Raw genomic sequence first — 112,543 nt, 5'->3', positions numbered from 1 at the left:
GAGATGCAGGCTTTCCCCATCGTGCTCAGTTAAATGCCCAATGAGGTGGCAGAGAGGTGATCTGTGGCTTCTCCCACTTTCATGGCGGGAAATGTCCCCTGCGGGACTGCAAGAGGGGACAACCCCACATGCCCCAGGGCCACCATGGTACCAGGTGAGCTGCTGTCTGCCTCAGGACCCACAGTAACGACTCCTTCCATTGATAATATCCTCTCATCCTTCACTTTCTCTCTGGACTGTGCCCAGTTCATCAGGGTGTGTGTGCCCCTTTCCCTTGCAAATGCCCTACGGGGCTTCAGCCTGCCCCAGATCTGTCCCCAGCTGCTTTGTTCAGGTTTAGGGCTGAGCAGGTAGCCCTGGGGACGTGGAGGATAACGACAGGGCTGGGACTGAGAGGACCCAGCCTGCCTGATGTAAGAGCAAATCTCCCTGACTTCTAATGGCAGTCATGCTCCTACACCCCTCCAAGCACTTCTGAAAATTTTCCCTGAAAGGAAACAGATCCTGAGCATAAAGAAACTTTTCTGCAGAATCCAGCAGGATGAAGTGGCTCAGCATTTGCACAGTGGGTCTTTCAGAGCTAACATTTACCCAGATCTCCCAGCGGGAAAGGAGGAAGAAGCAAACTATATAACCCAACAAACATCTTTTTTCGCACACTCACAGCTTCCTCAGAAAAAAAAAAAAAGTCTTTGCAATTCACCCATCCAGGTCTTACCTGCCTTGGACTTACCCATTGCTTCTCCCTCTGCCAGGATGCTGGCAGGGAACGCCGAGCCCGGAGCTGGCCAGGCTGGTGGCACAGTCCCAGCCTCACCTACTCTCACCCTACTCTCACCCTACTCTCACCCGACTCGGGGCGGGGATGCTTTGTTTGCCTTTCGTGCCTGCGGGATCTGAATGACTCCTTCAGCTTTTTCCCTCGGGATCCACCTCAAGAGAAGTGTCCCACGGCCATCGCCACGGCACAGGGAGGGAGAGGCTGGTGTCACCTTGTTACAGCTGCCCCAGCCTTGTGTCGCCAGCATGGACTGAGCCCTGGACAGCCACCCAGCCTTCCCTGGGTGGACTTCAAGGCCCTGTCTTCGTGTCCCCAGGGCAGTATTTATCAGCAAAGACATCCAGGGCTGACGCTACCCTGAAACGCCCGTGTCGATACTGCTGCTGTGGGATGCTCTGTGTCTGGAGCTCCCTTTTCTGGTTTGACTGGTGCTGCTTTAGTAGCATCATCAGCTCTCCATTGCCTGGGACCGCTACCATCCTGGGCATCTGGGGTGTTCCAGCATCTCAGTACAGAGCTGGCTCAAGTCAGGGATCACTGGAGCCGGGAAGAGACTCACCTCATGGAACAGCACCCACCAGAGGCAGCAGGAGCCAGAGGGGTGTTCCTGTGAGGAGCAGTGCAGTCCAGGGAACCCAGAAAACCCAGGAGAGCTCAAGTGGCAGACAGCAGTGTTGCACTGCTGTCCCCTTGCCCTGACCCCCAAGAGCCTGGCATTAGGGACCACACGTGGGGCTTGCAAGCATTTTCTAGCAAGTTTTGCCTGCTCCCACCCCACCTCTGAGCCATCCCTGGGACATCAAGTAAACCTTTCCCTTCCCATGGGCTGAAGCACGGGCGCAACGGAGTGGTAGGGCTGCAAGAAAGCAGACACGCATCTCTGCACCGCGACGCAGCGCCCGACAGGCACTGGCACTGCCCACACCGCCTGCCGTCGGTGGGAAAAGAGAGGGCAGCACAGCGGCTGGGGGAACACCCTTGCCCACCCTGCCCGGGCAGCCCACCCGCATCCCGGCGGGAGCCGCTCGGCAAGAGGCGAGAAGGTGGCGGATGGCAAGATGGGACCGTGCCCAGATCGGCTGCGCGAGACACGAGGAAGGCGGCAGCGGCAGCGGCGCGTTGGTTAGTCACCGCCGGGAAGCGTGCCACGCCGGAGGCTGCTGGCAGGCCGGCGGCGTTTTCGGCCACCTGGTCTGCGTGGCCTTATTTTGATGATGATTTCAAAATTTCTCCGAGGAGGTGTGCAGCCGGGCGGTGGGGGCTGGTGGGAAGCGTCGAGGAAGGAACAGGAAGAAACTGTGGAGGCTTGTTGGGGACAGTCCCCAAGGTCCCCTGTCACCTGCCAGGGGTGCAGCACGTGGCCAGGAGTTTTGGACTGAAGGTCCCAAAACTGTTGGGGACGTGGTACCAACCAGCCCTTCTCCTGGCACGGAGGGACCCCGCAGGGCTCGCCCGTCCCTGCCCAAATGACGGCTGGAGGGAGGCGGGGAGGACGCAGGACGCGGGGACGCAGCAGATGCATTTCGTCGCCTGGCCAAGGGGCGTGTGTGTGTGTTGGGGGAAGGGGTGGCTGGGCGTGTGGGCACATTTATTGCCTCTTCCCGCCAGCGCCGGCTCCCTGTGCACACACAGGCAGCAGGGACCCAAGGGCACAGCCCACGGCTCGCTGGACTTTTACCCTGCTGTGCAAACAGGCAGGCGCCAGATTAGGGTATCAGTTGGAATTTCATCCTGTCAACGGCACCCGCAGCCTCTCTGGGCGAGCGGCGGAGCATCTTCCCTCCAGCCCGGCCCCCCGCCCACCCACGGGCACCCCAACGCAGCAAGTGAATTTGGGAGATGCACGTTTCATCCCCCCCTAGGACACTGTTCCCCTTCCAGCTTCCCCCTTGAGCAAGACCCTGCAGGCGATGGTGATGCCCGGGGCTGCCCACCACCCCGTCCCTGCCAGGGCAGGATCCCACCGGCTGGTCCCTACGTGGCAATGACAAAATTGGATGTCAGAGGCAGGTGAAGCCCAGCGAGGGAGGAGGATGCACGCAGAGGAGCCAGCCCCACCATGGGGTCCACATTGGAGTCTCCACACAGAAGTGGACCCCAGTTTCCCCAGTTCATCCCAGCTCTCTGGGCAGGTGGCCCACCCAGTCCCATCCCTTTCCCATACAGCACCAGCTCCGTTGCCTTTGCCTCCCCTGGCCTGTTTTAGCTCCTGATCCCCACGTTCCCTTGCAGGGGTGCAGGGAGACAGGGCTCCCACGCAGTGGGCAGCCCAGGCGCCGTGCCGGTGAGCACGGGATCACCAGGGTGCAGCAGTTGGTGCAGCCGCTGTTGCAAGATCAGGAAAAAATCCTTTGCTCTGTCCCTGTCTCTGCAATGCCACCTCATCCTGCCCATCCTGCCCCCATCTCCTCCACCCACGAGGACTTTATCCTGCATCAGGTGTCCCTCCACAGCCACCTGCCCTGCCCTGGCACCGCAGCACGCTGCCTCTATCCAGGCAACAGCTGGCACATTTGGGGGCTGGAGGAGCCGCTTTGGGCAGGGATTTGAGGGCAGCCCCTTGCTCGGTGCCCTGCAGGACCGGGGGCACGTGGCTGGGATGGAGAGAGGAGAGTGTCGGGCACCGATGCCAGCTGTCCCAGGCACTATCTCACATCCTCGTTCTCTGTTTGCTCTTCTTGGACAAGGAGGATATTCAGCCCGTCAACAGCCATAAAACAAGATTAGAGGCCAGGAGGCGCCAATGGGAGGTGGCCACGTCTGTGGGCAGCTGGCCTTGTTCTTTGGCCTCCACCAGCCCAAACCCAGCCTCACCCTTTCCCCGGCTGCCCCCGGGCCTGTGAGTTTGCAGCCATCGGGTCACCCGGCATGGCCAGCCTTCTCGGTGCCAAAGCGATGGGACGTGGCCCTGCCACACCATGGTGCGGGCCATGCCACCCCCAGCAATGCCCCTGCGGGACGGGCACACCGCAAGCTACACGGGCAAGGCTGCTGCGTCGAGACATCCATCTGCACCGTTCCTGGTGGGGCTGGATGGGACCCCTCGCGAGGGGGCATCAGTGCCGATGCGACCCCGGAGCTGGCATCCCTCCCCTGCCGCAGCACTGTGGGCTGGGAGGAGACAGCAACAAACCCGTGGCACGCGGGATTCCTGCTCACTTTTATTTTCACCGATGCCTAAAAAATGTGAAGGAAAACCAGTTCTGCCTTATATACATGAAAACTGAGCCAAAGCCCCGAGCCAATGCAAACATTCCTCCTTGCCACTGAGCGCAGCTGTCAGTGGTGGCCGAGGAAGTCGTCAGTGGCCCCCATGGGAGGGAGACCCAAATCCTACAAGAGCTGTAGCAGGGCAGCGGGTGCAATGGGATGGCAGTGACCAGCTTGTAAAAGCCACGGCTTGCCTGGGCACCTTGTTTTCTCGGCCATGAGGAGCTGGGAGCGGTGCAAGGCTGGCGGCGAACAGGGCATGTTGGGTGCTCTGCAGGCAGCGGGGGACATGTCTGCTCCTCCACTTTCCTGGAGCTTGGAGAGACGATGCTGGGAAAGGCCATGCAAGCTGCCATGCAAGGATTGCACTCCCTCATCCCTGTCTTGGTCCTGGGAAGCCGCAGTCCAGGAGCACCCAGAACAGCCCTGAGCAGGAACCGTGGACCCTTCTGTGTCCCAGCTGTGCCCAGCTGGCCTTCAGGGCACCTGAAACTGGGCTGTAAGTTAACCTGGGCCAATACAATGGTCGGGACTCTGCAGAGTGAAGGGACATTTCAGCTGCAGCTCAGCAGCAAAGAGGATTATCAGTTACCGGTCTAGGGCACACAGTGGGCAAGAAGTGGTACAGTGCAAGGAGGAGGGGGGAGACAGGGAGAAAAAAGCCTGAAGTCCTCTGGGTTTTGAACAAAGTAGAAAAAAAAACACTTCTTTGTCTTTCTGGAAACCACCTCTCCATTACCTCACACCAGGGCACGTGCCAGCGCTTCTCCTCCCTGCGATGGCCCCTGCCCACCTCAGCAGCAGCTCCTGGTGCCAGCGGTGGCTGCGCTCCCTTGGAGCAGCTCCCCAAAGCTCTCCCAGTATCGGCATTTCTGGACGGCCTGGGACTAGTTCTTGCACCCTGTCCCGGTGGCAAACCTTCTTGTTCTCCTCTCCAGGGAAAGTGGTCTCAGGACTCAGCAGGGTGGTCTACCTCCAGTGTGCTTGTGCCTGGCTCCCTCCTCTCCTCTCCTCTCCTCTCCTCTCCCTGTGCTCCCCGTGGAAGATGGCCACAGTGTCGCCTTGCCATGGCACCAGGGCTGCCGGACACGTTTCCGCTGGCTCTTCGTGGCTGCAGGGGCAGAGCTGGGGGTGCAGGAGTGGGTGCTGCCAGGGTTGCTGGGGGACATGGGTGGGGGTGTGCTCCAGCTCACCACCATCTCTGTGGTTTGAAGGAGTCCACCCTCGGGTCCCATGGCCAAGGGTCCTGCATGGCTCCCGCAGTCCAACTCGCTCCGCCTTTGGCACCCCCCTTCCCGGCACGGCAGATCCAGGAGACCAGCTCAGCGGATATTTGTTTTGCCTTGAGTCCAGCCAGGTCTTTTTTCTAGTTCAGTCTTGTTCAAACTGCCCCAAAAGCACCAGGCAGCTGGATTGCCAGGAGGACTGAAGGAAGGATCCTACCAGCTCCACCTGAAGCACCATAGGAAAGCCATCGTCCACCACCACCCTCTCCTTTCTGCTGACATTAGGACCTTGCTTTGGGCTAAAATACCAGAGACCAGACTGGTGCATGTTTCCTACAAGAGAGCAACACTACCTAACCTATGGTTTTTACATAGGAGAGAGCCGACCAGCCCCTTGGGAAGGTCCTGGTGCCACCTCACCCAGCCTTGCTGGCCGCCCCGTTGGTTCAGCTGGGGACCATCATGTCTTTGGGAAGGGGCTGCCACTCTTCAGAGCACGCGGACCGGCTGGGCTCTGCTGCATAGTGCTTATCTCTTGGTGTCTATAGCTGGTGAAGGGGGTTAAGGCATGAATTCCTCCTTGATCGTTAGCGGAGAAGAGGAAATGAGGTTTGGGGCGCTGCTGCTGCAGAGGCCTCCGATGGGTCCCGGTGTGCCGACAGCGGGTGGGGTCGGTGTGGTGGTGCTGGTGGGCTGGCTTTGCTGCTGCATCTTCTTTTTGTTCACCTTCCTCTCTTTTGCCCTCCGATTCTGAAACCAGATTTTCACCTGCAGAAAGACAAAGATGATGATGCAGAGATGGGGATGAATGCAGCCAAGCATGATGACCCTCAAGGTCCCCCTGGGGCAAAGGGAGCATCCCAGAGTTTGGAAGAGAAGACAGAGATGAAGAGCAAGGCAGAACCACCACTGCCTGCTTGGGCTGCAGCCCTTCCCCTCCCCAGCCCCATCTCCACCCGGGACATGGTTTTGCCGGGGCACCACAACACTGACCTGCCGTTCAGTGAGCCCAAGGGCAGCGGCCAGCTCGGCTTTGCGGCGGATGGTGATGTAGCGGCTGTAGTGAAACTCCTTCTCCAGCTCCAGGCGCTGGTGGTCCGTGTACACCACCCGGTACTTGTCTTTCGTCCTGGTCTTGCCTGGCAGAGAGAGAAGAGGGGGAGTGAGCTGAGAGGGGATGGAAAGGAGGGGTAGGATCATCACTGAGGGCATGGAGGAGCTACACAGCCACCAGTGGAGACATGGCAAAGCCCCAGGGATTAGTGGAAAAGAGAGTTGTGAGGGTCCTACTGGATTTAGGGCCCATCCTGGGTAGCACCAGGGTGTTTCTCCGTCTTGAGAAGCACCTAGGCATTGGGGAAATTGCTTGGTAGAAAGCGCAGGAGAGATTTAGAGGCATCCTGAGAAGATGGACCACAAATCCCAGGTGCCATGACACACTGTCCCCAAGAGGAGCAGAGATGTAAGCCCTGTGGTGGGCTGAGGACAAGCTGCCTGCAAAAATACAGCCTGGGAGGGCTGAGGGAAGAAGCCCAGCTCTTTGCCTAGAGTGGACTCAACCCTAATCAGACATCAGAGAATCTCCATACAGCAAAACCCCAACCCCCAGGCTGCAAATCTGTTTCTCAACCAACTCAATTTTATTTTTAAGGCTGTGTCCCCCCTGCTTCCCAACTGCAAGGAGAAGGGCTTTCCTAAGCCACTTCTTCTGCTGAAAGATGAATGTAAAAGCGTGTCAGAGGCAGGACAACCCATGGCCACGGCACGCTGCAAGTGGGAGAGGGGCTCCCTCAGGGTAATTTCCCTTGCTGTATCCAATGGGATGCCAGAAGGCAGCTGGCTTTCTACTAAATAAGCAAGAGGCCAGCAAAGGTCCAGCTCCTGCCATCGAGCAAACCATGTGTGGAAGCACATGAGTGTGTGCCCATGCGTGGGTGCACATGGGGGTCGGGGTGGGCACGGGAGGCATCTCGCCCCGCTGGTACTTGACTCCAGTGCTCCCAGGCACAAAAGCAGCAGCCCCGTAACTCAAGTTAGCACACAATTTCCATAACTGTGTCACTCTCTGTGTCCTCCTGCCATTGCTCCTGGAAGTAGGTGCTGGCATGGGCTCAGCACAACGTGAGTGGGTTGATGGCCGAGGGTCCCAGCATGGTCCCCAAGCAACACCGAAGGGAGGACGGTAGGAGAACAGCAAGGCTGCAATATGGTCAGGAATAGCAACCAAATCTTCCAGCACCAGGGCTGGGCTTTAGCCACTAGCTGTGTTTGAGGGATGCGATGAATCCAGTCATTGCTTTAGAGAGCGGGGAGCCCAGCTCACCCCAGGCTTGTTTGGAAGCGAACACCTAATCCCTTGTCACCACCACCGAGAACAAACCAGCCTCTGGCCACACAGGGTGACTCTGCAGGTAAAAGCAGGGTAAAAAAAGGTAATTTGATTGAGCAAGATGTGTACAGGAGATGTCTGCAGACACGCGGCTGAAACTCAGCGATGCAGTACGCGAGGGGTCTACGGCAGCATTGCAGGGTGCTATTAGAATCATAGAATCATAGAATGGTTTGGGTTGGAAGGGACCTTAAAGGTCATCTGGTTCCAACCCCCCTGCCATGAGCAGGGACATCTTCCACCAGACCAGGTTGCTCAGAGCTCCGTCCAACCTGGCCTTGAACACTGCCAGGGAGGGGGCAGCCACAGCTTCTCTGGGCAGCCTGGGCCAGGGCCTCACCACCCTCATGGTGAGGAATTTCTTCCCAATATCGAATCTAAATCTGCCCTGTTCATCTCCTCTTCGGCACAGTGCGGGGCTGGAGCGATGCCGGGGGTGCCTGGCCCACATGGGACCCCACGCTCTCCCCTCGCTGTCCCATGGGGCCCCTGCCCATCCCAGGGGGTCACAGCTGCCTCTCACTGCCCCGCAGCTGAAGGCTTCGTCAGCATCAGAAGGGCTTCTGCATCCCAGCCCAGGAGGGACCTGCACCGAATTTGCAAGCACAGCTATTCCCAGGGAGTTACAGAATAAACCAGAGGCGCCGGCAGATATTTATGCAGGGTTTAGCAGCTCTGTGAGAAACCGGGCTCCCTCTGTCTGCTTCAGGCTCAGGGACTCCTACAAGTTTTTTTCTTTCTCTTATAAATATATCTTTTTTTTTTTTTTTTCATTTGAAAGCACAAACCTTTCAGAAGAGATAATGACTTAATAATTTTCTTATTTGCAATATTGCTGTTTGAATACCACTGCTCAGAGAAAAAATCATCTGGAAAGCAAAGGAATTGACAGATAAAGTAAAAAAAAAAATTAAAGAATCAAAAAATAAGGCGGTTTGTGAATACCACACATGCCATGAATTTCAGCAAGCGTTATTATTATTTCCTGCTTCAGCTGTAAATAGATCCATCACAGCTTGTTCTTTGTTATTCCCTCTTCACCATTCATCCTTGATGAAGCCTGCGCTTTGCCTCAGGTCTGGCAGACACCCGGCCGTACCGGCGAGCCGCTGCCGTGTGAGCTGGCCACCAGCCTCTCGCTGCTTCACATCAGGTAGCAAAGCCTCAAAGCAGAGGGCTCCCGACCAAGCCAGAGATGGAAAGTTATTCATCTCGACTAATTGCTGGTTTCGGAGATGTCTGCTGAATTCGGGAACGTATCGTGGGTGATTCACGAGGAAAAGGAAAGGACTCGCAAGAAATACTATTGACAATGAATAATTCCACTACCTTGAATATGAATGCTGGGTTACACTTAACTCTCTCCTGGAGACTTTTTATGGCTCTGTGAAAGGAAAGAGGAAATTTGGGAAGAGCCAGCCCGGCTCCTTATGGTGAGCCCTCGTACCCACGGGGAAACCCCAGCACCGCAGCAGGGAGCGCGGCCGAGCAAAGGGATGGAGGCGCTCCCACATTTCCAGGGAAGCCCATCGGAGGTGGCTTGGGCTGTCCCACGGCCGGGATAGCCCGGGGCTGCCACTGCTGCACTGGGAGGGAGCGAGGATGGAGTGGACGGGGTGCAAAGAGGGTGTTGGTGATGCCTCTTAGTGCAGCTGCTGGCCCCTTCTAGACCTGCTATGCAGTTACAGTTCTGCTTGTCCCCAGAAGACCAGCCAAAGGAACAGCTTGGGCAGCCAAATGGAGCCGTTTGTGGGACTGGTGGGAATGGTTTCGGCTTTGGGATCAAGGCAGGGCCAATGGCTGCGTGGGGAGAGGGTATCGTTACCACTGTTAATGTATAACCCTAATAGCACTCACCTGAGCTGTGATTAGATAAGGGAATAGCTTTAATGTGCTGTGCAAACCCCACAGGACGCACTCCTGAGTGTGCACACACACGCACTCGCACACACACGGGGGGACGGGGTCCCGACCCCCAGCCTGGATCCGCTCCCCATGGCAGCCCTGCCCCAGGGACGAGGATGCTGGAGCTCCTGCCCTGGACCAGGTCAGGAGCCTGCCAGGCGAAGGGAAAATCAAACCAGATCCCTGTGCCCACTGTCCCGGGCTCTACACCCTCGTGGCCATGGCAGAGGCTGCCAGGGAGGGGGTCATTCACCCTCTCCAGCCCTGGCCTGGCCAAAGGATGGCTTTCAGTAAGAACGACCCCCTAAACACCCTAACAGATAAGCAATATGGGGTGTTTTGAGGCTGTTGAGCCACTTCAGACATCGCTGGGCAGGGGCTGGTTCAAATCAGGAAGGAAAGAGGCTCGGGGTGGCAGTGGAACCCTGGGAGGAGGCAGAAAGTAGTGAAGGAGCAAGAGCCGGTGTACATCTTTTGGAGCTTTTCCTCAGTCCCACAGAGCAATGCACCCAGCCCAGTGTGCCCAGCACAGCTAAGAGGGGAATCAGGCGAGCTCCAAACGCGGCATCCCCATCTGTGAGACACAGCCCCCTCCTGCCACTCCACGAGGAGCATGGCTGCCAGCAGCCGGGAGCGTAAACCTCCACGCTTCTCTCAAGGTCTCCGTTTCACAGGTCAACGCGGCTCCAAATTGCAGCGGCTGCAAACCCTGGCTCCGTGGGAAGCCTCTACGCAGCCATCAGGGCTCTGATCAGGGCAGCTGGGGGTACGACAGCCCCGACCTGCTCACCGGAGCCACTGAGATGAGAGCCCACCGCCATGCCGGCTGCCCCGCGCCCCAGCCGCGGAGGTCCCCAGGGCGCAGGGACACAGGCGTGTGTCAGGGTGCTGGCGTGGGGGACAGCGATGCTGCTGCCAGAGCCGGCCGGCCCCGCGGCTGCTCGGCGGCTCTGCACGCCCCGCTGCACGGCAACTCCTCGCATGACTGGCGTGAAAAGCCTGGGCAGCGTGCTCCCGGAGCAGCCCTGCGCGGGCTCACCTACCCGGCGATGCTCTGGCCACGCACCGGCTCCGTCTGTACAGGCTCGTCTGCCCGTCCGTCTGTACCGGGTGCGTTTCCACACCATCTGATGGCGTTACAATATTTTACTACCAAAAAACACCAAGTGCGAAAGACCTGTCACCTGCGAGCACCAAGGAAAGAACTTGTCCTCATTAAAATGCTGCAAGAGGGGGTGCAAGATTGTCCCCCCTAGGTGGTTTCTTTCTCTCTGTGATAAAGCTGCTTTATTCTGAATGAGCAGTGTCTACGTGCAAAGAGGATAAAATCCTCACATCCCAGAAGAACCGGAGCTCTGTCAAGATTTGCCGTTCCTCCCCAGGGGAAAGCATGAAGGAAAACGTCCCCCCACCCTGGCATAGCTTAGGCAATGGATGGAGAAACTGAGGCACAGAAGCAGTTTCAAACCAGAGCAGAGTCCCAGGGTCAGCGCCATGGGCTCTGATCGCTGGTGGGACTCCCCGGGCAAGTTAACCCCCTGGTGCTCCCACAGCTGCATGGGGGGAAATCCCCCCCCACTGCAAAGAGAGGGGGGCAGCTGGCAGAGCCCTGCCCCGTGACAGAGACCCCAGGCCCGGGAGAGGGCCAGGGTCGGTTTCTAACGCTCAGGAGACTCCAGGCTGGCTGGAGTCAGGCTCATCTGGCAGCCAGATGTGCTCCAGCTGTGGCCACACAGAGGGGTCGATGCTCCCTCTGCCGAGCAGAGGCGATGGCGGCCGCGCTGCACGGTTGGGACAGATTGCGCCTGGGACAGACAGCTCCGCTCATTTCATAGAATCATAGAATCATTCAGGTTGGAAAAGACCCCTATGCTCATCCAACCATCACCCCACCCCCACCATGCCTGCTAAACCATGTCCTGGAGTGCCCCTTCTACACGTTTTCTGAACCCCTGCACGGATGGTGACTCCAGCACTGCCCTGGGCAGCCTGTTCCAGTGCCTGACCACTCTTTCAGCAAAGAAATTTTTCCTAATAGCCAATCTAAACCTTCCCTGGCACAACTTGAGGCCACTGCCCCGAAACTTGCTGGAAATGGGAACCCCAAATTCTGCACCGACAGCGGCAGGGGCTGAGCCCCCGACGCCCTCCTTCTGCCCCTCCCGCCCCACACTCGCCTGCTCCCCTCCTTTCCCCTCCAGCTCCAGCAGCCGCCCCAAAGCACCCACGCTCCTCTGTGGCCAGGGACGGGGGGATAAACTGGAGCCCCCTACCCTCCCTGCGTGCTGGGAACCAGCGGGTCAGGATTTTCACAAGCCTTCCCCTTTGTGTTTTGGTATCATCAGCTTTTTTTCCTCCGCTGCAGGAAGCAGAGGAGTGATGGATGAGAAGACCGACGCGGGGCGAAGGACCACAGCCATGTGGTTTGCTTTATCGCCGCCAGTGAGAAAGGAGCCCCTCCGGAGGGCAATCCTTCCCGAGACCCCTGCCAGAGAGCATTCCTCTGCAAAAGAGCGTTGGATTTAGACAACTGCCGGGTGTCAAAAACAGGGTGAGAGCAAACACCCCCTCGTACATATTTCGTATCGCTGTACTGCGGAGGGAAGGGGGTGCTGGATGAATCCTCACCTGATGGACCCTGCCAAGGCTCCCCCAGCTCTGCTCTGGGATGAAGAAATGGGCATTCTGGCCATCAGGGTTGAAGGCAGAACTGCTGTGTGCCGGAGGGTGCTGGGAGCCCCTCCGAGGAGCCTGCCTACCCTCCTACCCCCAGGGCAGCTCCTTGCGTGGCTGTTCAGCTGACATTGACCCAACTGGGGATTTCTTCCAAAGACTTCAGAGCGAACGGCGATGCTGCCGCGGGCACCCCACTAGCAATAAAACTTCATTCAGCTCGATACCTCACGCACTGGAAATGTTTCGCTGACAAAACCGCACCGCTTGTCCTGATGGCTTCCTAGTCCTCCGCACACACGGGATCCAGCTCTCCGCTCCCAAGAAAGCTTTGCCAGAAGTCAGAGCATGTGGCTGGGGGTTGCGTGCCCGGAGGTTGTGGGGCTGGCAGAGCCGGGAGGCAGAGGTGGGGGCTTGGCGTATGGCACAGCCGCGCAGGGCAGCCCGGCTGCTGGGAAGGGGGAGAAACGCCCGGGGGAAGAGCTGGATCCGGAGAGCGCAGTCTGGTGTGCGGGAGCACGAGCTGGTCCCGGCTGGGCTCCATGCTGCCGGCACAAGGCCAGATCTGCACCCACACCCACACACGTGGGCAAAGGCACCCTTCCTGCAAGCCTCATCATCCTCCCAGGAGGTGCAGACCGCAAGGGGATGAGGAGCAAGATGCCGGCGGTTGCAGCGAGCCAGTGGCTCCCCATCACAATCCCCGTGTTCTCGGGCGTGCAGCAACACGACGGATGCTTCGACCCCAGGAGCAGCAGCCTGAGACTGGGCGTTGGGGCAAGCATTTCCCAGCCCTGTAGTGATTCAACCCTTTATTTTGGCAACTGGCAGAATCCTTCAGTTGCTCCCATGGTTTTATAAGCGCCGAGCCGAGTGCTGCCAGCCAGGGTCCCGTGCCGGGTCAAAGACCACGGCAGCGCGGGAGGGTGAGGAGTGCAGGGGCGGCGCGTGGGCTGGAACCAGCCCGTTTCAGAGCTTTGCCTTCACAGAGCCCGGCGGCACAGAGCCCGCATCCAGCTCATCCGGATCGTCTGCCTGCCTGGATTTGGCCTGGCTGTGGCAGGAGGAGGACAGGATGGTGGTGGTGGTGCTGGCTGGGCACCGGGACTCGTCTCCCCCTTCGCAGCCCCATAGGGCTCAGCCCACCCTCACCACGGGGCTGCGCGGGGGAAGGGTCTGGCCCCTTATCCGGGCGATCGCAAAGCTAACAGCGGTGGAGTGGGCGTCCTTGAAGGGTCCCCTGTAGGAAACATCTGCCATTGGCCAGAGGTTTAAACTGTCCCTCTGCTAATCCTGGGGTATTAGCCAGCCAAGCCCATCACGTAGGTACCGCTGGTGCTCCAGGGAAGCCCTTTTTGTTCAAAGAAAGACAGTTCTAGGAAAGTTTGGAAGGCCTGTACCTTGGCCAGCAGGCTAAGCAGTCAACAAATCCCAGCTGGGGCCAGGAGCAGGTTGTGGGTTAATAATTCAAGAGAAGAAGACCGATGGGGCCTGATGCACGCATACACCGAATGTCTCACGGGAAGCGACCGTGTCCCAAAGAGGAGTCCCCCATGTTGGGGCTGACCAGGGAAATGCACCGTCCTCCAGCTGCGACCGTCACCCCAAAACGTACCGTACATGCCATGAATCCTGCCTGTCCATGGAAAACACCTCTGTCTCATTAACAGGGCTTTTGCTCTTTCCTCCAACTTTCATGGATCTCACCAGGGCTGAATAGAGTTGGAAAACTGAGCTGCAAATAGTGAAAACCGAGTTGGAAAACCACACACCCAGCAGATCGCCACTCGCTCATGCTCGGAGCATCACTATTTGCTCTCCATCACCCCGAAACCTAGCCGGGCACCACGGGCACTGACACCACGCAGAGCCCCGAGCGCATTCCCCTCCCCAAGGGATGCCCCAATTGCACTTTCACTTGCAATATTTAGCACTGTGGGCCCCGGCTCAATTAGTGACCTAAAAGCCAGACCCGAGGCAGTATCTGAGGATTTGCATAACTAACGAGCAGAGGGTGAATTTCAAAGTTCAGCCAGCCACCGTTTCCAGCCACCTTCCTGAGCTTTTTATAGAGCCGGGGTGCAATTCACAGGGAAGTTTGCAAATAATTGTGAATAAGGAGGAAGCATGAGGCTCCGACACGCTGCTCGTGAAGATTTTATGAGCAGAAAAAGAGGTGACATCAGAGAGAGAAACGAGGCCTGGGGACATCTTCTAGCTTGGTTCCCTTTCACTCCCAATTTCCAGTGACCAGCCCTCCAGTGTCGCAGTCCCTTCTGCTGCAGGGTTATCTTACTTCAGCCAGGTGAAGCACGTATGAATTCAGCAACAGGTACATAAAATCCTCCCCCTACAAAGCCTGACTCTGCAGTGAGTCACTGGGAGATTTCTCCTTGGTTTTTCTCAAGCTCTGGATCGAATTTGCAGAAGCCCCCAACACACTCCTATTCCCTGCATAACGTTTTCTCTTTTACCACTGCACAGCTCTTTCCCAAAGGCTTTTCAAATTGCGGCCAAGAGCTGTTTATACAAGGCAAGACAGAGAGGGAACCTCAGTTTACAATCCTCTGAAGTATTATGATTTATAGCATTCGCAATGAAACTGTTGATATTTATAGCAAAAAGTCCGCACATCCATTTCCTATTCCCACCGCAGTGAGATGGGTAGTTAATCAATCCAGACTGATTAAACTCCAGTTTATTGATTTCAATAAAATAATTCATCTAAAAAATTCACCCTTATCTATGTCAAACCGATCTCCACCTTGCTCTCTCTTTCAAGCTTAATGGAGAGAGGCTTTTTTTTTTTTTAAAGAGCAGCTCTGGAAAACACAGGCTGCCTCCCACCGTCTCCCAGCACATGGTCCCACAGCGGCCAAATCCTGCAGCCGTTGGCACCAGCAGTGCTGGGCTTAGACACAGCAGACACACAAGGACAGGTCATTCATCTGTAAGTGCCTTAGAAGGGGACCTCGCTGATCATCCATCCTGTGGAAACACCACAAGAAAGGGGCTTTCACACCAGCACCCATCCCTGCCTCGCCAGGGCTGGGCTGGGGCAGCTCCTCCTCTGCATGCAAGGAGAACAAGGCTGATTTATTTGTCCCTTTGTATGTATTTAATCTAAGAGATACAAACTAAGCAACTAATGGTATTTTTCCAGAATTCAATCAACTCAATTGCCGCCTAACTCAATCAGAGGTACTTTCAAGCCCCTGTTTTATCTTGGCCCCACTGCTGGGTGTAAAACCATGCCTTGATCCGGAGGAGAGGTGTGCTGATGTCTTTCTCCCCTCATTAATTTTCCCTCCCACCTCTCTCTTCAGAAGAAACCGAGATGTTCGGACCTACAAAACCTGCAGAAGTGACCGGGTCCCAACTGCATGGGGGGAGGGGGGGCTGCAGGATCACACCCCGCTTCCAACCCCAGGCAGAGGGAAGCACCCAGCCCCAGCATGCCTGTGGGTCTCCATCACTGGGTGTGGGGGGAGGTATTTTTTCCTAAATACGTATGTTCAGTGCTTAAAATGGGCCAGGGAACACCAGCCAGCCTCTCCCCTCCTCTTTCCAGAGCAGGGCTGGTTTTTACCATTTATCGGGATGTTCTGCCTGCTCCACTGCAGCCACTGGTCCCACTGGGACATCCCCATCCCCATCCCTGCCACACGGAGCCGGTGAACAAGAGGAGCTATTTTCCATGCTGGAAGACCCCAGGCACCTCTGCACAAGCCTCTTGCACGAGGGTCTCTGCAGGGGGCTTGGCCAGTGGGGAGCCAGAAAGAAGCCTAAAATTGGAGACACTTGGCAAACAGGGAGCCCTGACCCCGACGCCGGGGATGTGGGGCAACCAAAAGAGAACTCGACCCCGAGAGATGCCCAGAGCCACTCCTGCAGTGAGTTTGGCCCCAAAAGGGCTCTGTGGAGGTCACGGGGCCGAGGAGAGGGGTGGCGGGTCCGGGCAAGCCCAGCGGGGAGAGGGTCCCGCTGCGGGCAGGATGGGTGCGGGCTGGGCTGGTAGTGGTGGTCGCAGCCTGGAGGGGAAGATGAAAGGGTGCGGGCAGGGCAGGACAAAGGGCCCCGCACCTCACCTCGCTGCCAAAGGAGCCGGCCACCATCTCCATGACAAAGCGGAGCCCTTGTCAATTTGGGCTGGCCCCAAGGGGGGATCTGCCCACCGCCTTTGAAGTGGGCAGCAGGGCCCCCCCGACCATCGCGGGCAGGGGGCTGGGGTCGCCCAGACGCTTCCCCCCCCTCCGCCTCCGGGTCAGGAGTTCAGCAGGGACAGGACACCATGCGGACAGGACCATGGGGACTGCTCGGTGCCCAGGCCAGCGGTGGGCACGGGGGCGAGGGCACCCGCTCACGCGGCGCACGGCACCCACACGCTGCGCACACGCGTGCCGCGGCCGGAGCACCCTCCACGTGGCACCGTCCCCAGACGCACCGCGCTTTACCCACACACCATGCGTGTGCACACCCCGCACCTTGCACACACACCGCACGTGCACACACGCCACACCTTGCGCCGTCCTCAACACGCAGCACCTTGCACGCACACGCTGAGCAGGCAGCATCCCCCGCGCACGCTCGCTGGCACTGTCTGTACAGCAAGCCCCATGGACACGCTGTACTTAGGGCGCCTTGCACACGCACGCAGAGCCCACAGCACCTCACGAGCACTGAGTACAACTTATGGACACACACAGAGCACACGCAGCACCTTCCCTCCTCAGACAGACGTATGGTGTCTTCCTTGCACCCATACACACACGCACGCAGCACATCTTGCACACGTGTATGCACAGCCCCTGTACATGGCTACATGCTGGCTCCCAGCTGCAGCCCCGCACGCTCACCCTTGCACACGCGTTGCACCCGGGCTCTGGGATCCCGGGGGTCTCCGGCTCTGCTCATCCCACCCGGTGGCAGCAGGTGAGGGCACAGGTGCAGGGGCAGAGACCGGCCGGGCAAAAGGACTTTCCAACCATGTAACCCCGGCCCCCAGCAACGCGGAAGGACGGTACCCTCCTTGCCCATCCTCAGCCCCTGCCACCTCAGCAGCAGGGTCCCCTGCTCTTCGGGGACCAGGAGCCATGCTGAGGGCAGGCCAAGCGTGCTGTCCCTCCTGGCAGTCCCCGCGCAGGGAGAGCCACGGAGCAGGATCCGGCCCTGCGGGACTTCAAGCCCAGGGATCCTCTGCAGGGAGGAAGGTGCAGGGGTGCAGGGCTGGGGGTGGGGGGTTCCTTACCGCTGTTGCTGGTGCTGGGAATGCTGCGCCTCATCCACTCGTACGGGGTACGTCGCTGGGCGCTGGGGGAGAGCTGGGGGACCGAGCCGCTGATGGGTGGAGGCAGGAGTCCAGAGCCCGGGGGCTGGATGGAGTTAAAATCTGGGGGGCTGAATCCAAACTGCCCCGGGCTGGCGGTGGAAGGCGCAGCGGCGGTCCCGTAGGAATGCCAGTCCTCCTTGGCAGGGGTGTAGGGAGAGCCCCAGGCGGCTGCCGGCTGCCCGTGGTGCGGGTCGTTGTTAATCCCCGGCACATGGTGGTAGCTGGCGAAGTCCGAGTACTGAGGAGGCCCCGGCACGTAATTCTGGGGGTTGAGGTTGAGGCCGGGATGCCGGACGGGGCTGGGATACATGTTGGTGTCCTTATCCAAAAGATAACCTACATACATCTTCCCCGGGCGGCTCCGCGCACATGCCGGGTCGGGTTCGGCGGGGATCGGCCGCCCCTCCTTCGCCGCCGCTCACCTGGGCGCCTTGGGGAGCTGTGTCCCGGGGCCAGGCACCTCCCTGCCCGCGGGCTTTTATTGGGCCCAACCTCTCGCAGCATTTGCATTGAAAGGCAGGTTTGCATTTCAAAGTGCAGGAACCCCAGCGGGGCGAGGGGGGCCAATTCAAGCCTCCCGCCCCGGCTGCTGGGGGGTCGAGGCGGTGGGTGACCCCCGGCAGCACCGAGGACCCTGCGTCCCCTCCGCTGTCACCGTCCCGTGGCTGTCCCCACACCACCAGCCGCTGTTGCTTCGTAGCAGCCCGCTTTGGGGTCACTTGGGCATCGCCAGTGCCGCCCTTAAGGATGCCCCAAGGAGCCCACCCCGTCCTGGCAGCCGTCCGTACCCCAGGAGCAGGGTGCCGTGGGCTGAGCCCTAGTACTGAAGCCCAGCTGTGGGCAGGGGTCAAGATGCGCTGCGCCTGCCATCGACCCCGTCCCCACGTTGGGGGACACCGATCCCTCACCCTGCGGTGGTGCTTTCCGGCGGCTGCATCCGTCTGATTTGGGAAAGGGGCACTGGTGGGAAGGAAAGGCTCCGGAGCACCCCGCGTTTATTCCGTCTGGGGGCAAACCCACCCCTCCAACCCCACTGTCAAATGTCAGCCTGGCCCCAGAGAGCAGGACAGACGGACAGACAGACCCAGCTGTGCGCACTGTGGGCCCAACGGGGAGTCCCTGGGCTCTGGCACGGCTCCGAGGGGCTCGTGACCCCGTGGCCAGAGGAGTTTCTCGCCTATTTTCTCTCTCAAAGAAGCAAAAACATCTGCATATGTTTTCTGATAGAGAAAAACCAAGCAGAAATGGGACCCTTGTGAAGCCGTGTCTGCCTGCAAGGTGGGATGTGGGGGATCACCCACCCATCACCCGTCAGGCCAGACACACCTCCGCTCCGGAGGGGTCGAGAGACCGAGGACCAGCGCTGTGCCACCCAGGCCAGAAACCCCCATCATCTGCAGCCAGGAGCCTCCCCCCTGCCAAAGTCCCCCTCCCCACCAGTGTCACACTCTGGCTGCGCTGGCCACCACCACATAGTTGCAGTCATCATTTGCAGGCTGGCTTTTTCTCCTCAAACCGAAGCTCAGCACTGCAGAGGCTCCAGGAGGGCGTTTTGTCACCTCCCCAAAGCCACCTCTGCCCTTTTCTCCACACCAGCCCCTTTACCTGCTGGAAACATGAGCGGGGCGAGGACTGGTCAATCCTCACCCTCCCAGGACAGAAACAGAATAATAAGAAACAAAAAAGAAAAAAAAAAAAGAAATTTAGGATGAAATTGAGAGAAAGGGATAAAACAAGAGACTTTCAGAGCTGTTTCCTGAGATGAACCTGGGAAATGTTGCCAGTGTGTGATTGCTTCCCAAATTTGTGGGGTTAAAATGAAAATTGTGACAAAACTGGCAAAGCCTCTCTGACTCTAGGAGCTCAGCGCATTTGACGCACAGCCATTTCTTGCTCTCTTCCCCGCAGCCGGTGGCAGATGTCCCCAGCGTTAGCCCACGGGTTGGGGACAGCACCCAGCCACCCATGCTCCCCAGGGCCCCACTCGCTCCCACGCCAGCCCTTCCTCCCCACGGCACCCCGAGCTCTCCGGTGTTCACAGAGGGACCGGCGCGTCCCCGAGACCCCGCAGCGCTGCTGTCATCCGTTTGCTCCAGGTGGACTTTGCGAGAGCTCGCCACAGCCACCTCGCAGCTCTCCCGGCCGCGGCCAGGCCAGGCTGCTGCCATTCCCACCCTGCGATCAAGCACGTCACGCTGGAGCCGTAATGGGGAGCACCCCCAGCCCGGCTCTGCGTCAGCCCTGGGCACCTCGTCCCGTTGCTCCAGCCCCGATTCCAGCTGAAACTGTGTGAAAATATTACGTGTGGTTGAATACCCTCATGCCACATCCACTCCCTGCAAGGAGGTGGGAGCCGGGGTGAGATCAAAGGGGGACGACGGTAAGAGGTGAGGGATCTGGTTTGGCAGAAAGGAGCGGAGTAAAAAGCCAGCAAGGAGAAATCACTCCCAAAGCTGCCATCACCCCGGCTCTGCCTCCTGAGACCTGGCATGGCCAGAGATACCCTGAGAGGTGAGCAATTTGCAGCATCCTCCCTGTGCCCCTCCGCGTCCCCGGCCCCTCACCCAGCCTTGTCCTGGCTCCCTCCCTCATGGCAGTGGTGACCTTCACAACCGTCCCACCTGGTGACGATTGACTGATGCACCATATAACTCCTACTATCCTGGATTTTTCCCAAGGTTTCAGCACAGCCATGGCTTTGTTTCAACAAGAGAGCCAAGGCCTTCTTCTTCCTCCTCCTGCCAGCAAAGAGGCACTGACTCAGGGAGTGGGGAAAAAAGGAAGAAAAGAAGAAAATCCCCCCCTGAGCAAACAGTGGGAGTTATGGAGGAACGCAGGTGGCTGCTGGATCCCACCCCAGGGGTGGCTGCATTTCAGAGACGGGGATGCTGGGGTTATTCGTGCCACTGGCTGCTTCCCCTGAGCAGTCTGGGCCCCTCTTTCCCTTTTCCCAACCCTTAGAGCCGAGGCCAAGGGCTCCGGCAGCTGCTGGGGACCAGGGCTCGGGGGTGCAGGGACAGCACTCCTCATCTGCGTCCTCCCCGCGCCAGGTGAAGGGCTCGTCGGGGTACAGCACCTCCAGGTGCTAACAGCCGTGCCACCAGCTCCCCGGCACGGGGCGAAGGGGGCAGGGGAAGACAACTGGGCCATAAAGATCCACCGATGATATCTTCCCTCTTTGCCTTTTCTTTGGCCTGTTTATTGCTGGTGGGGATTACGGTTGGCAAAGTTTATGCTGGGGAAGAGCCAGGCGAGGAGTTCTTCATAGGAGTCCTCCATGGGCTTCACGAGGAGCATCCCAGCTTCTAGACTGGGGCTGAAGGGTGCTGCTGGGGACCCTCGGTGCCCAGTGATGCCACCTGCACCAAGGTCCCATGGGTGAGCAGGTCAGGGGCTGCCAGAGCCCTCAGGGATCCCCAGCTGCATAAGAGGAGGTGGCAGTACCCTCTCCATCCACCCCAGAGACCCCTGCAGCAGACCCAGCCTGGGGAACTCCTTCTAGTCCTCCAGACCTGAGATTCCTGGTGGAAACCAGGCAGATGCAGTGGAGAGGGAGAACGGCCAGGGTTCCCCTGCCGCTCCCTGGGGCTTGACTCTGCTATCCGTGATCGAGTGATGCCATCTCCTGGAAGTAGGAGGGCTGGGAGGTCCCAAAGGCCAGCCTTCCAGCAGCTATCACAGATGGAGCAGGTTTGCAGAGGAGATGGCCACACCATCCACCTCCTCCTCCTATGGAGAAGGCATTCACCCCAGGAAACCAAGCCCTACCTTGTCCCTCAGCTTGCTTTGACCCCCTACCATGGTTTCACCAGGACAGGGAGATGCCCGCAGAGGGTCAAGCTGGTAGCTCCCCTGGTTCTCCTTTTCCCCCAGAGTCTCCTTCCCCACTGCCTCCCTGGCAGCCTCAGGGGCCCACATCCTCCCCACAGCCCCCAGCTCCTGCTGCTCCCAGAGGCAAACCTGTGGCCTCAGACCAGCACATCCCAGAGCTGTGTGGCCCCACGCACACCCCAGGCCAGCCAGCACCTTAGTAGGCATGGTGGTGATGGGTTGACGTTGGACTTGAGGACCTTAGAGGTCTTTTCCAACCTTAATGATTCTATGATTCCTCCCATTCCCCAGCTTCTCTGGCCACCTTCCAGTATCAGCAGGAAAGGGGAGAGCAGAGCTTGTCTCCTACGCATCATTCCTGCCATACATCTTTGGAGCAGCACCCTAGAGAGCAGGGGAGGGATAGGGTGAGCACAACCACCCCGCTGAATGCTCCAGGAGCATCCCCTCACCTCTGGCAAAGGAGACATCAGTGCAACCCTCTTGCAGAAGGCAACCCCCTGCCCCAGCTCCATCAGCCCCACTGCAGACTCCCGCATGCCCTTTGGTTTTTCCCATCTCTGTCGGCACTTGTGTCCCCGTGCTGAGGAGCGCTCTGCGGAGCTGGTCCCCAGAGAGATGGATGCTGGACCAGGATCGCCGGAATCGATGTGGTGCCGGCACTGCCATAGAGCTGCCCTCTCCCCTCCCCAGGGCTTGGTGTCTCGCTTTGGGTTCTGGCTCAGCTTTCCTGGCAAAACGCAAATGCCACAAATCTTGGGACTATCTTCAGGAGGGCACTGGGGACACAGGCACACGCTGACATCTCTCATCGCTTTCCAGCGCATGCTGGGCCCCTGCTCTCAGCGGGTTGGTGGTGCGATTCCCCCTGCACCGGCACAGAGCTGGGTCCTCGCCGTGCAGCCGATGGGTGCTGAGCACGCCTCTCCCACCCAGCCCACGATGGGAGATGTGGGGTCCCGAAGGTGGCCAGGGCCTGGTGGGGAGTGTCCTGACCACGCTTCGCTCCTTCGTTTCGGGCGCTGTGGAAGCAGAGGGTTAACGATTCCCACATTAAGTGGCTGCAGATGTGTGGGAAAGTCTGGGGCGACCGGACGGCATCGCTATTAGTATTCACCCAGGAGCCTGCCGCTGCCTCCCGGGGCTCTGCGGAGCACATTTAATACCGAGGCTCGTCGTGGGGGTTAGGAAGAGCGCGTGGGACGGGGGCGGAAAGGCCCCGAGGCAGGGAAAGGCAGCGGGCTAGCATCCTCCGCCGCTGGCTAGTGCCTCCTGCAAGCACCCGAACCCAGAGGATGCAGGGGACAGCCCAGCATCTGTAGGGACACAGTGCACAGCTCAGTGCTGCCTTCTGACACCGCTGTGGCTCTGCGGTTTCTGTGACCAGCGTTCACCGTGCTGCAGGATGGTCCCCAGCCTGGGATGCTCCCCAGCACCTTGTGCTTGGCCGTATGGGCACTCTGGAAGGAGCCCAGCACTTTCTGCTTCCCCTTCCTCCCTGTCGCCCCCCCCCAGCCTGGCAAAGCAGGACCACACATAGGGTAGCGGGTCCTCTGGAGACCGGGGCAGAGCTCTGGAAAGCGCTGGGTGAAGCCTCCATGCAGCTTTCCCCAGGGCCCAAGAGCTGGATCCAACCAGGAGCAAGTGCTGGCAGCTGCCGTGCCGGACGAGTTGCCCAGATGCGGTGCCGAGCTCCCCAGCACTCACCGCTCCTTTCATGTGGTCTGCGGCTCGACACCACATCAGAGCCACGCTAAAATTCCTGGGCTGACTTGGACTTGATAGAGGCTCAGAGGAATGAAAGCCAGGGGCGAATCTGGCCCTCATTAAACCTTCGGAGAAGTGGAAAAGGCCAACATCTGCTTCTTTCCTACCTACCTCTCACCTGCTGGCACAGGGGACCTGTCACCAGCTCCAGCAACAGCTGTTCCCACAATCATGTTGGGTCACCTGGCTCTGGTGTCTCTGCTCTTGTGAACTTGTGTCCAGTTCTGGGCTCCCCAGTTCAAGAAAGATGAGGAGCTACTGGAGAGAGTCCAGTGGAGGGCTACGAGGATGAGGAGGGGACTGGAGCATCTGCCCTAAGAGGAGAGGCTGCGGGAGCTGGGCTTGTTCAACCTGAAGAAGAGCAGGCTGAGAGGGGACCTTAGAAATGCCTATAAATATCTGCAGGGTGGGTGTCAGGAGGATGGGGCCAGACTCTTTCCAGTGGTGCCCAGCGACAGTACAAGGGGCAACGGGCACAAACTGAAGCAGACGAAGTTCCGTCTGAACATGAGGAAGAACTTCTTCCCTCTGAGGGTGACGGAGCACTGGAACAGGCTGCCCAGGGAGGTTGTGGAGTCTCCTTCTCTGGAGATATTCAAGACCCGCCTGGACGCGGTGCTGTGCAGCCTGCTGTAGGTGACCCTGCTTTGGCAGGGAGTTGGACTGGATGACCCACGGAGGTCCCTTCCAACCCCTGCCATGCTGGGATTCTGTGATTCTCCACATCAGGCATGAGATATGGGCTTTTCCTCATGGTCCCAGCTCCATCTGGGCTGGGGCAGGAGGTTGGAGAGCTGCTTTGATCTGGGTGATGCCAGAGCAGTCTGAATACCCTGGGGTGTCCCTGTCTCAGTGGCTGCTGTCCCCACCAGCGACGCTGCGCTACGTGACCCCAAGGCCCCACTTGCACTTAGCATTGCTTATTGTGGCTGGAAATCCCAGCCGAGAGCGGCTCTGGCAGCCCACTCTGCAGCTGCCCCAGCCCCGGGGGAATCACTGAATCCTGCAAGCTCCACAAACGGGGGTGCAGGCACCAAAAATAGAGGTGAGCAGTGAAGGGGGGGATGAGGCAGAGGTAGCCGAGCTGCTCCCCGCCGCCCACGCTCTCGCACAAGCGAGTCCCTCTGGCTTCGGTCCTTCCTCCGAGCTGGCCTTTCCCAGGAGCTGCCGTAACCCCGACGCGCTGTTCCTAAACAAAGCGCGCAGCCCTGGATGCTCCCTGGGGACGTACAGCGCGGGCTGCCATGTGCTTGCCGGGATACTGCAGGCTCTCCAGAGCTCTCCCAGCATCCCAAAACAATGACCTCTGGCCTTCTCAGACTCCTCCTGGGAGAGGGGGTTTGTTTGCCCAAGTTGTCCCTGCATCCCACCACGGAATCAGGATGCTCTACCCTATGGCATGGTCCGTGCTAATTTTTCCACCCTCTGCTCATCCTAGGATGCCTGGCCACGGGGTTCCAGTAAATCCCCCTCTCAGAGCCTGCTTGTGGACATGCGGCAGGGATGTTGGCTGTCCCGGGCCTTGGGAAAGCACCGGCACCTGGGAGCCCGTCCCCGGTGTGAGGGACCCAGCAGGATGGCACCAGCGGGTTCCTCCCTCTCCCGCTGTGTTGGGAGCAGCGATGCCGTCCTTGGAGAGGGGACGGTGCCAGGAAGTTTCTCCAACGAGCTATTCCCATCAGCCCACACGTCACTGCGCAGCGACCCGTCAGACACGTCTTCATCCCTTGGGAAAAGTGTTGGGAAGAGCCATGTGAGCAGCACGTCCCCCCTGCCGCCTGCCCCCCAGATGAGCTGCTCTCATGCCCTTCTGCACGACAGACGGTCTCAGCTCAGGGGGGGCTGCCAGGGCCCCCCAACACATGGCCGCCTCCACGTCTGGAGTCGGGGAATCCGACCAGCCCGGCGCAGGGGAGCAGCGGGGTCTCACCCAGCCATCACCACTCCACCCACCCCGCGCAGCCCGCCACAAGAGCCCCTCCAGCCCTCGGGCAATGCCTCTCCAGCATCCTTCCTTGACCCCCGGGCTCAGCCAGGCCCGCATCTCCCCTGCCCTGCCCGCGGCTGGACCTGCCCGGCTGCCGGCCCCTGCCAGGCACGCCAGCCCCGTGCAAAATGCCGCTCACTGTGTGCGGATAACCAGGGGTCCCGCAGCCCTGCGCTCCTCGCCCTCCGTGGCTGCACAGAATAAAGACCTTCCCCTGCGGATTTTCATCGGTGCAGAGAAGACACCGAGATAACGGGTGATAGCAGCAATCTCTCGGGCTCGTCCAGCAGGGAATCATTAGCCATGCCCATTGTGCAGGCGTTCATTAGCGAGGCAGGAGAGGATGAGTCTGCCTTGCAAACAAGCCAGGAACACGGATTTCAGCGGTGTTGTCTTTATGGGAAGGGCTTTTTCATTCTTGGAAAGGAAAAAAAAGGAAGATAGAAAGGTATCTTTTCAAGGGAGTCTCCTTTTTCAGGATAGCCAGTGCATTTTTGTAGTTTTTTGTTGTTTGGATCAGACAAAAGCACATCCCCAAGATGGAAATGGTGGCAAGAACTGATGGGTCAAAGGAGAGTTTTGATCCAGAGAGCTTCTGCACCTTGTTCTAGTGCCAAAACAAATTGCAAAAAAAAATCCCCTTTTGAACAAATGGTAATGTTTTGCCTACTGAGAGATTCTTGGAAGCTTTATTTGAACTCATCAAGGTGTGGGGAGGATTTAAAGCGGGTTCATCAGCTGGCTTCCACCCCCAGGGCAGGAGGGGTGCAGGACATCTGAGATGATGGCATGGCCGAGGTGGGAACTCCTGCTGCCTCTCCCAGCTCCGTGCCCCTTGGCAGCCCAACCGGCCCCGAGTCCCCAACCAAACCCACTCTCTGCCGCAGCATCCCAGTTGCACAAGACATTTTACTCCTTTTTCCAAAACAAAAAAAGGACTGGGAGGGCGCGTTGGCGGTCCCCGAGCGGCTGCATCGGCCGGGGGTCAGCGGGCGGGAGGCACAGTGCCGGCACGGCCCGGCCCGGCGAGGCGTCCGGGGGGAATACGCCGAGTCGGTTCAGTACAGGCCTTCTTTAATAAAAACATGAGTCAGCTGCTGGCGTGGGCAGCGGATTTTCTAAACATCCCCTCATATCCTGAGAAAGGGAGGGAAAAAAAAAAAAAGAAAATGGGAGGGGGGGGGCTTGAGGGGGGGAGAAAAAAAAAGAAAAGAAAAGAAAAAGAAAACAGGGAAAAAGGCCAGAATTGGAAGCAGACACGGAGAGAGCAGCTCCTTCCCTCCGGTTTAAGGAGGCGAGAGCTGGGCTGCTCCGGGCTCCTTCGGTTTCCCGTTCGCCGGGCCCTCGCCGCTCCCCGTCACCGGCAGCCTGCTGCAAACCTCCCCTCTCTGCAGCCACTTCAGCTTCTCCTCCTTTTTTTTTTTTTTTCTGTTTTAATTTTTTTTCCTCCCCATCGCACTCGCCTGCCGGGCTTTAATCGCAAGTTTTGCTCTGCGAAGGGTCCCCGCAGAGGGTGGAGGAAGGAACTCGGAGGGACTCCGCTCCTCATTGGCGAGGCAGCCTCCCCCCTTCTCCTCCTCCCGAGGTCCCTTTTTATTTACACACGCACACACGCACACGCGTGTACATCCCTCGGCCCGGGGCTTTGCTCCACGCCGGGGCCGCAGTGGCCGGACCCCCTCCCAGGTGGGCTGGGGGCTGCCCAGGGCAGATGCAGTAGAGGAGCAGAGCGAGGGCTTGGCTGCAGCCCAGCCCTGGCACAGCCTTCCCTCTCCTTTTGATTACTTTTTTTTAGTTTTTTCCCCTCCTCCCTTCCACTTTATTTCTTCCCTTCCGTCTCTTTCTCCTTTAAGTGGAAAAGCCTTGCCAGCTGGGGAAGGCTGGGAGGGCAGGGAGAGCCTCGGCAGGCAGCAGATAAAGAGCGCGGAGGAGGAGAGGAAGGAATTTCGGGGCGGCCAGCGCCCGTGGGACGTGCAGCACAGGCGCTCGCCCAGTGGGACCCTGCCCAAGGTAAGCCCTTGTGTCTCCCACCCGGGTGCCGGCTCGCCTCCGGCTCTGCTCCGGCTCTCCAGCCGGGAAACCTCACACTGGAGGTGGTGTGGACCCCAAGGACCCTCTCCCCGTGCCAGCCTGGTTGCTCTGGAAGGGGCTTTGCTCCCCTGCAGGGGGCTGGCACCCCACAACACCCTGCCAAGCCCTGGGGAGCTGGTGTTTGGTGGAGAGCGGCTGAGCTCTGCGGCTTCCCATGGGAAAAGCCATCCCGTCAGCTCTCGCCTGGGCTGGGACGGCTGCGGGGAGCCAAGGGGATGCTGCAGCTGCAGGGCAGGAGGGGGGAACCAGGGGATATCTGCTTCTCCCTGGATCAGGGGTAACCCTGGCTATCCCAGCCCGGTGGCTGTGGGAGGTCTGGGGTATGCGTGGGGAAGGGCTGCTCACCATCCCCAGCGAGTCTTCTTTTAGAGGTGTGAGCGTGCCCCGCTGCGGAGCAGTGTCACCCCAGCGTTAGACCATCCGGACACATCCATGGTCATCCCTAAATGCAAGGTGCTCCTAGGACCATGCCGCTTCGGTCGGTGCCCTTGGTGGGACTCCTGTCCCCGTGGGCCAGGCCAGCGCGGAGAGGGACATCTGCAAGGGCCCATGCCCCGGCGTGCTGGGTACTGGTGAGGGGAGAGCCTGGTAAAACCCTTATAGGCATGGATGAGGGCAACTGCTCTGCTGTGCCAAGAGCCGAGGACGTGGATGCCCCCTCCCTGGCAGTGTTCAAGGCCAGGTCAGATGGAGCTCTGAGCAACCTGATCTAGTGAAAGATGTCCCTGCTCATGGCAGGGGGGCTGGAACCAGATGATCTTTAAGGTCCCTTCCAACCCTCACCATTCTACGATTCTATGATTCTATGACTTCAGGGCCTTCAACAGGCTGGAGCTGGTCTGGAGCAAAGCTGTTCTGACTCAGGCAGCCCTGATAGCCCAGGGACAGGGGGCTGCATGAACTATGGGGCTTTGGTGCTCACACTGGGACCATTGTGGGCTCAGAGCATCCAGCTCATGCACTCACCTGCCAACAGGGAGACCTTCAAAGCAGAGATTGTGGTGGAAAATGATGATGGGCTACACCATCGCTGCCCTAGAGCACCTGGGGCTTCAGCTAAACCTGCAGGCCAATAGCTAAAAGCGGTCATTTTGGTGTGCAAACCCTGTTTGCAGGGGCTTGGCTGTCCCAAATCTTTCCAGAGGGTGGTCCCCCATCGATGACAAGGACCAGCAATGTTGAACTCCGGTCTCCCCTGGGGCCACTGAGGGTTTGGTTGAAGGGTCATTGCCCCCTCAATATCCTGCAGGAGAAAGTGCTTGTGCACCCCATGCTCTCAGGAAAGGGGCACGTTTTGCTCAGGCAGCCGGAGCCAGCAGCAAAGCCATGGCTCTGCCTGGCAGATGGCATGTGCTGGGCTGGCTCAGAGCAGGAGCCACCAGGTAGCTGCCCCGGGCAGCAGCCACCCCTGGGCACCCTCTGACATGACGCTTGAAGTCACTCCTTGACATCAGTATCACCCAGGCTTGGGTGTGCTGGGGCCCTAGGGGCAGTCACCGTCCTTGAGCAGTGTCCCTGTGTCCAGGAAACACCCCGAGTCCGTCAGCGCATCAAGAGTGTTTGGGAGAAGCATCAAGCCGCAGCGACCCACCTGCAGCACGCAAAGGGCTTGTCTCTCTCCCTAAAATCAGACGTCCCTTCCTCCAGCTCAGCAGCCCAGAGGGTCCCGCTGAAGGAGCAGGCGGAGGGACCGCAGCCACCCCATTACCCGCCCTCGGCTTGTCTCCTGCATCCCCGCGCAGGGCTGGGGGTTCAGGGTGTCCGTGGTTTGAACTGGGAGCACAGTCTGAACACGAGCACGGCCAGCGGCAATGCTGCAGCCAGGGAGACGTTTGCCATGGCTTGTTGTCCAAAGTTCTGGGCATTTCGAGTGGGGTCCCTCAGGGCTCTGGCGTGGGCTTGGTCCTCTGCAATCTCTGCATTAACCGCCTGGGCCACGGACGAGCGCGCGGCCTGAGCTCTGGGCTGGCACGGAGCTGGGTGGGCAGCCGGTGTGCGGGCAGACCGGAGCGCGGGAGGATCCCAAGGGCTCCAGGAGGAGTCCGGCGTCAACCAGGCAACGGCGAGCTGTGACTGCATGCTGCGATGAGGAAGGAAATATTAAATGGCTGAGCGTGATTTTGGGAGGCAACAGCCCAGGCAGCTTGTACGGTGGGAAAGGATCTGGGGGCTACAGCAGACACAAATCAGATTGCAGGTTTCCCTGCACCACACTGCAGCAATTCCCATGGGATGTCCTGAAGGGCACACAGCTGCGCGAACAGGCAGGGTGGAGGGAGCGGGTCCTCCCCAGCGACGCCGAGCGCCGTCAGCGGGGATGCACACAGAGTGGAGGGGCTCGGGGAGAGCAGGGAGGGCGATCAGAAGGCCAGAAGAGGCTGTGGAACCCTGGGAGAGAGGTTGATGGGGTTGGTTGGTCACTGGGTGTTGTGGGGAGGTAGCGCACAGTCTTTGTGCATGGGAAAGGTCACTGCAAAGAAAAAAGCTGGCTTTCAGGGAAAATGTCTGTAGGTTTAAAGATGTGAGGCTGGGTGCCTTCAGCCCTGCAGGCTTCAAAGGACGTGGGCAAACGTCTGGCTAGGGAGATGTGGGCACTGCAGCAGGGCAATGACCCCATGATCTCTTTCAGCATCGTTTTTGACGGGTCTGTGACCAGATTTCCAACACATTCAGAACACTGCTAGGAAGAGGAGAGTGCTGAGCCCTTCTCCAGGACTAGGGCAAGATGAAATTGTCTTAGTTAAGAAATGCTCTCTAGCTGCAAAAGCAATGCCATGCAAGAAGAGACCATGTTGGCTGGCCGTGGCGTTGCTCAAACGGCCTCAAGTTGCATCAGGGGAGGTTTAGATTGAATATTAGGAAAAATTTCTTTACTGGAAGAGTGGTCAGGCATTGGAACAGGCTGCCCAGGGAGATGGTGGAGTCCCCATCCCTGGAGGTGTTCAAGAAGCATGTAGATGTGGCACTTCGGGACATGGTGTAGCAGGCATGGTGGGTATGGGGTGACGGTTGCACTTGATGATCTTAGAGGTCTTTTCCAACCTTAATGATTCTATGATTCTAAATGATGGACCGGTGTGACTGGCCACTGCCAGAGGGTCCGGGTAGGGGGTTCTGCGCCCGGCTCCACTGTGGGTCCAGGCAGTCCCCGCGGTCCCTCTGGCCCCAGTGTCTGATGGCGTGCTGAAGCAAGATGGGATTGCAGTTGTGTTCGTAGGGTCAGGCTCCAGCAAAGCATCTTCCCAGGATGCAGCAGCAAAGGGCAGGGAGTGCAGGAGCCGAATCCCGTGGGAGCGCAGGTGATGGTGCTGGGAGCAGGGGCTGCCTTTGGCCCAGAGCTGCGGGGAGCTGGGGACCGCACGGGCTCAGGGCTGGCTGGACGCGTCCTATCGCTGCGAGGGAGGATCCGGGCCGACTACTTCGCAGGGTTTGTTTGTTTATACTTTAACCAAGGGAAAGAAATCCCCTGGAGAGGAGCTGAGAGGGGAGGGTATAGACTGGGTATTGTTTCCTGAGGGGCTGGAACAGCTCCAGGAGGCTCCTTCCGCTCCGCCAGGCAAATCGGACATAACAAGGTTCGTTTTAGGGGTGGCTGTTTCGCCTCCTCCTCTCCCCGGTTGCCTAGTTAGGTTCCCCAAGCCAAGCGCACCTCTGCCCTGCTCCGTTCCCACCAGGATGTCTCCTCCTGGAAGGGCAGCGCTTTCCTGGCACTGCCGGGGACATGGAGCAGACCCCAGCCGGGACAGGGACACATGCCAGGGATGCACAGCGGGGTGCTGGGATGGGTCACATGCTGAGCAAGGGGGTCCCAAGGGTCCCTTGTCCCCCTCAGCCTGGTAGCAGGAGACGTACAGTGACGCGCTGCCCCTCGCACCCTGCTTTGACATCATCCCTGGGCGCACGCCTGGGACACAGGCTGTGGCATGTCCTGGTCTGTGTTCATATCCTTCTCCTGCAACCACTGACCTGCAGAGCCAGCGGACCGTGGTGTGGAGAGCCCACGCAGGGAGCTCACGAAAGCTCCCACAGAAAGGCTGCTGCCAGGAACGCCAGGTTGGGGTAGTGCACGTGGTTCATGCCCTGCACCCACGGATGGACTCGTCCTCTCCAGGGCATGCCTGCAGTGGCACCCACATGTCTGTCCAGGTCTCCACTAGCACCCATTCGACGTTCTTCCCCGGGCTCGGCGAGAGCCGGCGCGTGATGGGGCTCGCAGCAGGCTGTGGGGTCCAGGAGCAGGGCAGGGCTGGGGGGGACACAACCCTGCAGGGTTGTCAGACCCCAGGCTGCAAACCAGGGGACAGACGGAGCAGAAGGCACCTTCTCCTTGCCGAGGAAGGGGACTTCTCAGCCCGGGGCTGCTCGGGGGGACGAGGCTCCCGAAGTGGGCAGGAGACGGGCTGGCGACAGGCAAGCCTGTGCCCCATCCTGCCAGTGCCTCTGCCTTCTCCTTGCTGGCCGGTCTGCCAGGCCAAGGAGGCTGTGACTGAAATCTTAATGCTACCGAGACACAGCCATTGGCACCAATTAAATTGCTACATTCATGTTTGAATTGCTTTAACTGGCGAGACACACTGTCTTATTTATACAAAAAAATATGTTTGCTTGTGGGTTTGTCTGAACTGGGGCCAGCAGAAAATGCACCATTTCGAGCCCCGCTCTCTGAAGGCGCATTCTCCGCTCGCAAGCTGGGAGTCACCTCGGCTTCAGCCTTCGCTGAGCGAATGGCTGCGGAACAGAAACCCCGCTTTCCTCGGGGCCGCCGGCATGGCGAGAGGGGTCCCCTCCTCTCTCCCCGCAGGCGGCTGCCAAGTTTCCCTCTCCGGCCTGGGAGCTGTGTGGGACATTATGGTCTGATTCAGGGCGGTGAATTCCTGGTGCGGGGAGCGGGACTCAGTGTCCATTTTAAAGCTGTGCTGAGAGGAGGGGAGGGCTGGGGGTGCTGCCAGCCCCCGCGCCGAGTCCTGCCTCAGCTTCTCCTCTGGATGGTCCGTGGGGTTTTGGGGGCAGGGGCTGCTTGCAGAGCACGGGTGCAAGGGGGAACTGATTTTTGCCCCGTGACTGAGGGCAGAGGAACCGCTGGAAGCTATAAAGGACCCTGTGTGCAGGATGGCTCATGCTGCCTGCTCCAAGCGCATAGGAAGAGGCTGTTCAGCCTGCAGATGCACAGGGAAACGTATTGCCTTTCTGCATCCACTGGTCCAGAAGGCTCCATCACTGCGCCCAGGTCCTGCTGTTATAAGGAGGTGGGGGCCAGCCCCTCATCCTTGTGCATTGAGCACAGGGGGTCTGACGCCAGCTTGCCAACGGGTAGGAGGGGAGGCAGGGGATGAAAGTGGCTGTCCCCACCGCTGCAGTTTGGCCATCCCTGCGGTCCCAGTGCTGGGTGCCATCACCACACTCGTCCTGCCCCACGGGTAGGCCTATGGAGGAGGGGGCAGGATCAGCCCCCGGCACCAAGAGCTGCATCAGCAGCTGCGTTTTGCTCCCTCTCAGGGACCCAGAAACAGCAGGTTCAAATCAAACACAGCCCTCCTCTGAAAGCAGCCCTTCGCACCCCAGCGCTGCCCGGGCCCATCCTCTCCCACCCTGACCACGGTGCCAAGCTCCTCTCCAGGTCCTACGGATGGGTGAAGGGTGCCCTGACCGCAGAGCTGGTGAACGCCTAATCCCAGCCACGAGAGCCCAAAGCCCCAGAACAAAGCGATTAAGCTCGGGTCCCTTGCAGACAGCTGAGAAGAGAAGTGCCGACGCATCCACGCAGATTATCTCCTCCTCCTCCCCAGCAGATCTGTGTCTCACGGAAATTTTCAGAGGATCGGGTTGCCCATCCTTTGCTGGGACATGGAGCTGGAGAACCCCCAACAACTCTGGCTGCTTTCAGGGCATTGCAAAGTCCCTATATCCTGCTAGCTGGAAGAGGAGAAGAAGATGGCTCTGTTTCTCCTCCTGCCTCCATTGCCCTCCCCTTGCAGCTGATGATTAGTGGTTAATTAGAGCCAGCTGGAACCTTTGGCCCCAGCCCTGGCCCCACCGTAGCAGCCACCCTTGAACAGAAACCATAAGTAGGTGGTGGAGATGCTGGTGTGCTGGAGACTGTTATTCTCCTCGTGTATACCTTAGCAAAGTGCTTCCCTTGAATTGCTGTGGCAAGGCAGACGTGGCTTTTGGGCAGCTGTGGCACAAGAGTGAGGAAAGCCCTGGGGGCACCAAGGCATGGGATGAGGAGCTGGGATGGTGTCCAGCCCTCAGTCCCACATCCCCTGCTTCCCCTCTCCACTCTGCCGGCGATGGGGAAAAGCATCGAGTGAGCGGATGGGCTCTGCGCAGAGAGGTAAGCCCCATCCAGCCCCACGTGCTCCAGAGCTGGGACCCCCAGATATTCCAGTTAGGGCATGGAGGGGCCAGAAAGCTCTTTGAGCTGCTGCTACCAGTCGTCCCCGATGCTTTGCAGTTGGAGCCGTCTTTTTCTGGTGCCAGCGGCGAAGTGATGCAGGGAGCTGTGTGGGTCCTGACTTGTAGTTTGGGTGTCCTGCAGCCACATCCATAACTCGCATTGCTCACGTGCTCAGGAAGCAGCGCGGTGTGTTCTCCTGAAAATGTCTCTGCTGCCAGGGGTGATGGAGGAGCTGGGGGATGAGCGTGGGCAGCCCCGCCTGGGCTCTGTTGCATCCTTTAGAGCATCCTTGTGGGGAAGGGCACTGGGAAAGGCTGAAACACTCCCAAGAGGCACATCTGTGCCTCCCCTGGGGGGGTCATCACACTGCGAGGGGTGAGCTCCAAGGCTGAGCAGAGCCCTGCTCCCCACAGTTGACGTGAGCATCCCCAGTCATGCACAACACCAGACTTCAGGGCTGTGCTCCATAATGCTGTCCAGTCCCCAGCACCACCACAGGCCAGCCCCAGCATCACCATGACCCTGGCACCCACTGACTGCCCAGGGAGACCAAGGGGGACAGGATTCGGCCAGGGCAAGGAGCTGTGTACGCAGCAGCCTTGCCCAGCACTTGGCAGCCATTCCTCCCAACACCCCCATCCCTCCTTCCCCAGCCCCAGGTGAGCCCTGGTGCTCGCCCAGGGTTTTCCCAGAGCCAGGGCCACGCTCGCAGGCTGCGGGGAGCAGCCCTGCCGGCCCTGGGGTCTGGCCTTTCCTCCGAAAGCGGAAGCTGGGGAGCATGCGTAGCCGAAAGGGCCATGAATACCAACACTCGGGGCTGGGGGATTATTTATAACGCTGGCACCTCTCCAAACAGATGTTTTGTTTTATTTTGAACTTGCACTAAATAGGTCACTCGTTTCCTCTGTCTCCCATGGGCTTAAAATGGAGGGGGAAAGCGGGGGGTTTAGGAGTGAGAGAGCAGGGCTCGCTGTGGTCCCACGTCCCTGCACGCCAGCTCCTCGCAGCGATGCGTTGAGACCCCGTGGCTGGAGGTCTGCGTGCATAGACTTTGAGGTCCCCGCGGCCTCAGAGAGGGAGGATGGCCGCAGCCGAAACGGGGCTGCGTGGGGCTCGCCATCCCACCCCATTCCTCATGTGGCTGACCCCAGGGCTGCTGAATCATACCGCCGGGGCTCAATACGGACTCGTCATCCTCCCCGGCAGCCTCCCTCCATGCTTTGGAGTCATGACCCTCATTTCTGGCTTTCTGACAGATGCTGTCAAAGCCCACGATAGCCCATGGCTGGCCCAGAGGAGGCTGGCCGTGCTAGCTCGTGTGCTGCTGTCTGCTGCAGGACTAGCGTCCTCACGACCACACAGCCACCTCCTCCAGGTGCCACTGAAGCTGGGGACCAGGGTCTGGGGTCCTGGGTAGGGGCTCTGGTTGCACCAGCCCTGCTTGCTGCTATGCCTGCATGTGGGCATGGTTTCGCTGAGCTCATACTACCCCGAGGTGGCATCTGCCCATGCTTTGACCATCTCCTAGAGAGCTTGTGGTTGTGGCTTTAATCTCGTATTCACAGACCAAGGAGCTCGGGCAAAACCACTCGGAGGGTTCAGGCACTTGCGACACTGCCTGTGAGCGCTTGCAAAACCTCACCACTGCGTGACTGAAAGAAACCCCCAAACCCAGGCACGTTGCAAACAGGCACCCAGGGCTCTCAGCTTCCCTTGGTCTCACCAGCGCCTGGGTAAAGCCTCGGACCCCCTTGGCACTGACAGGCGGCCAGGCGAGGAGAGTTTCGCCCCTAGGTGTTCATCCTTTGGGCAGGGATGACCTGTGGGACCCCGGGGACTCCCCAGCCCCTCTGCTCCTCAGCCTGGTTTCAGATTTCCTACCTCTGTGTTTTATCAGCAGCTGTTTATGGGCCTTGGGATGACAGGCTCCCCATGTGTGTGCCCTGCCTAATTCTAGCCATGTGCTGGGAAAAAGAAAAAGGGCTCTGTGATGATAATCTGGCCTGTGAGTAAACGCGGTGTCATGGGAGCCAAGGGACCCCAGAGGAGAGCTGTTGCAACTCCGGACAGTTCCAGCCAAGGGGAAAAGAAAAAAAAAAAAGGCAAAAAAAAAAAAGAAAAAAAAGCACTCAGTTTTATTTAGATTAAAGGGTGGGAAAGAAGCACTCGCGGAGGCCAGGAGCAGGGTGGCAGAGGAAAACAGGACAAGCCAAGCAGTTTCGCTGCTGGACAAGCAAGGCTAGAGTTTCAGGGGTTGCCAGACTTTGCTTGGGGAGCTTTTTGTCTTCAAAAGCGGGGGACAGTGTGTGTCCCCCCCCTAGCCTGGAGAAGACCTTGCTCCCTGGCTGTGAGCGGCATTGATCATGGGATCCATACGGGGCTTTTATTTATTGCATACGGGCACTCATGATCTCACTTAATGACTCAGATGCGCTTAGACAAAGGAGAAATAAAGTATATTTTGCTTCCCGCTAATTTGCACCAGATGTCCCTCGCCTGCTTGGCAGGATGGAGGGGCCAGCGAGCATTGTGGGAGCGCCTGGAAGCGCAGCCCCAGCAAGGCAAGGGGCTAGAAATAGAAAGCCAGAGGAAGAGAAAGGACCGGCGGCTGTGTTAGAGGCCTGGCTCCGCTTTTCCACTGCTTCCTTCACCACGGTCGTGCTGCCGCCAGCCAAGATGCCCTCGTGGGCTGGGATGGCGGCCAGCACCTCTGCCCAGCATCGCCAGAGCGGGGAGGCTCGGGCAAGGGGAGCACGGCCAGGGGAGAAGAGCAACGTGGGGCAGTGGATGCAGGAATTGCCCCTGGAAAAGCAAATGGGATTTGCTGGGAGGGGGCTGTGCATGCTGATTTCCAGCAGACAGCACATTGCCTTGCTGGTGACCGATGGTCTGTAGGGACCAGAGCTGCTTCCAAGGTGGCTGTCAGAGCAGCTGCGGCTGCTCTCCCTCTCCCCAGCACGCTGAGCCATCCCCTTCACTGTGCACCAGCATTGCTGGATCCCAGCTCCTGCAGCTCTCGGGGTGCTTGCAGAACCCCCATACTGGTTCTCCGCAGGGCATTAGCGGTTGTGGAGGAGAGGCGAGAAGCGTGGTCTAGGCATGCTTGGGAGGAAGGCAGCGGATCAAGAGGGTCTCCTTAATGTGGATGCCCATCTGTGTAGATCTCCCACGGTTTAAGGCATTTGCAGGGCTGGAAATGGCCCCATCCCAGGCAATCCAAGCTTGGGGATGGGCAGTGCCATGTGGCGCTCATGCCAATAGTGGCTGCCGTGCGTGCTGAGATGCTCTGCCAGGAACACTGCACTGTACGCATGCTGGGAGCAAGTGCAGAGGGAAGGGAGCTCAGAGGTGTGGCAGGGCACGTCGAGCAAAGTCAAAGGGATTTCTTGCCTTTTTACCCAAGAATAGTCAAGACTGAGCCCACACAACATATTTTGGGCATTAGCAAAGGCATCTTCGGCTTACAAACATCCTTAAACAAGAGTTAGGTCTGGAGTGGGGGAACAGAAATAAATCAACAAAGTTTGGTGATGCCTGAGCTCCTTAGCAAGGCACTGCGAGGTGCAAGCAGTGGCAGAGATAGCTGAAGGCATGCTCCTCCCTGAATAAAAGTGGGCTTATCCCCAGCAGAGGCTGGATGTGGCTGTTCCTTGTATCCAAAACCCTGGGTGTAGCCCTGCTCCCACGGCAGAAATTCCTGTCTGAGTTCATCAACCACAGAGGCATCGGACCCCGACTGCTGCTCACAGTGAGCAGGGGAGCAGGAGAGGAGGTGGAGGAGAAGGCTCAGCTGTCCTCAGACTTGGGATGCAGGAGAAATTGGTGCGGGCTGCTCTGGAGAAGCTGCGAAGTCAGGAGCTGGGGAATCACGAGACCTGAATCCCAGCCCTGGCGGAGCCGTGGTCCTGCCTCGTGGCCTTGGCGGTGCAGTTTGACCTCTCTGCTCTGGCCCTCGCCTGGGTCCTTTCTGTGGGAGCATGGCTCCACAGAGCTGCTGCTGCTCAGGGGTGCCTGGGGACCCCCGTTTATCCCACTGCCCCACGCAACACCCTGTGAAAGCGTGAGGCTAGAGACGTGCAGAGAGGCTTCCAGTGGTGCCCGGCCCCAGACAGCTATGGGACCCTCTGCTTTCACCAGCATGGTGGGGAGCTGCCAAACCCAACAGCCCCAGTGCCGGCTCGTTTCTCCTCGTCTCGCCTGCAAATGCTGCTCGCCACGCTCGGCATCCGGAGGAGGACCGGCCGCCGGGTGCATTCTGCGGCCACGCGTGCAGCGCGCCGGCCGGGCTGACATGATTACAGAGCAGAGATAAGGACAGACAGCGCGGCTGTGTCACCGGGCAGGGACAGTCGCCTGTGACTCGTCTGGACTCAAAACGCTCCCAGACAGCGCGGAGGCGAGCGGGGACGCGGGGAGCAGGCTGGCGGGGAGCCGTCCTCCCCTGCGGCAGAGCCCCCAGAGCGGACCCAGGGACCCGAGCCCCCCGGGAGTGCAGCCACCCCACAGGCATGTGGGGCTGAGGGTGGGCACGGGGCTGCATCGCTCGGCCAGCCCAGCCTCCCTGCGAGCCAGCTGACCTCCTGTCTCCTCTCGCAGCCAAATTCCTCTCTTAGAATAATAAACAGTGGAGCTCAAGAGCAGAGCTCCCTGCCCTGCCGGGCCAGGGACGGCTCGCCCTCGCATCATGGTGCCGGAGAGGGGCAGAGGGAAGGTCTGTACCTGTGCTGGCAGGGAGGAGAGTATGGCGAGGGAATAACACTGGGATGGAGAGCTGGGACTTCACCTCTAGGGCTGCACGGTGGGCTGAGCGAGGGGCACTTGACATGGCATTGCTGCAGGACCTCCCTTGGCCAGGCAGGAGATGTTCAAACCCTGCCTGCACAAGGTCCTGTGCAGTCTGTTGTAGGAGACCCTGCTTTGGCAGGGGGGTTGGACTAGATGACCCACAGAGGTCCCTTCCAACCCCTACCATTCTGTGATTCTGTGGAGGTCCTGGCCCGTGGGAAGGATGGAGGAGTCTGAGGGGTCCGTGGCACCCTGCTAACCCGTAGGGCTGGGAGGAGAGAGCCCAAGGCAGCTGAGCACCATGAAGGTGCCTGTGTTTGGGTCCCTGGGTGGGATAACGGCTGCGCACCTGCTTTCGGATCACTGAGTGGGGCTGCACCCGCCTCAGCTCCTCCTTGTCTGGCACTCACAGGGTGCATCTCGTTGCTCTTGCTGAGAACAAAAGCTGAGATGGAGGAGGGAAACAACAAGTGCTCTCAAGACTGGCAGTGAGCTGGGTGCATTTGCATCCCTTGTGAAATGCCTGTGTGATGCCTCTGTGACAGGGAGAGAGAGGTTTGTCCTCCTGCTAGCCAGGCTCTGCGTGCATCCTGCAGGACGGGCAGAGCTCAGCACCTCCGAGCACACCTCTCGCCCTGGCCAGAGCAGACAAACAAGGGAGAGGTCACCACTCTGCGAGATGTTGCCACCCTCCCGCTCTGCTTGGGAAGCATCTGAGAGAAATGCCTTTCTGCAAAACCAGCAGCTTTATTAAAAGCAGCTATCAACATGGGGGAGGAAGGCGGAGGCTGCAGGGCTCTCATGGCTCGCTGAATCAGCACCCATGCTAGCCCAGCACCAGCACGCACCCGCGTCCAGCTCCGGCAGAGCGGTGCTTTGCCCCATCAGTGATCCTGCAGAGATCACTGGTGGAGTGAGGAACCTGTCTGTGTTGGTAGAGCAAGCCAAGGTCTCACCTGCAACAGGACTAGCAGTGACAGCCACGAAGCTGGACAGGCAGCTAAACGCTGGGCATCAGCTTGGGAAGACCTTCCCTGCTGGCAGGCAGCTATCTGAGGGGGGGGGGGGGGGACGACTGAATACAGCCTGGCTTGTGCATGCAGGCAGGGAGGGGTGAGAGGAGAGGATCCCAGTTGTCCCTAAATCCTTGAAGTTGAATAATGGATGAATCGCACACCTCTGTAAAGGAGAATTGGGAAAGCAAGCGAATTGTTCTCATGGCAGTGCCTTGGGGGGCAGCGAGATTAGGTTGTCCATTCTCCTCTCTCCTGCAGGCTGGTGGTCTCTGAGGGTGGGTGCAGTGAGGTCACATTCATTTACAGTCTGAATTTCACCTCGGACCTTTCATCCTACCCACCCCCAGCTCTTCCCCGTAAGTGCTCTCATCCCCTCTGGCAAATGCAGAAGAGAGAAGGAGTCACGGAGGGGTCTTCTGGAGGGGGGAGAGGGAAGCTGCTGAATAAGCTGGAGACCTGGAAGGATTTGCTTGTAAGATCAGACTTTTGTTGAGCCAAAACTAGAGAATAATAAAAACATCTGACAAGCGCACGTCATTTAAAAACCATTTCCTCCTTAACATCAAGCAGGCCAGGAGGCCACGCCAGGGCCAAGAGGCAGCAGAGCCGCTCAGTAAGAGACGGGGCTTGGGCCAGGTCAGCAAGTCCAGATTGCCACCAGCCGTCCCTGTGCCCAGCGAGCAGCTCCCCAGACCACTGTGCCGGCATCGTGGGGAGCTTCTCCTCGGGGTCCACCTTGGGAGCAGGTTCAAAATGCCTCCCATGCTGGGAGAGGGGAGGTGGTCCAGCGGCAGGGCAGGCGCTCAGCCCCATGTTGCTGCGGGGATGAGCCGTGAGGTTCAGCTCCGTGCTGGAGCATCCCCGAGTTCGTCACTACCGAACTCATTTCCCCCCAGCTTTGTCCAGGAACAGAGGAAGCCTTTCCCCTTACTCTTCCCCTTGTTATCTTCTTCATTTTGCTTTTCAGAAACACTCATCCCTGTCCCTGCAGGCGCGGTGGGGAGGGTTACCTGACACCCCGTTACGTGGGGGACAGACCCCGCTGCTCTCGGGGAGCTCTGGCCTCATCTCTTCTGGACTCTCAGTTTGCATGAGGGAGGGCTGAAAATGCACCGTGGAAAACATTTCTCGAGTAATGCTGATAAAAGGGATTTTTAACTAAAAAGCCCTCTTAAATATTCGCTTTATATATATATTTAAAAGTTAAATACAAGAAACTCAGGGGTTTTGTGAGGTTTCTTTGGACTTGTTTTATTTCATTGGAAGGAGCAGAAAATGTGGGAGGGTTGGAGTGGGATCTGTTTTCTAGCAAATCTTATCTCACTGGGACTGAGGGAAGCAAAAACTAAGGGAAAAAAAGGCAAGCGGCAGAGCAGAGGGAGGGAGCGAGGCAGGGCTCTGCAGCGGGGGGAGCGGCATTTCGAGCAGAGATGAGCATGAGTTGACACAACTGCTGGAGCCTCCAGCAAGATCCCTGTTTACCAGTGGGAGATGCCTTAGAAACAGCTCCTTCTGCAGACCCAGCGTGAGAAGGAACCAGCCACCCCGCCGGGAGGGAACAGCTGACAACTGGAAAGAGATGGGAGGTTTCCGAGGTGCAGAAGGGAGCCCGGGGCTTGGGTGGGGGCTTGGGGACCCCCCCGGCCCGGGGCAGCTGAGGGACTCCTCCTCTGCCGGCAGTGCTGCGCTCACCCAGCTTTGTTCTTGGCAGGATTTGGCCACCGAGCCACGGAGCCCACCATGCTGGTCCCCTCTCTGAAGACATCGCTCTGGCTCCTCATCCTCACTGGTGAGTGCCGTGGCTGGGGAGGTGTGCGCAGGATTGGGCCCTGCACAGGGATGCTGCCCTGGCATCCTCGCTGCAGGGCAAGGGGGAGCAAAGGGGCGATGCCATGGGGAGGCACAGGGCTGCACAGCACGCTCCAGGCATACCTGTCCCCCCGAATGACTCGGGTCCTTGGGCTCATGCCGACCCAGTCCTATGGTGGGGTGGATGTAAAGTCCCCACCTGCTTTACGCCAATGCACAGCTGGGTGGAAAGAGGAGACCTTTGGAGAGGGAGCACTGCCAGGAGCGCTCAGCCCTTAGCAGGCACTGAGAACGCACCTTACCTGGACATTACGTGGATCCCAATACCATGAAGGGTTTGGTCAGACCCCATGTATACCATAACCCCCCACAGCAAGGCAACAGGGCACCTGGCTGCATCTGGGCAGTTTACAGCATTGCTGCCAGTCCCTGGGGGCTGTCCCCAGCTACCCTGCCCAGCCGTAGGGACACTGGGGAGGAGCACGTGTCCCAGCCCCTCTGGGACATCTGGGTGAAGGGTGAAGCAAGGAAGCTGGGAGAGACACTGGGAGCTGTTCAGGAAGACCTTGCCTGCTCTATTGCTTCCAAAGGATTTCCTGTAAGGTTTTGCTTTCATTCCTTTTTCACTTTCTTGTAAACCGACATTGTTTCAGCCTTGTCTGTGTCCCATCTGACTCTGTCCCTGTGGAGAGGCAGCTGGAAGAGCTGGGAATTGCCTCATCTCCTCCTGTCCCCCTTGTCCACTAAATGCATGGCCTTTCTGCGCCTTTGGAGGTGCATCTGAGACCTACCTCTGCCTTTACAGACAGGCTCATTCTGGCGTCAGCAGTACTGTCTATGTTGTCAGCTCCCCGGACCACCTAGACAAGCTCATGGGATGCACAAAAGCCAAGAATGTGAGCCAGCAACTGGGGGAGGCCCATTTCCAGCCCTGTCCTGGCCAAGGATGCCCCTTGGGCTGGTGCAACAGCATTGCACCATGGCTGCCTCCCAGCAAAGCTCTGTTCACAGCTTCAGTGGCTGCCCCAAATCCCTCCTGAGCCAGCCTTCTGCTCCTGACCATCCGACAATACTGGGCAGCACTGGGTGGCACTGAGGGTGCAGTAGTCTCACAGAAAGGTTGGATGGAGGCAGACATAGAGCATAAAATGGGGGGTTTTCCACCCAGCATTGCCACAGACAACATGGGCAACTTTGAACACTGCTAAACCCCATGATGTCTTATTTCCTCTCCACTAAGGTTTTCAGGGAATGAAGGATGACCCACCAAGGCCTGGGTTGACAGGACACTTCTGAGCAGAGCGTGTGTTTGCCAGTGGTGGCTACGCCAAGGGAGACAAATCCAGGAAGGTTATTTTTCAGTGTAAAGGCATACACTACAAACCAAATACACTGGCATGAGGTTGTGCTTCAGTGTGTTTCTCCTTGGATTTCAGAGGATTCCAATTTGGTGTCACCTCCCTCCTCTCCCAGGTCTGCTGGAGGTAACGTCTGGGGGCAGCGGGCTGCACATTGAACCCGGAGACACTGAGCTTGTCCTCGGCCTCCACAGCACCTTCTCCCTCTTGTGCTATGGGGACGGCGCACTGGTCTGGGAACGGGAGGGTCAGCCCCTTGCTGCCTCACTGGAGCACAGGGATGGTGTCTTCGTCAGCAACCTCACCCTCAGGAACGTGACGGGCCGTCACACCGGGGAGTATGTGTGCACCTACAGCCCCGACCAGGCTCCGGAGCCGGCGGAGAGGAAAGCCCTGTACATTTACGTTCCAGGTAGGGGACAGCACGTCCTTGTCTCTGCATTTCCACAGGGTTTAGCAACCAGGAGAGAGAGGGTTTTGAATTATTGTTCTGGCTCCAAGCCCCTGGCCTCCCAAAAGCCTTCCTCCCACCGCAGAAGAGCCCTCATGGCAAGTCATCTGGCTGTGGCATGTCTTTGGTGTGCCAAGTCATGGGAAAGGTCCATGTGTGGTGTCTTGGGACAAGTGTGTTTGTGGGGGCTAGGCAGCAGTGGCTGGGTCTCTCTCACCCTTCCGAGAGAGGTTTGGCAAGCCCACAACATCGCAGCTCTACTTTGCCATGGGGAGAAGGGACGAAGCATCCCACCAGCCTGAAGACAGAGTCCTGAGTTGGAGCAGTCTTGGAGGACCACAGAGGAGCCCCAGTTCAGCTTCAAGCAGATTTCTCTAACCAGTGTTCCCTCTCTCTCACAGATCCCTCCCTAGTCTTCCTCCCCACAATCACCTCTGAAGAGCTCTTCATCTTCATCACGGGCTACACAGAGGCCATCATCCCATGCCGCGTGACCAACCCACACATGCAGGTGACCCTCTACGAGAAAAAGGTGGAGAACCCCATCCCAGCTGCTTATGACCCACAACAGGGATTCAAAGGCTTCTTTGAGGATAAGACCTATTTCTGTCGGACAATTGTGGATGACCAGGAGGTGGATTCAGACACCTTCTACGTCTACAGAATCCAGGGTGAGCTGCCATTGTCTTAGCATACCTGGGCACCTGCTGTGGCTGCTCCTTCAGCCCAGTGGTGGGGGACAGCAAAGCTCTTCCTCTGTCTCCTTAGAAAATGCCCCTGATCAATTCAGAGGCTGGATTTAGTCCTGTCTCTGTTAGAAAATGTGTTCTTCCAAAGTGTCAGATCCGTCCCTCAGAGAAGAAACTTTTCAGTGGACCAGACCACCCAGGATAGATGGACTGGGTGCCCACTCATCCCTTCGTTCATTATTCATTCCTTTCCTTCACATTTCCCGCAGTCTCATCCGTGAACGTCTCCATCAGCGCAGTGCAGACCATGGTGCGTCAAGGAGAAAACATTACCCTAATGTGCACTGTGAGCGGCAATGAGCTGGTCAACTTCAACTGGGATTATCCCCGCAAGCAAGTGAGTACTCCAGCCCCACAGGCTCTGGGTAGCAGCTCCAGCCTTTGCCCACGGCAATCACTCATCAGTATCCTATATGAAGCTTCATAGGAACCTTCACCCTATGGCAGAAGGTGTGGGTGGCTGCTGCTGCCACACAGGGAGGCTTGATGGGGAGATCCTTGAATCAAGGCTGTCCGTCTCAGTGGCCTCTGATCGGTGCATGTTCCCTGTCCCTGTGACAGCCAGACTGGTGTCCTCTGCCCCCTCCTCCTCCCTCCCTGTGAGCCTGGTTTTGTAGCTTCAATGGCAGAACATGCTCTTGACTTCTCAGACCTTATCTCCTGTCACTGTTGTGCAGGCAGGGAAGGCTGTGGAGCCGGTGACCGACTTCCTGCCCGGATCCACCCACGAGATCCGCTCCATTCTCATCATCCAGAACGCAGAGCTAGAGGACAGTGGGACCTACATCTGCAACGTCTCTGAGGGCTACCATGAGAAAATGGACCGGAAAGACATCACCATCCACGTGATTGGTGCGTTGCTGCCCACGCGCCCAAAGCTGGCCAAGCACGTGGGCGTCCAGACAGGATGTCCCAGGGTGACACTCTCTTCTCCCTGCACAGCCTCCAGCCCTCTCCCCTCCTCGCTTCTGCCCTAAGTAACCATGGCAAAAAGCCAAACTCACCCCATGTCACCACTGCCCGCTTCTTGGCTCCAAAACATCCCAAATCTCCCACCATGGCTTTGGTGACCCTTTAAGATGCTTGAGGGTATGGGTCAGAGCATTCTTGCACTGTGCAGTGCCAAGGCAGCGTGAGGTCATGTTGTCACCTCCCATCTGCATCTGTCCTTTTGTGTAATTTGAGGGAGCTTGCCCCATCTCCACAAGACAGCAGCCCTTTCCCCGGTTGCTGCCTGCCCCATGAGCTCCTCTGCTCCAGCGTGGCTCTGCACCCACTCTCCCCTTGGACATAAGCTTGAAGCCTTGAGGGATGGATCTGGAGCTGCCCCGCCACTTCTGGGTGTTCAGAGTGTTTTTTTCCAGATCTGTGTTTGTCCAAAGGGCAGGAGAGGGGATTGTTTCTCTCTCTGACCCCACCTTCCCTCCTGCCCCTCCTCAGAGCATGGCTTTGTGCGCTTCCACACCCGCCTGCCCAGCACAGTGTACGCTGAGGTCCACAAAAGCCACACCATCCAGGTGGAGGTGGAGGCCTACCCGCAACCCAGCATCATGTGGCTGAAGAACAACAAGACGTTGACCATGGAAAGCAGCAGTGAGTTCACCATCACCAGCAGGAACCTGTCAGAAACCAGGTGAGGACCCTCCACTCCTCCCTGGGGTGCAGGGACAAAACAACCTCCAAATTGCTGGCTGGACATGGCTGGTGGTTGAATGCCTTTCCATGAGTGGATTTCAAGCATGCCTTAGATGGGTGGGAGCTGGTCGCCTCTGAGTGTTGTCAGTCCCCAGGTACCTTCCCACACCCATCACTCGGGGACTGTGTTTCCTCCAGGTACCAGACGGCTCTGGTGCTGGTGCGGGTGAAGCAGGAAGAAGGAGGATTTTACACCATCCGGGCTTCCAATGAGGATGATGAGCAGGAGCTGTCCTTCCATCTGCAGATAAATGGTGAGGATGGGCATGTGGACATGGGGTTAAGGAGTGTGAGGGGCAGTCTCAGAGGATGGCTCCATCCTTTGCCGCAGGACCTTCAGGCTGAAGCCCTTGCTCCTGTGACTCTTACTCCTCTGACTACAGCTCCAGAGTGGTTTTGATCAAAGGAAGAACACTAAAGAAAGAAACATATGCTCACTTAAAGTATGTCAAACATGGTCTCAGAGCAAGGGGGACAGGGAGGCAGTGCAGACACCAGCAGCTTGGCCTTCATGCGCTGGCCCAAGGTAGTAGATGCAGAGACGAATGGGTAGCTCTGATGTCCAGCATTCTCCCCTCTTCTCGCCTCTGTTCTCTAAGCAACCTAGATGTGGACATATCTCCTTCATGTCCCACTCAAACCTTTCTCTTTTTGCTGTTAGGTTTCAAAAACAAAACACAGTTGCGGTGATGAGTCCTGCCTTGCTGTCCCCTCACCCCCAGGCCATGTTAGGGGTACAGGGAAATCATGTTCCCCTTCCATCCTACAGTCAAAGTGAAGGATGAATTCCCGCTAGTGTCTCTTGGTTTCAGTGCCAGCCAAAGTGGTGGATCTCAAGGAGAACAGCAGTGCCAGCAGCGGGGAGCAGACCGTAACATGCTCTGCTGAAGGCATGCCCCAGCCAGAGATCAGCTGGTCTACTTGCAGCGACATCAAATTGTAAGTGGAGTGATGGAGCCCATGGGAATGGCTGGACTCTCGCATTTATTAGATTAATAGACTATTATTTTATTGCATTCTTGTGGCCCACACGGCTGGGAATCCCATGACGGCGCATGGTCCCAACAGCCTCTCAGGTGCCTTTATCCTCCCCTGGACCAGGTGCAGCACCAGGGGTCAGCCCACCCGTCTGCTGGGGAACCAGTCCGCAGAGGTCGGTCTGCAGACCAAAGCCACGTACCACGCGGAGCTGCAGGTCTACCGCGTGAACAGCACGCTGCAGCTGCACAGGGTGGACGAGCCCCTGCTCCTGAGATGCACTGTGCAAAACTTCCTGGGCACCAACTCACAGGACATCACTCTGGTCCCACACGGTGAGTGCCGAGGGAAGTGTTTGAGCCAGCAGTGGGGAGCTAGGCTTTTCCCTCTGTGTCTCCAGCCTGGAGGTGCTGGGAGCCAGGACTGTCCTCTGACGACTGCAGTCCTCAGAGGCAGGAAACCTGGCTACTTCCACCCAAACCCAAAGCCTTCTTTGCACTGAGCAGGCAGGGCTGCTCCAGGAGGAGTCTGGAGCCCTAATGGGCCATGGACATCCTCTTCCCACCACTGGCAGGGTCATCCCTCCAGGGACGCAAGATGAGAGTACCTGAGCAGGTGTCCTGTGTCTTGTTATTAGCCCGTGGGTCACTAGATGGTGCCACGGACTCGAACATCCATGCGCTGAACATCCCAAATATGAAGAAAGGTGGTCTAAGCCCAGGCTGGGAGCTGCCAGCTCTCCCCCAAACAAACCAGTCCCTCTAGCTTCCTACACTCTCCCACGGCCAAACCTCTCCCAAGGCAACAAGCCCTTCAACAGGCTGTAACAACCTGACGGGTGCTGGGGTGCTGGCCCTGCTGGTCTGCCCAGGAGCAGAGGACAGGGACTGCCCCCACCCAGAGGAGAGCTCAAGGTTGATGTCTGGGGAGGGAGGCTTGTATCAGGAGGGGAACAGTGGCTAGAGGAGGGAAAGGGAAGGGTGCAGGGACCCCTCTGTGCTGCTGTCCCCTCCTTTCCCCAGGGTACTGAGGCCATGCAGAGGTGCAGGATTCTGACTACTATCCCTGTTATCATTGTAGCCTTACCATTCAAGGTGGTCATCATCTCTGTCATCCTGGCCTTGCTGGTCCTCACCGTCATCTCCCTGATCATCCTGATCGTCCTGTGGCAGAAGGTAAAAGAGGAGAGCGCTCCCAGCATGCCACAATGCTACCCCTGCATTAGGGTGGATGGGAGGAGTAAAGCTGTGAGCTCCTGCTGGCATGGGCTTGATGATGTCCCACTCATGCCAGGGACCACGGGTCTCCATCAATCTTGGGATGTCCCTGGTGTCTGTAGGCTAGACAGGGAATGAGGCAATGGCTGAAGGGACCAAAGACTCCGTAACAAAGCTCATCCACGCCACCCATCCCCTCTCCGACCCTCAGCCTCTCAGATCTCTCTTTTCCCTTTGCTCCCCTTTCCAGAAACCTCGTTATGAAATCCGCTGGAAGGTGATTGAGTCAGTCAGCTCCGATGGGCACGAGTACATCTACGTGGATCCCATGCAGCTCCCTTACGACTCCAGCTGGGAGGTGCCCAGGGACAAGCTGGTGTTAGGTAAAGGCTCTGCAGGTCCCACTGATGGACCCCTGGGGTCCTGGCTGTCTGGGAGTGATAGGTTTAGGGTTTGGCATCTCCAAATGAGACCAACCCAGAAAAGGCACAGAGATCCCCGGTGATACAATGTTGTCGTGGGACAGGGGGACCATCTGGGACCACAGTGGGAGGCCAGCTGCCCCCTTTGGCATGAAGCACTGGGTTATTCCTGGCTATCCTGTCTTGAAGCTGGCAGCTTCTTCCATTCCTAGTCAGATGGAAACCAACCCGAGCCACAAACATCATAGCTCATGACTATCTCCATGCCCACCAGGATGACTGCAGCAAGGCTGGTGTGCTTTCAGACAGGAGAGTTGTCTTTTCCAAGCTCCTCTCTTCACCTCTCCTCGACGACCAGCGCCAACTTTGTCACCTCACTGTTTCTTGCAGGGCGCACTCTTGGCTCCGGTGCCTTCGGACGTGTGGTGGAGGCAACAGCCCATGGCCTGAGCCATTCGCAGTCCACCATGAAAGTAGCAGTCAAAATGCTCAAGTGTGAGTTGCCCCCACACCATCCCTTTCCCCCACCCAAATGCTGCAAGGCCAAACAGTGCTCATGCACTCCCATCCTTGCCCTGCCATTCACACCAGCTCTCCCCAACAGCCACCGCCCGGAGCAGCGAGAAGCAAGCTCTCATGTCTGAGCTGAAGATCATGAGCCACCTGGGTCCTCACCTCAACATCGTCAACTTGCTGGGGGCCTGCACCAAAGGAGGTAGCTGAGCCCTGGGTGCCTTGTCTCCTCTCCCTGCTGCCCTGGGCTGTGCTGAGGAAGAGAACTGTCCTCAGAGAGAATAATTCCTCTTTTGTGGTTCTGAATGATTCACCCTTCCCTTAGGAAAGCCTTGTGTGGCTCTGAAAGCTTTTCTTTCCAACCTGGTGAAAACTGAGAAGGCATGTTAACCCCCACCTCCCTCCCCAAATACAAATTTCAAATTCCAAAAATGCTTGGTACCAGAAAGGCGTCTTTTCCCTCTGTCCCTGCCTAGATGTCCCACAATCCAATGACGTCCCTGTGGGACAAAATTTGCTGCCCCGGGGAGTGAGTGGGGCTGAGGCGGGGCTGACACCCATGCTCTCTCCCACCAGGACCCATCTATATCATCACCGAGTACTGCCGCTACGGGGACCTGGTGGACTACCTGCACCGCAACAAGCACACCTTCCTGCAGTCCTACGGGGAGAAGGCCCGGCGGGAGGCAGAGGTGTATGGGAACACAGTCAAGGACGACCACGTGCAGAGGTACCTGGAAAGCACCACTCTCCTCCTCCCTGGTGCCTCTCCCATCCTATCTCCCACCGATGAGGAAGGCTCGTACTGCTAGGGACGATACCTACCTTTCCTCCAGACCACTAAAATAAATGCTGGCCCAGCACTGGGGCACAGCTGGCTGCTCCGTTACCTTGTGAGACCAGCCCATGTGCCAGCCAGCCACCTCCAAACAGCTCCTGGCAGATGGGGAGTTAGCAGAGGCAATCTGTGTGTCCTGGAGGCTGAGTTTGCTAGCACACACACCAGCTGCTCCATGACAGTTGGGAATATTCCCTGGCATCGTTAACTTTATCGGCATAACCATAGCTATGCATGGAGTACAGAGTTGTTGGGTTTCCCAGCATGTCTTAACCCTTGGAGACCTCAGGTCTGCGTTTTTAGGGCAGGTTGTGTTGCTACCGAGCCTAAGGGAGAAGTGCTAGCAGGAGTGCAATTGCACAAGAGGTGCTACAAGGAAAGGGAAATTGTCCTTCGTCTGGTTCCCAGCTGTGAGGGATGCAGGCACATCAGCGCAGAGAAACAGTCCCATGGGAAGTTAGAAAGCAGCATTTCCTTCCAGCACGCCAAAACAATAGTAAAATAGAGCGGTGTTAGGACATCAGCCCAGCTGCCCCCTGCACTTTCTGCTTGAAGGCAGCTGAGATCCTCCTAAGCACTAAGCACAGTCTCCCAAGCCCGCAGGGACGTGCCCCACAGCCCTGGCCATGCAGGACATTTCTCATGGCCAGCACCATCACGTGGAAGGCCTCAAGATGCTGCTTCCCAGATACAGTTGTTGCTCACTCTAGAGAGAGGTGCTCAAGGGTACAGATGTTTGCTGATCAAACATTCCAAAGGTTTAACTGTGGACAGAGGGTGGTGTCCTGCCTGCTCAGTTCAGCCTTCTCCAGGCCAGTCCTGGACAGCGTAGGAACATGCACAAGCAACGTGAAGGGTTTCTCCTGCCCACTCTGGCTTGGGTCTCCTGCCCTCCTGCCCTGTGGGCGCCTGTGGAGCTGCATGGCCCTGGCTCCCCTTCCTGCCCTCCCCAGTGCTGCCTGTGCTCTGCCAGGGGAGATGAATACGAGATATTCAGCCTGTGGGAAAGGACGCTTGGAGACCCGCAGGGCAATATGGCAAGGTTGTTCAAAGCTAGCACTGAGGCCACCTGAGCTGTTACGTGCTGGAAGGAGGTCTCCAGTGCCATTTGCACTTCTCTGCATGTATGATGCAGGGCTTCTTTCCCTGCTGTGTGGGGCATTTCAGTGCTGGCACTGAGGATTCAGGAGCGGCAGTCCCGCAAACCATTGATCTCATCACCTGCATCTCCTCCTCTCCTCTGGATCTGAACAACCTCTTTGCTTCCCCCCACAGTCACCTCTCCTTGTCTGTGGAGAGCGACGGGGGCTACATGGACATGAGCAAGGATGACTCCCTGGATTATGTGCCCATGTCTGACATGAAGGGTGAAGTCAAGTACGCTGACATCGAGTCCTCTAACTACGGCACCCCGTACGAGCTGGACAGCTATTCCCCGTCAGGTAACAGCTCAGCCACAGCAGGAGGGAGAGGTGCTTGCACTTTGGGCTCTGGATGCCTGTGCTTGCAGAGGCACACACTGTAAAGATCACTTCTGGGACGAGTCCAGCAGTGGCGGCAGACGCCCTTGCAATGGGAGCTCCTGGCTCTGTCCCTTTGTTGCTGGAGGCAGAGCAATCTCCCGTGGGTCCTTCCACTGGTGGGCAGGCCACAAGTGTGCTGAGTAATGCCAACACCCATCTCCGCTTGCCCTCCAGCTCCTGAAAGAACAGACCGGGTGACGCTGATAAATGAGTCCCCACTCCTCAGCTACATGGACTTGGTGGGCTTCAGCTTCCAGGTGGCCAATGGGATGGAGTTCCTGGCTTCCAAAAACGTACGTATGCCGGCTGGTCTGCGGTGCCCGCAGCAGCGGAGGCCAACAAGGCTCTGCTGTGTCCTGTGGTCAGCTTCTGCTCACTGTCCCTCTATCCATGCCAACCTCCTCGTGGGAGAAGTGGCCGTGCAATTGAAGAGCTGCTGACCACTTCTCTTTGGCAACACAGTCCTGGGGATCAGCATGACTATATTTGCACGTGACAGCTAGCTCTGGCTTAGACCAAGCTTCAGACCTCAGATTCCCTGACTCTGAGCTCCTCCCAAGCCATGTGCAGCCCAGCTGCAGTGTTATATCATCCCTGTTTACTGGGATGACCAGACAGTGACAACCTCCCTGTGCTACAGCACAAGGCACTCTGCAGCAGAGCTACGACTCTGCTTGGACATCCCTATTGCACCACGTGCTCTGAACCCCCCAGGCCTCATCAGAAGTGCTTGTTCAGTGGAAATTAAGCCACCACAGAAGACTAGGATCTGGGATTTCCTAAGGTCTGGCTTAGCCCAGGGCAGGCAGTAATATAATTGGACTGTGTGAAACATCACACAGGGCAGAGCTAAGGGAATGGGTAGGGATGGCATCACTGACGTGCAGAGAGAAATTCCTGGCTCTCTGCCTCCAGCCAGCCAGCCTGATCCCCAAAAGTGCATGGTCAGCGCTCCCCCATGGAGAGCAGAAGAGGAGCTCTCACCTTCCCACAGCTTCCCAGAGTCACACTTCACAGTGGTGTTACATCACCATGCTTGCTGGTAGGGTCTGGCAGGGTCTTGAGGAAACCTCAGGGCTATTCATATGGAAAACATTCAACATGCTGGCAAACCAGGAGGCACAAGCTAGGCTGGTGTAACTCTGATGTCTTCAGACTGCTGGGTTGAATTGTCCAGACGGAGATGGAGACATGCCCTCCTTGCCAGCCCCTCAGCCTCCTTGCTGGGTTGGGTCCTGGCAATCCCCTCTCTACTGGGCTGTTCAAACTGCCCTTGCCAGAGTTGTATGCCTGCTGTGGTCACAGGGTTAGCAGTCCAGGTGAGCAGCAGAAGTGTGGTAGCTCTGCTAGTGGCTTTGAGCCATGGTTGTCCCTAAGGTGGAGGGGATTGCTCAAACGATGCGAGGTGACTCCTGCCCCTGCAGCCCCAGGAATGGGCTAGTTCTGGAGCTGGGCTGCTTCCTCGGGCTGTCTGAGGGCCCCTCGCGGTGACTGTGCCCTGCCTCTCCCCTCAGTGTGTGCATCGTGACCTGGCTGCCAGGAATGTCCTCATCTGTGAGGGGAAGCTGGTGAAGATCTGCGACTTTGGCCTGGCAAGGGACATCATGAGGGATTCCAACTATATCTCCAAAGGCAGCGTAAGTACCAGGAGCTGTGCAAGACCCATCTTCCCTTGACTCTGGTCCTGGTACCCCTTACATGCTCCCCCGGTGAGACGCCTGTCCATCGTTGTGTCCAGGAGTGGTGACAGGGCAGGACTCCCAGAAGATGGTGTCAACAGCCAGCCATCCTGCCCCTGCTGTGCTCTGCATGCTGTGGAGTAGCAGAATTGCATGCCCATGTCTCCAGGCTCTTGCAGAAGAACCTGGGCAGCAGAAGCAGCAAAACTAAGGATTGTCCCCTGTACAACCCATCACTGGTAGCAGTAGTCCATCCCCTCCCTGCGCGGCTCTGAGTCTGGTCCTGAGCTGCAGGCAGGAGGAGTGCAAAGTTAGGGAGCTTGGCAGTACTGCAGTGAGTCACTGGCCACTCTGGGAAGAGGTTCACAGACTTCTGCTCTAACCACTAGACCACAGGGTAAGAGGAAGCGTTTTCCTGCAAGCAACTGCTTTCCAGAAAGACGTCTCCAATCTCTCGAGGCAGGAGAGGATGAGGCTGTAATTGAGCTTCCCCAGAATCTCCCCTGTGACTTCAACAGCATGTCCACTTCTGCCCTGGGGCATTTGGGAACATGCAACCCCAAGCAAAGCAGGCCATGTAATTCCCAGACAGAGAAACTGAGGCTGGGGAGCTGAGAGTGGAGCCAGGCCCCTCAAACCCCAATCTTCATCTACTCTATGAACTACTTAACTTCTCTTCTGCTTTGTCCCATTTGCATGGGATGGCAGGCAGGCACTCAGTACCTGGGCAGGGAGACTCTCCTGCAGAGGGGCTGGGGTTCTCCAGTCCAGCCTTGGCATAGCTGATTTTCCTTCCAAAATGGGAAATGAAACTGGGCCCCTTTGCGATTCTTTCTGGAGATTATTTTGGTATTCATTGTGCAAGCGAATCCCAGGAACAGCACAGCCAGTGCTGCATACAAGCTGGCCAAGTGAAGCCCCTTTCTGTGTATCACACTGTGCGAGTAAGAGCAGCTGGATGTTTGACTTTTTTCTGATCATCCCATAGCCCTCTCCAGCCTGGTCTCAGGCTTCCGAAGTCCAGACAGGCCTGGACTCCCTTCAGGAGTGCTGTGGTCATGTTGTGCAAGTCAGTGGACTCCCCAAGAACCAAGGAACCGAGAACACACACCATGGCAGTTCACCATGGCAGATAGTGATGGAAACAGGCATAGCACACAGACTCTTTCCTCTTGCCTGCTGGGTTCAACCTGCACAAGGAAAGAGGACACTGGTCCCTTCAACAAGTGGCTGACAGCAGATGTGAGCAGATGTGTTGGGCTGACGGGCAGCTCTGAAGGGTCCTCTCTGTAACTTGGGTGCCAGGCTCTCACCTGTTGAAACGAGAGCTGTAGATGTAGCTGACTCTTCTTGTTCCACCTTTTTCCTCTCAGACCTTCTTGCCCCTAAAGTGGATGGCTCCAGAGAGCATCTTCAACAACCTCTACACTACCCTGAGCGATGTGTGGTCCTTTGGGATTCTCCTGTGGGAGATATTCACTCTAGGTAAGTGCCCTGGAGATCATAGTGGTGTCCGTAGGTCTGATAGCATGTTAGCAGGATCCCTTCCCAAACTGAGAGAGTAGAAACCGATTTTTAATCCCCAAGTCCCAACTTTACCAGCATCAGAGTAGCACTTCATTCCCTGTCTCCTTCTTTCCCATGCTGACGTTGCCATTTGGAACTGAAATGAAACAGGAAAGGTAAAGAAGAAAGGAAATGGTGGTGTGAAATACATGTTGACATGGGGGTGGTAGGCAATCCACTAGCCTGATTTCCTGCTCTCCTTTTACATCCAGGGGGAACTCCATACCCCGAACTGCCTATGAACGAACAGTTCTATAACGCCATTAAACGTGGCTATCGGATGTCCAAACCCACCCACGCCTCTGATGAAATGTAAGTGCTGCCCGTACACGTTTGCACTGGACCTGCCCTACACAAACTACAGAAGCATTTCTGCCTCTGTTTTCCCAACCCACCAACTCACCGGAGTGCTCTCTCTTCCCTTGTTAGCTACGATATCATGCAGAAGTGCTGGGAGGAGAAGTTTGAGATCAGACCGTCCTTCTCACAGCTGGTGGTGCTTATGGGAAACCTCTTGGTGGATTGCTACAGAAAGGTATGTTCAAAGGACCCCGTGCTGGATGGACAGAGGAGGTTCACTGCTCTGTGGAGGATACTGCCTTGGTTAGGGCCTCAGTCGGGGTTTGGAGACCAGTTTTTAGTGCTGCTGTGCCAGAGGATTTTGCTGTGAGTAAGGCTGCGTTTGTTTGAACAGTCATTGAGGGAGGTTTGCACATCCTGCGGACATTGCTGAGACAACTGGCATTGCCAGACAGGCACCTGGTGCCTCAGCAACTGCAGAAAACAGAACTGGCAGGAGATCAAAACCTACCTCCAACTGTTCAGTATTGGAACTGTGGAGGTGTGCCCCTGATCTCTCCCGTAGGAAATGTTCATGACCTGTCTTTGGTGGAGTCAGGGTAGCTGAACTTGGGTAGAAGATGCCAGCCCCACTAGAAAAAGCCTATCGGACAGGGAAAGCAAATACAACACAAGTGCACTTTCTCCACTCACAAGACCTTCCCGTTTCTTTGGTAACCTGCCCTGCGAGAGCAGAGGTACCAGCAGGTGGATGAAGAGTTCATGAAGAGTGACCACCCCGCTGTTGTCCGCACAAGACCCACAGTCCCTGGGCTGAACAACGCCAGGCTCACTCCCAGCTCCCCCACCAACAGCATCCTCTACACGTCCGTGCACCAGAACGGGGGCGAGAACGATTATATCATCCCTCTTCCCGACCCCAAACCTGAGGCAATCTGCGATCTCCCTCAGGAGGCCTCCATCAGCCGGGCCAGGTAAAAACATCACTTCTGAATATTGTCGCATCCCCTGACTGCCCAGATGAGGGCCTCAGGAGAAAATGGGGACACTTTGCTGTGGGACAGACCAGGGGTGGGTATACCAGGAGAGAAGGAGGGCAGTGTCATACCCATCTGAGGTGCTGTGACCTCCCATGAGCCTGCAGGGATGAAGATGAACCAGAGTAGCTGGGGTGCAAGCTCAGATAGGGTGTCGTGTCCCCTTACATCAGCTGGGAACATCAAGAGACCCCACTTACAAGGAGTAGAGCACACTGGGGCACACGGTCCACAGCGCGCAACTGGGTGTATGTTGTGTTTGAGGGCTGACAGACCCAAGTGATATTGTCTGTTCCCCTGTGGAAAGCTACTCAGATAGACTGGGGCTGCCAGGAGACTGCTGTGCTTCTCAACTATTGGGAATCCTCTTTCGCCAGAAGACTTGGGACAAGGCACTCATTTATCTCTCCTCCTTGTCTCCCTTCAGCTCTATGTTGAATGAGGCCAACACATCATCTACAATATCCTGTGACAGCCCTCTGGGCCTCCGGCAGGATGAGGAGCAGGAATCCGACCCACAGCCAGGCTGCCAGGAGCCGACCACAGGGCACCAAGAGGTGGAGGAGAGTTTCCTGTAGTCAGAGCTGGGCTGACTCTGCATCTCCCCACGGCAAGATCAGCTGAGGGGCTGACCCAGACACAGCGGAGAGCCGTGCTTTGCACTTGTACACTGGGACATCCCCACCTGTCCCAGCATTCCTCCTTTCCTCCCAGCTCCCAGTGCTGCATGGGGAATTAAAGACTTATCCCCATTGCCAGCCCCTTCCCCCTTACAAAGAGGTGGCTCACTGCCAGCAACCTTCCAGATCACTGCCACATCCTCCTCAGTGATCAAACCACTGCAGGAGGGAGACATCTCACAGACCAACATCTTCTTTTCAAGTGGAAGACGTGGGTTGGATCTCCACAAGAGACACCACTTTCTGCATTGCTAAGATGATACTCCAGCCTCTTCCCCCTCCATGGCAATGAGTTTCATCTCCTCTGCACCAGCACTTCTCTGATGGTCTCAGCCACACCGTGGTTCTGTGAAATGCCACCGGGACATATGATTTGCTTGGAACCCATTGCTAGGGTGTAGAGAACCTGCAACACCAACCTTCAGCTGCTGGAGCTCAAGAGTACATTGGGTAGCTTCTCCTTCAAGCACAGCCAAGACCTGGAGAGACCAGCCAGCGTCTCAGAGATACTGAATCATCATTTTCCTTTCTTGACAGCGCTTCTACAGTGGATAGAGCATCACAAACACTACAGGTACCCATGGCTCTGCACCCACCTAGAGGGGCTGTCACACTCTGCACCCTTTTGTGCCCAGCATGGCACCAGGAGCCCCAAGGGCATGCCGGGAACTCAAAATGCTCTCACAATGACTCTGTCGTAGCAGCAAAGAGGGCAGTCCAGTGTTGTTCGTGTCCTCTGTGTGGACACTAAGCTAATTATTCTCCATTGAAAATTTAAAGGGAACAAATATATTAATCCACTAGCCAGGGCCAGTATAAGGAAGCAATACGGCTATTCATTAATCTACTGCCACTAAACCCAGCTCATCTGCTGGGAAATGCTATAGCCCCACCAGCTGCAAAATCTTTGTGCGTTATTGGGAAGCAAGGGCTCCCTTTCAATAGACTGTTCAACCAAACACCCTTTCTCAGGGTGGGAGGTCTCACCGGTCCCTCCTGAGCCGTAGCAAGACTATGGGGAGCAATAAGGATGCCAGAACACCAACCCAGGGACCCCTCAAAAGAGAGAGAGGGAGAGGGGCTGGGAAGTTCTTTGGTCACAGCTGACCTGTGTCTCACACCCTGCTGCTTTCTAGGGGCCAGGAACTGCCACTTGCAGCCTTCCAGGGCTGCAGATGAAGTCTCATGGGGACCAAGCAAAGCAAGAGGAATAGGGGGGGATTCCTCGCTCTTGGAAAGTGTTTTGAAGAATAGAAGGGCAGAGCCCTTCCTCCTGCTTGTAGCCTCCTTCCTTGCTTCTCACAGGCAGGCCTGGGACTTACTGTGCTCTCAGCTGGCACCTGAATGAGGAGACTCGAAGCAGGAGGAACACCTGGCTTTTGAAATCAGTGGTGAACCTCACCTTTGCAGAGATGAAAGCTAGACCCCAGAAACTACAGCTCTGACACCATAGAAACTAGCCAGGTTTTTTTCCGAAAGGAGAAGTTTTGCCCTGCACAGAGCTCTGTTCACTGCATGCCCCCCACTCGCATTAACCCCTTCATTGCCCTACTCATGCACTTCTCCCTGTAATTCCTACAAAACCAGTACAGGCAGGTTTACAAATTCATAAATTCAGCCAGCATCTTGCTGGGTTTCTGCCACCTCATACCCACTGAGAGTTTTTATTCTTTTAAATGTGAAACTCCTGCCAGAAATTCCCAGCAAAACAGCGTCTGTTTTAAGTTGTCTATCAGTGCAGTGCTGCCATTTGTGCGGCTAAAAGAGGAGTAGATGTTTTGTGGCCTGACGTCCTTGGTAAAATGTGAACATAAGAAATAGCACTTTTATTGGCAGCCAGTGGAGTATATTTTCAGCCCATGTGGTCAGATTCCCCACCATCCGTAGGAAACACACTGTGAATGACAACTGTTTTTCCATGCTCTGTTCCTCCTGCTTGTGATGAAGGAGCCATCTTCTACAGCCGCAGCTTGTGAAATGATCCTAACCGCGGAGAAGCAGTAACTCATGAGATGCTTGGGATCAGACCACTTTATTTTCCTAACATGTAAGGTGCTTGGTAGGATCCGTGTCACTGCAACTTGAGCCCATAGGATGGCACATCGGTTCATCCTAATAGCCCCTGTCTGCACCAGCTCCATTTTTAATTTGTCCTTCTCTACCAAAGGTGACCAGAAGTACCCAGTACTCCAGGTGAGGTCAAGTCTAGACCTCGCATAGGGCATTAATGGTTCTGGTCTGTACTGGATTTGACTTGCCTGGTGTAGGCTTGGTTAATGTTGGCCTTTTCCCAGCACAACATACTAGTAGTTTGGAGTCATCCTCTGACCAATCTAAGCACCTACGTCTTTCCGCTCTTGCAGCATTTCTAACCAAGATACTCCCTGCTGTTCTAGACATTGGGTCATCAGCACATTTTGTTAACAAACTGTTATTTTTGGGCTGGACTGACTAATAAAAATATTAAATACTTCTAGCATCAAGAGCAACCCTAGAGAGCTACTTTTACTACCTCCATCCAGCCCAAAGATTTCCCCTTCACTTAACCCCTTCTCAACCTCCCTTTGGCCATTTGCTTATTTACTTCACAAATCCCGTACTAAACTCCATCTTGTACAGATTAATTAATAAATAAATTACTAATTTCCCACTGTCAAATAGTTTCCAACGTCCTGAAAGAGGAGATCTATTTCTTCTCCCTGATGAGGGAGCTCAGGTATCCTGTCCTGTTAGCTGGGCATTAGCTACACTTTGAGGCCTGTTGCATTTTGTTCCATTTGTAGATTTATTGAAATTACTCTTTGACTCAAAACCTGTGCTGGCTCCTGATGGGGTGCTAACTCCACCTCCCTCTTCCTTCTTAAAGTAGGTACGCCAGACTCTTTGTAAAATGGTACCATTCTCCACTTCAGAGAGATACGACCAAATATTTGTCTTTGGCCCTGCAATTGCAAGGGCCAAGTCTTGCACTTTGTCGTACAGTCCTGTCCTTACTCAACTATTCCCATCACTGTTTAGCGAGGGCATGCACCCCCGCGGCAGCGAGAAGATCTGCTCAGCTGGGGCCAGGCTGGCAGCTGGGCAAAGCCAACAGGTTTTGCTAAGCAGCCCTGTAACTCCCCTCCAAGAGAGGTCTTGGCAGGGCTGAGGCTTACAGCAGCCCTCCCAGACAAGTTCTCCCCGCTCCCTCTCTCTCTGCTGCCGACATTCCAGTCCCTGTATGGCCCCGATGGGTGAGGGCCAGCAGAAATGGTTGGCTGTTCTGGGCCCATCAGTTTTGTAGCCATAATTTCTCTGGTGGGATTCTGAAGGGAACCGGTCCCTCTGGGTTTTTAGTTTCGATGATCAGTATTTTTGCTCGGGTGTGGTTTTGTATTTAGAGGTGGACCCAAACTGAGCCCCCCCCCAAAAAGGGACACATGCCGCAGCTTGGGCCCATCTCTAGTGCAGTATCTTTTATTTGTAGATCATATTTTACTCTACAGCTGTTACATCGTTATCAGCACCAGTATATGCATAATCCTACTGCCAGTCACTATTTCATACATACCTAATTATATCCCAGAAACTAATGTGACACTTCGGTGTCCCTTTTCACGTTTAAGATGCTTCTCAGACTGACGTGTGCGCAGATTTTAATCCTTTTGTCCTTCTCGGTTTGAGCGTGTTATTGTTTTTTTAAGCGAGAGTGTCATGTTTAGTGTTTGTTTGTGTCGTGTTAAGAAATCTAGAGCACAGCGGACTTTACTTGTGATGAAATTGTCTCTGTTCACCTGCCATGGGGGCTGTGGCGGCGTCCCACGGGGATGGGAGGCAGAAGTGCCCTGCAGATGTGCAGCCAGGAGGAAGTCAGCCAGAAGCGAGAAACATCTCTTCCCCTTCTTCCCAGTCAGGGCTCTGGGCTGGGGGAGAGACGGCACCACAAGCACAGGGTACTGGGCAGAGAGTTAGGTTTTGGCTGTGGGGAAGCCCAGGGTTTGCCTGTGTAAAGCTGGGCAGATCCGGACAGGGGGATTTCACAGATGTCTCCTTTTGGGGGCTTTTTCTAAAATGCGATGTCAGTTAATGTGCTAAGGAGGCAAACCCCATGCTCCAGCACACAGGTGCAAGGAAGGGCTCCGGTTTGTCCCAGTGCTTATCTCGGGTCCCAGGATCGGTGCGGCCAGTCCACAGTGCAAACCACAGGCTCCCCATGCAGACAGGAGAGCAGTGGGCTGGCAAGCCGGCCCCAGGGAGCTCAGACACAGCCTGGCTGCACTCCTGCTTGGAGAGCATGAAGGTTGCCCTTGGGCAGCCTTTTGGCAGCCTGTGCCCCGGGCGGTTGCATGGGCAGAAAGCAGCTGGGGCAGCTGCAGGTCCTCGCCTGCTCTGGGTATCTCCTGGGCCCAGCACCGGTCCTTCCTGGAGCAGTTCCCAGGCCTGCCTGGACACTGAGCAGCCAGCACTGACTTATAACGGTGGAGACACCATCTTGTCTGCAGGACTTGCCCAAGGCAGGCCAGGTATTGTTACAAAATCAGATTTCATGGGCCAGCACATGGCTTGCTGGGTTCCCAGCATAATTCCCATGTTTTACTCAGAGGGCTGAAGTTCTAGGACATGCCTAGATGGATCCAGCTGGCTGTGGCAAAGGGAACTGCTCCAGTGTAGCTCCAGCAGTGCTTTGGAGAGATGACTCTTGCAGGGGTGGGAGGAGGCAGGGAAGCCAACTCGTGTCCCATCGTTCTTGTCCTTTCCTCCTTCGTGGATTGCACCAGAACTGCAAAGCTTGCCCAAAGCATGCCCTCTCCTGCCGTGCTGGCTTGCTGGCATCATGCTGTTACTCTGCAGCCTCTCTGAACAGAAGCAGCACCTTCCTCCGTGCTGTCTGTCAGAAACCATCCTGAGGACAAAGGAAAAACAGAGTTCAAACTAAGGTACCAAAGAGTTAACATTTTCCTAGGTTTACAGATGTATTTGTAGGATTTGTACTATGTCACATCTATAGCCATGAGATATTATTTTTATGCTGTAAACTTTTACAAATGCATTTCTAAAGAAAGAGTTTAAAAATAAAGGTGTTTTTCTTTTTGCAAAGTGCCTTCTCTTCCTTTGTTTGCCTGGTTTTGGTTGCTCCCACTCCGATGGGGCTTAACCATGTCGTGGGTGAAGGCTAAGCACATTAATACGCTGTGCGTGACCCCAGTGCTTAGCAAAAGCCAAGCTGGGAGCCAGGCAGGGGGAAGCACAGCGAGGCAACAGCTGAGCCCAGAGACGGGGTAAGGAAAAGGGGCTGCGAGCAGGGCAGGATCTGCCCCATCTCTCTGGCAACTGGCCAGCTTGTGGGTCTTGTTGCACTGGGAGGAGGTGGGTAGAGGACACTGGGAGCAGCTCGGAGCGGTGGGAGAGACTGGGGGTGGCAATGGGGCAGGGCACCAGCAGGAGCCACACAGCAGCGTGCCGTGTCGGGCTCTCCTCCGAGCTGGGTTCTCCTCCCCACCCTCTGGGATGAGGAATTCACCAACACCCTTTACATATGCAACCCCACAGGACTGGCTCCCCACACTGCCTCAGGTCCTCCTGCTTTCATCCTCCCATCACCTTTCCCTGGTGACCTCTCCTAGGGTCCCTGAGCCCCATGGGAGACAGGCACCTCCTGAGTCCAGCCCAAAGGTTTCTCCTCTCTCCGGCTGCAGTGAAACTGGAAAACGACTCCAGGTTGCTGAGCTTGGAAAGCCCGAGGTTGCTGCAAAGGGGGGATTATGATCCAAGGACCAAATATATCAACGTTGACCCTGTCTTCAGGCTGTATGATGCAGCCCCACTGCAAGTCACTGCTGGCAGCAGTTGTGCCTCCCTCAGCTCCTGGAAAACCCTCATGTACCCAAAGGCCTGAGGCACCGGCTGCAGCAGGAGACAGGTCCAAGTCCCAGTGAGGTTCCTCTTTCCAGCATGGCCCATCCTGGGCTCCTGGCTTTGCTCAGTTTGCCAGAGAGGAGGTTCGTAGCCTCCCTGACCAGTGAAGGCTGATTCCCCCCAGATATGCTCTGAGTCACCTGGCACGGCTCAGCCATCACAGGCAGACAGGGCTTTTTTCTCCAGGAGCTGAATCAGCAGGGAAAAAAAAAATCACCTTGTCTCCAGAGAGGCTTCAGCAAAGGCTTGGGGAGAAGCAGGGAGGGGGAAAGTGTGGACCTCAGCCCTGAACCCAGCTGGCTCCCACTGCCCCATCCCTGCCTGGCAAGCCTTTTGCATATCGGGATGCACTGAGCAGGGGTCAGGGGGCTGGGAAAGAGTAGGCAGACATAGGGACCCCTAGCAGGACGTTCCACCCCACCCCGAAACAAGTCTCCTCTCTAGTGATGAGACAGGCACCTCGTGGAAGAGCTCAGGGCAGCAGAGACACAGACTGCAGAGGCAAATCCTGGTCTGCTGCAGACAGGGGATTTTAGCTCTTTGGGTACCAACAGCTCACTGGGGACCTGGGTGTTTCACTTGTGTCCCCAGAGTGCTGCAGGGCAGTTCAGGCAGGCGTGACACCACTCAGTGCAGGGGTCCTGTAGGGCTGGGATGGCTCAGCCCCGTTCCCAGCCTGGGAAACCAGCCTGAGCTCCCAGTGCTCCCAGCCAGGGCTCGCCGCAGCCTCCGCTGTCCCCTCCACAGCCAGGCACTGAGCAAGTCTCCTGCCATCTCCCAGCACGCCTTCCTGCCCATCGGGGCCTCCACAGACATCCCTGGGCTTCAAGCAACTCAGAGCAAGGCTGCGGCTCCTCTGAGAGCATCCCTGTTCCTTTCTCGGGGCTGCTCGGGCACAGGAGCCCCAGCAGCACTCCCATGGCCGAGCTGCTGCTTGCAACCGCAGGATTTGGGGTGCAGCCTGCAGGCAAGGAGAGATGGCCACCAGTGAGGGAGGAACCCCAGCTTGTCCCACTGAGCATCCCCAGGTATGCCCAGCCCTGCCTGGGGATGCATGTGTACAGTGTGTCACCTGTGGACCAGTGCCACCAGAGACACTCTGCAAGGGCCCTCCTCAAAGAGGAGAAGGGAGGCTGAGAGATTGTTTCCCTTCTCTGTGTTCAACCTGTCTGGTTTAATACTCGTTCACGCTGGTGAGTCAGTTCTCTCTGAGCTGGCATTTGTTCCTGGAAAAAAACAACCCAAACTTAAAAAGAAGAAGGAGGGAAACAAACATCCTTTAAAAAGCCTCTTTGGCTCAAAAGGAGGAAGAATAACCAGGCAGACGTCTCCTGCGGCCCAGCCGCTTGACAGCCCCCCGGCTCTGGGCAGAAACTCCCCAGCACACCACGCTGCCTCTGCTTTGTGTTCTTCTTCCCCACATCCTGCCAGGAAAAACTGCTGAGAGGAAATCTTCCCTGGCCAAAAGATGCCTTTCCTTCTCTCTGGACTCCCTCATGCTCTCCAGCCATCCTTCTGGCCAAAACCGAGCACTCCCTCCATGTTCCCATGACTCTTAGTCATCTCCAGCACAGTCAGCCATGCTCTCATCTCTTGGCCCCAAGACCTTGTCTTGCTGGTACCTTGCTAATTGCCCCATTGGAGAAGCCCATTCCCCTCCAGTTTGTAGAGGCATGAGGGGCACTCCTCTGCCTGGCACCTTTGCATGGCAAGTTGTCCTGGTTTCAGCTGGGATGGAGTTAAACTTTCCTCCCCGTAGCTGCTGTGTTTTGGATTCAGTAGAAGAATGTCGATAACACTGATGTTTTCAGTAGTTGATATAAATCAAGGACTTTTTCCCAGTCTCTTATATCCACCTACTGAGCAGGTGGGCAGGAGCTGGGAGGGAGCACGGCCAGACAGACAGCAAAGTTGGCCAGTGGAAATATTCCACACCATGGATGCTATGCTCAGTTTATGAATGAGGGTTGGCATTGGAAGGGCGGGAAGGGGGCTGGCAGCTTTTCAGTTTTCTGGGAGGTTTGAATCCACTCTTGGCCAGGAGTCTGAACTTTTTTCTCGAGCTGCAATTCAGTTGTCAGGTGGTCAGAAAAATGGTATTGTATATAGTTTATTTTGCATATTCATTAATATCATTGTCATTACTAATCGTAGTAGTAGCATTTCCTAAGTTGCCTTATTAAACTGTCTTTATCTCAACCCACAAGTTTTCCCTTTTGCTCATTTCTCCTCCCCATCCCGCTGCAGGGACGTGGACGGGTGAGCGAGCGGCTGTCTGGAGCCCAGTTGCCAGCTGCCAGGTTAAACCACAACACCAGTGCAGATTCAACAGCCACGTCTGAGCAGACATTTTGGGAAAGCCCATCTTTCTGCCTGGGTTTCGCAGCCGGTGTCCCTGTCACCTCCCCAGTGATGGGGTTGCAGCTGGGTGTAGCTAAGGCAGAACCCTCCAGCTCACCCCAGGCAGGACCTTCCTCCCCACCCTTCCCAGCGCTGGCAGGTGGTGGCTGTAATTTCCCACCCCAGAGCTGCCGTGAACTGTGATGAACTTCTGCTGCAGCGTGAGGTTCTCCAGAGATAGAGCAGAGAGCAAGGGGCACCCTGTGTCTGACTTGACCGGCTAACATCTTGCTGACTCCAGCATCCCTGGGAGAGCTGTTTTGCTTCAATCCTACCCTCACCCCCTGTTTGGAAGAGGCAGGGTCCAGGGCAGGGTTAACGAAGTGCCTAATTACTGCTCCCAGGTGCCTGCCAGGCTGTCAATTAGAAAACAGCTTCAAAAAGCCTCCCCACCAGCATGGCAGAAGGACTGGGTGGGTTGGGGTCCTGGGGAAGAGCGGTCCTTGCCTGAGCCTTGTGGCTGCCTGACAGTGACAGGATTGCTGTGAGCCAAAGGCTTGGAGGTACTGGGTGAGGAGGAGAGCTGGGGTCCCCTTGTGGGTGGGACAGGGGAGGGTCTGCAGGCTGGAGCCCCACATGTCTCCCTGCTGGGGAGGGCAGTGAAGACAAGCCTGCAGCTGGCTGGGTTCCACCCTGCCTCTGCATGGTGCTGGAGCAGGGCTTGAGGGTGATCTCGTGTGGCCACAGGACCCCTCTCTGCACCAGGGATCATGCTCCTGGTTAAAACAAAATAATTTGTCATCTTTACAGGCCTTTTCCCACCTGGGAGCTGCCCCCGGCTGAATTATCTTTGTGTGCCTGTTGTGAGGGAGGCATCCGTGTTCCTGTGTGGGTCCTCAGGACCCAAAGCCAGTGAGATCCACTGGCTCTGAGGTAAAACCTGTCCTGTTGAGGTGAAACGGGGTGCCCTGCCATCAAGGCAGGTCCCAGCCAGGCTCTCTGTCCCCGAGCAAGAGTATAGGAGTCCCTGGAGGTTTGGGTGGTGGCAGCCAGGGCGCATCGGGGTTGTCCTGAACCCTGGCATGGTGCAGTGGACCCTGCCAGCCCCGGGGAGCGGTCTGGGGCTGAGCCCCTCTCTGAGGCAGGAGGATGGCCCCAGCAGTGGGGTGCGTGCACGGCCCCACCTCTGCCAAGGGGGGTTGTCACCAGTGACGTCTCAAAGCATCGTTTTCTTTTTTTTTTTCCCCCCTCCTGTTTCAAAAACAAACAAAAAAAGGGAATTTCTTAACTTGTGGTCAACTCAAAAAGGAGAAGCTCCTGCTGAGGGAGCTCTGGGGACAGTGCCCGCAGGGAGAGGCGCCCACTGCTCGAGAGGATCCTTCAGCCGCGTTCCTGCTTCACGCTGGGACCACCACGGTCCCTGGGGACATGGGTCCTGCTCTCTTCCTGCTGCTCACCACAGCTGGCGTCTGGCACGGTAGGTCCACCAGGCCCCTAAATCCATCTGGTGTCTCCGTGCTGATCCAGGGCAATTTTGGGATGTGGAGAGGGTTTCCTGGGTGTGTGGTGCAAGGAGCGGTGGCAGCCTCAGTGAGGCTGGGGATGGGTCAGTGCTAAGGTTGGATTGATGGGCGCTTGGCTGCCGGTGGTGAAGGGCAAAGCTGAGCTCCCAGTCCTGTCTACCAACAGCATGCTCTGGGCTGGGACCATCCCTGCGTCTGGAGGCTGGTGTATGAAGCAGCCACTGCTGCTCTGGGTTTGAGGAGCCTCAGCATGGGCAGTCAGCAGGCAAGAGAAGACATCTGCTCCATGGCACAGCAGGGAAGAGACATCAGCCTGGCATTTAGTGCAGACTTGGATGTAGCAGCTTTCTGAAGACCATCCAGAGCTGGCTGTCATTGTAGAGGGAGGACAGTGGTGGATGCAGGGTGTGTTGCTGGTCTGTGCTGGCTCTGGAGCCCAGCTGTGCTGAGGGCTTGCTCTTGGCTGCCTGCAGCACTGCCAGGGTAAAGCTAAGGTGTATGGAAAGGTGCATGTAGCGTAAGAAGAGCCTTGGAACTGGGAAGGTGGGAAAGGGAAACTTTTTGCTGTTTGTGTCTGAGCAGGGGTTAGGAGGAAGGACAGGTTCAGCATAAAGTGTGTCCTGAGGGAAGCTGTCTCTGGAATAACAATTTGCCCAAATGGGGCAAGAGCTGGAGATGCTTGGTCTTCAGGTCAAAGAGTTGGGAAAGTCGGCTGCACCAGCACCTTCCAATGCACCTTGTGCCTGGCTGGAGATGGCTGAGGATTGCTGCTTTCTGGTGGTGCTGGCATGCACAACAGGGCTGCAGAGGCAGGTGTTTGACCTTGTGACAGAAACAGAGCTCAGGCAGCCAAGGAGGGAAAGGTGAATACGCCTGGTTTTTGAGGCTGTGGAGATGGCCAAGAGGCAATAACCCATCAACCTCAAGAAAGAATCCCTAAGCTGGTTTTGAGGTTTGCAACCAAACAGAAAGAAACCAGTATTACTAATCTCGTGTCTTAAATGCTGGCAGCCTCTCGGATCTTGTGTGACACTTTCCTTCATTATCCTTTTGAGTTTGCTCCCAAGATGATGAGGCTATGGTGGGAAGTCTCCCCTGGAAGGGGACAATATGGGGGAAAGCATTTGGCATGTAACAAGGAGGCAGCGGATCCCTCTTAAGCCACTGCTTTGTTCATATTTTCAGCCCAGGAAATTTGCATCCTTCTTGCTGTTGCACCACATGGCATTTTACTTCAAGTCACATCTTTGACATGCTGAGGGGGATTTTTTCAGGTCTGCTGTGCTGGGAACTGGGTTATGAAGGCTGCAGGGTTTTTAATTTCTTTTTTTTTTAAGGTAATAGGGACTAAGCGTGTCTGATGTAAATTTGTGACAGATAATAATGATATCTGTCAGGATGTCTCAGAAGGTTCCTTGAGGCACTGGGCAATGCAGGCCACCAGCTGTGACATTCTCATCAGTATTTGTCTGCCATGTCACGGTGTTGGACACATGTTTGTCTCAGTACCATCACTGTTGGCCTTCTGCAGCACAAAGCTGCAGCATGCCAAGGTTGTCCAAAGCAATGGCCTCAAGCTGGGGCCGGAGCCTGACTTCCTTCTCCTGCCTCTTGGATTGCAAGTGCATCTTCTGAGAGTACCCAGGGCTGATGTGGTATGAACATTGCGATCTGGGCTGTTGCTGGAGGAGTGGCGGGGGCTCAAATCCCAGCTTCAGAGCAAGCAGACGAAGGATTTGAAACCTGATCAGCTGGTATCTGTGTTCTTGGCCATCTGGAAAGGTCTTCCTTGGCTTGCTTTCGTTTTCTTGTTGTGAATGAACCTAATCCTCTGAGGTAGAAGCCCCAGGTAGAGAAGTGATAAGAACTCTTCTCCCCATCCCCTGCCCCCCAGAACCTGTAGGTGACAATGGGGAGGGCATCCTCAGAAACCCAGCTTTTCCCTCCCATCACTGAGGAGGGAGCAAGGGGAGCTCAGGTGTGGTATGGGTCCCTCCCAGGGCAAGACCTTAGCCTAGTTATCCCACAGGACCAAGTCAAAGTCCTGATGACTGGCTTCTGTGCTAAGGTTCTTGAGCCTCTCTGTCTTACTAGCCTTCACTTCTCCTTCCTCACCCTTTCCAAACCCTCAGCAGCGGAAAGTAATGTTTTGGCTGGCATGGGAGAGGCAGGGACAGAGCCTGCAGCTGTAACTAGAGGTCATGGTTACACAACCCAAGTGTGGTAAAACCTTTGGCCAGCAGTTACTGGCAATGCTGCGGAAGCTGCTGGAGAGCAGCAGAGACATCCCTGGGCTTCGTGCAAGATTGCACAGTGGTCAGCAGGGAGAAAGCCTCCCCCAGCAGCCCTGCTTCCCCATTCTGGAAAAGGAGCTGCTGGTCTGACTCATCCCCCAGCACACATGGAGTGGATGCTTGGGTGGTCTTCACCTGGCATTGTCCTGCATTTGGTGTCTTTGCCCCATCTATCCTCACTCCACTTGTGTGGTTGTGCCATTGACGGGCATCTCCAGCGGTAGCCTGAAGGCTGCTGGCTTCTTCACTGTGAAGAGCACCTAACCTGAGCCTTTTCTGGCCATAGTATCTCAGGAGTAACTGGAGGCTGAGGACAAGAAGGATGTGGAGTGATGTGACTCTTGTCTGTCTTGTCTTCCTGCTGTGACCAAACCAAGGACCAGTTACAATATGGTCTTTCCCTGAGCCAGTTTGCATGCAGCTGTGAGACAAAGAGCTCGGCTACCCCACTAAATGGTGCTGAAGCCTTGAATGTGGAGGCATAGCTAAAGTGGAGGGTAGGTGAGGGAAAAGCATCCTGTGAGAGTGTAAAAGCAACAGCAATGTGGCAAGCCCTGCTAGAAAACGCAGCTTAGCAAAAAGGGAGGAACATCATATCTCAGATATGTGGAAAATGTGGCTTTACAAAGGATTCTGGGATATGTTTCTCTCCACTTTGGGAATAAATGAGGCTCTTCCTCTTTCCACAGAAAGATAAAAGGATCACTAAAACAAAAAACACCCCAGGGAGGTAAAATGTCAAACATTCCATGCTCTGAAGCTCCCTGTCCTCTGCTTCCTCCCACGGGGCCAGCAAGATTGACCCAGGCCTTGTTTGGGTTTCCCCTGGGCCACTGCATTGCTGTCGTGACCAGCAATGCTCTCCCAGGCTTTGAGCTTCATGTTCTCCTCCCTTCGTTGCACAGAGGGAGGCACCAGCCCAAAGCTCCTTAAATGACGCACTCTGAGGGATGGGCCCTGGTGTTACAGCCCTGAGCACAGCTGGTGGCACAGGACACACGCAGCCTTCCTCGCCAAATGAGCTGTGGGCAGGGGTGGATGAGGACAGATGTGTGCTCCTTGGCTGCTTCTGCTGGCTGTGTACAGCGACAGTGCCCAAGGCAGCACCTGGGAACAGTTTTGCTTTAAACTGTCTCCTCTACCCATGAGCGTAAGCAGCCTTCTCTTCTCTCCTCCCTGCGCAACATCTGGCCATGACACCCCTTTCCCTGGAGGGATCTGCAATGTGGCTGGACTAATGGTGCCATTATAGGGTGCTTTGCCCTCTCCTACTTCCTGATGAATTAGGGTTTTTATGTTCATTTGGACATCAAGTCTTTCAATTAAAGAGCTGCTGTGAGTCCAGAGCAGTCTCCTGCAGAGTCTGAGGCATTGCAAGACCAAATTCAGCCCCTGTTTCTGCTGCCACCACCTTGGAGGAGCACTGCCTGCAGTGACCTCCTCTGCAAAGATCAACGAATTGATAAATTGGGCAGCTACCTTTATGCTTTGTAGTATTTGAACCTGTGTGTGTGTCCCTTTAAAATGTGAGGATGGGTTAGCAACAGGGAAGGAAAGCAGAAGTGGGAGAATAGCCCTGGATGGGGGCCGGAGCGGGGTGCAGACCCCCGAGCACAGATAGCCATTTGCAATGTGTTTCCTGTCCTCCCCGAAGGCCTGGCGTGGGGGTAGCAGCTCTGCTTCTTCCCCAGCCCCGCGGCACTGATTCATTTCTCACTTCCCCCAACCCTAAATATAGGTGATGACTCAAAGAACTCGCTGATGCGGCAGAACAGGGAAAAATATTTCCCTCTGACACTAAGGGCTGCAGTGGGACCCTGGTTCCCCTTTATTCAGCCAGCAGAGAAGCCATCTTCAAAGCAGAGGTGGCATCAAAAATCCAGCTGGGCTGCAGCACCAGTGTTGGCATGTCCTGGTGTGCCGTATGTGCAACTACGGGCTTTTGTGAGCCATTTAGCTCTTCCGTGCCTCAGTTTCCCACACCCAAATATGAATAATAATGCTGACTTGCTTCATGATGATCTGATGGTACCTGCAAGGAAAACCCATTGTGTGACTCTACAAGGCAAATGTAGGTGTCCTTCAAAATCCACTGCCTGGCAACCAAAAAGCCAGTCTTCCCAAAAGACATGCGGAAGCCTCCCAGGTCTGCTCTAGCTCATCACAGCACCAATGCACCAGAGAGCCCCATCCACTCGGCTTAGCTTAAACTTCACCAAATGGTGGTGTTACAGGCTGGCTAAGTTCATATAGTAGCTCTATCTCTGCCACAAAGGGAAAATTCTTGCAAGAAGAGGCAAAACCCAACAGCAATAATTTCCAAGATAGCATCTGGCCTAATCAGCTCCAGATGATTGCTTTTTCTGTCCCAGTGCTCTGAATGTTCACATGTGGGGTTTTCTTTCTTCCCTGAAACTCATACATTGGAGCATCAGGCCATAACAGCCTGGTGGGATGGAGAATGGCTGGAGTGACAGGGGACAAAAAGCTAGTTTGAATCCCAAGCTCAGCCTCTTCCTGCTGCTGAGCTACTCTGTGCTTAGCAGCGTGAGCTCCGGCAGAGCATCATTTGGGATCATTCTTGCATCCTTACTCTTTCTCTTTTTCCTTTGTAGTCTCGGCCTCCCCAATGATCAGCCCTGACCTCCCTGCTCTGGTTGTCAACACGGGTGATCCAGTTGCCTTGCACTGCTCAGGAGAGTCCGAAGTTGTATGGAAAAGCCGAAAGGATACACTCAGCAACCACACCAGCAGCACGCTCAGCATTCCCAAGGCCACTTACAGGGATACGGGCACCTACAAGTGTGCTTATGTCAACAGCAGCGACACGGGCATCGCGACTGTGCATCTGTTTGTGCGAGGTAACCGTGCTTCCCTCTCCCCACGTGGGCTGGCAGAAGAGCCTCCCTTCAGGGAGCACAGCCACCACACAGGTCCTCTCTGCGGCTGTGGTTGTGTGTGTGTCTGGGGGAGCAGCACAGGCTACTGCGAGGGCAGTGGCTCACTGGCAACCATGGAAGTCCACATACAATGGGGACCGTGGCTGAAGCACTGGGGTAGAGTACAGAAAATCTACATCTTATGCATATCTTTGAAAGGCCTGGACCTCTCCCTCCATTTCCATTGGCTTCCCTCCCAAAAAAACCAGTGAAGAAAGTCTGTTCGGTGTTGTAATGAGCAGTGAGATCTGGAAATTGGAGAACTGTATTGCCAGTACCCCAGACAAGGGCAAGTCCCATGAATCACATCCTCACTGTGTGACCTGAAGCCCAAATATTCTTTCACCCCAGAAGTTATGCTGTGGTAGCTCTGCCACTTGAGTTCACCCCCTTCCCTTGTACCAGAGGAACTGTGCTGGGCAGGGAAACTGGGGGTCTGAGAAATAAAACTAACATCATGGTGAAAAGTTTAATCAGAGGTAAGTATACTTCTCAGTCTGTCTTGCCTATGTACAGTTGTGAGTTGATTGCTGTGTTCTCCTCAAATGCCTTAGCTGGAGTTGGGCTTGTCGTGTGAGTTTTTGGAGGCTGAGTCAGGCAGGCGTTGAGCAGGGCTGCCCCAGCTTAGAACTCCCACTGGGCAGCAACGCTGGAGACTTGCCTTTGCTGGAGTGTGTTTCTCAGCTTCAGTGCATTTTCTGATCCCATTTTCTGGGCTACCTTGTCCCCTCCGCAGATCCCAGAAACGTGTGGTACACCCCGACCTTCCGGATCTTCGTGACCAAAGGTGGTAATGCTGAGCTCCCCTGTCTCATCACGGCCCCCGAGTACGGATCCAGTGTGACTCTGATAATGGATGATGCCTCTCGTCTCTCACCCGGGACCAACTATTCTTTCAGTGCTGAGAAAGGAATAACACTGTACAATGTGCAAAGCAAGCAGAAGGGCTCTTACCGATGCCAAGCAGTGATAAATGGAAAAACAGAGAAGTCATCAAGAATAAAACTGATTGTGGAAGAAGGTAAAGCTTTGGGGTTGCTGCTGCCCTCAGGGAGACAGCAATAGCTAAGCTGGCTACAGCAGATAGCTACGGAAAAGCTCCTTGTCAGTGGTAGGAAAGAATGTTTGAACCTGTAATCATTAAAGGGTATTTAATGGAGGCAAATTAGCTCCTTCAGGTGGTCTCCATGGGTTCAGCAGTGTTCAAATCTTTGCAGGCCCTACAGCAGAACAGAGAAAAAAGTCTACCTATCTCCTTGATGTTCTGCAAGTCCTCAGGCCCTGATGCTCAGGACTTAACCGTGGCAGAAGGTTCCCCTTCCCTTTCAACCCACAGTGCTGGCTGCTGTGCTCTCCCCTACCTGTACTGTTTCCCATTGACACATGCACAAAAAGGAGTGATGATCACTAGGGAAGGAGAAGGCCAGGGGTAAAGAGATTGAAGAGGATGGAGAGGAGAAGGTAGCCAGGCCATGGGGAGCCTCCAAAGCACACAGGGTCATTGGACCAGCTGACGTTGAAACTTTCCCTGCTTGCCTTTGTGTAGTGCTGGAGAAGCCTGTATCAGTGATGATGGACCCTGTAGACCATGTGCGAATCGTGGGCGAACCTTTCACAGTCACTTGCAGAGTAATTTCTCCTTCTCACAAGTATGACATCAGATGGGTGACAGCAGCAAAGAGTGTAAGTTGTGCAGGTTCAAGGGGGTATCAGGCTTTCCTGGAAACTGGGAGACATAGGGTGGTCAGAACTGTCCAGACCCAAGTCACCTGCAGCAAAGCCTTGAACTGCCCAACCAAAGCAGCTATTCTAGAAAGCTGTAGAAATCTGAATATGGCCTTCTTTTCCTTGGGATGACACAGGGTTAAGAAACACCCGTCTGTTGTCAGGATCTTGCTGCAAGAGAGAAGGAAAGTATGTTGTCTCAGCTGAGTTCATTGGGCAGGAGCCACGGTACCTACTAAGGCAATATTTCTGCACACAGCCCTGCGAGGGCTTAGAAAGCAGCAAACCTGTTCAGGACACACAGTTCCCCCAAGAAAATATATGGGTGAAGAAAGGGAATGCATGTCAAAACCCCTGTGGTGCTGACTTCTAACTGCTAGATGATTAGATAAGGTTTGCTAGGAGTCCTTATTATATCTGATGCCCTTATTAAGGAGCTAAAATAACAGATGAGATACATTTGGATCACACAGCATAAGGCCAACTTGCAGTCAGAAGGCTGACAAAAGCCATAACCCTAAATGCTGTGAAATATCTGCCCTGCATACTTGAGTCGAATATGCCTCTTGGTCTCCACACAGATGGCTTTTGGGGCTCTGTAACAAAGCTTGGTAGCCTAGAAGAGGAGGGGGTGTGTATGTTTGTTATAAATATTCATTTCCATCCTCTGTCCTCCCAAGAAATGGCCTGATGTTCCCTCCCTGTCTGACAGGTCAAGAGAACTAAAAAGCCTAGCTTTGAAAATGAGAGCTACTTCATCAGCGACATCCTGTCCATCCCAGCGGTGACCGTGGAAGACAGTGGGAAATACACTTGTATAGCTAACAATTCAGCAGGATTCAGGAATGCCTCGACGATGCTGCAGGTAGTAGGTGAGTGCTTCCCCAAAAGACCAGGAAGGTGTGGGCTGAATCACACCTAGCCTCGAGTATTTGCCGCCTCTACCTCCATCCTGTTCCTAGTTTTGTTGCTGGAAACATTGTTCTCGCTTGTTCCTGAAGTCTTGTGTGAGAACTGTGGAGCTGCTAGAAGAGGAACGGATGTTCCCTCCACATCTTGAGAGGCAGGAGGACATATTTTGGATTCTGGACAAAAATTCATCAAGCAGTTGTCCAGTTTCTATGGGTTTATAAACAGCTTCAAAACAAAAAAGAATGGGGCAAGGTTATGCTGAAGACCAGGAAAGGCTGGCTAGCAGGAAGGGAAAGCCAGATGAGCAGAGTATGGATCTCTGCCTCTTCCAGTAACAGATCCACGTAAGAGGATTCAGGTCTATTATACACTGCTTTGTATCCCAAGGTGGAAAATTCATCCTCACAGTTTATTTGCTGATGACCCAACGCCGCTGCATACCATGGCTCAGAAAGACGGCTGCCTCTGAGTTGTTTCCAAGTGAGAAGCCAGGAGTTTAGCTAAGGAGCATGTCTTCTACAGACGATCAGGAGACACAGTTTTAGCCTCGTCACTTGTTAGGATATGGCATGTAAAACTGCTTTCTCCGTGAGAGTTCACTAACGTTTTCTAGCTCTCCTCAGGCAGAGTGTAATCCAAGCTGCCATGACAAAGTAGCAACTTAAAAGTACTCCTGTGGCAACACAATCTGTGTAATGCCCCATCCCCTCCTGCGGCCTCCCGGCTGCCCTCTCCTATAATGGTCTGTTTATGAAGCTGGTATAAGCTTGTTTCAGGTCTCTGGACGTGCCTGCTGATGGTCATGCTCTCCTCCATCCTGCAGAGAGAGGTTATGTGTTCCTGACCCCAGTCCAAGCCACCAGCCAGGAGGTTGCTTTGGGAGAGAGTCTGAAGCTGCAGGTCCACATTGAGGCTTACCCAAAACTTCTCCACTGGCGCTGGGAGCACAAAAACTCCTTGAAGAAATCTGGGAGCACCACATTCAACAGCCAAATGATCTCTGGAATCAACTGGTACGTGCTCTTTCTCTTCTACTCTCTCCATGGCATGTTTCCAATGATGCTTTCCTTGTGAGAGAGGCAGACCCCATGCTACTGGATGACAGAAAACTCTATGGGTTTAAAGACAGGAACTCTTCTGCCTTTGTCTTCTTTTCCCAGTATTATTAGCAAACCACAGTGAGCAGGTCTGATCAGGTCCAGGAGGGCACCACCTCTGCCTAACTTGGCAGCCTTCTCTTTAGAAAACCTTGTGGAAGTCACTGTCACAGTTGTGGTCTGGTTGTTCAAGTTTGCACTCTCCTTGCAGGAAGAAATTGAAGGGGTAGACGAACAGTACAAAAAACTGCATTCCCTTGCTGCTCCTCAGACCTGTGCCATGCTCTGTGGTCTGGCCAGTGTATGTACTGACTGGCACTGTACGCCCCACGTCGAGGGGAGCCAGAAACGTTGTTATGTGGATAAGACCTAATGGAGGGCACAGCCCTGCTCTTCCAAAGCCTACAGCAACTGAGGCCAACAGGAGACTGAAAGAAAAAGAATCATTCCATGGGGTGGGGTGTTTTGGCAATTCCCCTTTCATTTTCTTAGAAACCCAAAATAATCCACAAGAGGAACTGTGGCACTTGGCAAGCGTGATGGCATTAGGGTGAATTCTTTCTTGCATTGCGATCTGAGGAACGGGCTGGGGACAGAGGGGAGTGGGCACTAGGGACCATGACTTGATGGGCTAAGAAATAGAAGGGATAACGCATTCTGTCAAAGGTGGGAGGACCAGCATCCTCTAGCCCTTCAAAGGCTATGATTTAGATGTTAAACTCTTCTTTCTGGCTAAGCGTTTGTCCACTCATGGCGTTTCAGAAGTGCTGTGCACTTGGTGGCAAAAGGTCTTTCCTCTGAGGAAGATCAGACCCTCCCTGCTTCCCCTGAAGAAGCAAGCAGCAGGCTCCCCTCATGGGCTGGGATTAGCGCTGGGAAGCGTTCAGCCAGTCCCGGGCACGGGAAGCAGCTGCATCTCGCTGAGCAAAGGCTTTGTGAGTGCTGGAGTTTCCTCAGCACAGCTTTCTGCACGGTGTTTACTCTCTCTGTGTGAGCAGGTACAACAACACGCTCTTCCTGAACCGCCTGCAGGAAGGAGAGGGAGGTCTCTATACATTTTATGCCTTCAACAATGAGACCAACGCGTCAGTTACCTTCAGTATTTCTGTGAAATGTAAGTGCTTGGCATTGCCCGTTCTTTCACCCTGCTTGCCCTGGGGCTGCTGCCCAGCTGGATGCAAGGGGAGTGGGGTACAGGGTGCTTCCAGCCCAACACCTGCAGGACACACAGCCAGACTGCGTCTGAGACCCAACCCAAACCTGTGTAGCACAGGAGTTCCTGGTGTTTTATTGTTGCACATATGGAAAATAAATTTGAACACAGGGAATAGGCTTGTCCTCTCGTCATAGCATTCATTATTTATCTGCCTTCCCCAACAGCTCCTCCAAGGGTCTGCAAAATCAAGGTGCCGGCCAATGACTCCAGCATCCTTCAGTGCACGGCCATCGGCTACCCTGCCCCACGCATTGAGTGGTACCAGTGCCCTGTTCACTCCGACAGGTAAGAAATGCCCAGGAGACTGCCCACCTCCAAGGTGCTGTGCTGGCGTTTGCTGAGCAGCACGGCGTGGTAAGATAGCAGAGCCCATTCAGTAACAGCAACCGGGATGTTGCTCTGCTAATAAAAGAGGTTCTTGGGGACTGTCTGAGGAGGGGGCAGGTACTATTCCAAAAATCTGGAGCTTGAAGAGTTCAGTCACCTGTGATTCATGTTCTCCCAATGCTTTTCTGAGGAATGTGTGGGTCCCTTGGAGAAGTGCCCTGGTGTAGGTTACTGTGGAGCTACATCCTGGCTGGTCCTAGTCATCTTCGTGGGACCTCCAGAGGTCTGCCACTCTGCAGAGCAGAGGTTTACTGAGCTGCAGCGTGATGGGAGGCAACCGCAGCTGCCCAGACAGGAGTGGTTGTGTCTCAGTTCCAGCCCCGTTGAAGGAGGGAACTGCTGCTGCTGCAGCTACATAAAGGAAGTTAAGGCTTTGTCTACACAGGGCTTTGATGTTTGGGGAGGGGTCTTTTAACTGAGCAGTGAGTAACGTGTTTCACAGAGCTGCAACCCTAATTCCCAGTGTCTCCTCTCTAGTCTGATACAGGCACCAATTCGCTTGTGAGCAACTGTGCTGCAGAAGAAGGCTCATTCTCTCCTGCTTGGTGTCTCTGCAGATACGACGAGGACTATAGGTTGCTGCTGAACGACTCCAGTCCTCAGGTGGTGAACATGTTGCCCTTCCAAGAGATGGAGGTGGAGAGCATTATCCCATTCCAGGAGCTGGGTGCCAATTTCACCATCTGCTGTGTGGCCATTAATGGAGAGGGCAACGCTTCTGACATGTTTCACTCGCTCACCATCACCAGTAAGATACAAACCAGTAGCTTGGCGGAGCGGGGCAGAATCTGGGAGCTCTGGGGGGGCTCATCTTCCTATACGTATATCCCTACTGTCTTGCAAGAGAGGTGGAATAGATTCTGCAAGCTCTCTATCCTCACAGAAGGTGGGAGGCTTTGGCATTTTCCAGTCTGAGGAGCCATGTGGGAGTTGCTGGCGGGGCATAGCCTGGTGCCAAAGGCTGAGCCATGCCACGACCACCTTCTAACTGCAGGACCTAGCTCCAGGGCACAGCACAGCCAGCTGTTGCTCGGTCCACTGGAGTCCTGGGGTTGGGTCGGTTCTTGCTGTGCAGATCTCGGTACCCAGTCAGTCTGACCTGCACCTGGTAGTCTTTGTGTGGAAATTGGGGTGCACGGGGGGAACAATTGCAGCTTTGAGCTTGGCATCAGGAACTTCCCTCAGTTCCCAGCAGCTCTTTTGGGTGTCTCTGAGGCCGGTGCTGGGTTGTGTTGCACACAGGGGAAGCTGAAGCGAAAAGCTGGGCAAAATGGTTCCAGAGACAGGATGGAAACAGGAGTGTTTTACTCATCTGCATTTTTTTTCTCCTCCAGGAAGTGTCATGGCCCCCCCAAACAAGCTCTTCAGCCCCGTTCTCTCCACCTGCATAGGCACGTCGGTCCTGCTGCTCCTCCTGCTCCTCTTCCTCCTCTACAAGTACAACCAGGTCAGATTCCCTGTCGCATAGCAAGGGCTGCAGGGCCTGCCCAGCCTCAGAGACCCCACTGCCTCTGCTGCCAGCCACAGGCAAGGAGCCTTCAGTGTGGAGGCACCAGCCAAGCTGCCTCCCCCATCATCATCTCCGCTGCCTCCCCCATCATCATCTCCGCTGCCTCCCAGCTTCTCCCAGGATTTTTCTGCTGCAGGGCAAGGCTCATGCACCAAACCCAGTGTGTTAACACCTCTCCCACCCTGGTCCCTCAGTCCTGTAGCCCAGAGGTCTACGTGGATATTCCTTGGTGTCAAAGGTGCTCCTCTGTGCTGTCAGTTGCAGCTGGTCTTGCTCTGGTCACCATGAATCCAGGGAGTGAATTAAGGAGAAAAAAAAAAAGTGGTTTGCAACTTGTATCTATTATTTATTCTCCTCCCTGCTTTATAAAAAGCTGTCTTTATGGGGAAACAGGATAGTGTTAGAAGGTGTTTGTCTCCAGGAAGACTTGGTCACTATTTTTATACAAGAACTTGCCCCTTTTTCTCTGCAAGACTCATTTTCAGCATTTAGATTCCTTCTCGGTTGTTTCCATAAACTGTGCCAATCAATAGCTACCTCTGCTTCATCAGTGGGTGAAAATTTCCTGTTTCTCAGCTCTCCCTTTTGGCACTCTTCCTTTGACAGCCCATCAAGGCTGCAAATTTTGCAGCAAAGTTCTGGTGCTGGTTGCCAGAAGATCCAGAAGACCGCTCTCCCAAAGAACAGCTTTGCAGGCAGCGCTCTTTGGTAGTGCAGAGAGAGAGGTGGACGGGTATGCAAGCACAGCTCTGAAGAAACAGCTTTTACGAAGGTCTTGCAAGCCCAAGAGAAGCAGGATGTGTTTATAAATAATCTTGTCTATCTCAGCCATGGGTTTTTTGAGCCCTGGCTGACGGCTGCAGTGCTAGGTGGATCACGGAGCAGAAAGCAGCAATGCTCACGCTCTGGGAGCAGACAACAGCAAATAAACTGATTGCATGTAGCATTCTTTGAGGGATCTCCACCAGAAACTGGGCTGCTTGGAGCATCCTGTCTGGGCCCTTCTCAACAGCCTGCATGGGCACGAATGTTCAACTCTCGGGCGAAGAAGAAAGCAGTGTGGGGGAGGAGACAGACAGACGCTTTGCATCAGGACTGCAGATCTGTTTGCCTCGGTTTTTGTCCCTCGTGCCTGTGCTAACCCAGCTTTGAGCATCTACCCATACGCTGCATCCTTCTCTGCAACTGCCCAGGAGAAGTGGTGAGGAGGAGCGTTTCGGCACACACCTCCCGGTAGCTGGGGCATGAGGTGACTGATCGCGGCCATGGTCGCTCCACCCATGCTTCCCTGTGTCTGTCGTGATGGACCCGAGACCAGCTTTGCCACTCTGGTTGCAGGCCCTTGACCGTCCTCCTTGTACAGGACCAAAGGCCACACACAGTATTCTCACGCCAAGCTGTTTCTGTGCCTTTCTCTGTATTTGTGCCTCCACCTTGGCTCCCTCACCCTCTCATCGTGAATGACAACACCCAGCACAAGCTGGCAACTGCCTCTGCCCACGGGCTCCAGCACCGCTTTTCTCAGTGCTTGCCTGGTTTCTTCTGCCTTGAGATTCGGGGGAACGAGAAGAAATGCTTACTTCTGTTTCTCCTTTTTTTCCCCTGTAAGGGAAGCGGGGCAGGGCCAGCCACACTCTTCTGCTGTGCTCAGCAACCCAGGGTACCAAGGAGGGAGATGCAGCAGGGACACCTTCCTCCGGCACCAGCTGGGCACGGCTGAGCCGCTGCTCCGGTGCGATGGGCTGGCTCTGCCATCCTAAGAGAGGGCAATGGGCTACTTTAAGTGAAAGCAGCAAAAGAGCCTCCCTGAGTCATGGTGGTGACTTGAGGGGACTTTGCAACAGCAAAGGGACCAGGCTGTCCAGACCAAGCCTCTCTCAGCCCAGGTTCAAAGCAAGAAAGATTTGATGGGCTGAAACCTGAGTCTTCGCTCTGTGCTTGCAGGGTGAGAGCTAGCGTGCATGCTGGGACTGGGGAACCCTCAGGACCTGAGGAGCATTGAATAACTGGCCTCTCTTCCTTACAGAAACCCAAGTACCAGGTGCGGTGGAAGATCATCGAGGCCTGTGAAGGGAATAACTACATCTTTATTGATCCCACTCAGCTGCCATACAATGAAAAATGGGAGTTTCCCAGGAATAACCTCCAGTTTGGTAAGAAACCTTCCTTGCTGCTTGCCTGGTGGCATGCAGCTCACCACAGAGCTGAAATGCTCCAACAGACAGAGCCAAAGCACCTGGGAACCATCCAAAGCTGCATCCTGACATTACAGGAACATCCTAAACCAAGCCTTGCCACCCTCTTCCACATAGGGTGGCAAATGCTAGGGTACAACTTCCCTCCAGCCCTCCATTGTTCCAGGGAAGGCTGAGAGGATTGTGTCCCTCCTCTTGCATCTGGGGTCATTCCTCATGCATAGAGCTGGTGAGCCCATGTTCGGACGTGGCCTCTTTCACACCATCTATGCTCACAGTAGACTTCCCCTCGGATGCTAACCAGCTCTTGACTAAGGGATGTGTCATCTTGTTTGGGCTTAGGAGGGATCCCCACCCACGAGACATCCTCAAGGCTGTGTGCAGCGCAACTGCTCAATCTCATTCTATAAAGCATCTTACAAGCATGTTTTTTCCCCCTCTGCAGGAAAAACTCTTGGAGCAGGAGCCTTTGGAAAAGTGGTAGAAGCCACCGCTTTTGGGCTGGGCAAAGAAGACTCGGTCCTCAAAGTGGCTGTCAAGATGCTGAAATGTAAGCCAGAGCAACCCGGAAAGGCTGAGATCCCCCAGGCTCCTTTGGGTGGGATGCAGTGTGTGTTCACCGCATGTGTTTGTTGCTCCCAGGCTGCAATATCTACTTTTTTAGATGTTTCTGTGATAAGCACTGGGTGCTGGAATCACACTGCTGTCATTTTTGTGGACATGTGTGGCCAGAGGCACAGACAGAGGACAGTTTCCTCTCTGAGTGTGTCTCCTCCTTTTGTTCCATCTCTGTCTACACATTTCTCTGTCCTCCTCCATCATCTTTTCCCTGTCCCTCCCTCACTCCTTCACGCAGCCCTTCTCTTTGTCTTGCAGCATCAGCAGACACAGATGAGCAGGAGGCTCTCATGTCTGAGCTGAAGATCATGAGTCACCTGGGACACCACGAGAACATCGTTAACCTGCTGGGAGCATGTACCTATGGAGGTAGGGTTCCACAGCCCTGCTGCCCTCACGGTCCCTTCCTGTCGCCTGCTCCTCTGAGTCTCAGAGCAGAGGCAGCTGATGAGCTCGGTGGTCTTTTTTGAACCTGTAACTTTGCGAGGGCCTGTGGGCTAGCTGTTTCCAGCATGGATTCTGCTGCCCCACTTCCTAAAGAACCCTTTTTGCCTCTCTCCCAGGCCCAATCCTCGTCATCACTGAGTACTGTCGCTATGGAGATCTGCTGAATTTCCTGCGGAAGAAGGCTGAATCCATAATTATCCAGGATTCTACCCTGGATACCTCTTTAGACAGTGCTGCTGATTACAAAAACATTGACCTAGAGAAGAAATACATCCGCAGGTAGGAGCGGAGCTCAGGTGGCCACAGGGCTGAGCAGTGCAGGTCCCGGGTACTTGCTGGGAGAAGCGTGCAGAGGGCTATGCTGGGGAGACGTTAAGGCTGAAGGTCTGGGGACTTGCAGAGTACCAGCACGTAGAAGCCAGCAGGGTTGTGTGTGTTTAGACTTGGTTACAGTTCCAAGTTTTTCGAAGTCTTTGACAGCAGCCGTTGAATACCCCACAACAAATCCAGGTTTCAATCCAGCCTGCCCTCCCACAGCCTGGAGTTGCAACTCTTTGCCTTCCTGCACTGTTGGGCACACGGGTTTTGTAGTGCAAGAGGCTGAGTGCCAAGGGCGGTCCCGTGACAAAAGGGGAGGGGTGCTTGGAGCCCCACACCCCAGGGCACCTAGGTCCCATCTCCGAATCAGCTTCAACATTGACTTTCCCTCTGCCCTTAAGCCTCTAGCTAAGCCACTTCTTGCAGGCAGGGATGTGGTTTCTTCTCTCAGTGGCCATGGAGAAGGGCAGAAGGTACTGCTGGAGGGTTGCTAACAGCCTGCGTGCATCTCTGTTGCTTCTGACTCAGTGACAGTGGATTTTCGAGCCAGGGTTTGGAAACTTATGTTGAAATGAGGCCTGTGTCATCATCATCATCTTCAGCGTCATCAGATTCTGCACAAGTCAGAGGTGAGTTAAAGGCTCATCTCTGCGTCGTTATCACTTCTTTAGTCTGGAAATCCTGTGGGTTTTAGTTCTGGTGAATGCACAGCCTGTATTCTTCGCCAGGTTTGCAGCAACTCTGAAACTTCGCTTTGAATTTCAGGGAAAAGCTCAGAGGAAGAAGATGAAACCAGGGAGGACCTCCGTCCCCTCAATCTCTCTGACCTGCTACAGTTCTCCAGCCAGGTGGCCCAGGGCATGGCATTCCTCGCATCGAAGAACGTGAGTGCCAAGAGGACAACTTCCCCCAGCACCCCAGCAGGCATCAACCCTCCTGTCTGCACGAGGCTCGGGGTGTTTTTGCATGGGGTGGCCAAGCTCAGGCAAGCTGCTGCTGGAAATGGGCCTCCCTGCTCCATCTGCTGGGTTCAGCCACGCTGGGCCACAGTGACTGGTGTTCCCATCAGAGCCTTTGCTGGGCTCTGGGTGGGCCATCACAGCAGGGCAGCGTTGCGGGGGAAACCCAGGGCTGCACATCATGCTGTCTAAATGTTTTTTTTCCCCAGCTTTTACAAGAGGTCAGGAACTTTGATGCGAAGCTTTCTCACGCTGGCAGGTTCCTTGCTGGCCCAGGGACGAGGAACTGAAAGTGGCCGTTGAGCTATCTGCCAATGCTGGCTTATTTAGAGTACCAGAGAGTAACTATGACCACGTCGGAGATGAGGGCACAGTGTCAGCAGCCCCTGGTCCTGAGCTTCCTTCCGCAGGGAGGATGATGGCCCCGTGAGCGACTAAAGGACAAGGCATAAAATGTCACAATGTCCTAGCGTTGAGAATGAATTGGTTGGAAGAGAGCCTGTACTCCTTGTCCGTGACACTGTGCCACGTACAGGGGCTTTTCAAACAGTGCACGTTCCCCTTGCCTGTACAAGTGCTGTTTTGGTGACCTGGGCTGCGGGGGATTAGCTGGGACTGCTGGGGATGTCGGCTGGGTCTCAGTCACCCTCTCTTCTCCCCAGTGCATCCATCGTGACTTAGCAGCCAGGAACGTGCTCGTATCAGACGGACGGGTAGCCAAGATTTGTGACTTCGGCCTGGCCCGTGATATCATGAATGACTCGAACTATGTGGTAAAAGGCAACGTAAGTAATTAAAATGGGGACAGGAGAAGGTACAGGGCAGGGTGAGGCTGGAGCAGGAAGGACAGGGCGTAGCGTAAGCTGCCAGCTTGTCCCAGTCTGCAGGACTCTTTGCTCTTCCAGGCCCGCCTGCCCGTGAAATGGATGGCCCCCGAGAGCATCTTTGACTGCATTTACACAGTGCAGAGCGACGTGTGGTCTTACGGCATCCTTCTCTGGGAGATCTTCTCCCTTGGTAAGAAAGAAAAGAGTTTGCAAACCCCTTCTGTTTTCCATAGCTTACTGCTGCCCTAATATGCCTGCAGAAAAGTGTCCAAGAAAGAAGGAAGGTTGACAAAAATCCAGGTTTTATCAGGGCTATAAAATAAAGTTATGCTTCCAGAGGGCTCATTAAAAACAATGGATCCTGGATGAGCTGCTCTAACTCGGAGCTCCCTGAGACCTAGCAGCCCCGGCTCAGGCGATGCTCCAGGCTGCCGCTTCCCACACCACGAGGCTGGAGCGTCAAAGCCTCTGCTCCGAGAGCCACCTCAGCTCCTGTTCCTGTCACAGGTAAAAGCCCATATCCTGGCATGGTGGTGAACAGCAAGTTCTACAGCATGGTGAAGCAGGGGTACCAGATGGCCAGGCCCGACTTCGCTCCGCTGGAAATGTGAGTGGGTGTGCGGAGATGCAGGTGGCGGGTGACAAGGTGGGAGATGGCACAGGGCCCTTGGTCACAGCCCTGCCTGCTGCTCCCAGGTGTGTCTGCCCTTGGTGTCCAGCTCGGGTCCTACGAGGCTGCTCTTGCTCCTGCAGGAAAGCAAGGCTTGGGGCAGTCAGTTATGATGCTCCATCCACTCTGTCCCCTGTTTATGGACAAGAAGATGGGAGGGCTCACGTTCTACGTCTGCATTCCCGAACTTGGTGGATTTTTGTTTTTTTCAGTCAGCTACTTTTGACCGTAGGACTGTGAGAAGACAAGCCTGAGTACGTTACAGGAGGGGACTGAGTTTAAGCTTTACTCCTTCAGTACTTTTTCTTAAGCTTAAACTCATTCCCCTCTTGTAACCTTGATAGCTTAATTTGCTGCATCCACTTCTGTGCTCACCTTTCGCTGGAGCACTGCACACGCACTGACCACGGGTTTTATAGCCAGGAAGACAAGGGACTGCTCAGGACCGTGTGCCTGAGACACGAAGTGCTGCAGGCAAGAGCCTGGGGGTGCAGCCCCCCCAGCAGCACCGTGCAATGGCCCTGTCCCCATTTGGCACTGCAGGTACAGCATCATGCAGGCATGCTGGAGCCTGGAGCCCACCCAGAGACCCACCTTCGACCAGATCGGCTGCTTCATTCAGAAAGAACTGGAGGTGCATAAGGAGAAGGTGAGGACCTTTGGAGAGGAGAAGGGGGCAGATGGGCTTCACCCCCTGCATGAACATAGCTCCTGGACAACCCTCCTGGTGCTGTCTCTTACCTTTAACTGATGGGAGCAGTTTACTGGTGGTGGAAAGCGCAGCAAGGCATCCAGATTTGCCCATGCTGAAGGGTTAAGTCACTCCCCACCACGACCAAAGGAGGCCGGACGCAGAAACACAGCTGCTTTGCAGCAACCTCGACGAGTATCGATATGGGTAGCGCTACAGCAGCAGCCCTGCCCCGTGCCCCTGCGTTCAGCATGCAGCTCAACACCGCGCTGCCTCGTGACGAGCTGTCCTGCAGCTCCGTAACGCACAGCCTGGCCTGTCCTGCCGGCTGGCCGAGCCCTGCGGGCACAGCACAGGGTAGTGTTGAGTTAGCATCCCCAGCCCATCATCTGTGCAGAGACAGATGTCCTGCACCATCCAAGGGACTGAAACACACTGGAGGGGCTTTTCATTTTTTTGCTTTGAAGGACTACACCAACCTCCCATCCACTGCTGAGGCAGACAGCGGCTGCGATACATCTGGCTGCTGTGAGGAGTCCTGCGAGCAAGAGGAGAGTGGCCAGCCCCTTCTCAAGAGCAACAACTACCAGTTCTGTTAGCTGGTACCACCGCCCCGGGGTAGACCCCTGCCCTCCCGGCTCTGCAGAGCGCACGGCTCTGCTCTGCCCTAGGACACAGATGCCTTCTGCTTTGGCTCTCCTCTCGGTGCTTTCTGAAGTATGAGCGTTACCGACTCCCTCACTGCAAGGACAGCGCTGGAGTGACTCGAAACCAAGACTTGCCACGGGGTCCCTAAAGTCTTATCTCCAGCCTAGTGTAGAGTTGTTAGGATGATAACGTGCTCCATCTCTGCAAGGTACAGAGAGTCCCTGTCGCCTACCTTCCCCCAGAGGAGGCTGTGGGGTGTTGGGTTGTTGTAGTTTTTTTTATAATACAAATTGCAGCCAAGTAAGGTATTTCCAAAAGCCCCTCACATGACTGAATCCTTGTGTTCTATGAGCACATCTTGAACTTCCAGTCCCCAAAGCTGGAGCTGCTCCCCACACCAGCAGCAGCCCTCTTTCTTGGTGGTCCTGCTCCCTTCCCTTTGTCAGTCTGACCCTGGATGTTGCAGAGTGAGTGTTCAGCTATAGGTAAAGCCTCTACTTAGCAATAAATATGCATTAACCTCTCAATTCCTCATGCAATCTACCTCTCTGCAGCTGATGCTTCTGCAGGGGTTGTTTGGGTGCAGCGAGCCAGGGAGCCCACCCCAGGGTTATGTGAATTTGTGCCCAGTAAGAGGACAGAAGGGCAGTTATTTCTCAGGTAAAACACAGAAGTAACCAGCGCTCTTCCCTGTGAGCGCTGCACACAATCCCAATCCAGGAAAGAATGGCAGCTCGAACAGATCTGGAAATGATCAATGTAACACATATCCTGCAAAACTTCTGAATTATTAAACATGTAGCAATCACTGCCTTTGTCACAATTACAGATATGCTCTTGTACATATTTTCCTGAGTGTATCTTTAATAGTACAGCTGAGGTATTTTTTTTTTTCATAAGCTAGGGCCTAATGCCCTTAAAGTTATTTCTCATTTAGCTCTTGTTCAGGGATACTAACACCACAGCCACCCGGTCCTGTGTAGCTATTGGAAGTAGCTAAAGACCCTTCTCAGCTTCACCTGGGTGGGTACAGGATCAGTATTCCAGGTACAAGCACCAAAAGGGCTCACACCAACTACAGGGGGACAGAACTACTCTGTTGCAGTGGCCTTTGTCATACTGTCAGCGATTATGTTGTGTCCCACTTCTGATTCTATTAAACCTGGTTTTATACTAACACCAAGCGATTCATTCCTCCTTACTAAATAAAAAGCTAATTCATTTCTATCTGTCAGCATTATAAAGAATAAAATAAGATGTTTAACAAACAAGTCTCTTCTAGGGCTTTAAGGACTGTTCTCAGAGGGGAACGGAGCACAGCGTGGGTGGTGCACTGACCCATCCTCTCACACCCTGCAACTCTGCTCCAGTTCCTCAGACACACTTCTCATTACCAGTTCTCAAAACCATTCAATCCTGTGTAATGCAAAAAAAACTTATTAAAAGCAAGGTTCTAAAGCACTTAGCTCTGACTGGCCTGTCTGTAACCGAGGAAAAATGAAGTAGTCACCATGCACGGATATAACAGGGCAGGAATTTTGATTGTGATGATGAGACATCTGACAGCGGTCACTGTGCCCAAGACAGGTGTGTGGCAGCAGCCTGCGTGGAAAGGCAGTGCAACGCCAAGGGCAGCGTGGAGGCAGAAGGGCCCTGGTGACCAGACTCCAGCTTACTGCAGCGAAACCTCCAGTAGCAATGCTTTAGATGCAGCAGAGCTCCAGCCCCAGCTGTTAAACACATCCTGGAGAGACATCACTGTCACCTGCTGCAGACTCTCTCCTGTAAAGGTCACCTCAGGAGCTGCCCTGTGCAGGGAAATGCAGAACAAAAGCAGGTTGCCATCTGCAGATGCTACTTTCTCCCCACCATTAAGTGGTTATTATAGTTATAATAACAGTTATATTTAGCATGCTGATTTTTGACACCCTGGTGAGGTGGCCTGAGCACTTTTGTGAGCTGCTCCTCTCAGAACACCTTACTTCTGAGAATCCCAGGCTCTCCCCCCAGTGCAGACGGGAATCGGGGTGCAGGTGCACACAGTGTTTTTGCCTTTTACCAATGCAGGCCTCCAGGTCTTGTACACACACACAAAAAAAAAAAAGGTCACTGGGGCACAGTTTCACCCCCAAAACTGGAGATCATTTATTAAACTTTTATCACTGACTGAAAAAAGTCACTAATGTCTCTTATAATAAGTTAATGTTCTTAACAGAAAAACCCCAAGCCATAATTCCTGCATTTGCTCAGACTTAATACACTTACTTTAACAGTACGGTACTCATAGGCTCCCCTTCACAGAAGGGAGTTTTCAAACCACACCGCAAGCCTCTGAATCTTCCCCACTGCTCACTCCGACAAAATAAACTCCCTGGCTGGCAACTTTGCAGTCTAGCATCCCACTCCTCTGCGGATCCACCTTCACCGTCTTTGCCAGCAACGGCAAAAGGGAGCTGGCAGCAGACAGCGCACACAGCTTTCCAGCCGCAGCCCAAGGTGCTCTTCAGACAGGCTGTAGGTGCAGAGGCCTCAGCCCGACTCCTCCGAAGGAGCTGATAAAGCAATCTGGGCAGCAGGAGACCCCCCTCACCCACGCAGCGCTGTGTGGACACGGGCAGGGCAAATACGACACCTGACAGCGTGCTGAGCTGGCACGCGTGGATGCAGCTCTCCCAGTGCCCCCACTGAGTGAGGCACACCGAACCCTGCTCGCTCGGTGACGCTGCATTCATCGTTTCTCCTTGATCCCACAGAGTGTCTTTGTGATTCTGTTCTAAGGAGAGTAGACCAGAAACTCAAATCCTTGAACAGAAGGAAACCGGTAAAAAAAACCCCAGAAAACAGCGTCCAGGAGGACAGCACAGAAATTCTGAGTGTCCTTCCCCTTCCCACAGCCATCGCCTTACACAGCGCTCGCACAGCCCTCCAACAAGCTCGGTTCCCCTGGGCTCGCCCGGTCAATTCTTAACACGCAGAACACTCTTCACTCACTGTATGTTTCAGCTTCTAAATTATTAGTGCTCACGTGAAGGGAGACAAACAATTCTAGAAACTTTCTGCAGCTGAAGCATGCACGATCCTGGGCCCACGGTTGCAGCCTCCAGGGAGGCTCCCCAGATACAGCATGTTAAAGCTGCATGGCTTCTCCTCCTCCTCAGCTAGACTCCTTGCAGCCAATGTGTATGAAAGCTCTGCAAGGTTTCCAGCCAGGAGTCAGTGTCCTAAACTAATCTATTCGGAACGTTTTGGGGGAAATCCTCTTAAGCTGTCTGCCTTTCATGCCTGCTCCCACACCCCCAGCCCTGCCACCAATATGCACAAAGAAGCCAGCAAGCAAGATTCAGAATTAAAAAACCTGTGTGCTCGACCACAGATGACACCAGAAATGTCTCTCCCTTCTCCCCTCGCCAGCTGCTGGGAGGGCAACATTTCACACCAGTGAACAGCGGGTCCATCGCACACCTCGGGAGGCATTTGCAGCCTCCAGCAAGGGGGGTGACAGACCCACGCTCGCAGCAGCTATCATGACACTACGGAAGCACGCAGCTCTTTGGTCATTAACAGCAGTCAAAGCCACCAGCATCACATCTCCAACCTGTAAAAATAAACTCTCAAGCCAGACAGCTGCCCAAACCTTGCAGAAGATGGCCCAGCCCACCCATACACACGCCCAGAGAGAGAAACCAAGAGGCTGTTTCGTTACTCAGCAACCTCTGTAATCCTCCTGTTTTCCCTCTTCATCCTCTTCCGTTTCTGTTTTAATCTGGGCCACCCCGAGCCGGTACAGAGCATCGCGAATTACCACCTCCCCGGGCTGGCAGCTCTGTACGATCTCCTGGATCTGCCGATTCACGATCTCCCTGCTGGTGAGGAAGTCCATGAGGCGGTTGTAGAGGTAATAGTGCGTGGCGTTCTCGAAGGTGATGGGCCTTTGGCGGATGTTGCTAGTTTTGCTGTCGCTGATAGCAGCGATGACGGCGCTGTAAGGCTCCAGCTCTCGGCACAGGGAGATGCAGTGATGCTGAGCCGTTGGATCTCGGTGGCTGTTCTGCTCCGAACCCATGTGAACGATTCGGCGCGCCGACGACTTGGTGATGGGGTGCTGAACAGAGTGCTCAGCCACGGTCACGTCTACGCTGTAGTGCTGGTCTAGCAGTTCAGGGCAGGACACATACTGGGACAGAGAGACACACACACCAGGTAGAGCAAGATGCAACTTCCCCACAGCCAAGAAGAACAAGACAAAAACACCATTCTGCTGAACTCCAGCCAGCACTATGACCCAGGACAGAGGGAGGGCTAACTGATTCAGGCTTCCCCTACATGCCACAAAGGTGGTTCTGTACACTACTTCCTCACTCGTGTGCCCTCAGAGATAATCCCAAGGCACCAGCAACCCTCTTCCTCTGTCACTTCTCAAGTAATAGCAGTAGTTTAGGAGAAGCAGGTTGCTGTGTCAAAATGAACGACATGCTCCAAAGTTCATGATTTGAATTCTTACAATGCACTTCCTATTAAGAAGCATGAACCTAACACAATGCCCCAAGCAGCACGTAATGCCTTCTGCTACTCTCAGGTGCTATGAGCTGGCAAAGTTGAGTTAGGAGAAACTTCTCAGGTCAAGTTATCTTGAGGCACAATGCAGGTTACACACTTTTTAAAAATCTTTTTTTTATTTTAAATCTCACTTGAAACCTCTCCCTCTTGGACTGGCACAGCAGAGCGCAAAGCTGGATGTAACTAACCGTTGGAGGCTCCATGGGGTCAGAGAAGCAGCCCTGGTTTTTCCCCCACATCTGGGAAGTCAGGCCAGGACAGCAGACGTCTGCACACAGTGCCACTGAAGAGGCTGTATCAACAACATACACTGGAGGCCAGTAACGTGAGGAAACCAACAAGTCCACGTGATCCCGAGCGTTTTCTCCTCTTACTATGTACTTTGAGCCGCACACAACCTGGAAAGAAAAGGATTAACATCAAACAGCACAATAAAACCAAAAACTTTTGGAGAAAAATATAGTCTTTAAAAAACTAAGCTGCCTTTCAGGTATTCCAGACAATACAGTAACCAGACAGTTGCTTTCTCTTAAAGACATTCTGGTTCCTCCTCACACACATTCACTTTATCTTGTTCAGGAAAAGGTGATTTTCAGCTCCACCTCAGCAGCAACATCAAAACCAGGTTTCAGATCACTAGCTGACCCTGAAATCTCCTGCAGGACTGCTCGTACTCCAAGCCCCCGAGGCAGCACGTTTCATTCCCAAGGCTCAGAGGCCCACTCCACTGCTTCTACTTAACGAGGGAGTTCCACACGGGTAAGTCAGATAATAGTGAACAGCAAGGTAAGAAAAAAAACAGTGCTGACTCCAGCTTTGCTTACCTGATGTGGACACACTTTGTAGATCTTCCCTCCTGTGTGATGAGCAGAGGCTTGCATGATGCTTGTCCCATTCTGTACAAACTCATAGAGATCCAGGAGGGAATAGCAGAGCTGGTCCTAGAAAAGCCAGGCCCCAGAGAAAGTCTGAATTAACGGACTCCTCCAGAGAGTGAGAAGGCTGCAGGCAAAGTCTTCTAAATCCTAATTTGCACTTCACCCAATAACTTCCTAATCCCACACTTGGCATCCTGAGGATGACAAGCAATTACAGGATGCTGAGCCCGTGACAAGGTAATTACAGGCTTCCTTTCTTCTAGCCCACAAAGGTTCAATTTATTTCACCATGTGCAAGTTATCCTACAGTCTACAGGCACTCATCTCCACCCCACCCCAGGCCCTTAGTACAGTCAGATGAGAAGTTAATTATCTAGAATGGCAAGTGTGAATGAGGGAAAGACAGCAAAGAACAGTTCCACCTCTGCAGGTTTGTCTGTGGGCAAACAAGCCATTACCTTTGTATGTGAAGCTTCCCAGGGGATGCCACACCGTGTCAGAAAGCTCTGCAGCTCTTCCTCACTGTAAGAGCTTATCAACTCAAGCCTGAAGTTTTCTTCCTGGAGGAGCCTCACCAAGGCACTCCCATTACCTGCAAAGGCAGGAAGCAAGTCTCAGCACTCATTCTCAGGAAAGGAAGTCACCAAAATAACTGTTTCTGAAGGCTACAGCAGCAGAGACTGCGCAACCAACTGCCAGCAAGAGAAAGCCGTGAATAGGCCTATGTCCCAAGAGCGTCACAGCCCACACTTCTCTCGAACCCTTCCATAGCGAGGTCACCAGACTGAGCCCAGCAGAGCTGCAGACTCCATGAGCACTTGTCTGTCCTATCATTTGTAACCTTTAAATGACTGGTTGGACTGATGTGAGGATAAACAAGTGACAGAAGAGCACAGACAAACATGACTGCAGCCTTCAGACTGAGGAGCTCCAGGCTTACCCGTTGCATCTCCTCCCTGGTTCTTTCTCTGGAGTTCCACTTCCACGAAAGGCCATGTAGCCCTTCTGCAGCTCAACTCTGTAAAACAGCTGCAGCCATCTCTGTAAAGCCAACTCATACACTCCTTAAGCTTGCAAAGCCAGTTTTTCTTCTGAAACCTAATACCTAACTGTTAAGAGAATCAGGTGCTAACTAAATTTAGCTCTCACACATCTGACTTTAACCATCTCATGGTTTCTTCTTACCAGCAGCCAATGCCCTGGATACACTGAATGTTGACAACACCGATCAGGACTAACACATCCATCTCCTAGTCTTTTTCCAAGCTCTGTAAAAACTTCCTCATCCTTTACTGAGATACCAAGCACCACCCGCAGCTTTCACAGTCCAAGTATCAGTTTAACACAAATTAAATACTGACTGGCATTCAGGTTCTGCACGCATCCCTCTGCAATCAGACCATATCTCATTTGGGGTGCAATGCTCTCATGTCCCCCTTGTCTCAAATGCACCAGGGCACACCAGTGCATTCAAGCTTCACTGGGCAGGCCAGAGCTCAAGCTGCTAAGCACTTTGGGAAGAGCTGAACTCACCCCAGCCTTCTTGCCTTCTCTCAGCAGACACAGCATTTAAAGAGTCATGAAATCACCAGTTCTCAACTCCTAACATCACCAAAAGACTGGAGTCACTGTCACACAAAGCACTCCCTTAACAGGCACAACCTCAGCAGTTACCTGGCACTGGCTGTGCATCCAGCTTCTTGTCCTTCTCGGTATTGATCACCATCACTCCTCTCATCAGTGGAGGGAAGAAAGGAGCAACAATAGAGGCATCAAACTTTGTGATGGGGATGCTAGAAGGAAAAGCCATCTGCTCAATCACCTCTGTCTCCATTGTGGACCAGAAGTCTTCTACATTCACTTCACTGGATGGCAAGAATTCTGGCCAAGTAAACTAGAAAGAGTGAGAAACATACTGGTCAAACACAACTAACCACAGTCCAATCGACAGTTTTGTGTCAGCCCCACTCCAGGCATGAGGACTACCCAGGAGAGTGCTCAGCCCAAATGTAACAAGATGACTTCGGGCTCCTAGAGGTCCCCACAATTGCTTTTGGCTGGGTGAGAGTTGAAACAGTTTGACATGAAAGCCAGACATGCTACATACTACTAGTAGGGCTTTTTTTCCTATTAGAGAAGGCAGCACCTCAAGGAAACTGCTGTTGGGGAAGAAGAAGAACGCTTTCATGTCAAAGGAAGAAGGCCCAGTTCAGCAACTTTCACCCAAGGTCCCTACCGTCAGAGGCTGCTGGACAAAAGCTGCGGTCCACAGAGAGAGGATCTTGTTTTCCTCAAACCATACATCAATACCTCTAAAAGGAAGTGCAGGCACCAGCAGAAAACTGCTCACAAGTCTCGTGTAATTATCATGCATCACGAAGACCAGAGTCAGCAAAAGTCACTGTGATCTGCTGTGAACGCAAACAGGATGTGAAGTTTGTGAAAAGCCTACCTCTATATTTTTCAGTGCCAGGACATTTTCCACATTCCTCTGGGCTATTTCCACCTTGGGGGTTATGCCACAGATTCCACAGATCATATCATTGTAATCCCGGACCGTTAAGCACTCAAAGGCCCAGTAGCCATTGCACAGCAGTTCCTGGAGCTGAACTTGCTCATCAGGGCTCAGGCTTTTTTCTGAAAAGACAACAGGCCACCATTACAGCTTTCACTCCCTAAAGTCAGTGGAGAGGTAGCACAACTCCCCTACGTAGAAGGAAAACAAACCTGTCCTCCAGAGACACGCTACAAATAACCGGTCACAGAGGCACTGCTGGGTTTAGGAAGTGATTTAACAGAAACATACCACACCAGAAGAGGTTAGTTTTGCCTTTTTATAGCCTAACAATCATCAGCAGGTCACAGTTTGGTGTATGTGTTACAGTAAAACACAAGAAAGAAAACCCACCAGTTTGCTCCTGAACCGAGTCAAGGATATTGCCAACAGCCACTCTGGGATCCTCTCCAAGTTTAATGTGGTTTCGGATTGCAAACAGAAGATCCAAGCTCACTAGCAGCTTGTTACCCACATTGAAAAGGCCTGCAGTTAAAACAAGACAGTTATTGTCTGTAAGGCTCCAGATCTTCCTCGCAAAGAAATAAATTCCTTACTGATACGCAGCATACTCATATGAGTACGGTTCAGAGGGTAATGGATACAGCTGGATAGTGCTTCTGGGACTGTTCCCTCTGCACATTAGCAAGATTAGCCCCTTTCACAGACTTCTCTTTAAATTCAAAAAGCTACAAGGAACAGAAGCCAATCCACCTCCTCAGCTCCATGCTGCCTTGCAGGAGGACCACAGTGACTGCCACTCGAGCCTCATGAGTCAACACTGAGAAACAGCGCTGTGCTGAGATGTCTTTGACTATGATCTGAGGGGTTGCCTTGCACAACTCAGCATTTACCACTTACACAGAGGAGACCTACAGCGGTAAAGCAAGGCACGGCTTTCCGCATGAAAGCATTCAGACGTCAACACAGATTTACTTGCAGAAAAATAGCACAAGTCAAAAACAATTCAAGTTTAACACACTGGGGCAGGGAATAGGCTTTTCTGTGCAACGACAATGCCCCGATACAGTCCCAAGGCTTCTGAAGGGTTCAGACTGTAGTCATGCTGTAAGTTGGCACGCTTATATTTTTCCTACCTGTGTAAATGTCAGTGAAGCTATGGAGGGCCAGACACTGGAGGTTCAAGCACACTTTGACCTGAGCTGTAACCACCTGTAATCTATTGGCTGTCAGCAGCCAGCACTCCTGAGGACCAGCAAGGGAACTGCAACAGACAACAAAAGACAACTCGGAGAGTCAAGCCAACAGGTTTTTTCAGTCCAGTCCTGCAGTAACTTCAAATGTCCTAGTTGAGATGAATTCATTAGTATGTCAGGCTAAGCCAGTTCACATCATTTCACACCAGGAAAAAAAAAAATGTTACAATTTAAAATTAATTCCCTTGGCAGAGTCGGGTCACTGCTCACATTCTTTTAACAGCACTACAGCATCTCTCCAGCTCCATACGTTGGGCACATACTATTTGAGAGGTGGAGAAAATCCACAGCCCCAGCTGCCCTGGGAGAAGCGTCAGCCTTATAGCTGTGGAACGACAAATGGTGACTCGTAACAGATTCTACCTGCCAGCCTGTCCCCGCACACACAGAGATTCAGAAAGGGCTGCTCCTCTTCAGTACGGCTGCCAAAGAGAAAGTTCAGACAGGAAAATGCCAGTTGTGCTCTTGTGGCAGAAATACAGCTGATTCCTGTTTTCTCAGGTGGACAAAGCCCAAAGCTACCTCCCTCCCACTGGCAGGGGTTTAATTAGAGCCTACACACGGCAGATGTGAGAGTCCCACACGCGGAGTACTGCAAAGCAGAGCAGCACAGAAGCAAGGATTTACAATGCACAGGTTGGTAAGTCACAAGGTGAGGGACAGGGAGCAAGACAGCACTGTTCTGCAAAAATTACTGAGTCTAAAAAGTATCTCTGCTGGAAAAATCTGTTAGCACTGGCCTGACCAAAGCAAACATCCTTAATTGGTATCAAGAAAATCTTTTCGGTTGAGGAAAGAAACACAACAGCAAACTACCCGACATTTCCTGGCTAACAGGAGGCCCCAGATGGCTGGAGGATCACCAATTTAACACCCATCTACAAGAAGGGCCGGAAGGAGGATCTCAGGAACTACGGGCCTCTCAGCCTGACCTCAGTGCCAGGGAAGATTATGGAGCGGCTCATCTTGAGTGCGCTCTCTGGGCACGTGAAGGACAGCCAGGGGATCAGGCCCAGCCAGCATGGGTTCATAAAAGGAAGGTCCTGCTTGACCAACCTCATCTCCTTCTACGACCAGGTGACCTGCCTAGTGGATGAAGGAAAGGCTGTGGATCTCATCTACCTGGACTTTAGTTAGGCCTCTGACACTGCTCCTCACAGCACCCTCCTGGAGAAGCCAGCTGCCCGTGGTTTGGATGGGTGTACTCTTCACTGGATCAAGAACTGGCTGGATGGCCAAGTCCACAGTGTGGTGGTGAATGGAGTTAAATCCAGCTGGTGGCCGGTCACGAGTGGTGTTCCCCAGGGCTCGGTTTTGGGTCTGGTATTGTTTAACATCTTTATCAATGATCTCGATGAAGGGATTGAGTGCTCCCTCAGCAAGTCTGCAGACGACATCAAACTGGGTGGGAGTGTGGATCTGCTTGAGGGTAGGAAGGCTCTGCAGAAGGATCTGGACAGACTGGATCGATGGGCCGAGGCCAACTGTATGAGGTTCAACAAGGCCAAGTGCTGGGTCCTGCACTTGGGTCACAACAACCCCACGCAACGCTACAGCCTTGGGGAGGAGTGGCTGGAAAGCTGCCTGGTGGAAAAGAATCTGGGGGTGCTGGTCAACAGCCGGCTGAACATGAGCCAGCAGTGTGCCCAGGAAGGCCAACGGCATCCTGGCTTGGATCAGGAGTAGTGAGGCCAGCAGGAGCAGGGAGGGGATCGTGCTCCTGTACTTGGCACTGGTGAGGCAGCACCTCGAGTGCTGTGTTCAGCTTTGGGCCCCTCACTACAAGAAGGACGTTGAGGGGCTGGAGCGTGTCCAGAGAAGGGCAACAACACTGGTGAGGGGTCTGGAGAACAAGTCTTACGAGGAGCAGCTCAGAGAACTGGGGTTGTTCACTCTGCAGAAGAGGAGGCTGAGGGGGGACCTTATAGCTCTCTACAACTACCTGAAGGGAGGTTGTAGTGAGGCGGGTGTTGGTCTCTTCTCCCAAGTAACTAGTGATAGGACGAGAGGCAATGGCCTCAAGTTGCATCAGGGGAGGTTTGGATTGGATATTAGGAAAAATTTCTTTACTGAAAGAGTGGTCAGGCATTGGAACAGGCTGCCCAGGGCAGTGGTGGAGTCCCCGTCCCTGGAGGGGTTCAAAAACGTGTAGATGTGGCACTTTGGGACATGGTTTAGCAGGCATGGTGGTGTTGGGGTGACAGCTGGACTTGATGATCTGAGAGGTCTTTTCCAACCCATGATTCTATGATTTTGCTGTGGGAAACATTTCAGGTCAAGCTTTCGGCAACAGGAGGATGTCTGGCAGACTCAGTGAGGAAATATCCTACAAGCTTTAAGACAAATCTAGTGAAGGTAATCTAGCCTATACACTGGTAATTTCTGAAAGTCCTTCAGTTTCAATTTGGATATTTGTTCCATAAAAAGGATTCACTCAAGCCCGTGCTAAGCCATGAAAAGAACAAAAACATCATAAGCAAAAGGATCCACACAGGAAATATTCTGATCAGGAAGAGAGAGGAAAGGGAAATCACATAATGCACATCTATAATCCCACGTTTGCCTCTGTCAGCCTCAGAACATCGGACTGGGAAACAAAGAGGGGATGACTGATGAAAAGATTCTGTTTCAAGAAAATAAAATTACATCCAGACTTAGCAGTCACTCTTTGATCAAGCTCTCCTGCTGTACAGAAATGCTAACTATGACAAACTGCACTGCACAGGAGAAACAGAAACAGCTTATCACTAACGAGCTAAACCCTGTCCACATACATGTAGCTTATCCAGTGTAACTTACACCAGCTTCAGTACCAGGGGCTAAAGCAAATATTACTTCAGGCACGCTTGTAACACAGAACATCAGCACGAGGTTGAAAGAGTCACAAGTCTAAAACAGAATCTTACTTCTGTCCCCCTTTGAACAATGGGCTGTTACAGAGGAGGCACTGCGCAGATGGAGACTCATAGTAGTTTGACCAGGAGGTCTGCTCTATGGTGACTGTCTCCTCACTCACGTTGGACAGGATGAGCCGCGAACTGTTGAGTTCATGGATGAGCGTGAAAACCTCAGCCAGCTCCGATTCGTTCTCCGGGATCTGCATTACCTTGCGCAGCAACTGCAGGGTGGATTGACGCTGGATCTCTTTCTGGAACGGGGTGAGGGGCTCGCTGGTGTTCAGCACATCAGACTGACCTGGACTGACCTCCTAGAAAGTGAATCAAACACTCACATTTGCAACTATGAAAGCATGGGGATGAAATATTAAGAAGCCCAAAGAAGTCACAAAAGGTAGCAGAAACACAGTAAACTTTGTGCCCAGTAGACTTAACTTCTATTCTACTGCTCAATCACTGACCCCAGACAGCAGCTTCAAGTCTAAGTCACTTCACCAAAAATACTGTATTACAGGCCAGCCTTTCAGGAACTCCTGTAATACTGCTAGACCATCACAGATTTGCCACTGAACTGCAGTGTTAGTGCAGAGATGGAGGATCAAGAGGGACAGCCACCAACAGGTATATAAACACTTTGACAATCCTGGCAATCGTCACTGTCCTTCTCCGTATCAAGCACATTCTCCTGTATAACACGCTCAGCCAGCCACGGCAGTCTGCACACCTCTCCAGGAGCTAGAGGAGACACGCACTAAATGAGAACTGGGGGCTGTGATGTACGGAATGCACTCATCAATTACAACTGATCAGCTGCAGTCCTTAGACACACACCCCCCAACACACATACACTACGAAGACAAAATGCACGAGCACAGGAGAATGAAACTCTAGGTGGCTCAGAACAGCGAGAACACAAACAGGTTAATCTGTTTAATTGCTTAAATTATTATGTCAGCATTTCAACCTGCCTAGTTGAAATAAGCAATGAGATAAATGACCAGATCAAAAGTGCAGAGACGCCAATGAACTGTGTGAGAGCAATGTCAAACATATCTAGAACCAGAAAATAAGAAAAAACTAAATGAGGAAGAGACACGCCACATGCCTCTCAAAACACAAGCTGAGCTAAGCGCACTGCTGTTCCCTACATAGCTGCTTATGTACGAGTTTCACACAGGCCACTTCAGTTTGTTTTTTTTAAAAAAACACACCACACAAAGTTATGTTCTTCAAAATAAAAAAGGCAAGTGGAAGAGTCCTATTACCACACAGACTAAAATGTAATCTGTCTACATGCTGAGTGAGTATTTCAGCTAAGAACAGGACAGCTCCTTTATTTTTTGTTCAAAAAGAAAACAATTCTGTATGAGAAAAGCTAACCTTTGAAACTTCAAATGCAAAAAAATTCCAAACAAACAAAACCCAGAATTCATCATTTACATCACTGTGAACAGCAGAGAACTGAAAAATATCTTTTTACAACAGAAAAAAATACTATGGCCAGAAATAAATTCAGGCTGGAAGTAAAGTTGCACTACAAACCCCTAAAAATAGGAAGCTCTAATACAAGATGTACCAACTCAACTGATATTAGTCACAAAGTGGCCATAAAGCAGAGCATAACTGGGACTTTCTTGATGAAGTCCGAAGCTCAACAAAGCTGACACAACAAATGTGACTCCAGAGGTGACTTCCCCAGCACATACCGACACACCGTCAGCATTTTTAAGCCACAGAGACATCCAGTGGTAGTAGAACTGAGTGCACTCAGTCTCACACTCAGCCTGAAGCACCACTGTTGCAGGAGCTGAACAGTACAAGCACCATCACAAGTAATTTTAATAGGACATTATTCTGTTAGAAAAAATTACCATAATGAAAAAAAAATTATCACGTTCCCATGGGCGCGTGCAAACTAAGGAACTTCCCTACGCACCCCGCAACAGCCATTCGATAGGACAAACTATCCTGAACCTTACCAGCGATTTTGCTGTCTTCTCAGCTCTGTCTTTGGCAAGATTGTATCCGCAGCTTGGACAGACTCGGGGCTTGTGCCTGTTTGTATACATGTAACTACAAGAGGGGTTCTTGCATTTCCCTCTGCCACGTGACGTTGCCAATCCCAAATCCTGAACGACACAAAGAAGATATTTGCTGACCTTGAATTTTAGATGCCAACAAAATTTTCTAGAAAAGTCTGCTTGAATATCATATGCTTTTTTCACCACTTTGTAACACCCCATTTAAAGGTCAAATAGCAGGCCCTGTCACCTTGCACAGAATATTTTAACTGGCACTCAAACATTTCGGCACCAGTTCCAGAGACCACAAACACTCACACACTGAACTCATTCAGAAACCACTGACCCTCCCAGTTTCAACAGAACTGTTCTGTTTCAACAGAACTCAAGGAATGGATGGGGATGAAGAAAAATCCAGTTCTTAACAAGATCCCAAACACGACTGCAACAGAGTACAGTCACCCTGGCTTAGGTCAACAGATGTCACACAGATTGTCTCACATTAAATATGAGATACATTTCTGCAAGTCAGGAAAACAGAAGTCACAGAACGTTCTCATCCCAGAGATGACACTCCCCCAGGCATAAGTCAGACCATCTGAAAAATTCTCACCAAAGTTACGGTGCAGCTGTACTTGTAGGAAGGGAATATGTCTGGTTTGACCTCCACTACTTTAACCTGAGATGCCCTGCTGGTCAAAGCACTGTGGAGCTAAAGATTGAAAGCAGAGAAAACAACACCCATGAGATACCTACTACTGAATACATACATCCTACAAACAATAACTATTAGCATTTTTTATCCCTGGGAAATCCATTAACATTCATTTCATATCAGAGGACTACAACACACTGCTTTGCATACTAAGGCATTTTGGCACACTCAGTCATATTTCATAGGTGAAAGACTCAGTACTTCGTACTGCCCATCAGATTATCAAAGCACTAGCAGATCCTCAGAATATCTTCTGGGAGTAGCTGGGAGGTTCTCAAAGCAGCCAACTGAAGCATTGTCCAACAGCATCTCTCAGTTCAGATCCTGTACTCAGCCATCTAGCATTCATGCTGCTTCCGAGTCATCTCATAAAAACTGTCAGTCACAGACCTCATCATCCTATGGCTGCTACATTTTTATGTTCTATTTCTCACCACTCGGGTCATATCCCTCATCTGGGGAAAAAAAAACACAGGAAAACAATACGCATCTGAAGAACAAACCATAAGTACCTTTCGCTCCTCGGCACTTGGTGGCGGCAGAACCGGCTGGCCCAACTGTTTCAACGTACTGGGCTTCAAGCCTGATGTTCTCACGGGGGAATGCTTGTCTTGAAGGAAGAAAAGGATGCAGCAGGTTAGATATGAAAAAACAGGTCCTGTTCCATTCTGATATCCCTGGTAAATGTCACCACAGTCATGTGAGACTTTTCCTCTGAACTTGAAATGACCCAAGCAGGAGTTTCATGGCCAATTTACCTGCACCCTCGGTTAGAGAAAAAGAATGTCTTTTCCTAGCGTAGGTTACTATCACCCTTCAGACATGTCTTATTATTTAATAGAGACCACTTCAACATGGTAAGGAAAGACAACCGCTCCCAAAGCATGCCAGAGATTACTGCTTTTACCGTTATTCACAAAGGCCTGTCTGTTGCTAGGCTGCTCAGCGCTGGCTTCTCTCCCCACACTGGCTGGTGCAGGCAGAATGGCTCGCATGGGTCTTGCTGCAGCCAGCAAGGAGGGCTTAGGTCTTGGTTTACTCTTTACTTCTTGTCCTTTGTGTCTAGCAGCTGGAGCATTAATTCTGAAAGAGCTAAGACTGGAAAAAAAAAATACGTGGTTTTCCCCTCTGCATCAATTTTCTTCTCTTCCCTGAACTGTGCCTTATTAGCACAGTAATCACAGCTATTGCAATAGAAAGGAGCGCTAAGGATACATCTGCCCTGTGACTATACTTTAGTTATCAATTTAAAAAAAAAAAGCTCTGATGGACAAATCAATCTCAAAGGAACAATCATAAACTGCCAGAAAACAGACAGTAAACAAACACAACAGGTCTTACAGGAAGCCCTACCAACAGCCTTCAATTGCTTGGATTAGTCCCACCAGCATAAAACAGACATCATATGCTCCCATAACATATGGAAAACAGACTCACCCCATTAGCTTTTTTGTAGAGGCATTTGGCCTTGGCACCTTCGAAGCACATGGCATCCCCAGCCCCATGCTATCTTTTTCTGCCTGCTCCACAGAAGAGTCTCCTTGCCGTTGGCTCTCTTGACCCAGGATCCCTCCAACAGCCCTCCCTCTGTCTTCAGCCAGCACGTTGTTTGCAAGGATGTGATCCTCAGAGATGACCACTTCCTCCCACTCCGTCTCCTGCATTTGCCCTCCGACAGGCATAGCATTCAGCAGCTGGCTGACAGCCTCAGAGCTTTCCAAGGCAGACTTGGAGGTACTCTCGCTAACAGCTGCTGCTTCTGTGAAACCTGACTGTTGACCTCTTTTAGCTGCCGGAGTTTTAAGAGAGGTGCCTGAATTTGGCTCAGTTTTGCTTTTTGGTTGCTTTTCCTGTAAACAAAGAGAGCGCCACATTTCAGAGCTTTACGCTTTCACAGATAAGCAAGTTCCCTTCACATATGCCAGGTTTTCCATGGCCTATTTAATGCTGGATCAAAACAGCAAAATCCTAAGTGTTTAAGCAGTGAGCTGTACGGGAACAGAAAGACGTCATCTCCTGTGACAGCAAAGTCCCTGTTAGCATTTTATCTAGCCCCCTGGCCCTCCATGTATTATTTTAGACACTGTTTACTTTGAAGCATCAGTCTTTCTTCAACTCCCTCAAATATCACCATTAGAATCAACATCACAAACTCACTCACCACCCTCTGTAACAAGGACCCACCTCCTACACTCCCCTTTCATAGCTTCAGCTCTCTGCTGCTGTCTGTTCTTCCACATTATTGAGGAACCAAAGGGATAGAGAATTTGTACCTTTTGGATACATGGGTTCAGAAAAGCATGCATTTGAGTGAGTCAAGAAACAGAGGATTACTCAGGAAGGTTTTTCGACTTTAAGAAAACTGTTACCTTCAAGACTCAGGCTACAGAAGCCATGTATAGGGGTCAACGAAGGCACGATGGAACAGTGAATCGGTAACATGCAAAAAGATATCAGAAATGGAATCAAGAGTCTCTGGCAAGATAAACATATTAATTCTCAGCTCTCTACAGAGTTGATACTCAGACTAGGTTTTAAAAACAGACATCTTCTAACCTAGTCCCTTTTCTTCCTAAGGAACAGGAAGGTATGCGTATATTTAGTTTCAGTTCTACTGATGTTATTACCCGTTAAAAAAACTGATGGTGCATGTTTTTCCCAAGGCATGACACCACAAAAACAAGTGGAACTGTTTACGCAAATATGTTCCCAGAAGAACAGAATAAAATTGAAAGCCAGAAAGAAAACTCCCTCTAAAACCTTTCCATTCTCATCAATGTAGAACTGAACAGGAGCAGGCACGCTGTATTCAGGCAGAAACACGTTTTTGCAGTTGGCCATCCATCTACTTCAGCAGGTTTACAGAACAAAATCTAAGAAGCCTTCGTCACTATTTGTATTCTACCACATAGGAACCCCAGTCATCAGCTCAGACACTACAGAGTTTGTAAGCTGCCTAAAAAAGTTCCTGTCCCCAAATGCTATAATGGCTCTAGACATAAAACAACGGAGTTTTAGAACAACTCCACACAAAGCCACTGACTGCCAATGCAAATTTTCACACTGAGAACATCCTTTAACTTGTGCCTGAGGAACCTTGTTTCAGACAGAAATTTAATGAATGCACATCTGTTCAGAGCTGACTAATTACCATGACATTGCCAAGGTTTACAGAGCAAGTGTTTTTTGCTGTATACAACCAGCAGAGAAGCCAATAACTTAAGCAGAGTAGGTATCATGTGGTATCAAACAAACTTCACAAATCCACTAACACCTGGGAATTTCCTTCCAGCCAAAGGTCAGAACATCATGAATGAGACACATGACCATGAGTCAACAACACCCAGCAGCACTTCAGCTTCTACCAGATCAACTTTATTTGCTAGCTCCCAAAGGATCATACACCTACTATAGCTGAGAATTGTTCCTCTTTTCTGTCGAAAAAACGATGCTGAAAGACCGCAGAAAACCTCAATTCATAGAAGAACTTCAAATGTCGATACATTACCACAAAACAAATGGTTCACCAAATTCCTGAGCTTAGCTAGGGCTGTAGCAGGAAGAACAGGCAATGCCTTCTGGTCACAGGAACAATAAGGCAGGCAGAGGGCCAGAAGAATGCGTGTCCTCCCAGTGAGAGAGAGTTACCAAACGCAGCCCCATCTATTCTGACACCACTACAAGCGGCATCTTTACCCAAGGTGTGGTGATTCGGGGTCCGTCTCACCTTGGCAGAGCGTCCTCTGCAACAGTGACTTGCTCCAGCACAAGCACTGGAACATAAGTGCAGGGATCAGTTCTGGCATATCTGACCTCCTGTGCTAGATCTACAGGTCTAGAAATATCACAGACATCCACACACCCAGCACTTCTCGTATCAAAACCAGGGAAGGAAAGGCAGATTTACCTTTGGGATCCATTTCCCTCCCAGGAAGTTCCCACATGTCGGGCATTTTGGTGGCTTATGCCTGGTGACATAAGTGAAGGAACAGCCAGGATTAGTGCAATTGCCACGTCCCCTGCGAGTGTAGGTGGTTGTCTGAAATGAGAGATGTCAAGAATTCCTCTACAGAGCTGAAAAACACAAAGCTGTGCTCATCGCTCCCTTTTCCTCATAAGCACTTTACGAACATTATTCGGCAAATCACCAGCCCTCCACTATAACTCCTTTTACTGACCAACCACCGCACACGGTTGGATGATGTGGGTCAGCACCGTAACTGCTCCGAGTCCAAATGCTCAGGCTGTACAACAGCCTTCGGTATTACCAGCATTTAGATCAAACTGCGGAGCAGAGACGAGCAACGCATATAGCCTACAAGCTAACCTTGCATTTCCAGAGATGTAACCACTCTCTTATCAATAAGTCATAACAAGATGGTATAAAAGTGATTCAAACAGCAGTCCACAGTGAGGCAAAATGTGATTAACAGACTCCTGTCAACGGGATGATGAGACTTGAAGACAAGCGCTCACGATGCGCAGGCAGTTTTCACCAGTAATTTGTTGTTGTATGGAGTGGTCAAGCGCTCCCCGGTGCTTTACTGTAACATGCTGCAAACTACGCTGTTTATGAAGACAACTGAAGCAGAACCTGTCGTCTTTGCCAGGACAACAGCAACAACACACTGAGTTTTTGCCAGCGCAGCACTTCTCAACATGCTGAACTCAACTGTCCCGAGGGAGCTGTTGTGCCATAAGTCCCCAGCTAGGTACTTTCTTTTCTAGAAATGCAAGTGCTGCTGTCAAATAAATGAAATAATTCAAGCTACGCCCTTCTCCTCAGCAACAAAAACCTGAGGCATTTCCATTCTCCCTAAGACAGCTGGGGGAATATCACGCTATGCACCACTATAAACATCTGCAGTGTTCCACCAGCTGGAAGCACAGAGGGCCTGGAAAACATGATTTGATGCTAGCTTATACAACACTAGGAGCTGCAGTGCTGACTGTACAATGAAGTCCTACAATGGCTACAAAAATGTAGGTGGTTGGAGTGGACAGATTAGAGAAATAATACCATTCTTCCTCATGCAACAGGCCACGCAACCTTTGACATGGGTTCCCAAAACCTTAGGTCACTGCTCCTCTCCTGTCATGCGGCCAAAGCAACAGCCACCCAGGAGACTGGGGAGCTCACATTTTCCTGTCACAAGAGCAGATTCTTGCCCTTAAAGGGATGGACACCAGCATTTTATGAAAACAAATAAACACCAAGTAGAAGACGTAGATGGCTACACAGACCCTGAAAAGGGCAACACAGAAACTGTCGTTGCAATAGCATTATCCGCTCCATCTGCCTCCAAGAACTCCTTGAGGAAACAGGCAGCAGAAACAGCCTGCTACAAGACACTCTAAGCAGTCAGAGACCCACACTGGTGTACACGAGGCATAAAACCATGGGCAAGAAATGTGTCAACTGACATCATGACTCCAAATTGGATTATCTTTAAGAACTGGACGATCAGACCCTTCCTACTCTGACATCATTAAGACAAACCTACGGTAATACATCCACACCTTAAAATACCATACACAACTCTGAATTTCTTACCAATTTAATTGATGCTGGGTTCTCCACAACAGAATGAGCTGGCAAAGGTAACATAATAAACTGTGTAGCAGGTGTGGAGGAGTTACTCTCTTCAATATCCTAAAATGAAGCCAAAGGGAAAATACATATAGAAAACAACAGAGATGGTGATCTGTCCCACCCTCTCATGAGCACTATCCTTCAACAAATGTATTCAGGACTGATAAGACCAGAAAGCAGGGAAGAAGAACGATCACTTCAAAAGTAAACAGCCTTACCAGGTCTCCTCTGGAAACTACCAAACTCTCCACAGCTTGAAACTGAAAACAGCAGATCTATTTCTTTACAGAATAAGGTTTTCTATAACTGATCCCTAACACCTCAACTTAAAAACACTCACTTCTACCTCTCTGCAGCCAAGAAAATAGCTATCAGGAGCACAGAGGTAACACTTTTTCTTTCCCCAAAAATCTCGTAGTCCAACTGTGGAACCGACCCCAAGTACTGTTACAAGAAATAATTTTTAAAAATCTCCAGCAGTCATCTTAAGACACAAGTGATACCAGCATACGGCAGAGTCAATCTGCAAGCAGAGATGCTGTAATCACCGAGTTACGAAAGCCGCTGTTTCCCTCGCTGATAAGCGTCAGCACGCTGGGCGATACAGGATCTCCTGCAGCCACCAAGGGCCTCAAGTAAAATGCGTTAAACGGCACTCGGCCATTTCAGGTGAGACTCTGGCTGGAGCCCGAGTGTCACCAGAATAACTCACCCTCCCAGTCACCACGGTCACCACAGACACACCGTCTGAAACCTGAGGACGGGCCACAGCGCTGCTCCCGCTGGAGATGTCTGTGGAGCCGCTAACTAGAGTCTCTTCAATAACTACCCGAGCTGCCTGATACGGTTGCCCTTCTATCTCCAAAGAAGCCTCATCCAAGAGGATATCTCCAGCCACCTTCTCTGTCACGGGGCCAACATAGTGAGAGGGAACCTCTGATGCAACCACTTCTTCCACAGCATCTGGCTGAGCAAAGGAAGCCGTCTCTTCCGCTAGTCCTTCAATGGCAATGCACTGCTCAGACATGCCGACGTGGCTCGAGTCCACAGAAAGGATGTTTTGCACAGCATCACAGGAGACATTTGTGATATTCGTGGAAGCCGTTAACCCTTCGGATGCTGCCTGACCCTGTGTCACACACAGTTCCAGCGACTGCCTGCTCTTGTCTTCTTGAAGAGTGGTTTTGGGAATAATTATAAAATCTGAGCGAGGAAGAATCTTACGGAAACCTGGAATGTCTGGAACTACGGCAGTTCGAGTGGAGTTCTGTCGGCAAAAGCAGAGCATGGAATAAATGAACATGAGTAAAGGAACAGATTCAGTCCTCAGTCCTGCTATTTTAGTGCTTAAACTTCAAATGGTTTCTGAAGCAGTTTGCTGGGAATTTCCTCACATGACAGAGCCTGCAGAATCCCTCTCAGCCCTGGTTTTATCCTCCACTTTACCATCAATCACCCTCATGACATCACACAAAAATAACTACCATCCCCATCAGCGGGTATTGGACATATCCATCTTGAATTTCCAAATGCTATCCCTTGGCTGAAGAGAAGGCAAAAGCAAGAGGCAGCGGCCTCACACGCCGCTTTGTTATAGGCTGCTCTGAGCAGACGTACAAACTGGAATCTGCCACTAAGGGATCCTCCCATGCACGGTGCTGCGGAAGCAGTTAAGTGCCTCTCTCTTCACATGGCAAAGAACTGTCAGAAAGACGACTTACCGGGTCCAATCCCTCTTTCTCTAGCTTGGCTTTCTCCAAGTAATAGCTCTTCTCAGCCACGCTGAGCAACCTCCAGCTCTCACTGATCTTCTTGTTGATTTCGGACTGAGGGAGGTGGGGGAGCTCCTGCTGTACTTTCAAGTAAATATCATAATAGTAGAGGAGGTAAGCAGATCTGAAACACAATCAGAAACGAAAACCTCATTCTACATAAATTGCTTTGGAAAAGGAAATCCACAAGGTTTATGTTTGTCTCAAGGTCAACTGACAAGCACATTACATTCAATTCTACTTGTAAATGCAGTTTTTAACCAAATGAAAACAAAGATTCTGCGAAGAACCTCTGAAGTAAGGAGAAAGAGCCTAACACAAACTATTCTGGGGTACACAAACTTTAGATCAGGCAACAGTAGCACCCGTAAAGGCAAGTACGTCAGAGCAGGCCCAAAGCATCAAGCTAATGTTTTATACATGGTATTTTACACTACAAATTGGTCCAAGTGTACTGCAAAGTTCACTCTTATCAGAAAGAAAGAAAACTGCTCCCATACCCGACAGAGGCACCAAATGAAGACAGAAAGAACTTACCTAGGCTTTTTGGCTTTTTCTCCATGATCGACAGTAATTTTGTATTTCTTTTTCTTCTTCGATGGCACTGGCGATGCGTAAGTGTAAGTGCCCTCTATTTCCTCCATGACCACAGTTACTTCAGTGCCATCATATGGAGCCTCCATGGCTAAAAATACATATTTTATGTCATGCCTCCACCAAGTTACACAACATTTCTCCCAACAAAGACCCCTCCTAATCACCTTTGTACACTGACAGCATCATTGGCACATAAGTTTGGCTTTAATTAATCAAGATAACTACGTGTTAGCTATTGATCTATTCTTTTAAGGAAACACCTTTATCACTGTGACCTCAATACTATAGGTTCAGGGCAGACACTTCGCCTGCACTTTCTGAAAGGAGGTTGTAGTGAGGTGTCCAGAGAAGGGCAACAAGGCTGGTGAGGGGTCTGGAGAACAAGTCTTATGAGGAGCGGCTGAGAGAGCTGGGGCTGTTTAGTCTGGAGGAGACTGAGGGAAGACCTTATCACTCTCTACAACTACCTGAAAGAAGGTTGTAGTGAGGTGGGTGTTGGTCTCTTCTCCCAAGTAACTAGCAACAAGACGAAAGGCAGTGGCCTCAAGTTGAGTCAGGGGAGGTTTAGATTGGATATCAGGAAAAATTTCTTTGCTGAAAGTGTGGTCAGGCATTGGAACAGGCTGCCCAGGGCAGTGGTGGAGTCCCCATCCCCAGAGGTGTTAAAAAACGTGTAGACGTAGGCCTCTGGGACACAGTTTAGCAGGCACGGTGGGGATGGGGCTGACTGTTGGAACTGACGATCTGAGGTCTTTCCCAACCTTGACGATTCTCTGATTCAGAGCTGCAGCTCCCCAGGAACCTCCCGACCGCTCTGGCGATGCAGAGCGGGCCCCGCGCCCAGCAAGCGGGCGTCCGGCTCCGCGGCAGCACAGCCACGAAGAACCACGGCAGCCTCACAACCCTCTCGCCCAGCAGACTTCCGGGGCTCCTCGCTCCACGCCGCTGGCGGCCCCCGGAGGAGGGAGGCCGAGAGGACTCGAGAGGCCGCAGGAGACAAAACACAACGCTCCCCGAGCTCGGTCGCGGCCCACGGCCGGCCCCACGCACTCGCTGATCCCGGGCACGCCAAAGCCCGGTACACGAGCCCCGTCCCCTCCGCAGCGGCCGGGGAGCGGCGGAGCGGCCGGGCCCCCTTCGACCCCTCCCAGGTGCCCCCCCCACCCCGAGGCAAGGCCATGGCGCCCGGGCCACTCACCGGGCAGCACCGGGGACGAGCGGTCGGGCAGGCAGCCGGCTGCGGTCACGTCCCGGCCGGGGCGCGGCGGCGCGGAGGAGGCAGCGCCGGAGCTAGGGGCCAGCCGCACCGAGAGGAGCGGGCGGGCCGCCCCGGCATGCTGGGCCGGCTTCCAGGCCGGGCCCGGGGCACGAGTCGGGGCGCGGAAGCACCGAAGCCCTCGCCTCGCCGCCACCGGAAGTGCTGGCGACAACAGCTTCCGGGTGGCGGCGTGACGGCGCGGGGGGCGGGGCCATGCCGGGGGGTGGGCGGGGCCGGGCGCTGAGAAGCGGCCGGCGGTGGGCGGGGCGGGGCGGTGGGCGGGGCGGGGCGGTGGGCGGGAGGGGTCAGTTTTCGAGCCCGCTCGCGGGCGCCGCTCGCGTCTCGGCGGGAAGGAGCGCGCGGTCCCTGTTCCCGCCAATTCTCCTCAGGGCGGCGCGGGGCGGCGGGCGGCGGTGAGGCGGGAGGGCAGCGCCGTTCGAGCGCGGCGAGCGGAGCTCCGGACGGTGGGAGCGGGCAGTGCCCTCTGCGGAGGTGGCACCGCGTTGTTGCGTTCCTCAGTGGTGCTGGGCAGGTTGCGGGTCTGAGTTCCCGCAGCTCTGCTCCCTCCCGGCCGCCTGGGAGCGGCAGGCGCAGGCCTGGCCCTTCCCCTCATGGAGTGGGAGGCTCCAGGGCGGAGCGAAGCTCCTCGGCGCCGGTAACGTCAGCCCACCGAGGTGGTCAGGGCTGCTTCCCATTCCCAGAGATGAGGCAGATGAAGTGGCAATCTGAAACTCCGATGCGGGTCGTGCACTTGGGTCACAACAACCCCACGCAACGCTACAGGCTTGGGGGGGAGTGGCTGGAAAGCTGCCTGGTGGAAAGGGATCTGGGGGTGCTGGTCAACAGCCGGCTGAACATGAGCCGGCAGTGTGCCCAGGAAGGCCAATGGCATCCTGGCTTGGATCAGGAGTAGTGAGGCCAGCAGGAGCAGGGAGGGGATTGTGCCCCTGTACTCGGCACTGGTGAGGCCACACCTCAAGTGCTGTGTTCAGTTTTGGGCCCCTCACTACAAGAAGGACGTTGAGGGGCTGGAGTGTGTCCAGAGAAGAGCAATGAGGCCGGTGAGGGGTCTGGAGAACAAGTCTGATGAGGAGCGGCTGAAGGAGCTGGGGCTGTTTAGCGTGGAGAGGAGGAGGCTGAGGGGGGACCTTATAGCTCTCTACAGCTACCTGAAGGGAGGCTGTAGTGAGGCGGGTGTTGGTCTCTTCTCCCAAGTAACTAGCAACAGGACGAGAGGCAATGGCCTCAAGTTGCATCAGGGGAGGTTCGAATTGGATATTAGGAAAAATTTCTTTACTGAAAGAGTGGTCAGGCATTGGAACAGGCTTCCCAGTGCAGTGGTGGAGTCCCCATCCCTGGAGGTGTCCAAAAAATGTGCAGACCTGGCACTTTGGGACGTGGTTTAGTAGGCACGGTGGTTGGGTTGGGTTGATGGTTGGACTTGATGATCTTAGATGTGATTTCCAACCTATGATTCTATGACTCTTTGAGCTGGAAATCCAAGAAAGCTCAGTGCCACTCGACTGAGGCCGCGGTTGTTCCATAGCCAGCGGGTTGTCAGGCCAGCGCTGTGCCACCATCTCGGTGTGAGGCCGCCAGAGAGCTCCCTGTTGGGAAACATGGTATCGCCCTGTCTGCAATCACCACTCCACGTGTTCGTGGTATCTTTGCATCCCAGCATTTCTTTATCAACATTTCTCTGTGACTTCTGAAGAATCAAAGTTTCCATACATGAAAAAGTAATTGTTTTCTCAGTTTTTGTGAGCACTAAAAATGAACACTCTGCTTTCCAGGGGAGCAAATAGCCCCGTAGGGCTCTCTACCCGTAACCCTCTTCCTCTGAACCTTTTGGAAAGCGAGATATTGTGCAGCTATTGCTCTAACACGTTTTTCAAATTACGTGTTTTGGCTTTTTTCTTCCATTCATGTCTATTTCTGTGTTCCACATCATGACTTCTAATTTTAGAAAATGTAAACCACATCTATCTATCTCGTGTCTTCTCAGATCTTGGAGGAGCAGAATAAGGGCTCCTCTTGTCTAGTAAGTCGTTAATAAAACCCACAAAGCAGTGGTACGACAGCCAGCATTAAATCTGCAACCAGTTAGTTATTCTTCTGAAGCCCTGTAGCCTTTTACATGCTCTGCTAGTGTTCATGTGCAGTATTTGGTGGCAAATTGTTCTGCGTGTCTTCATCCAACCCATGTACTTTTCTGAAGCTCTGTACTTTTATCAGGATCAATATACAACCGCTAGAATTTTGTTGGAATTACTACCCAGCCAAATATGGGGGGGAGAAAGAAGGCTGATTGGCTTCACAGGACTAACGAACAACTGAAAAAATAAGAGAAAAAAACTTGAAGGAAAGCAGCCGTGTTTCCCACATCGGTCCTGGAGGAGTTTCTCATGTTGTGTGTGCTGTCGATGGCGTTAGAAACACTAATGTCATCCCTAAATTGGGCGTTTTGACTTTTCCATGGACATACGGCTTTATCTTGGAAAAATGATGTTAACAGTATGTAAATTATTTCAACTGTGCTGTAACAGTATTTTGAGGAAGAAGGGAAGCTGCTGTGTAGCAGTATCTATTGTCACAAAGGCGTAGCTGCTATGTTGGGAGGGGAAAGGTACTGTCCCTCCCGGGGACACTTTATGCATCATTACCTCAAGAAATGAAAGGTAACGATGGAGATTACACAGGGATCTCCCTCTTCATTTCCCTGATAAAGTACAAGGGCCCCTTTGAAGGAGTTCAAAAGACAGGCAGGCGCACTGAACTTTTGAAGAGTTGACTTCAGAGTCTGCTTAAATAGATGAGAAGCCATAGCAGATTATTATTAGTTTCAGCCATCTCCAGCTCCCTCATCTGCAAAGCCTTCCAAGGCTCAGTCCCTTCTCCTATTCAATCAACACAATGTTGTCACGCACATAATGCGGGGCTGAGGCGTCTTTTCTGAGTGCAGTTTGACATCATCTCCGTGTCAGCCCTGGGACAGCACCAGTTTCCAAGAAGCTTTCAGGACACCAGCCCCTGAAATGAAAGCTATGTGAGACTGAGACGCTGCCGAGAAC

General features: G+C 54.0%; 4 protein-coding genes across 6 annotated transcripts; 2 read left to right on the top strand and 2 right to left on the bottom strand.

The window, feature by feature from the left end:
• Positions 1-5,778: 5,778 nt before the first annotated feature.
• CDX1 (caudal type homeobox 1) lies at positions 5,779-17,859 on the bottom strand. Its single transcript, XM_009931757.2, has 3 exons — positions 17,433-17,859; positions 6,211-6,356; positions 5,779-5,985 (listed from the first exon to the last, which is right to left on the bottom strand). The coding sequence occupies exons 1-3, from the start codon at positions 17,857-17,859 to the stop codon at positions 5,779-5,781; spliced, it is 780 nt and encodes a 259-aa protein (XP_009930059.2).
• An 8,678-nt stretch (positions 17,860-26,537) lies between these two features.
• On the top strand, positions 26,538-59,944 carry PDGFRB (platelet derived growth factor receptor beta). Of its 2 annotated transcripts, XM_075441518.1 has the most exons (24): positions 26,538-26,784; positions 26,952-27,108; positions 41,099-41,176; positions 42,670-42,966; positions 43,407-43,676; positions 43,964-44,091; positions 44,432-44,606; positions 45,195-45,387; positions 45,588-45,703; positions 46,262-46,388; positions 46,551-46,762; positions 47,508-47,602; positions 47,895-48,027; positions 48,457-48,561; positions 48,671-48,781; positions 49,156-49,309; positions 50,693-50,859; positions 51,115-51,233; positions 52,455-52,577; positions 53,993-54,104; positions 54,398-54,497; positions 54,615-54,720; positions 55,221-55,459; positions 55,950-59,944. In XM_075441518.1, the coding sequence occupies exons 3-24, from the start codon at positions 41,128-41,130 to the stop codon at positions 56,098-56,100; spliced, it is 3,282 nt and encodes a 1,093-aa protein (XP_075297633.1). In that variant the 5' UTR covers positions 26,538-26,784; positions 26,952-27,108; positions 41,099-41,127; the 3' UTR covers positions 56,101-59,944. The 2 variants fall into 2 exon arrangements, with proteins under 2 accessions (XP_075297633.1, XP_009930034.2); XM_009931732.2 differs by lacking the exons at positions 26,538-26,784; positions 26,952-27,108 and adding an exon at positions 40,493-40,519.
• A 5,798-nt stretch (positions 59,945-65,742) lies between these two features.
• Positions 65,743-86,874, top strand: CSF1R (colony stimulating factor 1 receptor). The gene is made up of 21 exons (XM_075441671.1): positions 65,743-65,914; positions 70,870-71,115; positions 71,930-72,214; positions 72,740-72,876; positions 73,631-73,790; positions 74,654-74,843; positions 75,926-76,041; positions 76,308-76,428; positions 77,088-77,278; positions 77,865-77,977; positions 80,067-80,193; positions 80,681-80,785; positions 81,112-81,222; positions 81,417-81,579; positions 82,147-82,247; positions 82,384-82,502; positions 83,240-83,362; positions 83,483-83,594; positions 83,912-84,011; positions 84,618-84,723; positions 85,233-86,874. Exons 1-21 carry the CDS (start codon positions 65,866-65,868, stop codon positions 85,362-85,364), a joined length of 2,907 nt encoding a protein of 968 aa, XP_075297786.1. The 5' UTR covers positions 65,743-65,865; the 3' UTR covers positions 85,365-86,874.
• Positions 86,875-87,509: 635 nt separating this feature from the next.
• On the bottom strand, positions 87,510-109,616 carry HMGXB3 (HMG-box containing 3). 2 transcript variants are annotated; one of them, XM_075441621.1, is made up of 20 exons: positions 109,413-109,616; positions 108,155-108,302; positions 107,567-107,741; positions 106,558-107,112; positions 105,807-105,905; positions 104,160-104,291; positions 101,690-102,102; positions 101,160-101,350; positions 100,765-100,862; positions 100,151-100,249; positions 99,496-99,645; positions 97,526-97,827; positions 94,500-94,627; positions 93,757-93,888; positions 93,301-93,485; positions 92,523-92,742; positions 91,307-91,440; positions 90,795-90,911; positions 90,159-90,368; positions 87,510-89,587 (listed from the first exon to the last, which is right to left on the bottom strand). In XM_075441621.1, exons 2-20 carry the CDS (start codon positions 108,298-108,300, stop codon positions 89,117-89,119), a joined length of 3,957 nt encoding a protein of 1,318 aa, XP_075297736.1. In that variant the 5' UTR covers positions 108,301-108,302; positions 109,413-109,616; the 3' UTR covers positions 87,510-89,116. The 2 variants fall into 2 exon arrangements, with proteins under 2 accessions (XP_075297736.1, XP_075297735.1); XM_075441620.1 differs by having other exon boundaries at positions 106,744-107,112; positions 109,413-109,492.
• Positions 109,617-112,543: the final 2,927 nt, after the last annotated feature.

This window comes from Opisthocomus hoazin, chromosome 22 (assembly GCF_030867145.1).
Source record: "Opisthocomus hoazin isolate bOpiHoa1 chromosome 22, bOpiHoa1.hap1, whole genome shotgun sequence".
Classification (NCBI taxonomy): Eukaryota; Metazoa; Chordata; class Aves; order Opisthocomiformes; family Opisthocomidae; genus Opisthocomus; species Opisthocomus hoazin.
The sequence above is the reverse complement of the archived record's forward strand: the minus strand, read 5'-3'. Positions and strand labels throughout refer to the sequence as shown.

Bases quoted from the DNA above. Each gene is read 5' to 3' on its own strand.
- CDX1 (XM_009931757.2), bottom strand. From the start codon at position 17,859: ATGTATGTAGGTTATCTTTTGGATAAGGACACCAACATGTATCCCAGC. The intron at 6,357-17,432 runs GTAAGGAACCCC...TCTCTCTGCCAG, and splicing joins TCCCAGCACCAGCAACAGCG to GCAAGACCAGGACGAAAGAC. The intron at 5,986-6,210 runs GTCAGTGTTGTG...GTCTTTCTGCAG, and splicing joins TTGGGCTCACTGAACGGCAG to GTGAAAATCTGGTTTCAGAA.
- PDGFRB (XM_009931732.2), top strand. From the start codon at position 40,495: ATGCACCGTGGAAAACATTTCTCGA. The intron at 42,967-43,406 runs GTAGGGGACAGC...TCTCTCTCACAG, and splicing joins CCTGTACATTTACGTTCCAG to ATCCCTCCCTAGTCTTCCTC. The intron at 54,105-54,397 runs GTAAGTGCCCTG...TTTTACATCCAG, and splicing joins GTGGGAGATATTCACTCTAG to GGGGAACTCCATACCCCGAA.
- HMGXB3 (XM_075441621.1), bottom strand. From the start codon at position 108,300: ATGGAGGCTCCATATGATGGCACTGAAGTAACTGTGGTCATGGAGGAA. The intron at 107,742-108,154 runs GTAAGTTCTTTC...ATTGTGTTTCAG, and splicing joins GAAAAAGCCAAAAAGCCTAG to ATCTGCTTACCTCCTCTACT. The intron at 89,588-90,158 runs GTTAGTTACATC...TCTCTGTCCCAG, and splicing joins ACCCCATGGAGCCTCCAACG to TATGTGTCCTGCCCTGAACT.
- CSF1R (XM_075441671.1), top strand. From the start codon at position 65,866: ATGGGTCCTGCTCTCTTCCTGCTGCTCACCACAGCTGGCGTCTGGCAC. The intron at 81,580-82,146 runs GTAGGAGCGGAG...CTTCTGACTCAG, and splicing joins GAGAAGAAATACATCCGCAG to TGACAGTGGATTTTCGAGCC. The intron at 84,724-85,232 runs GTGAGGACCTTT...TTTGCTTTGAAG, and splicing joins TGGAGGTGCATAAGGAGAAG to GACTACACCAACCTCCCATC.